This window comes from Scyliorhinus torazame, chromosome 16 (genome assembly GCF_047496885.1).
Source record: "Scyliorhinus torazame isolate Kashiwa2021f chromosome 16, sScyTor2.1, whole genome shotgun sequence".
NCBI lineage: Eukaryota > Metazoa > Chordata > Chondrichthyes > Carcharhiniformes > Scyliorhinidae > Scyliorhinus > Scyliorhinus torazame.
In genome coordinates this window covers 100,217,265-100,361,443 of record NC_092722.1, presented here as the reverse complement: position 1 = coordinate 100,361,443, position 144,179 = coordinate 100,217,265, and the positions used below count along the sequence as shown (strand labels likewise).

At 47.2% G+C, this 144,179-nt stretch overlaps 1 long non-coding RNA gene and 1 pseudogene across 1 annotated transcript; one reads left to right on the top strand and one right to left on the bottom strand.

Annotated features, from left to right (window-relative positions):
- The first annotated feature begins 32,213 nt into the window (after nucleotides 1-32,213).
- LOC140392395 (uncharacterized) lies at nucleotides 32,214-126,566 on the top strand. Its single transcript, XR_011935328.1, has 4 exons — nucleotides 32,214-32,373; nucleotides 114,231-114,354; nucleotides 115,217-115,320; nucleotides 125,548-126,566. It is a non-coding gene; the product is annotated as an uncharacterized lncRNA (long non-coding RNA).
- On the bottom strand, nucleotides 95,204-107,849 carry LOC140392475 (phosphopantothenate--cysteine ligase pseudogene; annotated as a pseudogene).
- Nucleotides 126,567-144,179: the final 17,613 nt, after the last annotated feature.

Genomic DNA, 144,179 nt, shown 5'->3' with positions numbered 1-144,179 from the left:
GATAACTGGGGCTCTTTCTGGGGAAGGTGGGACCTCTTCAGACAGGATGGTCTACATCTGAACCCGAGGGGCACAAATATCCTGGGGGGGAGATTTGTTCGTGCTCTTTGGGGGGGTTTAAACTAATGCAGCAGGGGCATGGGAACCTGGATTGTAGTTTTAGGGTACGGGAGAATGAGAGTATAGAGGTCAGGAGCACAGATTTGACTTCGCAGGAGGGGGCCTGTGTTCAGGTAGGTGGTTTGAAGTGTGTCTACTTCAATGCCAGGAGTATACGAAATAAGGGAGGGGAACTGGCAGCATGGGTTGGTACCTGGGACTTCGATGTTGTGGCCATTTCGGAGACATGGATAGAGCAGGGACAGGAATGGATGTTGCAGGTTCCGGCATTTAGGTGTTTTAGTAAGCTCAGAGAAGGAGGCAAAAGAGGGGGAGGTGTGGCGCTGCTAGTCAAGAGCAGTATTACGGTGGCGGAGAGGATGCTAGATGGGGACTCTTCTTCCGAGGTAGTATGGGCTGAGGTTAGAAACAGGAAAGGAGAGGTCACCCTGTTGGGAGTTTTCTATAGGCCTCCAAATAGTTCTAGGGATGTAGAGGAAAGGATGGCGAAGATGATTCTGGATAAGAGCGAACGTAACAGGGTAGTTATTAAGGGAGACTTTAACTTTCCAAATATTGACTGGAAAAGATATAGTTCGAGTACATTAGATGGGTCGTTTTTTGTACAATGTGTGCAAGAGGGTTTCCTGACACAATATGTTGACAGGCCAACAAGAGGCGAGGCCACTTTGGATTTGGTTTTGGGTAATGAACCAGGCCAGGTGTTGGATTTGGAGGTAGGAGAGCACTTTGGGGACAGTGACCACAATTCGGTGACGTTTACATTCGTGATGGAAAGTGATAAGTATACACCGCAGGGCAAGAGTTATAGCTGGGGGAAGGGCAATTATGATGCCATTCGACGTGACTTGGGGGGGATAGGTTGGAGAAGTAGGCTGCAAGTGTTGGGCACACTGGATAAGTGGAGCTTGTTCAAGGAACAGCTACTGCGTGTTCTTGATAAGTACGTACCGGTCAGGCAGGGAGGAAGGCGTCGAGCGAGGGAACCGTGGATTACCAAAGAAGTGGAATCTCTTGTTAAGAGGAAGAAGGAGGCCTATGTGAAGATGAGGTGTGAAGTTTCAGTTGGGGCGATTGATAGTTACAAGAAAGCGAGGAAGGATCTAAAGAGAGAGCTAAGACGAGCAAGGAGGGGACATGAGAAGTATTTGGCAGGTAGGATCATGGAAAACCCAAAAGCTTTCTATAGGTATGTCAGGAATAAAAGAATGTCGAGGGTAAGAGTAGGGCCAGTCAAGGACAGGGATGGGAAGTTGTCTGTGGAGTCTCAAGAGATAGGCGAGATACTAAATGAATATTTTTCGTCAGTATTCACTCAGGAAAAAGATAATGTTGTGGAGGAGAATGCTGAGACCCAGGCTATTAGAATAGATGGCATTGAGGTACCTAGGGAAGAGGTGTTGGCAATTCTGGACAGGCTGAAAATAGATAAGTCCCCGGGGCCTGATGGGATTTATCCTAGGATTCTCTGGGAAGCCAGGGAAGAGATTGCTGGGCCTTTGGCTTTGATTTTTATGTCATCATTGGCTACAGGAATAGTGCCAGAGGACTGGAGGATAGCAAATGTGGTCCCTTTGTTCAAAAAGGGAATAGAGACAACCGCGGCACCTATAGACCGGTGAGCCTCATGTCTGTTGTGGGTAAAGTCTTGGACGGGATTATAAGAGACAAGATTTATAATCATCTAGATAGGAATAATATGATCAGGGATAGTCAGCATGGCTTTGTGAAGGGTAGGTCATGCCTCACAAACCTTATCGAGTTCTTTGAGAAGGTGACTGAACAGGTAGACGAGGGTAGAGCAGTTGATGTGGTGTATATGGATTTACCAAATTACCAGAAAGTCCAAATTACCTAACAGCCTTCTGTCTTACAGGACCTACTGGAGATGGGATGGGTCCAACCAGCTGCCCTTCTGTACCAAGGTGAACCCCAGAACCCTATGGGCACCAAGTGGGGAGGGGGCGCTGAGTGCCAACCCGGACCTGTCTCATGGAGTGGCGATGGTGGCCACCAACTCTCCCGAGTTCCATCCCTCTGATGTGGCCATGTCTCACAGTCAGCACCCAGGACAGGGCGGCACAGCTGTGCATGTGCTGTCGACAAGTGAGCCGGAGTACCCACCCCTAGAGCTCACACAGGGGCATCGAAGACCACGGGATGTGGTAAACAGCTGGCTTCCTCCACCTCAGATGTCCATCCTGGGGACTCACCTAGAAATGAAATTAATTAACCAATAAACTAATGCAGCATGGGCATGGGAACCTGGATTGTAGTTTTAGGGTACGGGAGAATGAGAGTGTAGAGGTCAGGAGCACAGATTTGATGTCGCAGGAGGGGGCCAGTGTTCAGGTAGGTGGTTTGAAGTGTGTCTACTTCAATGCCAGGAGTATATGAAATAAGGTAGGGGAACTGGCAGCATGGGTTGGTACCTGGGACTTCGATGTTGTGGCCATTTTGGAGACATGGATAGAGCAGGGACAGGAATGGATGTTGCAGGTTCCGGCGTTTAGGTGTTTTAGTAAGCTCAGAGAAGGAGGCAAAAGAGGGGGAGGTGTGACGCTGCTAGTCAAGAGCAGTATTACGGTGGCGGAGAGGATGCTAGATGGGGACTCATCTTCCGAGGTAGTATGGGCTGAGGTTAGAAACAGGAAAGGAGAGGTCACCCTGTTGGGAGTTTTCTATAGGCCTCCAAATAGTTCTAGGGATGTAGAGGAAAGGATGGCGAGGATGATCCTGGATAAGAGCGAAAGTAACAGGGTAGTTATTATGGGAGACTTTAACTTTCTAAATATTGACTGGAAAAGATATAGTTCGAGTACATTAGATGGGTCGTTTTTTTGTACGGTGTGTGCAGGAGGGTTTCCTGACACAATATGTTGACAGGCCAACAAGAGGCGAGGCCACGTTGGATTTGGTTTTGGGTAATGAACCAGGCCAGGTGTTGGATTTGGAGGTAGGAGAGCACTTTGGGGACAGTGACCACAATTCGGTGACATTTACGTTAGTGATGGAAAGGGATAAGTATACACCGCAGGGCAAGAGTTACAGCTGGGGCAAGGGCAATTATGATGCCATTAGACGTGACTTGGGGGGGATAGGTTGGAGAAGTAGGCTGCAAGTGTTGGGCACACTGGATAAGTGGAGCTTGTTCAAGGATCAGCTACTGCGTGTTCTTGATAAGTACGTACCGGTCAGGCAGGGAGAAAGGCGTAGAGCGAGGGAACCGTGGTTTACCAAAGAAGTGGAATCTCTTGTTAAGAGGAAGAAGGAGGCCTATGTGAAGATGAGGTGTGAAGTTTCAGTTGGGGCGATGGATAGTTACAAGGTAGCGAGGAAGGATCTAAAGAGAGAGCTAAGACGAGCAAGGAGGGGACATGAGAAGTATTTGGCAGGTAGGATCAAGGAAAACCCAAAAGCTTTCTATAGGTATGTCAGGAATAAAAGAATGTCTCGGGTAAGAGTAGGGCCAGTCAAGGACAGGGATGGGAAGTTGTGTGTGGAGTCTCAAGAGATAGGCGAGATACTAAATGAATATTTTTCATCAGTATTCACTCAGGAAAAAGATAATGTTGTGGAGGAGAATGCTGAGACCCAGGCTATTAGAATAGATGGCATTGAGGTACGTAGGGAAGAGGTGTTGGCAATTCTGGACAGGCTGAAAATAGATAAGTCCCCGGGGCCTGATGGGATTTATCCTAGGATTCTCTGGGAGGCCAGGGAAGAGATTGCTGGACCTTTGGCTTTGATTTTTATGTCATCATTGGCTACAGGAATAGTGCCAGAGGACTGGAGGATAGCAAATGTGGTCCCGTTGTTCAAAAAGGGGAGCAGAGACAACCCCGGCAACTATAGACCGGTGAGCCTCACGTCTGTTGTGGGTAAAGTCCTGGAGGGGATTATAAGAGACAAGATTTATAATCATCTAGATAGGAATAATATGATCAGGGATAGTCAGCATGGCTTTGTGAAGGGTAGGTCATGCCTCACAAAACTTATCGAGTTCTTTGAGAAGGTGACTGAACAGGTAGACGAGGGTAGAGCAGTTGATGTGATGTATATGGATTTCAGTAAAGCGTTTGATAAGGTTCCCCACGGTAGGCTATTGCAGAAAATACGGAGGCTGGGGATTGAGGGTGATTTAGAGATGTGGATCAGAAATTGGCTAGCTGAAAGAAGACAGAGGGTGGTGGTTGATGGGAATTGTTCAGAATGGAGTACAGTCACAAGTGGCGTACCACAAGGATCTGTTCTGGGGCCGTTGCTGTTTGTCATTTTTATCAATGACCTAGAGGAAGGCGCAGAAGGGTGGGTGAGTAAATTTGCAGACGACACTAAAGTCGGTGGTGTTGTCGACAGTGTGGAAGGATGTAGCAGGTTACAGAGGGACATAGATAAGCTGCAGAGCTGGGCTGAGAGGTGGCAAATGGAGTTTCTGTTTCAAATGGTAAAGTTCTTGGAAGTGTGGATGAGCAGAGGGATCTAGGTATCCATGTACATAGATCCCTGAAAGTTGCCACCCAGGTTGATAGGGTTGTGAAGAAGGCCTATTGAGTGTTGGCCTTTATTGGTAGAGGGATTGAGTTCCGGAGTCAGGAAGTCATGTTGCAGCTGTACAAAACTCTGGTACGGCCGCATTTGGAGTATGGCGTACAGTTCTGGTCACCGCATTATAGGAAGGACGTGGAGGCTTTGGAGCGGGTGCAGAGGAGATTTACCAGGATGTTGCCTGGTATGGAGGGAAAATCTTATGAGGAAAGGCTGATGGACTTGAGGTTGTTTTCGTTGGAGAGAAGAAGGTTAAGAGGAGACTTAATAGAGGCCTACAAAATGATCAGGGGGTTAGATAGGGTGGACAGTGAGAGCCTTCTCCCGCGGATGGAAATGGCTGGCACGAGGGGACATAGCTTTAAACTGAGGGGTAATAGATATAGGACAGAGGTCAGAGGTAGGTTCTTTACGCAAAGAGTGGTGAGGCCATGGAATGCCCTACCTGCAACAGTAGTGAACTCGCCAACATTGAGGGCATTTAAAAGTTTATTGGATAAGCATATGGATGATAATGGCATAGTGTAGGTTAGATGGCTTTTGTTTTGGTGCAACATCGTGGGCCGAAGGGCCTGTACTGCGCTGTATCGTTCTATTTTCTAAATGAAAATCGCTTATTGTCACAAGTAGGCTTCAAATGAAGTTACTGTGAAAAGCCCCTAGTCGCCACATTCCGGCGCCTGTCTGGGGAGGCTGGTACGGGACGTAGCAGGAGAGCTGAGAAACACATCAAGGATCACTGGGGGCACCGGGAAGGGGTGGAGGGGAGAGGTAACGAGGGGGTGACGGGGGTAGGGGGGGGAGGGAGGCAGCACCATCAGGAGAGTGGGGAATGGTTACACATCGCAGCTATCTCCAATACCCTCCACCATCCCAGACACTCACCTCGGTTGGGCACTTTAGTGAGCTGATGAACCGGTGCTCGCCACACAGCTGCTCCAGTACAGCAGGTAAAGGTAGGAACTCCTGAGCGGGCGGACAGTGGGAGGGCAGGCCGACCCCAAGAACAAGCTGCCGTCCATACGGGTCTCGAGCTGCTGGTGGGCAGGACATACCCAGGAATGGTAATGGTGGTGTCTAGGACATTATCTGTAAGGTAAGATTTCATAAGAATGCCTATGTTAGGTTGATGCTGAGCTAGTCCGTGAGACAGCTCTCCCAATTTTGCCACAAGTTTCCTGATATTAGTAAGGAGGACTTTACTGTAATGATCTCTTTACGTGTTAACATATGTTCAGTTAATGTAAAGTCAGTACAGGCAGATGATCACTAGATGGCAACACTAACAGGACCTATAAAAGGAGTTTCCCAGTCTTTCTTAGGGAGAGTGTGCGGAGAACAGCTAGAATGAAGACGTGATCAGATCAGAGTGTAGTGTATTATTATTATAATTGTTAATTTAGTCTAAACTTACTTACTTGTTTTACTAGTTTAGTATTGAAGTGAAAGAACTCACTAGTTCATTACATATTACTCAATAAACATTTTGTCATCATCTGGAAGACTCTAACTATTTCTCATCAGAATTCAATACAACTCGGCAAGGCAAAAGAGTAATATTTATATTATAATTTAGTAATATAACAAGAACTTTATAGGGTCAACGGGCTAGGTTTGCCATTGTTATTTCTGGTGCCTAAGCTGATGCCATGTGGTCCATCAAGTTTCATACCATATGGAAAGGTAACAGAGCTTTGCTCTGATTTGTTGGCTGTGGGACCATTTAACTCTGTCTCTCAATGGCCTTGGTGTTCAAGAAGTAGTTCACTCAGTGTTACAGCTTCATTAAATTGGCACCTCTTCGTGAAGTAGGTGTGCAGTTAGTACTTTTGTTATAAGTGTACAAAATTTAAAATCTAGTTATTTACTAAAAAAATTAAGTCACAAACTTTCACGGGTTTGTGGTCAAGTGCCAACGGCCTGAAAAAGCTAGGCCAGATACAAATTGGACAATTTAAATTGAACAGCAGCCAGACCTGATGGGAATTCGGACAAGTGAATTGGTCCGAGGGTCAGAGGGGATAAAGGGGAAGCCTGGACTTGTCCTGGAAACTGGGACCAGAGGTGCTCGACATTGACCAAATAAAGACATTATTTTGTGTACTGGCCGGTATCTGCCAGACTCACAGGCACCGCAGTTCCAGAATCGGCCAGACTCAATGGCGCCTCAGTTATCATATATGGATGGAAAGGACTACATGCACTCCATGTAGCTGAGGATGGACCCCTAGGGGGCTCCTGGCATTTCCCATGTATGGAATAGGAAATTCCATTAGGTGCTGTCTAATCCCTGGCTGTGTTGAGGTGCATATTGAGAAGTGCCCCGCATAGTGGTGTTTAGCGCAAGGCCTTGCAGTGAAGCTTTGGACAATGTCAGCACCTGAAATGAGAGCTCAGGATGCAGCAGTGTGGCTAATGTTGTGGCCACTCAGTCATGTGCTGTGGGGCAAGGGTGGTGTGGGGTGTTGCCAAAGCAGAATGCGAAGGACTGAGCATCAATGTTGTGGCCAGGACATGAGTCAGTGGGCTGTGAGAGGCAGCTTCAGGTGATGAATAGACAAAGATGGTCCTTCGGAGACAAATGCTAACTGTTAAATCTCTCTCTTTGTTACTGCAGTGAAGAGAACGTACAGAACATGGAGCGAGGTGATTCTGATATGATTCTTCTCGCTCATAGACAGAGAAAAGGAGATGTAAAGGGAGGCGCCTGGCTTGCAAAAGGCAGGAACAGAATATCGAAGAGGAAGGAGTGTCAGGGCCTGCTCCACATGCAGAGGATGAACCCCAGAGAGCTGTCCCTTGGAAGTGCCTCGCTAGACACAGGATTTACAGATGGCACCCAACATACCTGCAGATATCTGAGAAATAAATACTATGCATGACCAGCGAACTGGCTGGTCACATCTGCCACCTGCTGCAGGATTTAGCGCCACGGGGACTTGGAGGACATCCATTGCCAGTGTCACTGAAAGTTACTGCGGCTCGCGACCTTTACGCAAATGGCTCCTTCCCGGGCTCCACAGGTGACCTCTGTGGGATTTTACAAACCTCCACACTCAAGCGCATTCAGGAGGTGAAAGACTTAATCTTCGTGAAGGCACACAATTCCGTCCACTGGACAGATAGTATTGATCAGAGGGGCTGGTTTAGCACAGGGCTAAATCACTGGCTTTGAAAGCAGAACAAGGCAGGCCAGCAGCACGGTTTAATTCCCGTACCAACCTCCCCGAACAGGCGCCGGAATGTGGCGACTAGTGGCTTTTCACAGTAACGTCATTTGAAGCCTACTTGTGACAATAAGCGATTTTCATTTTTTCAGAAAGCAAGGGGGCTGCAGAAGGACTTGGACTGGCTAGGAGAGCGGGCAAACAAGTTGCAGATGGAATCGTTAGTGAGCAAGGGCACTTAGGCTTTTCACAGTAACTTCATTGCAGTGTTAATGTAAGCCTACTTATGACAATAAAGATCATTATTATTTATTTGACTTATGGCAGAAAATCTTTATCCCGACGGTGTGAGAAATTGTTCGAATTTTGTTTCCCTGACTTTCAAGGTGGGTTAAAGGCAAGTTGAACTTTCCGACAAACAATGTCGGAACCTCATTTGCATGCTCATTAAATGGCCACCTCACCGGGATTGAGTTAACCCTGCAAATTAAGTGTTCTCCAGCGAGAAGTGCTTTCCTGTGTATAAGAGGCTGTGTATAAGAACCGAGTGAGCTTATCGCTTCCATGACCTTGAACTCAGTAGATTGCTGGCGATTTCATTTAACTCAACTTAAATCGAGTGCTGAAGCAAAAGCTGCACCAAGGTTGGGCAAGGGAAGCAGGTGAAGGGGAGGGGGGTGGGTAGAATGGAGCGAAGGGTGGACAGGGAAAGCAGGTGAGGTTTGAGCTAATTAAGAACAAGAACAAAAGAACAAAGAAAGGTACAGCACAGGAACAGGCCCTTCAGCCCTCCAAGGCTGCGCCAACCATGCTGCCCGTCCAAACTAAAATCTTCTACACTTCCGGGGTCCGTATCCCTCTATTCCCATTAAAGAGAACCAGCATGGATTTAGAAAACACAGATTGTGATTGATTTAACCAATTGAAATTTTGATGAAGTTTCAGAGAAGGTTGATAAGGAAATGTAGCAGATGTTGTCCATATGGTTTTAAACTCTTTTGACAAAATACTCCATAAAAGACTAGTTAACTGTGATAACATTTGACCTGGAAACAGTAAGTTAGGAAAATGTGTATTTATTTCAAAATGTTTGAGCAATCTGTAATTTTTTTAAATGTTTAAAAATGGCTTTTAAGTGTTCACATTAATTATCATAATAATAATCTTTACTGTCACAAGTGGGCTTACATTAACACTACAACGAGGTTACTGTGAAAAGCCCCTAGTCGCCACATCCCGGTGCCTGTTCAGGTACACAGAGGGAGAATTCAGAATGTCCAAATGACCTAACAGCACGTCTTTCGGGACTTGTGGAAGGAAACCGGAGCACTCGTAGGAAACCCTCGCAGACACGGGGAGAACATGCAGACTTCGCACAGACAGCGACCCAAGCTGGGAATCGAACCTGGGACCCTGGAGCTGTGAAGCAACAGTGCTATTCACTGGGAAGCAATTGTAGTTTTCTTGGATAATACAAAATACTGGCCCATGCAACCTGACAACCTTTGTCCCTTGAAAGTTGTACGGTCAGGTACAAAGGAGAGCTGCAAGACATAAAGGAGAACTGAAGGTAGAAGGCAATCAATCCACAAAAGTAGACACAAAGGGAAAGCAGACAGAGATAGAAAAAGGAACACAGAATATGTGTGAGGAGAAGCAAGCGAAGTTCTCTTTGAAAAGGTCAATTATGACTGATTTAGATAAGATAGACAAAGAAAGGATGTTCCTATCAGCTGATGGTACAAGGACTAGGGGGACACAGATTTAAGACTTTGGGACTTAGAGATAAGAGATAGGAGGAGGATGTGAGAATTGTTTTATACGAGTGGTAATGATCCACAAGAGTTGTGGAAATTGAGATTATCAATTATTTACTAAAGATGTGCACGTTAGGTGGATTGGTCATGCTAAATTGCCCCTTAGTGTCCAAATATGTGCAGATTAGGTGGGGTTACGGGGATAGGGCGGGGGAGTGGACCTGGGTGGGGTGCTCTTTCAGAGGGCTGGGGCAGACTAGATGGGCTGAATGGCCTCCTTCTGCACTGTAGGAATTCTATGGTTCTATTTCAAAATGAAATAGAGCACTTGAGGAAAATAAACATCCAAGGATGCAATGATAGAGCAGGGAAATTGGACTGACTGGATTGCTCAGCAGAGAGCCCGGGTTGAGCGAAACAGAAGTGTGAGGTGCAGGAGCTGGTATACGCATATACCAGGTGAAGAGAAAGAGATTGGTGAAGCCAAATGTAGGCCTCCTATAGAGAGAAACAGGGGAATGCATAATAAGGGACAAATAAATGGCTGAGCAATTGAATACATACTTTGGTTCGTCTTCATAAAAGAAGACACAAATCAGATACCAGAAATATTGGCGAATGAGAGGTTTCGTGAGAGGGAAGAACTGAGGGAGATCAATATTAGTAGAGAAATGGTGCTGGGAAAATTGATGGGATTGAAGGCGGATAAATCCCCAGGGCCTGATAATCTGCATCCCAGAGTGCTTAAGGAGGTGGCTCTGGAAATAGTGGATGTATTGGTGGTCATCTTCTGGGATTCTGGAACAGTCCCTGCAGAATGTCACCCCAATATTCAGAAAGGGAGATAGAGAGAAAACAGGGAATTATAGACCAGTAAGCCTAACATCGATAGTGGGGAAAATTCTTGAATCCATTATCAAGGACTTTATAGCGGAACATTTAGAAAGCAGTGGCAGGATCAGTCAGAGTCAGCATGGATTTATGAAGGGGAAATCATGCTTGACAAATCTGTTGGAATTCTTTGAAGATGTAACCAGTACAGTCGACAAGGGGCAGTCAGTCTATGTGGTATATTTAGACTTTCAGAAGGCATTTGACAAAGTCCGTATAAGAGTTTATTATGCAAGATTAAAGCGCATGGGATTGGGCGAAGTGTATTGAGGTGGATAGAAAACTGGTTGGCAGAGAGGAAACAAAGAGCAGGAATTAATGGGTCCTTTTCAAATTGTCAGGCAGTAACTAGTGGGGTGCCACAGGGATCGATGTTGGCACCCCAGTAATTCACAATATATATCAATGATTTGAATGAGGGAACAAAATGTAACATCTCAAAGTTTGCAGATGATACCAAGTTGGGTGGGCGGGTGAACTATCTCAAGGTTGCAGAGATCCTCCAGCATGATCTGGACAGGATGGGCGAGTGAGCAAACCAATGGCAGATGCAGTATAATTTGGATAAGTGTGAGGTTATTCACTTTGGAAGCAAAAACTGGAAGGCAGATTACTGCCTGAACGGTTGTAAATTGGGAGAGGGGAGTGTGCAGTGGGACCTGGTGTCCTTGTGCACCAGTCGCTGAAGGTAAGCAGGCAGGTGCAGCAGGAGGATAATGGTATGTTGGCCTTCATTGCGAGAGGTTTTGAGTACAGAAGCAGGGATGTGTTGCTGCAATTATACAGCCTTTGTGAGGTCACACCTAGAATATTGTGTGCAGTTTTGGTCTCCTTCTCTGAGGAAGGATGTTCTTGCTCTCGAGGGAGTGCAGCAAAGCTTTCCCAGGCTGATTCCAGGGATGGCGGGACTGTCATATGAGGAGAGATTGACTAGGTTAGAATTGTTCTCACTGGGGTTCAGAAGAATGAGGGGGGGACTCATAGAGACTGATAAAATTCTAACAGGACGAGATAGGGTAGATGCAGGGAAGATGTTACCAATGATGGGTGTGTCCAGAACCAGGGGTCACAGTCTGAGGATTCAGGGTAAACCAGAGATAAAGAGACATTTCTTCACCCAAAGAGTGGTGAGCCTGTGGAATTCATTACCACAGGAAGTAGTTGATGCTAAAACATTGAATATATTCAAGAGGCAGCTAGATATAGCACTTGGGGAGAATGGGATCAAAGGCTATGGGGAGAAAGCAGGATTAGGCTTTTGAGTTGGATGATCAGCCATGATCGTGATAAATGGCGGAGCAGGCTCGAAGGGCCAAAAGGCCTCCTCCTACTCCTATATTCTATGCTTCTGTGTATCTATGTTAACCGTGGAGCTGGTGAGAAGGCGGGTGGCCTTCGGCCGAGCGAAGGCGGCACTGTAGAACAGTGGCATTGGATTGGATTTGTTTATTGTCACGTGTACCGAGGTACAGTGAAAAGTATTTTTCTGCGAGCAGCTCAACAGATCATTAAGTACAAGGCAAGAAAAGGGAAGAAAAGAAAATACATAAGAGGGCAACACAAGGTATACAATGTAACTACATAAGCACCGGCATCGGATGAAGCATACAGGGCGTAGTATTAATGAGGTCAGTCCATAAGAGGGTCATTTAGGAATCTGGTAACAGCAGGGAAGAAGCTGTTTTTGAGTCTGTTCGTACATGTTCTCAGACTTCTGTAACTCCTACCCGATGGAAGAAGTTGGAAGAGTGAGTAAGCCAGGTGGGAGGGATCTTTGATTATGCTGCCCGCTTTTCCCAGGCAGCGGGAGGTGTAAATGGAGTCAATGGATGGGAGACAGGTTTGTGTGATGGACTGGGCGGTGTTCATGACTCTCTGAAGTTTCTTGCGGTCCTGGGTCGAGCAGTTGCCATACCAGGCTGTGATGCAGCCAGACAGGATGCTTTCTATGGTGCATCTGTAAAAGTTGGTAAGGGTTAATGTGGACATGCCGAATTTCCTTAGTTTCCTGAGGAAGTATAGGCACTGTTGTGCTTTCTTGGTGGTAGTGTCGACGTGGGTGGACCAGGACAGATTTTTGGAGATGTGCACCCCAAGGAATTTGAAACTGCTAACCATCTCCACCTCGGCCCCGTTGATGCTGACAGTGGTGTGTACAGTACTTTGCTTCCTGAAGTCAATGACCAGCTCTTTAGTTTTGCTTGCATTGAGGGAGAGATTGTTGTCGCCACACCACTCCACTAGGTTCTCTATCTCCCTCCTGTATTCTGACTCGTTATTCGAGATCCGGTTCACTATGGTCGTATCGTCAGCAAACTTGTAGATGGAGTTGGAACCAAATTTTGCCACGCAGTCATGTGTGTACAGGGAGTAGAGTAGGGGGCTAAGTACACAGCCCTGCGGGGCCCCGGTATTGGGGACTATTGTGAAGGAGGTGTTGTTGTTCATTCTTACTGATTGTGGTCTGTTGGTCAGAAAATCGAGGATCCAGTTGCAGAGTGGGGAGCCAAGTCCTAGGTTTGGAGCTTTGATATGAGCTTGGCTGGGATTATGGTGTTGAAAGCGGAGCTGTAGTCAATAAATAGGAGTCTAATGTAGGAGTCCTTGTTTTTGAGATGCTCTAGGGATGAGTGTAGGCGGGCAGGAACCAGGGCGCTGGTTACGCTTCCGGAGTCGCGTCTGGCAGGGTCCTGGGTGCTGGTTGAGGTACAGGGGGCATGTTTGAGATCCGGATGGGTCCCGGCGTTCTGCGGGCACGGGAATACCTTGCAGCGCATTTGGGTCCTCGCGCGGGGTTTCCGCCATTTTGGGGGTCCTGGGTCATGGGCAGGGGCTTCCTGAGGCAGGTTGGGTTGAGTCCCATGATCTGTTCATTCCTTGGGCGCTCCTGGGGTCGGGCCTTGAAGGTGGCCCGGTCGGGCCTCCACGTGGATTTTTCCACGAGGTTTGGCATGGTGTGTCACAAACAACGACGAATCAGACTACAGAAGGGAGATAAATCACTTGGTTGCATGGTGTACCGAAAACAACCTCTCTCTAAATGTCGGAAACACCAAGGAACTGATCATCGACTTCAGGAAGCGTAGCACGACACACACTCCTGTCTGCATCAATGGCTCCGAAGTGGAGATGGTCGATAGCTTTGGGTTCCTGGGGGTCACCGTCACCAACGGTCTGTCCTGGTCCACTCACGTTGATGCAACAGTCAAGAAAGCCCAACAACGTCTCTACTTCCTACTGTTATGGGCCAGGGTTTAGAGAACCCCAAACTGTATCATGGAGTTCACCTGACCCACAACTTTTAATAGATTATGGTATTGAGAGCGCACAGCCCACGCAACAGGTGTGGTACAGCAGAAATGGAAAAGTTGTTTTTAAAGCAAAACAATGTTTATTCTATGAACTCAAGTTAACATTTTTAAAACATAGTGAACATCTTAGCAACCATTAATTAAAATACAACCCCCAAAGAATACAGCACTAAGTAATCCTTTAAGCTTTCCTTTTAACCTCCATAAGACTTAAAACAACTTTTACCAGAAGCACATTAGGTTTACATTCATTACTGAGAACATTTATAATTCTGAATTCACCAAATGATCAAGAGATAGTCTTTTCAGGGAAGAGAGATCAACAGTACACCTGCGCTGTCTGGCTTCAGATCCAACACTGAAAACTAAACTAAAACACACCCTGCAGCAAACAGCCTAAAACGAAAGTAAAAAGCTGACAGACAACCCAGCTCCACCCACTCACTGACATCACTGCAGTAAAAAATACCCATTTCTTAAATGTACTCTCACTACAGATACTAATATATACACACATTTATAAAAAAACATTTCTTAAAGGTACATTTCTTCAACACCCATTTCTTAAAGGTACTCTCACATGACACCTCCCCACAAGAAAAGAAACTGAACCATCAACTTCAAGATGGTTTCATTTTTCACCTTTTCACTATCCTTTAAAAAATTCACACAGTAGATATTGTTATGGGCGAGGCGTTTTCAGAACCTCAAAATGTATCATGGAGTTCAACCAACCTCTCCCTTTAATGTATTTGTTGCTTTTCCTAGCACACAACTTGTTCCCTAGGTGTGGAATTACAATTATGGACACGTGGGTTTTTAAACACAAAACACTTTTTATTCCATGAACACAACTTAACATCTTAAATAAATATTGTATCTCTTAACACCCCTTACTTCAAAGATAACTCAGAAAATATTGCAACAGTAAATAATTCCTTAAAATATTCCTTCAAACTTCCAAGAGACTTAACACCTTGAAACAAAATCACATCAGGTTAAAGACTTTACTTTAAATCACCCAAATGATCCAGAGATAGTCTTTCATGGCAGAGATCCAGCTCACTGCAAAACATAGACACGCACCCAGCTCTTTTCCTCCAAACTGCAAAACTAAACTGCCAAAATGGCTGACCTGACCTCAGCTCCACCCACTCTCTGACATCACTGTTTTCTTAAAGGTACATTGCTTAAACATCCATGTCTTAAAGGTACTCTCACATGACACCTCCCCCCAAGAAAAATAAATAAACAATCAACTTCAAGATTGTTTCATTTTTCACTTTTGCACCATCCACTAAGAAATGTACACAGTAAATATACCTTTTCGTTGTTTTTTTTAAAAAAAACAACACACGCAAACAGGTATAATAATATAGTACATTTTTCTTTGTTCTTCTTCCTCCAACCGAAATCCTTCTCGATTGACAGTCTCTTTGAACAAAGTCACTGCACGATCCATCCATTCCTCGGCATATCTCTTTAGAATCAGGAGCGAAATTCTCCATCCCGCACCGCCACATTTCTGCCCCGACCCGCCGGCGGGATGCTCCGTTACACCGGCCGGAAAATGGGGTTTCCCATTGCGGGGCAGCCCCACGCCGTCGGGAAACCCCCGGGCGCCGGCAAAATGGAGACTCCCGCCGGCGGAGAATGACGCCCCAGATACTTTAGTTCAATCTGACCACAGAGTCTCTTGCAATTCTCCAATACAGGAGCATTGGTGATCACAGCTTTCAGGCAGTCAAATGCCTGTTGAAAGTCCGCTGTCCATTGAATTTTTTTAGGTTTCTTTAGCAAGTCCATCAGCGGAGTAATCAAGCCACAAAACGTTTGCACAACTGTTCGATCAAATTCATTCATGCTAGGAGATCGCATTATTTCCCTTTGTCTTGAGGGTATCGGAAACTCCGCAAGGAAAGTGATTTGGGCTTCTCCAAATTCACTTTCGGCTAGGTTCATCACCAAACCCGCCTCCTGGAGTCGATCGAAGAACTCCATACAATGTTTTAAATGTTCTTTCCATGTCTGGAAGTTGGAAATAAAAGCAGATTGTCCCACTTTCTCAATGCAATCCTCCAAACGTGGGATAGGATAAGAGTCCATTCTTGTGACTGCATTCACCTTTCTATAGTCCACACACAACTGTTGGGTACCGTCTGGTTTAGGTACCATCACTATGGGTGAGCTCCATTGGCTGCAACCCACTTCAATTATGCCATTCTTCAGCATACTCTCAATCTCTCTGTTAACCTGTGCCAATTTTAAGGATTATGTCTGTATGGATGTTGTTTGATTGGAACAGCATTTCCCACATCTACATCATGTATAGCCATTTTAGTACTTCCCAATTTATCTCTACAAACTTGCCCATGTGATATCAATAACTCTTTCAGGTCAGTTTGTTTTTCCTCTGGAAGGTAACTTAACAATTCATCCCAATTTTTAAGAACATCCTCATTTTCCAATTGAATTTGATGTATGTCAAATTCACAGTCATCTAGATTGGGTTCGTCACTTTGAGTTAGAATCATTAAAACTTCCTTTTTCTCTCCTTCCCTTTCAAAGTATCTTTTAAGCATATTCACATGAAACACTCGGTGAGTCTTCCTTCTACCTGGTGTTTTTACCACATAATTCACCTCACTTAATTTCCTTTCAATCTGCTACGGTCCACAAAACCTAGCTTTTAAAGGCTCCCCTACCACTGGTAACAACACTAAAACATTATCCCCATTGGCAAACTTTGGATTTCATGTCCGCTACCCGTTTCATCACATGTTGTGCAACTTTCAAATGTTGTCTAGCCAATTCACGTGCTCTATTTAATCGTTCCCTAAATTTGACACGTAATCCAATAGTGTAATTTCCGATTTCTCACCCACCAATTTTTCCTTATTCAATTTAAGTGGTCCTCTTATCTCATGACCAAAAATTAGTTAAAAAGGACTAAAGTTGGTAGACTCATTAGGTGCATCCCTAATTGCAAACAATACGAATGGGATTCCTTTATCCCAATCCTCTGGATAATCTTGAAAATACGCCCTCAACATTGTCTTTAATGTCTGATGCCATCTTTCTAACGCTCCCTGCGATTCTGGATGGTACGCAGTTGATTTAAATTGTTTTATTCCTAAGCTATCCATAACATCTTTGAATAACTTTGAAGTAAAATTTGTTCCTTGATCCGATTGAATTTCTGTGGGTAGTCCATATCTAGTAAAGAATTTAAGTAACTCCTCCACAATCCTTTTAGCTGTAATATTACGTACTGGAATGGCCTCTGACACATCCATTACAGTCAAATGATAATGATTTCCGCTTTTTCTTTTAGGAAGCGGTCCTACACAATCGATTAGGACCCTTGTAAAAGGTTCCTCAAATGTTGGAATGGGTATTAAGGGCGCTGGTTTTATCACTGCTTGAGGTTTCCCTATCACTTGATATGTGTGACATGATTGACAAAATTTAACTACATCTTTATGTAGTCCAGGCCAATAAAAATGTTTCTGGATTTTAGCTTGAGTTTTCCTTATTCCCAAATGACCTCCCACTGGTACCTCATGTGCAACTCGCAACACCTCCTTTCTATACCCTACCGGCAATACTACTTGATGAACTTCTGCCCACTTTTCATCTGCCTGCATATGTACAGGTCTCCAATTTCTCATCAACACATAATTTTTACGGTAATAACACTCTGGGATACTCTCAGATTCCTCTTCCGTATATGCTTTCTGATATATCCGTTTTATTTCTACATCTTTCTGCTGTAACTCCGCCAGTTTTCCTGAACTAAAAATATCTGCCTCATCCTCCACCTGTTCTTGTTCTTTTTCAACCATCTGATCAAAAATTGCTTCTGATAATTGCACTTCAACTTCATCTTCACTCATTGATTTATCCTCTTGTCTTAACCTGTGACTTTGCGACCTTGTTACTACACAATCCGGAAAAATCCCAGGATATTCGTCCTTCAACACTTCAGTTGACTGATTTTCCACTGGCTTATCAACCACAGTAGGCATCACTCCCACCTGCGATCCAGCTGTATAATTACCCAAGTTAAACTGTATTCCTGGACAAGATAGTTTCTCTATTACTCCTACTACCACTTCACCACTCTTCACTGGGCTTTCCAACCTTACCTTATATAATGAACACTACTCCTCTCACCCTGAATTCCACATATTACCACCTTTTCTGGCAACATTCTTCCCAGACTACATAACTCCTCATCTCTTACCATTAAAGATTGACTAGCTCCCGTATCTCTTAAAATTGTGACTTCTTTACCTCCTCCTGATACACATGAGTAAACTTTACCCACATAAGTAAATTCTTTAAAGAGACCTGACACCTTCTTATCAATCGCCTCTTGATCAGGCTGTACAATCTTTTCTACCTCCTTCGCTTCACTTGGGCTTTCCTTTACCACTTTAACAAACCCCACTGTCTTATCCGGTTTTACCACATCAGCCTTCCAGTTCTTTTCTTCAACCACCAACAATGTGACTTTACATGGCCTAGTTTATTACAGTGAAAACATTTGAAACTTTTCATTTCTTTTCCACCCTCCTGGATTTTGTTTTTAATCTGAGGTACACTCTCCTTATTATCTCCCATCAGATCACCTTTACCTTTACCACTTGAGTATTTCTCATGTCCCCAGTTTCTATCCCTCACCGGCTGAAACTGAAGTCAGAAACCAAGCTTTGATTTATGAACTAATTCATAATAATCTGCCATTTCTGCTGCTAATCTCGCAGTTTTAACGCTCCGCTCTTCCACATGAGTTCTAACTATATCAGGAATTGAATTTTTAAACTCCTCCAAAAGTATAATTTCTCTGAGAGCTTCATACTTTTGGTCGACTTTCAAAGCCCTTATCCACCTATCAAAATTACTCTGTTTGGTCCTTTCAAACTCCATGTATGTTTGACCAGGTTCTTTCCTTAAATTTCTAAACCTTTGTCTGTAGGCTTCAGGCATAGTTCATATGCACCAAAGATGGATTTTTTCACCTCCTCATACGACCCAGATACCTCCTCCGGTAGTGATGCAAACACTTCACTAGCTCTACCTGCCAGATTTGTTTGAATCAGTAATACCCACATGTCCTGATGCCATTTCATTTGTTTAGCTACCTTCTCAAATGAAATGAAAAAGGCTTCCACTTCCTTCTCATCAAACCTTGGCAATGCTTGGACATATTTAAATAGATCCCCACCAAGCCTTCGACTTTGACGCTCTTTCTCACTATCCTCATCACTATCCACCAACTGTACGTTTCCCTTTACGTCTGCCAATTTTAACTGACTGTCATGTTTCATGTCCATTTTCTGAAGTTTAAACTCTCTCTCTTTATCTTTTTCCCTGATCTGTATCTCCCTTTTTCTTTCTTTTTGTTCTGCTGGGGCTATTCTTTCTGTTTTCCTTTCTTCTCTTTCTTTTTCCTCTCTCTCTCTTTCTCTTTCCTTGCTCTCTCTTTCTCTTTCTTTTTCCTCTCTCTCTCTTTCGTATTCAAGCAGCTTTAACTCTTTCTCATGTTCCATTTGTTTAATTTGTAACTGAGTTTTTGCCATTTCCAAAGAGTCAAAGTGTATCTCGGGCAACTTTAAATGCTTAGCCACCGCCATAATTACCTAATCTTTTAGCATTTTGTCAGGTAATGTTAACTGCAATGTTTTTGCCAAATCTAACAGTCTGCTTTTAGTCTCTGTCTGTAAGGTACTGCCTGTGACTGTCTCCACCCCCAAAAACTTCAGAGCCTCTGAAAGAGCCATGTCCAAGAGACATTGATAGGATGCAGAGCTGGGCCGAAAATGGCAGATAGAGTTTAACCCTGATAAGTGCGAGGTGATTCATTTTGGTAGAAAAAATTTGAATGCGGTTACAGGGTCAACGGCAGGGTTCTGAGGAATGTGGAGGAACAGAGAGATCTTGGGGTTCATGTCCACAGATCTCTGAAGGTTGCCACTCAAGTGGATAGACCCGTGAAGAAGGCCTATAGTGTGTTAGCGTTTATTAACAGGGGGCTTGAGTTTAAGAGCCGTGGGGTTATGCTGCAACTGTACATGATCCTGGTGAGACAGCACTTGGAATATTGTGTGCAGTTCTGGTCACCTCACTATAGGAAGGATGTGAAAGCATTGGAAAGGGTGCAAAGGAGATTTACCAGGATGCTGCCTGGTTTGGAGGGTAGGTCTTATGAGGAAAGATTAAGGGAGCTAGGGCTTTTCTCTTTGGAGCGGAGGAGGATGAGAGGCGACTTAATAGAGGTTTATAAGGTGATGAGGGGGATAGATAGAGTGGACGTTCAGAGACTATTTCCTCGAGTGGATGTATCTGTTACAAGGGGGCATAACTATAAGGTTCAGGGTGGGAGATATAGGACGGATGTCCGAGGTAGGTTCTTTACTCAGAGAGTGATTAGGGTGTGGAATGGACTGCCTGCTGTGATAGTGGAGTCAGACACTTTAGGAACTTTCAAGCGGTTATTGGATAGGCACATGGAGCACACCACAATGACAGGGAGTGGGATAGCTTGATCTTGGTTTCGGATAAAGCTCAGCACAACATCAAGGGCCGAAGGGCCAGTTCTATGCTGTACTGTTCTATGTTCTAACTCAGCCCAACACATCACACAAGCTTGCCACCCTCACAATGATTCTGTATACACCTCCCGCTGCCTCAGGAAGGCAGACAGCATTATCAGAGACCGCCCCCTCCACCCCCCCCCCCCCCCCCCCCCCCACACCCAGGCATTGCCTTCTTCCAGACCCTTCCATCAGGCAGAAGGTACAAAAGTCTGAAGACCCGCACATCCAGACATAGGAACAGCTTCTTCCCCACAGCAGACTCTTCAACGCCTCCCCCTCGGACCGATCTGTTCCCGGTAAGAACACTATTCTCGACGCCCTATGCTGCTTTTGCCCATGTATTTACTTTGTTTGGCCCCTTGTTCCGCACTGTAACCAAACACTGTTTGGCAATGTACCATTTGTCAATGTATTCTGTTGATTATTCTTTTTGTCTATTATGTACGTACTATGTACGTTCCCTCAGCTGCAGAAAAATACTTTTCACTGTACTTCGGTGTTTGTGACAATAAATCAAATCAAAAAGAAGGTTTGTGGTGTGAGGTGCTATGAAGGGTGAACTCCTCAACCTCATCCGCGAGGTTGGGGCTGATACAGCTGAAGGTCATATAAAGGCGCACCGCATGAGGGCGAGGATCAGCCGGCTGTTCGAGGGAGTGGAGGATGTCCGTGAGCAGTACGGATGTTTTGATCCTGTCCAAAGCTGTAGGGACAGATTTTGCATCATCTCGAGGGTACTATGTGTGGACTTGGAACTGGGTCCTTTCGAGGCCATGTTCGGGGTGTCGGACTGGCCCAAGCTGCAGGCGGGTGCGGGGGCAGATGTTTTAGCCTTTGCCTCGTTGATTGCCTGGAGGCGGGTCCTGGTGGGATAGAGGTCAGCTTTTCCACCCCATGCCTTGGAGTGGCGGGGGGACCTACTTGAATTCTTGGCCCTTGAGAAGGTCAAATTTGAGCTTAGGAGAAATCATAGCTGATCATCCACCTCTTACATCAGTTCCCCCCCCAATAATCCCACATCCCTGGATGTCATTAGTATTCAGAAATCTATCAATTTCTGCCTTGAACATGCTCAATGTTTAAGCTTTCACAGCCTCAAGGGTAGAGAATTCCAAAGAATCACCCCATCTGAGTGAAGAAACTCCTCCTCATCTCAAATCTTAAATGGTCTGCCCCTTATTCTGCACTCACCAATCTGGGGAAATGTTTTATCCACATCAACTTTGCCATACCCTGTAAGAATTTTATACATTTTAATGAGGTCACCTCTCATACTTTGAAACTCTTGAGAATACAGCCCCAGTTTTCAATCTCACTTCATAAGAAAATCGCACCATCCAAAGGATTTGTCTGGTGAACCCCTGTTGCAATCCTGTTTGGGATGTACATCCTTCCTTAGATTAGGAAATCAAAACTTTACACAATCGAGATGTGGCACAGTGGTTATGTAAATGTAATGTAAATTGCTTATTGTCACAAGTAGGCTTCAAATGAAGTTACTGTGAAAAGCCCCTAGTTGCCACATTCCAGCACCTGTTCGGGGAGGCTGGAACGGGAATTGAACCGTGCTGCTGGCCTGCTTTCAAAGCCAGCGATTTAGCCCAGTGTGCTAAACCAGCCCCTAATCACTACTGCCTTACAGCGCCAGAGACCTGGATTCGATTCCGACCTCAGGTTACCATTTGTATGGAGTTTGCACATTCTCACCATGTCTGCATGGGTTTCCTCCGGGTGCTCCGGTTTCCTCCCACAATCCAAAAATGTGCAGGCTAGGTTGATTACCCATGCTAAATTGCCCCTGAGGTTGTGTGCTGTTGCGGGGATAGGGTGGGGGATTGGGCCTAGGTGGGTGGTCTTTTGAAGGGTCGGGGCAGACTTAATGGGCTGAATGGCCTCCCGGTGTACTGTGGGATTCTCTGATTCTATTCAGTCTCACCAATGCTCTATAAACCTATATTGCCTACAGCCTCCTTTACTATGAGTTGCTGGAAAAAAAAAGAGACATTTTGCCAAAGCTATTCATATTGCACTCATCAGGTCAATTCGCAAGGGAAAATAACAAAGTTATACTGCATGAGAAGAGACTGTTGAATAGTTGACAAGTGGAATTTGATTGGTACAGGCATCGCCATGGAGAATGGGCCAGTTAATGGTGACAGACAGATAACTGCCAAGCATTCTGTGCAAGATCTGAAGTGGGGATGTTCATTATTCACAACTCCTCAGACTCTGAAGCAGTCCATGTACAAATTCAGCAAGACCTGGACAATATCCAGGCTTGGGCGGACAAATGGCAAGTAAAATTCATGCCACACAAGTGCCAGGCATTGGTCATCTCCAACAAGAGAGAATTTTTTAAAATTTCATTTGACGGGATGTGGGCAGCACTGGTTAGATCATCCCTAATTGCCCTTCAGAAGTTGATGGTGCCTTCTTGCACTGCTGCAATCCCCGAGATTAAGGTACACCCACTGTGCCTCAGGATTTTGCCCCAGTGACAGTGAAGGAAAGACAATATATTTCTAAGTCAGGGTGGTGAGTGACTTGGAGGGGAACTCCAGGTAGTAAGGTTCCAAGGTATCTGCTGCTCTTGTCCTTCTAGATGGTAGTGGTCATGGGTTTAGAAGGTGCTGTCTAAGGAACCTTGGCGAGTTACTGCAGTGCATCTTGTAGATGGTACACATGGCTGCTACTGTTCGTTGATGGTGGAGGGTTTGAATGTTTGTGGAAGGGGGAGCAATCAAGACTATAAGACTATAAGGCATATGAGCAGAATTAGGCCACTCGGCGCATCGAGTCTGTTCCATCATTCAATCATGGCTGATATTTTTCTCATCCCCATTCTCCTGCTTTCTCAACACCATCCAGGACAAAGCGGGCTTCATGATACCTCAACACTGTCCACCATCTACTGGGCACAATTCAGGAGCTTGATGGAATACTCCACTTGCCTGACTGAGGGCAGCTCCAACACTCAAGAAGCTCAGCAGCATCCAGGAAAAAATAGCCCGCTTGATTGCAACCTTCAACATTCAGTCCTGAGTTCCAGCTGAGCAGTTGCAGGAAAGATGGCTCTCCTCTTGGAAACTCTGAATTAGGTATTTTTAGCCCACAAATCGTCCACTAAGACAACAACAAAAAAAAACACCCTTCTCCGAAAGCACCACAGACACAGAGATGTGCCCGCAAATCAACCAAAGGGCCGAAAGGACAATAAGGCCAGTAAGAGCCAGGAGAGAAAGGTCAAGGCGGCGGACACGCAGAGCGAACGGAATAGGACATGGAGGAGCGAGCTGGATCGCCGACACAAACGCCGACCTACCCTTCAATAGACTAATGGATAGAACTCCTATCACAGGAGCTCCTTAAACAGAGAGACATTATAAAGAAAGAGGCTATGGCAAAAGTGAAGTCGGTGGTCGCAGATGCCTTAGCCCTCTTCAATGAGGCAATGGAAAGCACAGAGCGGCGACAGGAGGCGATGGTGCGGGAGCTCGAGAAGGCAGCTACTGACCAAAGCAACCTGATCATCTCATTGGAAGTGGAGGTGGCAGGGTTGGTGGCAGCCCAGGGAGCGCTCAAGGGGCAGGTGGAGGACAAAGAAAACCGGTCACACGTCAGAACCTCCATGTTGGGGGTTAGGATATAAATCCTAAGAGCTGCGTCTGTGTCTGTGGGCTGGGGTCTCTGGGGTGTAGTACATGGTTTCGGGGGAGCTGATTTGGGGATAAAGGGTCCTGTATTGTGCTTGGTGATAATGATCTCATACTCATGTACGTACTGTAAATTGTCTGCTAGAAACGTGTGTGTCTTCGTCCTTTTAACCGTAATGTCCTGTCCTTGTAGGAGTAGGGTCCATCGTGCTGCGTGAATTTGGCTGACTGTGGCGTCCTTTCGTCTACCGTCTAGTAGAAGTTGGATTGGGGTGTGCTCTGTCAAAATGGTTACGGGGTTGAGTCCTATTATGTACTGAAAAAACTGAACAGCCCAAAAAACTGCGAGCCAGTGCCTTTTGCAGGCAGAAAATCCTTGCTCTACCGGATTGAGAACTCGTGAGGCGTAAGCTACGATCGTGTCTTTCCTGAAGGAGCACGGCCGATAGGGTTTGGTCGGTGGATGCTACTTCTATTGCGTATGGGGCGAGTGCGTCTGGTACCTGTAAAGTGGGAGCTGTGCTCAGGGCACGTTTTAATGCATCCACGGCATCCGTGTGCTGTGGAAGCCATTTCCATGGGGTTTTCCTTTTTAGGCGCTCGGAAAGAAGGGCTGCCTTTGTGGCAAAACCATCTATGTGATTCCTGCAATAGCCAACCAGTCCTAGAAATGACCAGAGGGCTGTAACTTTATGGGGCAAGGGTAATTTAACAATGGAGTCAATGCGTTTCTCCTCAATCTCGCGTTTGACATGGGTGATTACTGTGCCTAAATAAATGACCTTTTCCTGGAGAATCTGGGCCTTTTTGGAGTTAACTTTACATTCGATTTCATGAAGGATTCCTAATAATTCGGTGAGAAGCGAAATGTGCTCTCCCTTAGTGTCCGTCTGTAGGAGTAAGTCGTCTACATACTGGACGAGGCATTCGGGTCGGGATAATGTAGCTAATCCATTTGCCAATTGTCGGTGGAAAATGGAGGGGGAGTTGTGGAAGCCTTGTGGTAGGCACGTCCACGTGTATTGCTGTCCCTGGAAGGTGAAAGCAAATTTGTATTGGCACGCTTTATCCAATGGAATAGACCAAAAGCCGTTGCTGATGTCCAAAACCGTGAAAAATTTTGACTGGAGTCCCTGTTTTAACATTGTCTCGGGACTTGTGGCCAAGGTGGGGGCTGCTAATGGAGTCACTTTTTTAGTTCCCTATAATCGATGGTCAGTCGCCATGAGCCATCGGGTTTCCTGACGGGCCAAATTGGGGCATTGTTAGTTGAGGCTACTGAACGAAGTACGCCTTGGTCAAGTAAACTTTGGATGACTTTTGCAATTTCTCCCTCTGCTTGTTGGGGGAAACTGTACTGTTTCTGGGGTTTAGGATCGGGACCTGTGATGTTAACTAAACCTGCGATCCTGCCGCAGTCGTGCTTGTGCTGGGCAAAAGATGATTTGTGTTTCTGTAAAACGTCTCTAACTTCTTTGTCTTGACTAATGGTTCGTGGATAAAACCAGAAGTCTCCCACTGCGCTAATCCTGTGTGCGTAGTCTCCAACTGTGAGCGTGGCAGGGGCTCGTGCTGCCTTTGCCATTCTCCACACACATCTATTGACGGGGTCGAACAAAAGATTGTGGGAGCTCATGAAATCTATCCCCAAAATGTGTTTGGCTGTCTGGGGTAGATCTACTAGAACAATGGGGTGTTTTGTCTTAGTGTTGCCTATCTGAATAGCCACAGGGGCCATAATGTGTGCCTGCTGTAAGTGTCCTGTGAAGCCGCTGAGGGTAATGGTGTCTGTGGTGGGCCATGTATCCCGTTGGAACATTGTGGAGGAATTTAACGTGGTACGGGACCCTCCTGTGTCCCAAAGAAATTCTACGGGGTGTCCCCGGACTGTGTCTGCTGCTACCGGTCTTCCGGACTTGTCCCAAAGGGTGTGCAGACCCAAGTTGGGGAGTCCGAACACCGTCAATCGGTGCCGTTCATGTCTGCGTTCTCGGAATGGGCGCTAACACTGTGAATGGGCTTGGCTCTGTTCTTATTTAGGGCATTTGCCTGCTGGGTTCGCTGCTTTTCTGGGGGGCATTGCACTCTCTGGCGTAATGTCCTAACTGTCCACAATTGTAGCATTCTTGTGATTTAGGCTGCTGTGGGCCGTTTCTTCCTTCATTTACCCATGCGGGGTTTTGATGTGTCCTGACTGGATGCATGTTAGCATCTGCTTGCTCTTCCTCTACTTTTCCTTGTTCTGACCTTCCCTGAAGGGACTGTTCCCAAGCTCAGGATAATCTCTTTAATACCCATTTCTCATTATGTGTATCGTCTGAGGGGTCATAATTGGCGCAAGCTCTCTGTCCTGCTTCGGTCGCGTGGGAGACTAGGACACGGGTCCATTTGGCCATATTTTCTGGTGTCAAATGGGCGCGGACTAACTCTCCAAATACTGCAGTAAAGTGGGTCCAAAGGCGTCCAGCTCGGTCTTTTTCTGTCTGCATGTATTGAGTCCTTCTACGGGATCTCCCTTACTGTAGCCGATCGCATCTAGGATTGCTGCATGCATTTCCTGGAGGGTACCTCCTCCTACATTTTGTGGGTCGGGAAGGGCTGCCACGACTGAGGGGTCGAGGCTCAAAACTTTTTTTTTTTTTGAAAATATATTTATTCCAATTTTTCAACAAATTTTCAACAAAACCCCCCCCCCAACAAGAAAAAAGAAACAAGAACACAATAGCAGAAATTATACATTAGATTTCCCCCCATATACAATAACCCACCATATAACAGTAAAAAACACAAATAGGGAAACCCCCCACCTTAACCCAAACGCCACCCCAAAAGAAACCCCCCTCCCTGCCCCCCCCCCCCCCCCGGGCTGCTGCTGCTGCTGACCTCCTCCTAACGCTCCGCGAGAAAGTCTAGGAACTGTATGTTTTAAAAAGGTTAACTTGAGTTCAAAGAATAAACGTTGTTTTGCTTTAAAAAATACTTTTCCATTTCTGCTCTACCACACCTGTACAGTGGGCAGTGTGCTCCCAGTACCATAATCTATTAAAAGTTGTGGGTCAGGTGAACTCCATGATACACTTTGGGATTCTCTAAACCCTGGCCCATAACAGCAGGTAGTGACGAAAGGAGTACCACAGGGATCGGTGCTGGGACCCCAGGATTCACAATGTATATTAAAGATTTAAATGAGGGCACTAAATGTCGTATCTCCAAATTTGCAGATGACACAAAGCTGGGTGGAGGGTGAACTGTGAGGAGGATGCAGAGATCCTTCAGTGCGATTTGGACAAGTTGAGTGAGTGGGCAAATGAATGGCAGACACAGTATAATTTGGATAAATGTGAGATTATCCACTTTGGTAGCAAAAACGGGAAGACAGATTATTATCTGAATGGCCATAAATGAGGAGAGGGGAATGTGCAATAAGGCCTAGGTGCCCTTATACACCAATCCCTAAAAGTAAGCAAACAGACGCAGGAGGCAGTAAAGAAGGCAAATTATATGTTGGTCGTCATAGCAAGAGGATTTGAGTGCAGGAGCAGTGATGTCTTGCTGCAATTATCCAGGGCCTTGGTGAAACCACACGTGGAATATTGTGTGCGTTTTGGGCTTCTTATCTGAGGAAGGATATTCTTGCTCTATAATGCAGCAAAGGTTTACCGCGCTAATTCCTGGAATGGCAGGACTGACATACGAGGAGAGATTGAATCAGTTAGGATTGTATTCGCTGGAGTTCAGCAGAATGAGGGGGGGGGGGGTCTCAGAGAAACTATACAATTCTAACAGGACTAGTCAGGGTAAATGCAAGAAGTATGTTCCCGATGGTGGGGGTGTCCAGAACTAGGGCTCACAGTCTGAGGATATAGGGTGGACCATTTAATAGAGATGAAGAGAAATTTCTTCACCCAAAGTGTGGTGAGCCTGTGGAATTTGTTACCACAAAAAGTAGTTGAGGCCAAAACATTGTGGGCGCGACGAGAGAGGTGATGAGGTCACCTCTCGCGAGATTTGCAATGCTTGGGACACCCTCCCTCATTGGGTAGGATCCAGATTTGCATATTTGAGTAGTTAGCCTCACTTAAATATGTCTGCACCAGAGTCTCCCAAGGCCCGAGAGCAAACGCCCACACCTGGGAGACCTCGCTGTGGCACTGTTTAGCACTGATTCTCAAGGTCATCGCCAATCGGGTCAGGTCTGCTCTGGAGTCGGTGATCCACCCTGACCAGACCTGTGCTGTACCCGGCAGGAAGATCTCTGATAGCCTCGCACTACTCAGGGATACGATCGCCTACGTGCAGGACAGGAGGGTGGCCACCTGCCTCATCAGCCTTGACCAGGAGAAGGCTTTTGACAGAATATCACACACCTACATGATGGATGTGCTCTCCAAAATGGGGTTTGGGGAGGGAATTCGCAATTGGATCAAACTGCTCTACACAAACATCTATAGCGCAGTCTCAATCAATGGGTGGGAATCAGAAAAGTTCCAGATCAAATCCGGAGTCAGGCAGGGCTGCCCTCTCTCCTCTGCCCTTTTTGTGTGCTGCATAGAACCTTTTGCCGAATCCATCAGGAAGGATCCGAGTATAAGAGGAGTGACGATCCCAGGCAGTGGAGGCACGCAAGTCAAGGCCTCCCTGTACATGGACGACGATGCCGTCTTCTGCTCGGATCCTGCGTCTGTACGCAGGCTCTTGACCACCTGCGACCAGTTTGAACTGGCCTTGGGAGCCAAGGTAAACTGTGGCAAGAACGAGGCCATGTTCTTTGGGAACTGGGCCGACCGGTCCTTTGTCCCCTTCACTGTCAGGTCAGATTACCTGAAGGTGCTGGGGATATGGTTCGGAGCTGCTGGGGCGTGCACCAAAACCTGGGAGGAGCGCATAGCAAAGGCAAGGCAGAAACTGGGCTGGTGGGAGCAACGCTCCCTCTCCATTGCGGGCAAAACCCTGGTTATCAGGTGTGTCCCCGGTGTTACGAAGGATGGGCCTGGCCTCATTGCCGCGGAACGCTCCAAGTAGTTGGACCGTACCGTACCACCTGTCCTTCGTGGAAAAGTTTTTGAAGAAAAACACCTTTGACCACAAGGCAATGAAGCAGTGGTCAGCACGTAATGTCTTCGAGGCCCTCAGGGAAAAGGAGACCGTGGAGGACGTTGGATGGTTCCCTGAGCAGACTGCCAGAGTCATCTGGCAGAACGCCTCATCACCAGAACTTTCAAACAAGCACCAAGACCTAGCTTGGCTGGTGGTGAGAAGGGCCCTCCCTGTCAGATTCTTCATGCACACCCGAAGGCTCTGCGCCAATGCACGCTGCCCTTGGAGTGGCTGTGGGGGAAATGAGACGGTCACACACCTCCTTGTGGAATGTGTCTTTGCAAAGAAGGTCTGGAGAGAGATGCAGTGGTATTTGTGAAGGTTTATCCCGAACAGATCTGTGACACAGGACTCTGTGCTCTACGGACTGTTTCCAGGTACACGCACCGAGACAAATATCAACTGCTGCTGGAAGGTCATCAACTCGGTGAAAGACGCTCTTTGGTCTGCCCGAAACTTGCTGATCTTCCAGTGTTGCAGACTGGCATATTCCAAGGTCCAGGACTACGTGCTGAGGGACGCACTCAAGCTTGGGGCAGCTGCCGCCAAGGCGCAATGGGGAAAGACCACGGTGTAAGGTCTTTCCAGCAAATGTACACCGAGGGGCGGGTAACAGTGTAAACCCCCCTCGGTCTGGGCCACCAACACTCCAATGTATAAAACAAACATGACAATGTAAATATTTAAGAAGGAATTGTAATGTAAAGAGTGATATGTGTATTATAATATCAAAATTGAATGGAAGAAAGTCAAGGCAATGTGTAGCTCTGACGGAAATGTACAGTCAAGACAATTCGAAATGCTCTGTAATGCTTATGATAAATTTTATGAATAAAGTATATTTTTTTAATTAAAAAAAAACTGGTTCTCACAAACATGGAACAGGCGTAACAGCACCTCAGGGTCTCTCAGGCAATCGGGGGCCCCTAGATGCTTGGGGCACTGTCAGGCTGACTGTGCCAGGGATTGGGCCTGGAGGTGCTCTGCCCTTATGAGGTGGGGTGAGGGGGCTTGAGAGAACCCCCTAACAAGTAAATTCGGGGGTTCCTGAGGCAACAGTGGGGGGGGGGGGGGGGGGGGTTGAGAGATCGGGGCGGCATTTAAAAATGGCATCCCGATCCCGTCCTGTACTGAGGAGCTCAGCTCAGCACAGCAGTGCAGGAAATTAAGTGAGGCCTCGACAGAGCTAAACGCACCCAAAACAGGACTTTTTTTTAACCATTAAATAGCTGTTTTCAAGAAGCATTTAAATATAGCACTTGGGGTGAAGGGGATCAAAGGATATGGGGGGGGGGGGGGGGGGGAAGAAGACGGGGTCAGTGGGGAGCAGGTTCCTGAGGAGCATAAACACCAGCATGGAGATGGGCCGAATGGCTGCAAGGTGCTGTAAATACTGTGTGGTTTTCTGTGCAATGTCTGGGCAGCAATATAAAACCATGCTGTAAAGAAGAAGAACATTTTACAAAGTTGCTGCCATTAAAGCTTTTCATTTAAAATCAAATGAAATTGACACTTCACGAAAACAATTATCAACTCCCTAATGATGTTTTATTAAGTATCACTGTTTGGAACATTCCAGAATGACAAGAAAATAAATATCCCCACGAAAACATCACGTCGACGGGCTCGGGGACATTTGAAGCCGAATTTAATCCGGATGACGAGAGGAGCCGCCACATATCAAACTTTGGAGGGTTTCGGCCCATTACTCACTTTATTCCGGAGGGAGAATCCGAGGAAAGAGGAGCGGCCCCGGCACAGCGGAGAGTGAGAGAGAGGCGGATGAGCGGGAGCACGGAGCAGGCTCCAATTTCAAACCCGGGAGACAGTTGGAGCCGGTCACAGGGCTCGCGCGCTGGAGGTGCCCCGGGGACACTGGAAGGCTCAGGGCTCCACATAACAGGGCGAATATTGTCGATGAAGAGCGGCTCAGAAACAACTCGGAAAAGATATTGGGAGGCTCAAGGAAATACAGTTAGGGATCTTTTCTGCAGAAATTGACGCTCCAATGCCAAACTCGGAAAATCACAATGCTCTCCTCCAAAAAGAAACATGCAATACAGCATCTGAGCAAAGCTGCTGGATTAGGAGACAGCGGGACCTCCTTGGACACATTTTCCAGAGGAATATTCCTGGGTATGGCACATCAATGGTATCACTGGCACCGTTTCAATAAGGCAACACCAATTTGTGTTTTCTGTGTATTACCATCCCAGATCAGACCCCAACAGTGGCTAGAATACTGGACCAATACCCCAATATTTTACTTTATGTATAAGACTGCGGAAAGAATAATTCGCACCGAGAGTGATTGCATGAAGAAATAGGGTTTTGGTATTTTTAATCAACTTTATTATGACTATAATATTGAACGTTTTAACTAAACATCCAAAAAGAATAGCTTACCATATAGAATAAATACTACTACTCAATTTCCCATTAAACAACAAGAAAATAAATATGCAGCACCTAATCTACCTCACTGTGGGAGAATTGTGGACTCAGTATCAGGCAGATCAAAATTCAACTCCCCTCTTCAAGGTTTTCTTAAAAAAACTGCCGCTCTGAAGATTTTCAAAATATCTCTCTAATGCTTTTCAAAATGTCTCTCTGCATTCCTTGGCTCCTGGCGCCAATGACCTCATTGCCCCAAACTGAAAAACAAATTATCTCTGCAGGCTGCAAAGCACAGTAACCCCCCAGGGACTTTCCCAGTCAAACCACAGTCCCTTAGCCCAGACTGAAAATCACATGCCTTTGTCAATTTCACCTTCTGGCTGCTAAAAGCACCAAGGCCCTGCAAAACAGGATTTTCTTTTTTTTAAAACATGACCACTGCAGTCAAACACACTCTTACCCCAGGCTTTTAACCCTTAAATTGTCCAATACTTCGAATCCAATATTCCTAGTCATCCAGTTGTCGCATGTGGAAAGAAGCAGTCAGAGATAGATTTGCACAGACTGGAAGACTTACATCTATCAAATCCTGAACATGGCCACAGATTGAGAGACTACAAACAGATCCTCATAATCTAAGTAGTTTACTGCCTCTTCATCTGCTCTACCTATTTCTACAACATCTGTGGATCGGTTATTGGAAGAAAGATTTCCAAGACTCCAACATTCTGACCTCTACAAGACAAGGACTGGTCTGACATTGTCACTACAGATAAAGGAAAAGGGACATCTCAGTATACTTGCAAGATCACACTGTCTATAAGCCTACAGTAAGTACCAATCTCTTGGTGACATTCAATCACAAAGAGGAATATAGCACAGGGGTAAACCGAGTAGCACTGAAATCCATTCATCAGTCAGTATTGTTTAACTAATTCCAGAATAGCCCATCTGTTCCTGATTACACCAGATTACTCGGGTTTCAAAAAATATATTTTATGTCTTCAGGGGGTGTTCTTGCCAATGCAGCTGTACCTTGAACTTCACCACGGGAGAGGGCAAATCATTAGTTGGATGTTGAGGGGTTTGCTGGTAGGCATCCCCCAAAAAACAAATTGGATTGGATGCTTTTAAAGGAGGACCAGTCCAAATACATATGGGGCTAGATTCTCCATCGGCGGGATTCTCCGTTTCATCGGCAGCGCATTCAAGCCTGCGGTTTCCCAATAGCATGGGGGTGCCCACAATGGGAAACCCCATTAACCTGCTGCTGGGATGGAGGATCCAGCTGCGGGCGGGGGCGCCCCGCACCAGAAAACGGGTGCAGTGGAACGGAGAATTCCACCCATGAGCTTTCAGGATATCCATGGTTTTCCTGAGCTGGATGCCAGCCTGGGACATTCTTGCGAGATTCACCTCCACAGTTTGTTTCTGGTTTCTAGATAGCACTGCAAGATCAGTGATGGGGACAGCCCTGCCTTCAGCCCTTCTTTACCTGACCTCAGGAGCTGTGACGTTTTGGGGAAGAAAATTAAAATTCAGAAATACTGCACATGCTGTTAAAACAAGGATTTATTCTCCTTCTAAACTTATGTATGATGCCTTAAGTGGATAAAATGCACGATGCAATTTTCAATATGCTACAGAACCATTCCTATATCCTATCTTTGTTCAAGGCCACTTATTATTTGGAATACCTACACTGGGAAGAATAATCTTTCTTGAAGGTATTCAGGAATAATGTGATTGAACAAACACCTTTAATGTGTTACTGTAAGGTTTTTGAAAGAAATTGTGTTGATACATTTAAATGATTGAAAACCAATGAGAAAGGGACAAAACTCCTCAGGCTGGTAGAGATAAAAATTGACTATAGACAGGTAACCAATCTTAAAAATCAGCAAGTTACATGGCAGAGAAATGCATCTGGAAATGGAAAGATAAATGAAAAGATAGCAATTATGTGATAACTAGCATTAGTCTTAGAATACGTTAAGCCGGGACAAATTGCTTCAGGACACATTTTAACTTAAAGTCAAATGAGATGCACCCCAAAAAAATCAACAGGAATTAAAGTAACTGGTTTTATCGACACAACCTGCTGAATTCAGATGAAATTCATCAGCATCTTTTAAGACCTACATTAACTCATTGCATAAAAGTGGTAATATCAAAATACATCTGTCAGGGAACTTGAGAAACACAGGCACATATAGCTCAGAAAGAAGCTGTCTGATCAACCTTGTCTATGCCAACTCTCTGCTCCAGGAATCAAAATGAATCCCATATTCTGTCTGTCTCTATTGTTCCCTTTCTCCTTCTGCTTCAAATATCACAGAATTGTTATGTACAGGACATTCAGCCCATTTTGGCTGCACAAGCTTTCTGAACAATTCACTTGTTGCCATTCTCCTGTCTTCTCCCTGCACATTCTTCCGCGGCAAATAATATTCTAATTCCCTGTAACGACCCGCTGGGCTAGTGCGCGGTCAGTTCCAGCCCCAATTGAGCGGTAGTCACAACACAATTGAAAGATTCTTAAGAGAACCACCCAAAGTCTTTGGCCCTTGACTGCCCAATAACAACAGTCACCAGGTTTGTAACTTTAAACACAATTAAGTTTATTAACAACCATAACTACAATTAAATATGCAGCAAATATAATAGGTTAACTATTATGTCATTCCTAACCCCCCAATTTAAACTCGTCCCACCCTCTATACACACACAAGACAGACAAACACCAAGGGGAGAGGGGTGTAAAAGAATAAGTAAAATAAAAAGATAAGAGCCTTTGTTTCAGATGGTTGTTTCTAGCACACCTTCCTTCACTTTAGGGTTTCAGATTTCTGATTCCAGTCTGTAATGGATTTCACTGTAGATTCATTCAGGTCTCTGCAGTTTCAGAAATACAGCAGCTTTTCTGGAAAAAACATGAGAGAGAGAGAGAGAGCAGGTAGTTTCCCCTGAGTGTCTAGGATTCAACTCTGCTTTCCCTCGGTCTTTGGAAATCATCCCACTCAGGCAGGATCCAATCACCACCAGTTACTGCGCAGAATACAGCTTTTTGGCCAATTCACGGCCATCAGCCAACCGACCAATCCAAGTCTCAGGTGCCACAAAGTCTGAGTTCTCCTTTTTGAACACTATCACCAAATACTATGTTGCAACTTCTTGAATTCCTCATTCTCTCTGCTGCTTGACTTAAAGATACATGTCCATTAAGCATTCATGGATCAACATGATAATGGTAAAAATAAAGAAAGGGGAGATAAGGGAATCAACAGGAAGGAGCCTTACAATGCCTCAATTGAACCTGCCTCCACCACATTCTCAGACAGTGTATCCTAGACTTAATCACTCGCTGCATGAAAATGCTTTCCTCATATTGTTTTTGCTTTTTTTGCAAATTATAGTACAACTGTGCACGCTTGTCCTCAATTGCTTCATTTTAAAAAGTATTTTTATTAGAACTTTTTCATATTAATCAAAACAACCCGAAACAATCAAAGAGAAATGCACAATAGAAGAGAAAAGAACAAAAAAGCAAAAGCATACACAACACCTGATTACCTTTAACACAAAAACTAACCTAATCCCCCAATGCCCAACAGCTGACAGTGACTAACTCCTTAAACAGGAAATGGTTGCCATTTAAGGTAGAACTTCTCCAGCGACCCACAGGTGGTAAACCTGACCTTATCCAAATGCAGAAATAACATGAGGTCGCCCAGCCAAGCCGAGGCACGAGGCGAAGTGGACGACCTCCAACCCAAGCATAATTCGCCTCCAGATTATCAACGAGGCAAAGGCAAGGACATTTGTCTTCATCCCGGATAATCTGACACCCCAAATATGGCCATGAGCGGACATAGATCTAAATCTACAGAGTATCTCTGACATGGTGTGAAAGGAAGAAGCTCAGAAACCTATCAACTTGGGACCGGGCCAGAACATAGCCAGCACTAACCCTTCATGAACGGGAATAGTTTCTTCCTATCTACTCTGTATTTTGGATATGATATTGGCTGAATAACAGGAAACAAGAATAGTGGTCAAATAATGGTTTCAGGTTGGAGGAAGGTTTGTAGTAGAGTTCCCAAGTGGTCAGTGTTGGGATCCTTATTTTTCAAGATATGAATTAATGATCTAGACATTGGTGTACAGGGCACAATTTCAAAATTTGCAGATGGTACAAAACTTGGAAGCATTGTGAATAGTGAGAATGTCTTCAAAAGGACATAGAGAAGTTGGTGGAATGAACAGACAGGTGGCAGATGAAGTTCAATGTGGGGGAAATGGAAAGTAGTTCATTTTGATTGAAGGACATGGCGAGACAATATAAAATAAAGGGTGCAACTATGAAGGGGGTGCAGGAGCAGAGTCCAGGATGTGCATGTGGATAAGTCAATGAGGATGGCTGGACAGGTTGAGAGGGCAGTTAATAAAGCCTACAGTATCCTAGACTTTATTAATAAGGACATGGAGTCCAAGAGCAAGGAGACTATGTTGAACTTGTATAAGACATTATTTCGATCTCAGCTGGAGTATTGAATCCAGAAGGCATTGAAGAGAGTGCAGAAAAGATACATAAGAATCAGGGATGAGGAACCTCACTCCTCAGCCATAATTTTAACTTGATTAAAATTGTCAGGGACTCTCCAACCAGAGGAAATGGCTTTTCCCTTTTAATTCTAGCATTGCTGGGAGTTTCTGGGTTCAAGTTCCACTCCAGAGACTTGATAATAAGACCCAGACTGACGCCTCAGTGCTGTAATGAGGGAATGCTGCTCTGTCATAGATCCCATCTTCAGGTGAGATGTTAAACTGAGGCCCCATCTGCTCTACCAGCTTGACCTAAAAGATCCCATGGCACTATCTGAAGAACAGCGGAGCTTTCCAAGGCCAATATTTATCACTCAATTAACATGGATAAAACAGAGGGCGCGATCTGACAGCTGTGTCACACTGGGCGTGAATCTGAGCGAGCCGGGTAGATCACAGGGGCATCCGAAATCAGAAACTACGCTGGGCGGCAATCGGTTTCCGATCGAACCGGCCCGCTCCGTTGATGAGATCCGGATCCCGTGACATGGCGAGAAACCAAATCACCAAATCAGGCCAATCTCCATCCCATTAACGGCAAGGACTCCCTATCGAACAGCCTCTCATTATCTAACCAGCTCCCAGTGAGTGGTCTCGCTGGTGCCCTTTGGCACACATATTTAAAAATGTGAAGCTAGCACAATGGCTGCTGAGAGGATCGGAGGAGGCGAGTAACCATGTTGGAAATTGGGCAATCAGACTAGAGGCACCAGGGCTGCGCCCTTGTGCTCGGGACGGGGAGACCCCAGGGGGAAACGTGCTCTGTCATGGGGGTCAGTATCCATCGGTGTGGGTTCACCCCTAGGCTGGGGGGTGAGGGGCTCAGCGCTCGCAGGTCTGACATGCTGCCCAACAGAATCATTTAGACCCATAACAGGGGCACCTTTAGCTGCTGACTGTCCGTCCCACTGAATGCCCCCAGGGCAGAGCCCCTTCCGTGGTAATATGGTGCAAGTCTTAAGTCTTTAAGGGCAGCACGGTAGCCTTGTGGATAGCACAATTGCTTCACAGCTCCAGGGTCCCAGGTTCGATTCCGGCTTGGGTCACTGTCTGTGCGGAGTCTGCACATCCTCCCCGTGTGTGCGTGGGTTTCCTCCCACAGTCCAAAGATGTGCAGGTTAGGTGGATTGGCCATGATAAATTGCCCTTAGTGTCCAAAATTACCCTTAGTGTTGGGTGGGGTTACTGGGTTATGGGGATAGGGTGGCGGTGTTGACCTTGGGTAGGGTGCTCTCTCCAAGAGCCGGTGCAGACTCGATGGGCCGAATGGCCTCCTTCTGCACTGTAAATTCTATGAGAAGTCACTTTAACTCCCACTGACCATGGCGGCCTTTGGCCGCACAGCTGAAGGCTATAGTTAATAGAGAATTGGCAATGTTAGTAACGTGAGGACTTCGCAGCTGCAGGTTGTGTTTGCTCCTGCTTGTGGCTGCAAATGCCTGGAGGCTGCTGTTGCTGGTTCCTTCCTTTTCTGTAGCTGAAAAGAAGGACAATTTTTTCTAAGATACCTGGGTCCTGGGACACCGGGCTCAGGGGGACGTATGAGTCCTGCAGGCTATCCGGTTTGAGGCAAGAAGACGCTGCGGGACCTTGTACGCGACATTGATCCAAATTGTCCAGATGACACCGTTGAAGAAATGCTTTCGCAGATTGCTGAATTTCTTGTTGCTGGGGTGGTGAATGCTGCATGTAACTGGCACGTCACTCCCGTGGTCAAACATGCTGGAAGTCAGGAATTCAACTGCACCTTGAGCACCAGTGGAATATGTGGATGCCAGGATTTGGTTCCGGAGAGATTGGGCCACGTGGAAGGTCCTGCCCAGCTGAGGCTCCTGGATGAAGAATGGCACTGATACATAGATGTCATAGAATTTACAGTGCAGAAGGAGGTCATTCGGCCCATCGAGTCTGCACCGGCTCTTGGAAAGAGCACCCTACCCAAGGTCCACAACTCCACCCTATCCCCATAACCCAGTAACCCCACCCAACACTAAGGGCAATTTTGGACACTAAGGGCAATTTATCATGGCCAATCCACCTAACCTGCATATCTTTGGACTGTGGGAGGAAACCGGAGCACTCGGAGGAAACCCACGAACACACGGGGAGGATGTGCAGACTCCGCACAGACAGTGACCCAAGCCGGAATCGAACCTGGGACCCTGGAGCTGTGAAGCAATTGTGCTATCCACGATGCTACCGTGCTGCCCGTACAATGCTACTGTGCTGCCCGTTAAGTGGAACAAGTAACATTGATAGGCAGATTATTTCTATGACAAAGTTCTCAAACTTATTTTCTGTTTCTGTTGAGGAATCTGTGAGGGGCGATATTTTTTTGTGAAAATGAGCTGCTATAGCTTTGTACTGGTACCAATATGGAATGGAAAGGTTTCCTTGTTGTGGGCGGCATGGTAGCACAGTGATCAGCATTGTTGCTTCACAGCACCAGGGTCCCAGGTTCAATTCCCGGCTTGGGTCATTGTCTGTGCAGAGTCTGCACGTTCTCACCGCGTCAGCGTGGGTTTCCTCCAGGCACTCCGGTTTTCTTCCACAATTCCCGAAAGACGTGCTTGTTAGGTGAATTGGAAATTCTATATTCTCCCTCCATGTACCCAAACAGGCACTGGAATGTGGCAACTAGGGGATTTTCACAATAACTTCATTGCAGTGTTAATATAAGCCTACTTGTGACAATAATAAAGATTATTATTAATGGTGAGTGTGATATATGGAATACTACATAGTTGATTTTCAAATCTTTGTTATTGTTGACAATTTAATAAACAAAATATTCCGAAGTGGCTGTGCAAGGTGTGTCTGTTGACTGCTCCAGCTTTGACTGCACAGTGCCTGCAAGCCTAGATTTGTGTTTGTTGCTGCCTCCTCTGCTTCTGTGGCATGCATTCAGGCAATGGGAGGCTGTAAGTAGGCCTACCACCAATCTGAAGGAGAGGAAGAGGTTCTCTCTCACTCTCCTGTGCTTTATGTGAGTGTGGTTGTCAGGTAATGATTGTTCTTGCCTTGAGAGTCTGCGACTGGGAACTGCCACAGTGGGAGAGAAAGGAGCAGTGACTCACATGCTTCTTGCAGCTACCTGGAGGTTGTGTGTCTGTTCACTGCTGCCTCTGCTGCTTCTGTGACCTGGAGCCAGGCAATGGGGAGATTGGCTGGCCTACTACCAGTCTGAGGAAGGAAAGGGGTGCTCTCTCACTCTTCTGCTATGCTCTGTGTTAGAGTGACTTTCAGGTAATGATTGTTCCTGTCTTGAGAATCTGCTGCGGGAGGAGAGAGAGATTAGTGCCTGACTGATGTTGCTGCTACTTGGAATCTGTGTGTCTGCTTGCAACCTCCTCTTTTGCTTCTATTGTCGAAAAGGAGGAAGGGGGGAGGATGACATGTAGCTAAATAGCTGTGCTGATGAAGGGGAAGGATGGTGGCTGATTCAACTGAGCAGCTTGCTGAAGGTCTGAAGAACTGCTTTGCAGCTTGCTGGTTCTTTTATTGTACTGCTGACTGTTCAATGTTTCATGTCTGGAAGCCATATGTTGGTTGCTTCCACCTCTTTTACTTCTGTAGCCTGGACCAAGGACGAGGTGGAGTTGGTGACCAGACACTGATACTACAGGAGGGGAAGGGTGGAAGCCCACATCATCTGAGCAACTTGTTGGCTGTAAAGGAATTCTTTTGAAGACTGTGGGTGTCTTTATTGTGCTAGTGACTGTTTACTGTTTCAGGTTTGGAGGCCATGCAAATTGCAGGTGCCTTTTTGTACTGTTGCTTGTTCATGTTTAGTGTTCAGAAGCCGCATAATGGCTACTGCACTGTTGCTGTTTACTGTTCAATGCCTGGAGGCTGTTGGCTTGCTTGCTGAAATCTCTTTTGCTGCTGTGACCTGGAGTCCGGAGCCAGTGCTGGAGAGGGGGAGGGGTTGCTCTTTCGCTCTTTCCCCAAGCTCTGTGTCATAAGAACATAAGAACTAGGAGCAGGAGTAGGCCATCTGGCCCCTCGAGCCTGCTCCACCATTCAATGAGATCATGGCTGATCTTTTGTGGACTCAGCTCCATTTTCCGGCCCGAACATCATAACCCTTAATCCCTTTATTCTTCAAAAAACTATCTATCTTTATCTTAAAAACATTTAATGAAAGAGCCTCTACTGCTTCACTGGGCAAGGAATTCCATAGATTTACAACCCTTTGGGTGAAGAAGTTCCTCCTAAACTCAGTCCTAAATCTACTTCCCCTTATTTTGAGGCTATGCCCCCTAGTTCTGCTTTCACCCGCCAGTGGAAACAACCTGCCCGCATCTATCCTATCTATTCCCTTCATAATCTTATATGTTTCTATAAGATTCCCCCCTCATCCTTCTAAATTCCAACGCGTACAGTCCCAGTCTACTCAACCTCTCCTCGTAATCCAACCCCTTCAGCTCTGGGATTAACCTAGTGAATCTCCAGTGTCGGTGTGACTTTTCTGGTGTTGCGTTTTGCTAATCCCTGAGCAACCCTCCATTAATGCTGGTCTACTGCTGGAGCTGTGGGGGTGGGGGTGATTCTGGTACTGTTGACTGTTTCCTGTTTGAAGCCTGGAGGCTGTGTGTTTGTCTGCTCCAGCCCCTTTTGCCTGTGGCAGACGTCCCGGAAGGGGTGCCGCTTTTGCCTGTAGTAGACATCCCGAAAGGGGTGCTTTCTCATTCTTCCACCATGCTGGACGTCAGTGCGGCTTCCAGTGAATTGTTGCATTATCCCCAGATGACGTTCCACTGATGCAAGTCTAATGCTGGGAGCTATGAGAGGGTAAGAGAGTGACTGGTTGATTCGGATGCTGCTAACTTTATTGCCTGTTTATTATTTAATGTATGGAGGCTGTGTGTTTGTCTGTTGCAGTCCCTTTTGTCTGCAGTGGGAGGCTGGAAAGGGGTGCTTCCTTGCTATTCCACCATGCTCTGCATCAGTGTGACTCTCCGGTTAGTCTGCTAGTTGGAACTGCAGAAGGGGGAGAGAGCGGCGGGTTGATTCGGACACTGATAACTTCTTTGTACCGTTGATTGCTTCATGGTAAATGGTATTTGTTTTCTTTGTGTAATTACATTGTGTGGCTTTGTGTTGGTACTGCTATTTAGTGGTGAACAGGTGCCTGTGTATATGGTGCGTTCCTTGTCCGTTTATGGTTAATGTGATATGTGGACTGTTAAGTTGTTTTCTTTTATGATATTGTTGGCCATTAATAAATAAAATATTCCCAAGTGGATTCCATGGGTAGACGTGTCATGTCACAGGTGAGTATTACTCCCTAGCATCCCAATCAGACTATGAGGCCTAGACACTTTGCCTGAACACTGGAGGCATCAACACCACAGGGACAGCAGCCAACAATCAAACCCCCAAGAGAAAGGCTTCAGCACTGGGGGCATCCCCACGACCAGAGTGTGCGTGTGTGGATCGGGGACGGGACCTTTGCGAGGTCCAAGTAATGTTCCCGGCAGGGTCTGGGGTCCGGTGCATAAAGACCCCTGCTGTAGCTGGGGGTGCATGTGCAGGGCGGGTCCAGCCAGCACAACTGGACCATTGAATGGCACCCTGAGAGAAGACAGGAAGCATAAGGGTGGGGAGGCTTGGGGGATTTGAGGGTCCCGGATTGAATCTATAACCGATTGCTTGTCCCTCACCCCCTCCAATTCCTTACAGATATCACAGTATGGATGCTTTATGGAGCCGCAGCAGCTGCCCTGGCAGTAGCAGTGGCAGTCCAGGAGGCCAGAAGCTGGAGACAGCAGGGTCAACTGAATCTCAAGGTGGCAGCTCGCGTGCAGGGGTCCACACCCTGAGAACCTGGCCACCCATCAAGCCAGGAAGGGACCCAGAGGGCGAGTCTAGCAACAATTTAAGGTGTACAGGTGTCGCTGGTCATTTGAAGAGATGTCGGACAACTTGTGTCACAGGAGGCTCTGACTCAACAAGGGTTGTGCAGCACCTGTGCCATATCCTTTTCGATTGGCTCCACATAGAGGAGGACAGTCAAGGGTCTGACATGCCCGGAGGGCCAGGGAGGCCATTATACTTGCCCGCTTCTCATAGGATGTAGCTTCATCCGTCATCTCACCCATTCCCCCACTCAAACCATCTCTCCCTACCATCTCCCTTCCCACTCCCACCATTCCCTGCCCCCCAAATCACCCTGCACCACTCTCCCCGGGTCTGTGTTACATGACTCCAGGTGATGGGCTTGTATCCGCACTTTAAGTGGGTCAATACACGAGGCAGGAGGGTGATGATTACCTGCTGTGAGCTGAACTCTGGAGTTCTTCAATCTATGCCATATTCTGACTCCTGTCTGTCTGCTGACAGGGTACTCAAACCCAGTGCCCACTCAGTGATCCTCAATTTTCTTAGTCTTTCGTGCTCTGCCACTGTGTCTCGGTGTGTCCCCAGGATGTGCATCAGAGGTGGAGGCAGCCTGCTGCTTACTGTGGCCTTTGATGCTCCTGGCGGGTGTCCTCTGGAGGGACTGGGGCCTGAGGGCCCCGGTCGATTTGGTGGTGGCATATGCCTTGTCTTGCCACCCTGTTCCACCTGCTGACCCCATTACGCCCCATTGTCAGGAGGTGGGACTCGGGAAAGCTGGTGACCACTGTTGTCTCTCCGTAGGTCCGTGGTCCGAGGATGAATGTGCTAAATTGGGGGAAGGCTAATTATAACAATATTAGGCGAGAACTGAAGAACATAGATTGGCGGCGGATGTTTGAGGGCAAATCAACATCTGACATGTGGGAGGCTTTCAAGTGTCAGTTGAAAGGAATACAGGACAGGCATGTTCCTGTGAGGAAGAAAGATAAATACGGCAATTTTCGGGAACCTTGGATGACGAGTGATATTGTAGGCCTCGTCAAAAAGAAAAAGGAGGCATTTGTCAGGGCTAAAAGGCTGGGAACAGACGAAGCCTGTGTGGCATATAAGGAAAGTAGGAAGGAACTTAAGAAAGGAGTCAGGAGGACTAGAAGGGGTCATGAAAAGTCATTGGCAAATAGGGTTAAGGAAAATCCCAAGGCTTTTTACACGTACATAAAAAGCAAGAGGGTAGCCAGGGAAAGGGTTGGCCCACTGAAGGATAGGCAAGGGAATCTATGTGCGGAGCCAGAGGAAATGGGCGAGGTACTAAATGAATACTTTGCATCAGTATTCACCAAAGAGAAGGAATTGGTAGATGTTGAGTCTGGAGAAGGGGGTGTAGATAGCCTGGGTCACATTGTGATCCAAAAAGACGAGGTGTTGGGTGTCTTAAAAAATATTAAGGTAGATAAGTCCCCAGGGATCTACCCCAGAATACTGAAGGAGGCTGGAGAGGAAATTGCTGAGGCCTTGACAGAAATCTTTGGATCCTCGCTGTCTTCAGGGGATGCCCCGGAGGACTGGAGAATAGCCAATGTTGTTCCTCTGTTTAAGAAGGGTAGCAAGGATAATCCCGGGAACTACAGGCCGGTGAGCCTTACTTCAGTGGTAGGGAAATTACTGGAGAGAATTCTTCGAGACAGGATCTACTCCCATTTGGAAGCAAATGGACGTATTAGTGAGAGGCAGCACGGTTTTGTGAAGGGGAGGTCGTGTCTCACTAACTTGATAGAGTTTTTCGAGGAGGTCACTAAGATGATTGATGCAGGTAGGGCAGTAGATGTTGTCTATATGGACTTCAGTAAGGCCTTTGACAAGGTCCCTCATGGTAGACTAGTACAAAAGGTGAAGTCACACGGGATCAGGGGTGAACTGGCAAGGTGGATACAGAACTGGCTAGGCCATAGAAGGCAGAGGGTAGCAATGGAGGGATGCTTTTCTAATTGGAGGGCTGTGACCAGTGGTGTTCCACAGGGATCAGTGTTGGGACCTTTGCTGTTTGTAGTATATATAAATGATTTGGAGGAAAATGTAACTGGTCTGATTAGTAAGTTTGCAGACGACACAAAGGTTGGTGGAATTGCGGATAGCGATGAGGACTGTCTGAGGATACAGCAGGATTTAGATTGTCTGGTGACTTGGGCGGAGAGATGGCAGATGGAGTTTAATCCGGACAAATGTGAGGTAATGCATTTTGGAAGGGCTAATGCAGGTAGGGAATATACAGTGAATGGTAGAACCCTCAAGAGTATTGAAAGTCAAAGAGATCTAGGAGTACAGGTCCACAGGTCATTGAAAGGGGCAACACAGGTGGAGAAGGTAGTCAAGAAGGCATACGGCATGCTTGCCTTCATTGGCCGGGGCATTGAGTATAAGAATTGGCAAGTCATGTTGCAGCTGTATAGAACCTTAGTTAGGCCACACTTGGAGTATAGTGTTCAATTCTGGTCGCCACACTACCAGAAGGATGTGGAGGCTTTAGAGAGGGTGCAGAAGAGATTTACCAGAATGTTGTCTGGTATGGAGGGCATAAGCTATGAGGAGCGATTGAATAAACTCGGTTTGTTCTCACTGGAACGAAGGAGGTTGAGGGGCGACCTGATAGAGGTATACAAAATTATGAGGGGCATAGACAGAGTGGGTAGTCAGAGGCTTTTCCCCAGGGTAGAGGGGTCAATTACTAGGGGGCATAGGTTTAAGGTGAGAGGGGCAAGGTTTAGAGTAGATGTACGAGGCAAGTTTTTTACGCAGAGGGTAGTGGGTGCCTGGAACTCGCTACCGGAGGAGGTAGTGGAAGCAGGGACGATAGGGACATTTAAGGGGCATCTTGACAAATATATGAATAGGATGGGAATAGAAGGATACGGACCCAGGAAGTGTAGAAGATTGTAGTTTAGTCGGGCAGTATGGTCGGCACGGGCTTGGAGGGCCGAAGGGCCTGTTCCTGTGCTGTACATTTCTTTGTTCTTTGTTCTTTGTGGGGCACCTCCGGGTCGTCCTAGCCATCACCATTGGACAGAAGGGCAACTGGATTGAGCTCCAGAGGCCCTTGCATCATCTGGCTCTGCCAGCCCTGGAAGATCCCCATTGTCTACACCATGATGTCGATGCCCTCAGCGATGCCCCCCTGTTACCGTGCCACAATCTGCAGTGCCTCACTGATGTCCGCCTGCGTCTGGAACATGCCCCACAGCGCCAGGCAATTCCCACCTCGTCAAATCCACCTGCATCTAGGACACATTCCCCTGTGACTGGGACATGCTCTGCAGCGCCTCAGCAAGGTCCACCTGTGACTGGGACATGGTCTGGAGCACCTCGGGAATGCCAACCTAACACTGAGACATGTTCTGCAACGCCTCAGATTAGCCCTCCATGCTCTGCCGCTACATCTAGGTGCGTTCCCAGGATGCACATCAGAGTTGGAGGCAGCCTGCCACGTCCTGTGGCCTTTAATGCCCCTGGCAGGCATCCTCTGGAGGACCGGGGGCCGGTGTGCCCTGGCCAACTTGTCGGTGGTACATGCCTCACCGTGCTGCCCTATTCTGCCCACTGACCCCGAGACGCACCACTGTCAGGAGCCTTACAACACCAGGTTAAAGTCCAACAGGTTTGTTTTGATGTCACTAGCTTTCGGAGTGCTGCTCCTTCCTCAGGTGAATGAAGAGGTATGTTCCAGAAACATATATATAGACAGATTCAAAGATGCCAGACAATGCTTGGAATACGAGCACTAGCAGGTGATTAAATCTTTACAAATCCAGAGATGGGGTAACCCCAGGTTAAAGAGGTGTGAATTGTATCAAGTCAGGACGGTTGGTAGGATTTTGCAGGCCAGATGGTGGGGGATGAATGTAATGCGACATGAATCCCACCGTCATGTGGGCCCTATGCACCACTTTAAACTGGATGAGGCTTAACCTCATACACATCGAAAACGTGTTCACCCTCCACAAGGACTCTACCCACATCCCGGCCCGCACCTCCCCTCAAAGCTCCTCCTCCCACTTGCGCTTAATCTCCTCTACCGGAGTGCCCTCTCTCGCTATCAATTCCTTGTATAAATCCGACACCTTCCCCTCCCCTAATTCGTCCTCCGACAACCGCTTATCCTGAAACACTGGAGATGGCAGTCCCGGGAAGGATGGTACTTCTCTCCTCACAAAATCCCTCACTTGCAGGTACCTAAAGCCATTCCCTTTGGGCAACTTATACAATCCCTCCAACTCCTCCAGCCCTGCACATTTCCCCCTCTATATAAGTCCCTAAAATACTCAATTCCCACCTGCTGCCATCCCCAAAACCTCACGTCCAGCCCCGCTGGCACAAACCTATGGTTGTCGCATATCGGCACCCACAATGACATGCCCTCCAGCCCAAAATGTGTCATGCACTGCTCCCACATAGAACGTACAGTGCAGTAGGAGGCCATTCGGCCCCTCGAGTCTGCACCGACCCATTTAAACCGTCACTTCCCCCCTATCCCTGTAACCGACCCACTTAAGCCCTCACTTTCACCCTTTTCCCGTAACCCAATAACCCGTCCTCACCGTTTTGGGCACTAAGGGCAATTTATCATGGCCAATCCACCTAACCTGCACGTCTTTGGACTGTGGGAGGAAACCAGAGCACCTGGAGGAAACCCACACAGACACAGGGAGAACGTAGACTCCTCACAGACATTGACCCAGCAGGGAATCGAACCTGAGACCCTGGCGCTGTGAAACCACAATGCTAGCCACTTGTGCTACCATGCTGCCCACGTCCTTAAAGCCAACACCACTGGGCTAGCAGAGTACCTGGCTAGCGAGAATGGAAGAGGTGCCAACATGAGAGCCCTCAAACCAGTTCCCCTACACAATGCCGTCTCCACCCGCCCCCCCCACCCCCCCAGACCGACCTCTTCTCCACAGCCTATTTCCTCACCTTTGCAGTATTCGCCACCCAATAGCAATTTATAAAATGTGACAACGTCACCACACCCCCTCCACCTCATCCCCTTTCCAGGAACACCTGCCTCACTGGCGGAGCCTTCCTCACCCACACAAACCCCAGCATTATCCCATTAACCTTCCTAAAATGAAATTAAAATCTCTTATTGTCACAAGTAGGCTCCAAATGAAGTTACAGCGAAAAGCCCCTAGTCGCCACATTCCGGCACCTGTTCGGGGAGGCTGGTACGGGAATTGAACCGTGCTGCTGGCCTGCCTTGGTCTGCTTTAAAAGCCAGTGATTTAGCCCTGTGCTAAACCAGCCTCTAAACAGCACTTGGGGACAAAGATAGGGAGGTACTGGAACATAGAAACCTGGGCAGCACCATCATTTTCACCGCCTCCACCTGCCGCAACAGCGGCACCATATCTCGCCTCTTAAAATCCGCCTTCATTCCCTCCACCAAACAAGCTAAATTCAATCTATGTAACTGGGCCCAGCTCCGCGCCACCTGGACTCCTAAATACCTAAAGCGCGTCCTCACCACCCTGAACGGCAACTTTTCTAACCTCCTCTCTTACCCTCTGGCATTGATCGGAAACACATTGCTCTTTACCATACTCCGTTTTTACCCCTATAAAGCCAAGTTCCCCCAACATCTCCATAATCCCACCGGGCCCGAGATATATAATAAATCATCCGCGTGTGGTGAAACCCTATGCTCAGCACCCCATACTCACATCAATCTCTCCAATATGTTCATCACATACTTGGCGGTCTCCGCTCCCTCAATACCCTCAGGCATCCCAACAATACTCAAATTCTGCCTCCTGGGGCAGTTTTCCAGGTCCTCCAATTTCTCCCTTAGCCTCTTCTGGCTATTCAATACCATCCCCAGTTCCATCTCCAGTGAGGCCATGCTCTTGCTCCCCAAGCGACTCCTCCACCTTCTGGATCGCCAAGCCCTGCTCCACTCGCTCAATTGCCACCCTGAGCAGCTCCACCACCATGGCCAAATCCTCCAAACCCTCCCTTCTCTGCTGCTGGAATTTGTTATTCAAAAACTTCACCAGCTGCCCTGTCGACTAGTGGGCAGGCAGCGATGCCCTCTTTCCATCTGCCATCTTTACCTGTGGGACACCACAAAAGCTTTCCTGCTCCAGCTGCTCTCTCTTTCTCATGGCACTTCTCATCCGCTGATCCATACACCAGCATCACCAAAGGGGTATTACCTTCCCGGGCACTCATACACCTTTTGCCCTCAAATACCACACCATTCGGGTGGAGAAGGACCAAAAAATTCCACCTTGAATGGGAACCACCAAATGTGCGACCTCTCACTCCATGGCCGCCATGGTTAGTTGGTTGGCCCTTTTTTAACAGTTGGTGGAGGGGGTACTAACACGGTAGCCAGGTTCGGGATGAACTTCCCGTAATAGTTCACGAGGCCCAGGAAAGAACAGAGTTCCGTCAGTACTCCCGGGACAGGGACCAGTCAGGTGGCCTTCATTTTGTCCTCAATGAATGGGGCATAGGCCATGGCGGTCCACGCGGCAACCAAAAACGTGACCACATCCACGTTGAAAACGCATTTTCTCTGGCAGAGGTAGATGCCTGCTCCTTCGAAACGCCTCAGGACTTCAGCCAAGTTCTATAAATGCTCCTGGTTGGAGGAACCCAGAATCAGGACCATCCAGGTATACCGTCACTCAGGGCAATCTCCACAGGATGTTTTCCATCACTCGTTGGAATATAGCACACGCCAAGGAGACCCCGAAAGGCAACCGGGTATGTTCGTATAGCCTGCAGTGCCTATTTATCGTCATGAAACATCGCAAGCCGGGGTCCAAAAAAAACTGGAGGAATGCATGGCTCATGTATGGTAATGCATGGCCATGGAGTGAGAGGGCAGCACAGTAGCATTGTGGATAGCACAATTGCTTCATAGCTCCACGGTCCCAGGTTCGATTCCGGCTTGGGTCACTGTCTGTGGGAGTCTGCACATCCTCCCCGTGTGTGCGTGGGTTTCCTCTGGGTGCTCCGGTTTCCTCCCACAGTCCAAAGATGTGCAGGTTAGGTGGATTGACCATGATAAATTGCCCTTAGTGTCCAAAATTGCCCTTAGTGTTGGGTGGGGTTACTGGGTTATGGGGATAGGGTGTAGATGTTGACCTTGGGTAGGGTGCTCTTTCCAAGAGCTGGTGCAGACTTGATGGGCCGAATGGCCTCCTTCTGCAATGTAAATTCTATGATGTCCAGCTTTGTGAAGGTTCGACTACCACTGAGTTTTGCATTTGAATCCTCAGTGCGAGGGTCACAGTACACCATCATCTTATAACCACTGCAGAGGCATATAGAGCCATCAGGCATCATCACGGGTATTACCAGGGCTGACCAGTCAGAGAATTGAACAGCTCAGATAATGCCAAAATGTTCCAATCGATCTAATTCGGTGTCCACCTTAGGCCTTAGAGTGTATGGGACCAGTCAGGCGTGGAAGAAGTGCAGCTTCGCCAGTGGGTCAACTCTAATCCAGGCCACTACCCCTGTATGATGCCCAGGCCCTCCTGAAAAACAGTGGGGAATCTCGCCAAGACCCCTTCGGTTCCATGCGGGTACAGAAGGCAAACACGCTGCCAATCCAGGTGGAGGTGCTGCAGCCAGTCACGGCCCTGCAAACTCGTCCAACTTCCGTGTACCACTATCCAGTGGTAGACTTGAGGGTTATTGTCTGCACTTAACCAGGGCTACTGCAATCGCTATAGGCTCCCGGTATATGTAGCAAGCCAGGCAGCGGTGTCCCACATGACTGGACTTTATCGAATGTGAGGCGGCTGACCATGGAGACCATCGCTCCAGTATCGAGCTCCATTTGGATGGGGTGCCCATTCACCTGTAGGGCAACATGGATCGGAGTTGCCCTTGGTGTCGTCACACAGTGCAGCTGCTAGTAGGATGTGTCTTCGTCGACGACACAGTAAGCCCGGCCAAGTGGGCGGGCGGTTGCTCCCGTCCAAAAAGCCGGGGGTTGGGCCCTCACAGGGCCATCTATCACTTTGGTCTCTATGGCCGACTGTTGCAAGCCTGCACCCGACATTTGGGTCCTCTAGGTCGGGGGAGGGTGCACGGTGGCTTTCCGGGCCTCTGTGGCAACAGCCTATGTCCCTGCGGTAATGGTCTCACCAGCAGGGGTCTGTTTCTTCGGGTCATGGAAAAATCGAAAGGCAGTCAGACCAGTGACCTAGATTCAGGACTGCCATGCCCTGGAGCTCCTGGACTCCCTGCTCGGTGCTTTCGCAGAAGATGGCTATCTCCTTTTTTTAAAATTTTCAGTATCCAATTCATTTTTTCTATTAAGGGGCAATTTAGCGTGGCCAATTCATCTACCTTGCACATCTTTGGGTTGTCAGGGCAAACACGGGGAGAATGTGGAAACTCCACACGAATAGTGACCCAGGGCCGGGATCAAACCTGGGACCTTGGTGCCGTGAGTGCTCCCCACTACGCCACCATGCTGCCCTAGGAGATGGCTATCTCGACTGGCCGCTGCAGATCCAGTTGAGTTTCAGCTAAATGTTTTCATTGTGTCACCACGTTCCAGATTCCACAGGCCAAATGGTGTCTCAGGGTCTCATTTAGTGTGACGCCAAACTCACAGGTCTCAGCCAGCTTGCACAGTCATGCCAAGAAGTCATTAGTCAATTCACCCTGGGCCTGGGTGGTGGTATGAAACCTGAACCGCCAAATGATTAGCGGGGGTTTGGGTTGAAATGGTCTCCCACAAGGGCCACTAAGGGTGCAAATGACCACATATCTGGCACATCCAGGTTGGTCAAACTTTTTATGATGTTGTAGGTTGGTCCATCACAAACTGGGAGTAGTATTAACACTTGCTATTCATCCCCAGTAATTGCATTGGGCCAAAACAAATACTGCATACGTTCATACTGTATTGTCCCCAATCATTGTTACCTGTATTATACGGATCTAATGTCCCAATGTGGGACATCTCTGCTGTGAATTGGGGGCCTCCCGAGGCCTAAAAGAAGTGGTCCAGGTATGTAACACTCGGCGCTGATAGCAGCTCCACTTAACCCTCGTCGCCAGTGTGGAATCCGCACAGAGTGATTACACATGGAATGGTTGGATGCAGCAATATTGATTTATTCAAAGTACACAATACCTCTCCCTCCTTGACCTGCACCCAGGTAGGGGTTTTTATACAATAAGGGCTCCCCCCATCATATTACCGGGGAAATTTGTATTCTGTGGAGATCACAGGGAACCGGATGGTCCACACCACGAGACTTCAGTGGGGGTTGCATCAGTAGATTTCTACTCAAGAAAGGAGGCAGACATAAAATAGGAAACAATAGGTCAGTTAGCCTAATGTTTAAAGGAAAATACTGGAATTTGTTAATCAGGAAGCCATAGCAGCACGTTTCGAGAAGTTTGATTCAGTCAGGCAGAGTAAGCAAATTGTTATGAAAGAGTAGATAAAGAGGAAGTAGTAGGTGTTATGTACTTCGATTTCTGAAAGACATCCGATAATGTGCCACAAAAAAGGTTACTAGATAAAATAAGAGCTCATGATGTTGGGGTAATAGAGTCATAGAGTCGTACAGCGCAGAGAAAGCTCTTCGGCCCATCGAGTCTGCACCAACAATAACTACACCTAATCCCGCACTATTCCCACTCACCAGCACTTGTTCCAGGTCCTTTGAATGTGATCATGTTTCAAGTGCTCTTTAAAGGTTGTGAGGTTTCCAGCTTCCACTACCTTTCCAGGCAGTGCATTCCACATTCTCACCACCCTCTGGGTGAAAAAATGTTTTCCCAAATCCCCTTGGAATCTCCTGCCCCTCAACCTAAAACTCTGCCCCCTTGTGATTGACCCCTCAACCAATGGTAACAGCTGCTTCCTATTTACCCTGTTCAAATCCCTCATAATCTTATACACCTAATATATTACCATGGATAGAGATTTGGATAACTAACAGGGAACAGAGAGTCAGGATTAATGAGCCATTTTCGGGTTGGCAACTGTAACCAGTGAGTTTGAGTGAAAGTTTGTTTGAGGGTTTCTTTGCGGATATGATTGTGAGTGGGGGTTTAAGTACCAGTTGAGTGAGGGTTTGAGTAAGAGTTTGAATGAGGGTTTGTGTGTGTGCTCCATTCCCCCTCTTCACTTCCCCCTCTGACTCCTAGCTCTCCCCTGCATTCAATAACTCAGAGTTTGTATTTAGTTTAAGTCTCCATGAAACACTCCCAAGTGGCCCAGACATGCAGTACAGTATTTTAATGTGCATTCATTCTTTGAAATTTCCTAACATCAGTGCAGTGGTATTATGTTGTGAGTGGTTTATGTAGGAGGGTTTCCAGCTAGATAAAGTAGAACAGTACAAAATACCCAGGATAAATGGCCATTGTGAAGACTGCTTTGAATGATGGAAACAGGAAATTAAGTAGTAGGGTTAATAGTTGGGATTAATCGCTGGATTTTAAATATCCTGATGCTCATTAACCTTACTGAATATAGATTTGATAAGGGCCAACAGTGACAGTTTAACTTTTTAAGTTTAAATGTAGTATTTGTAATGCAGAGTTTCACATGCATGTCAGGAATTTGGGTCTGGGGGTCAGTATGACAGATTCATTGCCATGGACTGAATGCCGCCTCCTTCACATGGAGCTCTGCGCTGGCTCTAAATGGTAAAATTAATTATTAATTTCACAATGTTACTAGCTCTGATTTTTCAGCTAAAGAATATTTATTACAGTTGGCTAAATGAAGATAAATTATGTTAAGGCCAAAGGTTATATTGTTTAGAACTGTTGCTGTATGTTCTGCAAGATTCCTTCCAGCTGGTGATAAAAGGGAGGATGCAAACTGGGATTTGCTGAACTTCATTTTCAAGATTTTACTTGAAATCAGCTTGCTATCAACAAAGGGCAAATTCACAGAAACCTCCCCATCTGCTGTTCCTAGATATGTTTCAGGGGTCACCCTCTGTCTTTGTGCTTGCAGCAGAGATCCTTGCTTGGGCACGTGCACGAGAAACTATTGTAGAAATTCAAGCATACAATATTTGTGATTTTCCAATCACACCACCTCAACTTTCAGTCTGGCTGTTGACCTTTCTGAGCCTCTGAAAGGAGGGCAGAAAATGACCCCTTTATCTCATCACTGCAGTGTTGGGTGACCAGTGTACTGCAAATAAGACTTTCAGATCGCAACTCTCATACCACTACTAAAATTGTTTGAAAAGTAGTCAATAAAAAAGCAATAGAAATAGAAAGGAGCTTTGACAAAGAGACAAAGACTTGAAATGTTAGCTCCCTTTTCTCTCCACGGATGCTGTCAGACCTGCTGAGATTGTCCAGTATTTGCTGGTTTTGTTTCAGATTCCAGCATCCACAGTAGTTTGGTTTTATAGCCAATAGAAATGCTTTTTCTTCAGTTTTGTACTGAGTGAGTTTGTTCCCCTATGTATTCACCAGCTGGAACCTCCCCAAGTAGCAGTAATGTCCATTTTGTGCTTCTCCTATGTTTTAACTCACCAAGTACAAACAAAGGAATCTAACTCGACTCGAGCGTGAGTAAAAAGGAAATTAACTAGAGGAAAAAAAACAGGAGGCCATTCAGCCCATTGGCCTGTAGAGTAAAGGGTTAACATCAGAAGCACCAGAAGCTGATATAACTATGATGTAATGACACATGACTAAGTAGCAGGGTTCCCGAGAGGAGATGAATCCCAAACTTGTGCAGAGTTCTTTAAGATGTACACAGATGTGTAAATAAATAACAGTATTTTTTATAAAGTACGGTCTGAGTAACTTACTTGGGAAAAATAGATAACCTTGAAGAACTGGATCTAGACCCCAACACACATAACAAAACATGGTGCCAGCATACAGCGAGTAAAAGATAGAGAAAAAAATCTCCAAAAGACTACAGACCTGACACGTCTACTGATCCTTGGAAGAAAGATGAAAGAAATGGATTGAAGACTCTCCCAAAAGGTTAGAGCATCATGGATGCAGTAGATGAAAGATGAGGCCCAGAGCCTAGACAGCAGTGAACACAGACTAGAATCAACAAGCAAGACCAGAGCAGAAGCAACAAGTACAAAGCGTTGTGCGAACATGGCGTTAACTGCCACTTCCAAAATTGTTCCAAAACACTGAAGGTTTGCAACAGACGCTGGGACATAGGAACATAAGAATTAGGAGCAGAAGTAGGCAAAGGGCAGCCCTCTGAGCCTGCCCCACCATTCAATCAGGTCATGGCTGATACCTTCCTCGTCTCAAATCCACCTCCCCACTTGCTGGCCATATCCCTTTAACTGATGGGGTTTTGGATTTGGGATGGAGGTGGGACAACTGGAGAAAGCAGTTATCCAGGTATTGAACAGTTTTGGTTTGCACAGAAAGGAATAAAAGGATCAGGTCATTCAGAGAGTCGATGAAACTTTAAGCTATTATGCTGAAGTCCTCCAAGAATTCGATTGAGATTTTGGCGTTCACAAAATTTTAATAAATGAATGGCAAAATTTAACAAGCGAAATCAAAAACCCAATGAATACTTTGATACATTCATCAACGATCTACACAGGCTGGCAGAAAATTTTGACTGCAGAATGCTGAGGTATGAATTAATTATTGATCACATAGTAGTTGGGGGCCGAGATGGAGCTCCAGCTTTTACAAACAAGCAAAGATCTAGCTTTTTAAAAAATTAATTTACGGGATGTGGGCACCAGTGGCTAGGCCAGCATTTATTGCACATCACTAGTTGCCCTTGAGAAGATGGTGATGAGCTGCCTTCGTAAACTTCTGCAGTCCCTGAGGTGTAGGGTGCACCCACATTTAGCAAGGGAGTTCCAGGATTCTGCCCCAGCAACAGTGAAATACCACAATATATTCCCAAGTCCGGGGGGTTGAGTGACTTGGAGGGGAACCTCCAGGTGGTGTTGTTCGCATGCATCTTTTGCTCTTGTCCTTCTGGATGGTAGTGGTCATGGGTTTGGAAGTTGCTGACGAAGGAGCCTTGGTGAGTCCATGCAGTGCATCTTGTAGGTGGTGCACACTGCTGCTACTGTGAGTTGGTAGTGGAGGGATTGAGCGATTGTGGAAGGGAGGTCAATTAGGTGGTCCTGGATGGTGTCAAGCTTCTTGAGTGTTGTTGGAGCTGCACTCATCCAGGCATGTAGAGAGTATTCCATCACATTCCTGACTTGTGCCTTGTAAATGATTGTCAGGCTTTGGGGTGTCAAGAGGTAAGTTACTCACCACAGGATTCACTTTGCCTGCTCTTGAAGCTATAGTATTTATGTGGCTGGTCCAGTTCAGTTTCTGATCAATGGTTACACCCAGGATGTTAATAGTGGGAGATTCAGCAATGGTAATGCCATTGAATGCCAAGAGACGATGGTTCGATCCTCTCTTGTTGCCTGGCATTTGTGTGGCAAGAATTGTACTTGTCAGACCAACCTGGATATTGTCCAAGTCTTGGTGCATTTTGGTATGGACTGCTTCAGTGTCTGAGGAGTCGTGAATGGTGCTGAACTGTGCAGTGAGCAGTGAACATCCCCACTTCTGACCTTATGATGGAAGGAAGGTCATTGATGAAGCAGCCGAAGGTAGTTGGGCCGGGCACTACCCTGAGGAACTTCTGCAGCGATGTCATCGAACTGAGATGATTGATCTCCAACCGCCACAACCATCTTCCTTTATGCCAGGTATAACTCCAACAAGCAGAGGGTTTTCCCTTGGTTCCCATTGACTCCAGTTTTGCTGAAGCTCTTTGATGCCATACTTGATCAAATGCTGCCTTGATGTCCAGGGCAGTCACTCACATCTATAATAATAATAATAATCTTTATTGTTACAAGTAGGCTTACATTAACATTGCAAAGAAGTTACTGTGAAAAGCCCTTAGTCACCACACTTCGGCGCCTGTTCGGGTACACAGAGAGAGAATTCAGAATGTCCAATTCACCTAACAAGCGCGTCTTTCGGGACTTGTGGAAGGAAACCGGAGCACCCGGAGAAAACCCATGTAGGCACATACAGGCTCCACACAGACGCTGACCCAAGCTGGGAATCAATGGCCATGGTGGAACCCAAACTGAGCATCCATGAGCATGTTATTGCTGAGTAAGCACTGCTTTGTAGCGTTGTTGATGACCCCTTCCATCACTTTACTAATAATCAAGAGTAGACTGATGGGGTGATAACTGGCTGGGTTGTATTTGTCCCGTTTCCTGTTTTAAGGTAATGGGTGGCATTGGCCGCGAACTGGAAATCCGCTGCCATGAAATGCACTAACTCATGGAGTGTCATCCAGACCATTCCTCTGCCACCCAGTATGTCCTGATCCTCTAGCAAATTATTGAGACACTAGTCTATTAACATTCTTTTACTTTTAGAGCTGAGCCAATTATGCCCAATCACTCACCACTAATGTCTATGAGAACCACTGATTACCAAATAGCAGATAACACTTTGAGCACAGCCCCTCCCATTCTGCGAGTGCCATATTTTTCCTTCACCATTCGCTGAGAGGGCGAGAGCATATACTCTCACTGACAAAGGGACAAGGACACAATGCTCAACAGAGCACCTGATCCATCAGGTGTGGTTGCTTCAGTGTCCTTACAGGCATCCCCCCCCCCTCCCCGGCGCAGAGTTGTGCTCAGAGCCTAATGATAACACAAGGGGCTGATGCGTCCACCGAACAAGCTGTGGCTACTTGGTCAGTTGAGTGGGGAAAGGATGGTGTGGAGTCTTGGCCATTCTGGGCGACTGCGATGGCCAGCACATTAGTCAATGACCATCAAGATGCTTCCCCCTGGGGTGGGTTGGCAAAGGGCCAAATTACTCAATGTTCGCTCTCTCTCTTCTCCCCTTGCACCGAGTAGTGCAAGAGAAAGATGGATCCTGTGAAACTGGCTATCATTCTTCTTACTTGTCACAAAGTGGGAAGATGTCAACAGAGGTGCCTGGCTCGCCAGAGACAGGAGCAGAACCCTGAGGAGACCGAGGTGGCAAGGCCAGCACCACTGTCACAGGAAGGACCCTAGAAAGTGACTGCTCAGAGGCGTTTTCTACAGTCTAGGGTTTGCAGATGGCACCTGACCTTCCTGACCAAGCAAGAAGCAGTGTCAGAAAAGACTTTGCATTTCCAAGGACAGCTCATCTATGCAATTTTCTTCAGGAATTGACACTGCATGGACTTGGAGGGCATCCACTGCCTGTGGCTTTGAAGGTCACAGCCTCGCCTTTTACACATCTGGCTCCTTTCAGGGTTCCAGTGACTTTTGCAGCATCTTGCAGGCCTCTGCTCATACATTCATCAAGGAGGTGATAGATGCACTGATCACAAGAGCTCACAACTACATCAGTTTTGACTGAGTCCAGCCTAGCCAGGACAAGAGAACCAGGGGATTTGCCCATATAGCAGCCGTTTCACAAGTTCAGGGAGCCATTGTATCCACCCATGGGCCTTTCTGATCCCCAAGGCATCGGGGAATGCCATTTATCACCACAAGGGCTTCCAATCCCTCGATGTTCAGCTCTTCTGTGACCATACAAAGCACATCCTGCAGGTGTGTGCTAGATTCCCAGGGAGTGTTCATAATCGCTTCATCCATAGCCACTCTCAGATACCCAACGTCTTTCACAGAATCATAGAATCATAGAATTTACAGTGCAGAAGGAGGCCATTCAGCCCATTGAATCTGCAACAGCCCATGGAAAGATCACCCTACTTCAGTCCACCCTATTTCTGTAACCCAGAAACCCCACCGAACCTTTTGGACACTAAGGGGCAATTTATCATGGCCATTTCCACCCAACCTGCACATCTTTGGACTGTGGGAGGAAACCTGAGCACCCGGAGGAAACCCACGCAGACACGGATAGAACGTGCAGACTCCATACAGACAGTCACCCAAGGCCATAATTGAACCCGAGTCCCTGGAGTTGTGAGGCAGCGGTGCTAGCCACTGTGCCGCCTTTTGAGTGAGCACAACAGCTAAGGGTTGGCTCCTCGGGGACAAGTGGTACCCCTTGAGGACGTGACTGATGACGCTTGTGCAGAGGCCACAGAGTGCACCAGAGACCCCATGTAACAAGGCTCATGCTGCTACTTGTGCTTTGGTGGAGCAAAGATCGATTCCATGTCCGAACCGGTCTGGTGGAGCCCTGCAATATAGTCCCCAGTGCATCATGGTTGTCAGCTGCGTCCTCCAGGCCTGGCGCTTCAATGGGGTGGGGAGCTGCCTGAGGAGGAGCTGGAGGAGCAGCACGGCTCCTCTGATGAAGACGTGCTGGTCAAGGTGGGCGACAAAGAGGAGGCCCTGGAGGAAGCAGAGGTTGGCCATCAGACAGTGGCAATGGTCAGAAAGGGTAGGAGAACTCAGGCCACTCTCATAGCCTCCCGCTTCATGGATGATGAGGATTAGGGCCAGTGATAGCACCTAGCTTCCCGTCTGCCTGCTGACAGCGCACACCCTCACTGATATGGCTCATGTCATGAGAAGGGAGTGATGTGTTGGGTGCTCTGGATCCGCGGAACATGTACAGGCCACCAACACTTAAAATAGTGCAACACTATTTTATTAAGTTAGAAACTGTTGAACATACTTTCACTGTGGGTTAACACGATGTTAGATTAAACTAAAGACCTATGCCTGTCCTAACCTGTCAATGCACTCAGCACATGGTGAAGATCTGTGCTGTAAGCTGTAAGCTCTGTCCTTCTAGGAGGCTACATTCCGAATGAGCAGGAACTCTGATGCCCCCTGTCTTTATAGTGAGTGTGCTCTAACTGGTGATTGGCTGTGGTGTTGTGTGTGTTGATTGGTCTTGCTGTGTGTCCATCAGTGTGTGTGTACCTGCACCATGATACCTGCACCATGGTGTATATTATGACAGGGAGCAGTTGCCGCTAGTCCCAACATTGCAGAAGGAGGATGATAATGACTTTCAGTGGGGGAAATGCATTGATCCTCAAAGAGCTACTGCAAATGTCTGACTCCTGTCTGGTGAATGCAGATCACAAACTCTCAGTGACAAGGGTCATATCAAGGTGACGTGGTGCAGACAGTTTAACCTCTCCTGATCTAAGCTCCTCCTTCATTAGGTGCGCCCCTGAGGTTCATTGTCACCAGAGGCAGATGTACACTTTGTAAAAGGGTCTAGCCACTGGGTTCCATTTGTTGAGATCAGACATTCAAAATGACCTGGTTGAGTGGTGGCCCTGACCATTGTGGGGAGCTCCTCAATATCAGGAAGAACCTGACATTATGATGTGTTCTGTCACTGTGAGAAACATCAACCAATGAGCTGGATGGAGGAGGCTCTATGTGTGAGTATCCAGCCTTTCAGTGTAAGATGGCAGCTGCTGTCTGAGCGGCACTTCAGGAAGAAATCCTATGAGAGCTTGGAGCCACAGAGAGATTTCTTAAAGTGAGATTTAATTCATTGACAAAGGTGGTTGATGATGTACTTAGGTGCTCGCTATCTACAAGTGCCGAGCACCCATGCCCAAACTGTGCAACTAGACTTTCTAAACTTTTTTTTAAAACACAGTACGAAGTCTTACAACACCAGGTTAAAGTCCAACAGGTTTGTTTCGATGTCACTAGCTTTCAGAGCGCTGCTCCTTCCTCAGGTGACATAACTTTTTTTTAACAAACATTTTATTAAGGCACTTATGGTTTTACAACAACAAAAGATACAAATACAAATGTAAACATAATTCAGTGGATAACACCCCCCCCAACCAACAACCATACCCCGCCAACTTAAACTATACTCACACTCCCCAAGTCCCTCCATCTCTTCTCGCTGTTCCCGCCTAAACTAAACTAAACTAAACTGAACTAACTCCCCCTGCCCCCCTTACTCCCTAACCCCCCCCCCCCCCCTTACTGAAACTGCTAACAGTTTAATTTTCCCCAAAGAAGTCAATAAACGGCTGCCACCTCTGAACGAACCCTAGCACTGTTCCTCTCAGGGCAAACTTAATTTTCTCAAGCCTGAGAAACCCAGCCATGTTGTGAAACCCATACCCCCGATTTTGGGGGCTCCAAGTCTCTCCATGCTAATAAGATCCATTTCCGGGCTCCAAGGAGGCAACGGCCAAAATGTCAATCTCACTCGCCCCCTGGACTCCTGGGTCTTCCGACACTCCAAAAATCGCCTGACGAATAATTCTCTTCAGTTTTCTTCTCCGCTGAATCCACACTTCGAACATTGATGTTCCATGTTTTTGTTCTGGAGTTTGAAATTGTGCTGAAGATCTGCATTGCAATGCATAGTGATTGAGTTTTCCACACTTTAAACCGTGTTTGCCTTGAGCTGGACATTTCCTTTTTGAGTGGGCGGTTCCACATCGGTAACACGTCATGACGTCGTCTCTCCGACGCATGAGACACGTTCGCGCATGGGCTGACCTTTTCTCTTCAGTCTCGCATTTTCTGGCGAAGTGCACATGTGTAAGGTTTGAGAGCACACACGCAAGATGGCTGCCGTCCGAAACGTGCTTCTTCATTGCTAGCTTTAACACCGGTGGACCTTCGCACCTTTTTCACGGTGATCATATTCGATGTACTGGTTTTTACTTTGTCATGAACTAAACATTTTTCTATAGCAATTTTTAACGTAAGATCTTGCTGTCTTAATAATGTCTCTCTTTAACTCTCATCACTTATGCCATACACAATTTGATCACGGATCAGGGAGTCATGCAATCCTGTATAGTTACAGTTTGTGCTAGTAATTTTAAATCGGTGACAAAGCTGGTAAATGATTCCCCATTTTTCTGCAAACGTTTGTTGAATCTGAATCTTTCAAAGATTTCATTCGTTGAATTTTGCAGTGGTCATCAAATTTGTTTACTATAATGTTGAATTTGCTTTTGTCCTCCACTTCAGAGTAGATAAAATAATTCTTCTTGGCATCAGTCACGGTGGTTAAGTCAGTAGCCTCTAAATAAATTTGAAGCTTTTGCTTGAACAATTTCCAATTGGAATTAAGATTACTGGTTGTCTTGAGTTGACGTGGAACTTGTGCGTGGTCCATCGAGGTGGTTTTTCTGCGAAGGATCCGATTGCTGCAAAGTGTCCCCAGTTGAATAGACCTGGTACCATGTTATATTACGTTTTGTAATATCTTGTTACTCATTTGCTTTCTGCCAGAATGGTCATATGCGGGATGTACAGTAACACTCAGTCTTCAAATAAAGCAAATACTTGTTGTGTTATGCTTCCTCATGTAGCATAAGCTGCTTCCTTGATGTATACTCTGACAAAGGAAGGTTCAGACTTGGAGATAGGTTTAACACATTTATTGAACAGTTAACAATTCTCCTACTTGAGTTCGACTCTCCTGCTAATCTTGCTATAGTAACTCAATCTAACTAACCAGTCTGCTCTAATCCATGGTGGGTGTGATGCTTCCTGACCTGCCCCTGTCTCTGAGTGTCGCCTATGGAAAGAGGAAGAGCATCCTTTTATATGGGTAGCCCCCTTGTGGTAGTGTCACCTCTGGGTGTGTCTTGACTGCCCATTGGTCGTGTCCTATCTTACTGACCTATTGGTTGAATGTCTGTGTGTCATGATGTCTCTGGTGCTCCCTCTAGTGTTTATTTAGTCCTAGTGTATCTACATGTGTATTTACAGTGATGCATATCACCACACACCCCCCCTTTATCGTGTTACATATTTTCTGTACAGTGTTAAAGATAATTGAACAAAATAGGTAGATCAGTGATGACAAGTACAAATCATGATGACAGTGATGATTACACAATACCAAATAATATGTATGAGGCCAAAGTTCACAAATTTATATGGTTGAGTAGCTTTCTTGTTTTGTTGGTGAAGTGGTGATGTTGATGGTGGCATGTCCTTGTGAATGCCATCAGTGACCCTGTGCTTAAGGAACCCAGAAGTGGTCAAATCACTTCGTTGTCGGATTGTGGTAGCGATGCAGTATGTAATCTGTGTCGTCTGACCTGGACTGTTTCTTGTGATTGCGATATCGATGCAGTATGTCAGCTGCCTTGAAAGCTGGTTTGCTTGTTCGCAGTGGAGCAAACTTGAATCGGTGAGATTAGCTATCATGCCATGGTATGGCTGTATTCTTGCCAGTGTTGGCAGCTGTGCTGTCACATTGTCCTGCATTGGCAGAATTGTACCATGTCGTACCAGTCATTGTTCCAGTGTTGTTGTTTTTGTTGTGCTTGTTGTTGACGTTGGTGCCTTTGGTACGCTTCTTATTTGGTACCCTAACTTGTTGTTGGTTTCATAGGTTTTGTTGTTGTGTTTGTTGTGCTCAATGGCCACACGAGGGGAGAATTCGAGTCCTTCACAAAGTTACTTGTGTCATTGTCCTTTGTGGCATCTGCTGTTTCATTGAGCGTGCTGTCTCTGATTCCTCGGCGCTCCCCGTCAGGAGTCATGTCCGGTTCACTGGAATCATCTTTGGCTTGTTGATGCTCCCCGTCTGGAGCCCTTTCTGGTTCACCTGAATCAGCTTTGGTTTCTTGACACTCCAGGCCGGAGTCATTTCAGGTTCACTTGAATCATCTGAGGTGTCTTGACTGCCCATTGGTCGTGTCCTATCTTACTGACCTATTGGTTGAATGTCTGTGTGTCATGATGTCTCTGGTGCTCCCTATAGTGTTTATTTAGTCCTAGTGTATCTACATTAACCCCTTGTGTATTTACAGTGATGCATATCACCACAATACTGTTTAATGGGTAACGATAATAAATTAACTATGAGTTCGTTCATAACTATAACTGTAGATTGGATTAATAAGATTAAATATACATAATGATGATTAACTGCACCTGCACACTAAGCTATCACTTTCCAACTCTGTTCACTAGTCACTCCTAACACGAAGAGGCGGGAACTCTCTCTGAGTTTACCTTTTATCCCTATATCTGGTGCTGCCATCTAGTGGTTATCTAGCACTTGCTTATGTATGGTAACCCTTTACATACACTCAGATATACGGATCACTACAGTCTCAGCTATAGTGTTGAGAGCACACACATTTTCTTCAGCAAGATCAGTGCTATCCCCCCCAAAAAAAACATTTTTAAACAAAGACCAAGACAACTAGAGGCGACAGCACAGTGGGCTAAACAGCTGGCCTGTAATGCAGAACAAGGCCAGCAGCGCGGGTTCAATTCCCGTACCGGCCTCCCCGAGCAGGCGCCCGAAAGTGGCGACTAGAGGCTTTTCACAGTAACTTAATTGAAGCCTACTTGTGACAATAAGCGATTATTATTATTATTATAGATTGGCGGAGGGGTGCCAGACATCAGAATCCTCACAATCTTTAAGTAACGGACGCTGTAGGTGATGGGGGTGGTCAAGGACAGAGTAGTCACCAATGCGGAGGTTGCCGCAGAGGTGAGGATCCAACGGGCCCCACCCGGAGGACCTGACACACTTGAGTTGTCAATGCTATACAGATTGACCCATCTCCCCCACTGACCATATGTCTATTCTCCTGCAGGTCCTCCAGTCAATGGCGCTGGCCCATCTGGGTGGCCCCATTCCCTGCCTCCCATGAACCCACCTCGGAGGAGAGCTCCGAGGATGCCACAGCCGAGGCATCACAGCTGTCATCTCCATCCTCCACCAGCGCAGAGACACACACTTCGGTGGAAAACGTTAGTGGTCAGACTTCTGGTGACATCACACCGCTGATGATGCACATCAGGTGGAGGCAGTAAGGCCCAGGCGAGACAGCAGCCGGAGGTTTGCTGGATCCCAGGACCTAGCTGGATCCCAGCCAAATGCTGACGGAGACATATTGGAGCGGCTGGGACATTCAGAGGTAGCACGATGGGCAGCAAGGTAGCACAAGTGGATAGCACTGTGGCTTCACAGCGGCAGGGTCCCAGGTTCGATTCCCCGCTGTGTCACTGTCTGTGGGGAGTCTGCACGTTCTCCCCATGTCTGCGTGGGTTTCTTCCGGGTGTTCCGGTTTCCTCCCACAGTCCAAAGACGTGTAGGTTAGGTGGATTGGCCATGATAAATTGCCCTTAATGACCAAAAAGGTTAGGAGGGGGTTATTGGGTTACTGGGATAGGGTGGAAGTGAGGGCTTAAGTGGGTCGGTGCAGATTCGATGGGCCAAATGGCCTACTTCTACACTGTATATTCTATGTTCTATGTCAGTGACATTCCAGCAGGTCCATGGCCGATTGGAGGAGTCCCGTATGCTTCGGGCATAAGAGATGTCGCCAGCAATGCGTGGCACCAAGGCCAACACTGCTAGGGTGGCGAACACAGTGGAGAGCCTGGAGCACTACGTCAGCATGATTAGTGGAGGTGTCTAAGGCGTGGCGCAGTCGTGACGGTCATGGCTGAGGGCCTCGGCAGAATGTCCGACTTGCTGGGGGACGTGACCTAGTACCATGCTGACCTTGATGAGTTGCTGCGGGAAATGTCCCGCTCTCAGATGGGAATGGCCGAGGCGCTGAGTAGCTTGTTCCAGTCGCAGGTGGGCATTGCTGAGGCACTGCAGAGCATGTCCCAAACACCGAGGGCATTGCTGAGGGCGTCGACACAATTGTACAGACATCATGTGCCACGAGGGCTGGCAGAGCCAGATCACACAGGGGTAACCGGGGCTCGAACCATCTGCCCCTCCATCCCGAGGTGATCCTCAGGGCCCTATGGGCACCGACTTGGAGGAGGCGACGCTAGGTGCCCATACCATATGAGGATGGTAGCCACCAGCCCGTCCCGATTACCACCCCTCTGACGATGCTGCATCTCGCAGTCAGTACGTGGGACAGGGTGCCACGGCTGTGCATGTGCTGTCGACAAGTAGGCCGGGACCTTCTGACCCCAGAACCCAGACGACACCTGCAAGAGGCATCAAAGGCCATGATGAAGTAAGCAGGTGGCTGCCTCCACCTCTGATGTGCAATCTGGGGATACACCTAGATGTAACAGTAAAGGAAGGAAGGCTAAGCATGCCGAGGATCACCGTGGGCACTGGGTTGCTGGGGGGGGGAGTGGGTGGATGGTAGACTGGGGCAGCACCAATGGGAGAGTGGCGCATTGTTGGACACCTGTGAAAAAAATTAAAAACTCTTCACCGCAACCAGTATGACGCCTTTATCACGTTCTTCTGCAATGCGGGCCGATCTCGGAACCCTTGGACCATCTCCCCAGACATGGACCTCTGTCCCCGGGTACACCGTGTGCAGGTGATGGGTGTGAGCAAGCCAGGGGCAGACTATGGCATAGGTTAAGGAGCACTGATGCTCAACTCTCTGCGGGTTATTCACACCCCCTGCCCTCGACAGTGACCTGCTGACGTTGCCGACACAGTTCCAGCACCCTGGAGTGATGTAACACATGCCCTGGAGGGTGGCAAATGGTGAGGTTGGGTGGGGAAGGTAGTGGTGATGGACCAGGCCATGCGGGCGACTATGAGAGCCTCCCTGGTCCTCTGGGCTTGCCGGACCCTCGCTGCAGTCGCATGTCCTGCAGCCTCCAGCTGGTCCTCCGGTTCCTGCCAGGGATAATCCTCCTGCTGGTCCAGCGCCTCCTCATCTTCCTCGCCCTCCTCAGAGGTGGCCATATGTTCCTCATCCCCCCCCCCCCCCCCACCACAAGAACGCCGCCCCACTGCTATGCCAAGTTGTGGAGAGCACAGCAGGCCACCACAAAACGGGCGACCCTCCGGGGTGTGTACTGCAGTGCACCACCAGAGCAGTCGAGGCATCGGGAAGGCATTTTCAGCAGTCCGTTGCACAGTTCAATGGCATGGGCATTGCTGTATCGGGTCTCTGCTTCAGTCTTCGGCCTCTGCACTGGCAGGTCCTCAGATCCAGCCGGTTATCCTGGGGTGGCCTTGTGGCCGGGGTGACCTTCTACGGGAGTCCAAGCACAGGCCGCCATTGACGCACTCCACTGACCACTTACCTTGGCCCCTGGTTCTGCAAAGTGGCACCGGCCATATGGGTACCCCAACGCCCGTACCCCAGCCCCCACCCTCCACTCACCACCCTCTCTCCCACCCCCCCACCCCACCCAATGGCTGCTACCCACTGGCGGGGCATCAGGTAGCTCACCCAGGACAACTCCCACTGTGTAGCCCCTACTGGGTCACTGAGCAGGGGCCACGGAGCATACAAGGGAAGTGCCAGCCAATGGTACCCCTGGCAGCAGGTACAGACGCCAAGGCCCAAGCCTCCACAATGCCGAGCACCAACTGGGCCAGTGGTGCGGGGATTGGTAGTGCACATGCGTGGGCAGAGTCCTCAGTGCCAACCGGGGACATCATGCAGCCTGTTGGACCTGGTTGGGCACGGGATATGCATCATGCTAACATGTTGGCCTTTCACCCTCTTCAGACAATTGATATTGGAATTCAACCAGCAATGGTGGACTTCCTGCTGCAGCCCTGGGGGATGCACTGAGGCTGTATGAACTGGAGCAGTTCGAGGAGGAGGAAGCTGTATGTAAACCACTGTGTTTTGATATTAGAGGTTGTACGGTAGAACCTGCACTACAGGGTCACCTGGGGCCCCTGCATGCTAGCTCCACCCAGGAGCCGGGTTATAAATATGCGTGGCCTCCAGCTCACAGTCATTTCGTCAACTGCTGTGGGAGGCCACACATCTGATACTAATAAAGCCTCAGTTTGGATTCAACTTCGTCTCCAGTCAAATTAATCTTGCCTCAATTAGTATCAGATTCAGAAGATGGACCTCCGGAGAAAACCAGATCGCCTGCAACTGGATCCACACGCAGAAAGGACTTCCAGCACTGGCTAGCTTGTTTTGAAGCGTATATCAACGCAGCGCTGACCCCTGTTCCAGAGGCTCAGAAGATTCAAATATTGTACTCCAGACTCATCTCCAAAGTCCTCCCGCTGATCCAGGATGCGCCCAATTACGCTGATGCCATGACACGACTCAAAGAAAATTATGAGCAGAAGTCGAACATGCTTTTCGCCAGACACACGCTCGCAACGCGTACTCAACTACCTGGTGAGTCAATTGAGGACTTCTGGAGGGCCCTGATCCCACTAGTTCGGGACTGTGACTGCCAGGATGTTACAGCTAAGGAGCACTCAGATCTTATGCGGGACGCTTTTGTAACTGGGATTGGGTCTGATGTTATCAGGCAGCGGCTCCTAGAAGGGGCCCCGCGCGACCTTGCAGAGACTAAAACACTAGCACTTTCCATGATGGTCGCCCTGCGCAATGTCCAGTCCTACGCCCCCAACCATTCGGCCCACGCCTCCTACACTTCATGGGCCCGACAGGCAGCCGCCCCAGCGGGGGCGCTACCCACCCAATACGCCTGCGCTACGCGCCAGACAGATCTCCGGGGGGCCCGATGTTATTTTTGCGGCAAGCAAAAACACCCCCACCAACGCTGCCTGGCCCGCGCTGCCCTTTGTAAGGCTTGTGGGATGAAGGGCCATTTTGCAGCGGTGTGCCAGGCCCGCTCAGCGGCCGCGGTCGCCCCCAACCCCCCCCCGGTCATGGACAATGAGCGCCGCTATCCTCCCCCGCCCACCCCCCCCCACCCACCCCCCAGGCCATGTGTGAGCAATGGGCGCCGCCCTCTTCTCCCTCACATAGTGCGTGCGTTCCATGGGTGCCGCCATCTTGCTCCACCCCCGCATTGTGCTTTCCATGGGCGCCGCCATTTTGTAATCCCCAGGACCTCTGGGTGCTGCCACCTTGTCCACCCCGCAGCACAGGGATACCAACAGCGTTTCAGGACCCCAACCCAACGGCCGCCTCACTACCCAACGATCAACCACAGCTTGCATCCATGGTAATCGACCAGTCCCGACCACATACTCTGACCAACGCATCCACCAGCGTGAAAGTCAACAGCCATGTGACCTCCTGCCGACTGGACTCCGGGTGCACCAAGAGCTTTGTACACCGGAATACGGTAAGGCGCTGCTCCCTTAAGATACACCCTACCAATCAAAGTATCTCCCTGGCCTCCGGATCCCATGGCGTAGCGATCTGGGGGTACTGCACGGTCACACTCACAGTCCAAGGTGGAGAGTTCCACGGTTTTCGCCTCTACGTCCTCCCTAACCTCTGTGCTGCACTTATCCTCGGCCTGGACTTCCAGTGCAATCTCCAGAGCCTGACCCTTGAATTCGGCGTACCCTTACCACCCCTCACTGTGTGCGGCCTCGCGACCCTAAAGGACGATCCTCCTTCCCTCTTCGCCAATCTAACTCCAGATTGCAAACCCGCCGCCACCAGGAGCAGACGGTACAGCACCCAGGATAAGGCCTTCATCAGGTCCGAGGTCCAACGGTTGCTTCGGGAGGGAGTCATCGAGGCCAGCAACAGCGATGGAGAGCTCAGGTGGTAGTGGTTAAGTCTGGGGAGAAAAACTGAATGGTCATGGACTACAGTCAGACCATCGACAGGTACACGCAGCTCGACGCGTACCCCCTGCCATGCATATCTGACATGGTTAACCAGATTGCACAATACCGGGTCTTCTCAACGGTGGACCTGAAATCCGCTTACCACCAGCTCCCCATCCGTAAATCAGACCGGCCATACACCGCCTTCGAGGCAGACTTAGGGTCCCCTTCGGTGTCACCAATTGGGTTTCAGTCTTCCAAAGGGAGATGGACCGAACGGTCGACCGGTACGGCTTGCGGGCCACCTTTCCGTATCTAGACAATGTGACCATCTGCGGCCATAATCAGCAGGACCACGACGCCAACCTCGCTAAATTTCTCTGCACCGCCACTCTCCTCAATCTCACGTATGACAAGGAGAAGTGTGTGTTCCGTACAAACCGCTTAGCCATCCTCGTCTATGTAGTCCAGAACGGAGTTCTGGGGCCGGATCCCGACCGCATGCGCCCCCTCATGGAGCTCAACCTCCTCCACTGCCCCAAGGCCCTCAAACGCTGCCTGGGGTTCTTCTCATATTACGCACAGTGGGTCCCAAACTAAGCGGACAAGGCCCGCCCACTCATACAGTCCAATCATTTCCCCCTGACGGCCGAGGCCCAACAGGCTTTCATCCGGATCAGAGCTGATATTGCCAAAGCTGGAATCCACGCTGTAGATGAAACATTTCCTTTCCAAGTAGAAAGCGATGCATTGGACGTCGCCCTTGCCGCCACCCTCAACCAGGAAGGCAGGCCCGTGGCATTCTTTTCCCGCACCCTCCATGCCTCTGAAATTTGGCACTCAACTGTCGAAAAGGAGGCCCAAGCTATCGTTGAGGCTGTGCGACATTGGAGGCATTACCTGGCCGGCAGAAGATTCACTCTCCTCAATAGCCTTCACATTCAACAACACACAGCGGGGCAAGATCAAAAATGATAAAATCTTGCGGTGGAGAATAGAGCTCTCCACCTACAATTACGAGATTAAGTATCGCCCTGGCAAACTCATCGAGCCCCCAGACGCCCTATCATGAGGTACATGTGCCAGCGCACAGGTAGACCGACTCCGGGCCCTGACGTCAGCCTTTGTCACCCAGGGGTCACTCGGTTGTACCACTTCATTAAGGCACAATATTTGCCCTACTCCGTCGAGGAAGTAAGAACGATCACCAAGGACTGCCAGGTCTGTGCGGAGTGCAAGCCGCACTTCTACCGCCGGACTGCGCGCGCCTGGAGAAGGCCTCCCGCCCCGTTGAACGCCTCAGCTTGGATTTCAAGGGCCCCCTCCCCTCCTCCGATCAACACACATATTTCCTCAGTGTGATCGATGAATATTCCCGGTTTCCCTTCGCCATCCCATGCCCCGACATGACGTCTGCCACCGTCATTAAAGCCCTTAATTCTATCTTCACTCTGTTCGGCTTCCCCGTCTACACCCACAGTGACAGGGGATCCTCATTCATGAGTGATGAGCTACGTCAGTCCCTGCTCAGCAGGGGGATCGCCTCCAGCAGAACGACGAGCTACAATCCCCGGGGAAACGGACAGGTAGAAAGGGAGAATGGGACGGTATGGAGGGCCGTCCAGCTGGCCCGATGGTCCAGACATCTCCTGGCCTTCCGCTGGCAAGAGGTCCTCCCTGATGCACTACATTCCGTTCGCTCATTACTCTGCACTGCTACTAACAGTACACCGCATGAGCACATTTTTGCATTCCCAAGGAAGTCCACATCCGGGGTATTGCTGCCAACTTGGCTCACAGCTCCGGGAACCGTGCTTCTCCGTAAACATGTGCAGTTCCACAAGGCGGATCCATTGGTGGAAAGGGTGCACCTGCTCCACGCAAACCCACAGTATGCCTATGTGGCATTCCCCGATGGCCGCCAAGATACCGTCTCCCTCAGGGACCTGGCACCAGCAGGTTCCACCCCCACACCACACCGTCGCCCCCGGCGCCACCCTCCCCTCCCCTGCCGCCCCCATCACCCCCCCCTCCCCTAGGACCGTCCGTCCTCCCCCTGCCCACCCCCGTTGATGAAGAGGATTTCGGCACACTCCTGGTGTCAACTTCGACCACGACAGCACCAACATCGCCGTCTCCACTTCCTCGATCTCGAAGGACCATCAAAGTGCTGGACCGGCTGAACCTCTGACCGGCCCGCCTGAAGACCAGAGACATTTTTTTTACTGCTCTGTAAATATGAAAAATTGCTAATTGTATACAGTTATCCACCACCCCCGCCGGACTCAATTTTAACAGGGGGTGAATGTGGTAAACCACTGTATTCTGATATTAGAGGTTGTACGGTAGAACCTGCACTACAGGTTCACCTGGGGCCCCTGTATGCTAGCTCCACCCAGGAGCCGGGTTATAAATATGCGTGGCCTCCGGCTCGCAGCCATTTCGTCAGCTGCTGTGGGAGGCCACACATCTGGTAATAATAAAATTTGTTTGCACTGAGTGCTGAATTTGGTGCATTTGAGTGCTATAGTGAGAGTTTGGTGACTGAGGGAGTGCTGAATTTGGTGCATTTGAGTGCTGTAGTTAGAGTTTGGTGACTGAGGGAGTTAGGTGAGGAGGGAGTAAGGCGCTCCTTTCATTTTGTTTCCTACATATCCGCAAAGAGTGAGAAGGGAGCCAGGAGTTTACAGAGAGTGCAGCTGACTGGGAGCAGAGTCGGAGGGCGGAGGTCCAGTTGGTCCACAGGGCAGCTATATTCTGTAAGGTAAGAGGGGATGGAGGCTAGGCCACTTGCATGCTGCTCCTGTAGGATGTGGGTGGTGAGGGATACCACCGGTGTCCCCGCTGATTATACCTGCGGGAAGTGCACCCAACTCCAGCTCCTCAAAGACCGTGTTAGGGAACTGGAACTGTAGCTGGATGAACTCCGGATCATCCGGGAGGCAGAGGGGGTGATATAGAAGAGTTACAGGGAGGCAACCACACCCAAGGTACAGGGCAAAGAAAACAAACAGGCAGACAGTGCAAGGATCCCTCATGGCCGTTCCCCTTCAAAATAAGTATACCGTTTTGGATGCTGTTGGGGGGATGACCTACCGGGGGAAGGCCCTAGCGGCCAGGTCTCTGGCACTGAGTATGGCTCTGGGGCTCAGAAGGGAAGGGGGGAGAATAGAAAAGCAATAGTTGTAGGAGATTCAATGGTTAGGGGAAAAGATAGGAGATTCTGTGGTCACGAGCGAGACTCCCGGAAGGTATGTTGCCTCCCGGTTGCCAGGGCCAGGGATGTCTCGGATCGTATCTTCAGGATCCTTAAGGGGGAGGGGGAGCAGCCAGAAGTCGTGGTGCACATTGGTACCAAGGACGTAGGTAGGAAAAGGAGTATGGAGGTAATAAATGAGTTTAGGGAGTTAGGCTGGAAGTTAAAAGCCAGGACAGACAGAGTTGTCATCTCTGGTTTGTTGCCGGTGCCACGTGATAGCGAGGCTAGGAATAGGGAGAGAGTGCAGCTGAACACGTGGCTGCAGGAATGGTGTAGGAGGGAGGGCTTCAGGTATTTGGATAATTGGAGTGCATTCTGGGGAAGGTGAGACCTGTACAAGCAGGATGGGTTGCATCTGAACCAGAGGGGCACCAATATCCTGGGAGGGAGGTTTTCTAGTACTCTTCGGGAGGGTTTAAACTAATTTGGCAGGGGAATGGGAACCGGATTTGTAGTCCAGCAACTAAGCTAGCTGATATTCAGGACGCCAAAGCGTGTAGTGAGGCAGTGGGCAAGGGAACATTGACAAAGGAAAGTACTTGCAGGCACGGAGATGGGTTGAAGGGTGCGTACTTCAACGCAAGAAGCATCAGGAATAAGGTGGGTGAACTTAAGGCATGGATCGGTACTTGGGACTACGATGTGGTGGCCATCACGGAAACGTGGATAGAAGAGGGGCAGAAATGGTTGTTGGAGGTCCCTGGTTATAGATGTTTCAATAAGTTTAGGGAGGGTGGTAAAAGAGGTGGGGGTGGTATTGTTAATTTGAGATAGTATAACAGCTGCAGAAAGGCAGTTCGAGGAGTATCACCCTAATGAGGTAGTATGGGTTGAAGTCAGAAATAGGAAAGGAGCAGTCACCTTGTTAGGAGTTTTCTATAGGCCCCCCAATAGTAGCAGAGATGTGGAGGAACAGATTGGGAAACAGATTTTGGAAAGGTGCAGAAGTCACAGGGTAGTAGTCATGGGTGACTTTAACTTCCCAAACATTGAGTGGAAACTCTTTAGATCAAATAGTTTGGATGGGGTGGTGTTTGTGCAGTGTGTCCAGGAAGCCTTTCCAACACAGTATGTAGATTGTCCGACCAGAGGAGGGGCAATATTGGATTTGGTACTTGGTAATGAACCAGGGCAAGTGATAGATTTGTTAGTGGGGGAGCATTTTGGAGATAGTGACCACAATTCTGTGACTTTCACTTTCGTAATGGAGTGGGATAGGTACGTGCAACAGGGCAAGGTTTACAATTGGGGGAAGGGTAAATACGATGTTGTCAGACAAGAATTGAAGTGCATAAGTTGGGAACATAGGCTGTCAGGGAAGGACACAAGTGAAATGTGGAACGTGTTCAAGGAACAGGTGCTACGTGTCCTTGATATGTATGTCCCTGTCAGGCAGGGAAGAGATGGTCAAGTGAGGGAACCATGGTTGACAAGAGAGGTTGAATGCCTTGTTAAGAGGAAAAAGGAGACTTCTATGAGGCTGAGGAAACAAGGTTCAGACAGGGCGCTGGAGGGAGAGGGCAGCACGGTAGCATTGTGGATAGCACAATTGCTTCACAGCTCCAGGGTCCCAGGTTCGATACCGGCTTGGGTCACTGTCTGTCCGGAGTCTGCACATCCTCCCCGTGTGTGCGTGGGTTTCCTCTGGGTGCTCTGGTTTCCTCCCACAGTCCAAAGATGTGCAGGTTAGGTGGATTGGCTATGATAAATTGCCCTTAGTGTCCAAAATTGCCCTGAGTGTTGGGTGGGGTTACTGGGTTATGGGGATAGGGTGGCGGTGTGGACCTTGGGTAGGGTGCTCTTTCCAAGAGCCGGTGCAGACTCGATGGGCCAAATGGCCTCCTTCTGCACTGTAAATTCTATTCTATGAAATCTATGATACAAGATAGCCAGGAGGGAACTGAAGAAAGGGATTAGGAGAGCTAAGAGAGGGCATGAACAATCTTTGGTGGGTAGGATCAAGGAAAACCCACATATGTGAGAAATATGAGAATGACGCGAGCGAGGGTAGGTCCGATCAAGGACAGTAGCGGGAGATTGTGTATTGAGTCTGAAGAGATAGGAGCGGTCTTGAACGAGTACATTTCTTCTGTATTTACAAATGGGAGGGGCCATATTGTTGGAGAGGACAGTGTGAAACAGACTGGTAAGCTCGAGGAAATACTTGTTAGGAAGGAAGATGTGTTGGGCATTTTGAAAAACTTGAGGATAGACAAGTCCCCCGGGCCTGACGGGATATATCCAAGGATTCTATGGGAAGCAAGAGACAAAATTGCAGAGCCTTTGGCAATGATCTTTTCGTCCTCACTGTCAACAGGGCTGGTACCAGGGGATTGGAGAGTGGCGAATGTCGTGCCCCTGTTCAAAAAAGGGACTAGGGATAACCCTGGAAATTACAGGCCAGTGAGTCTTTCTTCGATGGTAGGCAAAGTAATGGAAAGGGTATTGAAGGATAGGATTTCTGAGCATCTGGAAAGACACTGCTTGATTAGGAATAGTCGGCACGGATTTGTGAGGGGTAGGTCTTGCCTTACAAGTCTTATTGAATTCTTTGAGGAGGTGACCAAGCATGTGGATGAAGGTAAAGCAGTGGATGTAGTGTACATGGATTTTAGTAAGGCATTTGATAAGGTTCCCCATGGTAGGCTTATGCAGAAAGTAAGGAGACATGGGATAGTGGGAAATTTGGCCAGTTGGTGCTCTTTCCAAGAGCTGGCGCAGACTCAATGGGCCGGGTGGCCTCCTTCTGCACTGTAAATTCTATGATAATCGATGATTAATCTGGGACAAAGGTTCGGCACAACATCGTGGGCCAAAGGGCCTGTTCTGTGCTGTATTTTTCTATGTTCTATGTTCTATGTAAAGCCTCAGTTTGTATTCAACTTCGTCTCCAGTCAAATTGATCGTGCCTCACTGTAGCAGCAGAGCGTGCCCCAGAGGAATAAGAGGCAGCCACCCAGGATGGAGAGCCGGCCACCCAACAGCCCAAGGAGAAGGAGGTGCAATGGAGACGGCACATGAGGCCTTGCATGTCCCGGCAGCACCTGTCATTCAAGGACCTGCCAGACGGGCATGCTGTAGAAGACACTGGCTGAGCAGGGGGACAGTGCAACATACCTGCCAGGTCATGGCGCATGGCACCGCAGAAGAATGGGAGAGGACACCCGCTCCCGGTGGACGTGAAGATGATGGTCACCCTGAATGTTTACGCCACGGGCTCCTTCCAGACGCTGAGTGGTGCACAGCTGCATCCGCGCCGTCATGGAGGCCCTGCATGCCCGGTTGATACAATACACCCATTTCAATGTGGACCGAGCCCACCAGAATACCCGTGCAGCCGACATGCGCCGGGTCCAGGGTGTGATGGACTTGATGCATATCCCCCTATGAGCTCCTGCAGATGCCAGGCTACTCCACACAAACCAAAAGGGGTTCCACTCGATGAATGTGCAACTGATATGTGACCATCAGCTGCGCATCATGCACGTCTGCACCCAAACCCCTAGCAGTGTGCACAACGCCTTCATCCTGGCACACTCAACGATTCCTGACATGTTCGAGATGCCCTCCCGGATGGCAGTTGGCTCATGGGCGACAGGGGTTATCCACTGCGGTCGTGGCTGATGATGCCTATCCGGAGGCCACAGACCGACACTGAGACCCGCTACAACGACGCCCATGCAGTGACCAGGGATGTGATCGAGCGGTGCTTTGGCCTTCTGAGTATGCGGTTCAGGTGTCTGGGCCGCTCTGGAGGGACCCTCCAGTATGATACTGAGAGGGCCGCCCGCATCGTGACGGCCTGCTGCGTCCTCCTCAACATCTCGCAGCAGAGGGGTGATGTGCTGGAGAGGGAGGATAAATGGCAGGCCTCGTCTGACAAGGAGGATAAGGGGGAGGGCGAGGATGGACAGGACATTGGACCCTGGCAGGGACGGAAGAGCGCACAACGTGTGTGCCAGGGTCAACGCGCATGGGAGGCTCTGATCACCTCCAGGTTCACAAAATGAGGGTGGTGGAGGGGGCGGGTTGACAAGTGTCGCATGGGGAACTGGAACTAAGCAGGATCTCACTTCCTCGCCCTAGGCTGATCTCCACCCAGCGACCTCCCTTTCCTCTGGGCCGCCGAGCACATCTCGGGTCCTCTGCTCAGCCGCGGTGAGAAATCGCAGGTCCAGCGGTTCCCCTCAAGTTTTCTCCCACTCCTGACGGTTATGGGCAGCCTTCTCTGTGGGTGGAGAGCTGGGAAGCAGAAAACAGTGTTAGACAGTCCGACGCAAGTAGCACAGGGGGTGGGCAGCTGGTAACCTCAGTGGCAAGGGCACCTGGCCATGGCAGCCAGTATAGGTGCCGGCATGTGCTGCAGGATGGGGTTGGCTCGCCCTCCAGGTGGGGGTTGGGTTACGGTTATGTGGGACGGGGTTAGTGCTGTCGGCACAGTGTTGCCTACACACTCTGACCGCCCTCATAGAACATTACAGCGCAGTACAGGCCCTTTGACCCTCGATGTTATGCCGACCTGTGAAACCAATCTAAAGCCCATCTACACTATTCCCTTATCATCCATATGTCTATCCAATGACCATTTGAATGCCCTTCGTATTGGCGAGTCCACTACTGTTGCAGGCAGGGCATTCCACACCCTTACTACTCTCTGAGTAAAGAACCTACCTCTGACATCTGTCCTATATCTATCTCCCCTCAATTTAAAGCTATGTCCCCTCGTGCTAGACATCACCATCCGAGGAAAAAGGCTCTCACTGTCCAACCTATCCAATCCTCTGATCATCTTGTATGCCTCAATTAAGTCACCTCTTAACCTTCTTCTCTCTAACGAAAACAGCCTCAAGTTCCTCAGCCTTTCCTCATAAGATCTTCCCTCCATACCAGGCAACATTCTGGTAAATCTCCTCTGCATTCTTTCCAATGCTTCCTCATCTTTCCTATAATGCGGCGACCAGAATTGCACGCAATACTCCAAATGCGGCCGCACCAGAGTTTTGTACAGCTGCAACATGAACTCATGGCTCCGAAATTCAATCCCTCTACCAATAAAAGCTAACACACCGTCCGCCTTCTTAACAACCCTCTCACCCTGGGTGGCAACTTTCAGGGATCTATGTACATGGACACCGAGATCTCTCTGCTCATCCACACTGCCAAGAATCTTACCATTAGCCCAGTACTCTGTCTTCCTGTTATTCCTTCCAAAAATGAATCACCTCACACTTTTCTGCATTAAACTTCATTTGCCACCTCTCAGCCCAGCGCTTATCTATGTCCCTCTGTCACTTGTAACATCCTTCCGCACTGTCCACAACTCCACCGACTTCAGTGTCATCTGCAAATTTACTCACCCATCCTTCTACGCCCTCCTCCAGGTCATTTATAAAAATGACAAACAGCAGTGGCCCCAAAGCAGATCATTGTGGTACACCACTAGTAACTGGACTCTAGTCTGAACATTTTCCATCAACCACCACCCTTTGTCTTCTTCCAGCTAGCCAATTTCTGATCCAAACTGCTAAATCTCCCTGAATCCCATGCCTCCGTATTTTCTGTGGGGAACCTTATCAAACGCTTTACTGAAATCCATATACACCACATCAACTGCTTTACCCTCATCCACCTGTTTGGTCACCTTCTCAAAGAACTCAATAAGGTTTGTGAGGCACGACCTACCCTTCACAAAACCGTGTTGACTATCTCTAACCAAATTATTTCTTTCCAGATAATTATACACCCTATCTCTTATAAACCTTTCCAAGATTTTGTCCACAACAGAAGTAATGCTCACTGGTCTATAGTTACCGGAGTTGTCTCTGCTCCCCTTCTTGAACAAGGGGACAACATTTGCTATCCTCCAGTCTTCTGGCACTATTCCTGTAGACAAAGATGACTTAACGATCAAAGCCAAAGGCTCAGCAATCTCCTCCCTAGCTTCCCAGAGAATCCAAGGATAAATCCCATCCGGCCCTGGGGACTTATCTATTTTCACACTTTCCAGAATTGCTAACACCTCCTCCTTATGAAGCTCAAGCCCTTCCAGCCTAGTAGCCTGAATCTCAGTATTCTCCTCAACAACATTGTCATTTTCCTGTGTGAATACTGATGAAAAATATTAATTTAGCATCTCTCCTATCGCCTCGGACTCCACGCACAACTTCCCGCTACTGTCCTTGACTGGCCCTACTCTTAACCTAGTCATTCTTTTATTCCTGACATATCTATCGAAAGCTTTAGGGTTATCCTGGATCCTACCTTCCAAAGACTTCTCATGTCCCCTCCTGGCTCTTCTTAGCTCTCTTTAGGTCCTTCCCAGCTAACTTGTAACTCTCGAGCGCCCTAACTGAACCTTCATGTCTCAACATTACATAAGCCTCCTTCTCCCTCTTGACAAGTGTTTCGACTGCCTTAGTAAACCACGGTTCCCTTGCTCGACCACTTCCTCCCTGCCTGACAGGTGCATACTTATCAAGGACACGCAGTAGCTGTTCCTTGAACAAGCTCCACATTTCCATTGTGCCCATCCCCTGCAGTTTTCCTCTCCATCCGATGCATCCTATATCTTGCCTCATCGCTTCATAATTGCCTTTCCCCCAGATATAACTCTTGCCCTGCAGTATATACCTATCCCTTTCCATCACTAAAGTAAACTTAATCGAATTGTGGTCACTATCACCAAAGTGCCCATCTATCTCCAAATCTAACCCTGTCCTGGTTCATTACCAAGTACCAAATCCAATATGGCCTCGCCTCTCGTTGGCCTATCTACATACTGTGTCAGGAAATCCTCCTGCACACATTGGACAAAAACGGACCATTCTAAAGTACTCGAACTATAGCATTTCCAGTCAATATTTGGAAAGTTAAAGTCCCCCATAACAACTACCCTATTGCTTTCGCTCCTATCCAGAATCATCTTTGCAATCCTTTCCTGTACATCTCTGGAACTTTTCGAAGCCTATAGAAAACCCCTAACAGAGTGACCTCTCCTTTCCTGTTTCTAACCTCAGCCCATACTACCTCAGTAGACGAGTCCTCATCAAACGTCCTTTCTGCCACCGTAATACTGTCCTTGACTAACAATGCCACCCTTACCCCTCTTTTACCACATTTCCTGAGCTTACTGAAATATCTAAATCCCGGCACCTGCAACACCCATTCCTGTCCCTGCTCTATCCATGTCTCCGAAATGGCCACAACATCGAAGTCCCAGGTACCAACCCATGCTGCAAGGTCCCATGCTGAAGAAGACACACTTTAAACCACCTTCCTGCCTGCCGGTACACCCCTGCAACTTTGAAACCTTACTCATTACGTCACTACTCTCAACCTCCTGTATACTGGAGCTACAATTCAGGTTCCCAAGCCCCTGCTGAACTAGTTTAAACCCTCCCGAAGAGCATTAGCAAATTTCCCCCCCCCCGGATATTGGTACCCCTCTGGTCCAGATGTAGACCATGCCATTTGTAGAGGTCCCACCGACCCCAGAATGAGCCCCAATTATCCAGAAATCTGAAACCCTCCCTCCTGCACCATTCCTGTAGCCACGTGTTCAACTCCTCTCTCTCTCTCCCTATTCCTCATCTCGCTATCACGTGGCACGGGTAACAACCCAGAGATAATAACCCTGTTTGTCCTCGATCGTGCAGTTTTCTACAGCACTGCAAGCCAGTCGGATTGATGTTGCTCGTCGGTTGACCGCCTCTGCCACTTGCGCTCAGGCACGGCGAACGGCGACAGCTGGCAGCTTCCTTTCCGGACTGGGGTACAGGGTGGCTGGCCTCTCCTCCACCGCATCCAGGAGAGTCACCAGCTCGCCATCTGTGAAGCAGAGTGCCGCTCTCCTCGCTGCCATCTTGTTGGCTGGGATGGTGTGTGTGGGGAGTGAAGTGTGTATATGCAGCTGCAGCTTGTCAGCCTCCTGAGTGTCAATCATGAATCCGGCGAATCCCATACCATTTCTCATTGGAATCGGTTGCGTTCCAGTTTTGCCAGTGCTGGGCCCTCAACAGTTGCTGAATTGGTCCAGGGGCGGTGCCAGTTTTGGAAGTCCACGAATCCTGCCCTGAGGTCAACACGTCAGGAATGGAGAATCCCACTAATGTGTTGGGTGCTCTGGATCCGTGGAACACATACAGGTCACCAACACTTAAAATAGTGCAACACTATTTTATTAAATCGGAAACTGTTGAACATACTTTCACTGTGGGTTAACACGATATTAGATTGAACTAAAGACCTATGCCTTGTCCTAACCAGTCGATACACTCAGCACATGGTGAAGATCTGTGCTGCAGGCTGTGAGCTCTGTCCTACTAGGAGGCTGCAGCTAGAATGAGCGGGAACTCTGATGACCCCTGTCTTTAGAGTGCATGTGCTCTAACTGGTGGTTGGCTGTGGTGTTGTGTGTGTTGATTGGTCCCGCTGTGTGTCCATCAGTGTGTGTCTGCACCATGATATACTGGTGTATATTATGACATCCCCCCTTTCATAAAAGAATGTATGTGTGTAGCAATATATAATGTATGGTGAGAACCCTAACTATGTGTGGGGTGTGAAGACATATTTACAGGACTACGTACATGAGAACTAAGCTATTTACATGGGAAGGTGCCTGGTGCAGAGAAGCAGTATGCAACAAGAATAACGAGATCAACACTATATACGAACCAGGGAAACGATCATACAAAGCAACAAAACAATTCAGAGAGTCTATAAGTTCGCAAAGTTCATAAATTAAGTCTCTGAGGTGGGCGACGAATTCTGGTTGACCATCTCAAGGGTGGATCGAGAGCCGCCGGTTCGGGAGCGGGCTGGACTGCATCAGAGTCAGAGGGATGCAGAGTAACAGGGATTTCTGCATAGTCCATGGGAGGGTCAGCAGTAGGGCGAGGCGACAGAGGAGGATCACGTAGCGAGTGTGGAACAAGACGAAGGGCGCGTCGATTGCGGCGCCGAATGGAGCCATCCGGTAGACGAACCAGGAATGAGCGGGTGGCCACCTGCCGAAGGACAACAGCGGTCGCAGACCAGCCATCATCCGAAAGGTGGATGCGGACGTTGTCACCTGAAGCCAGAGCCGCGAGATCAGCTGCATGGGAGTTATGAGCTGCCTTGTGCTGTGCACGAGACAGCTGCATCCGGCGAAGGACCGGAACGTGGTCGAGGTCTGGGACGTGAATGGACGGCACCGTCGTTCTCAGGGTACGACTCATGGGCAACTGGGCTGGTGACAGGCCAGTGGACAGTGGGGCGGAGCGATAGGCTAGCAAGGCGAGGTTGAAATCGGACCCAGCATCGGCAGCCTTGCAGAGGAACCGTTTGACTATATGTACTCCCTTCTCCGCTTTGCCGTTGGATTGGGGGTACAGGGGACTGGATGTCACATGGGCAAAATTGTACCGCCTGGCAAAGTTGGACCATTCCTGGCTGGCAAAGCAGGGGCCATTGTCCGACATAACCGTGAGAGGGATGCCGTGCCAAGCAAAGGTTTCCTTACAGGCACGAATGACTGCAGACGAGGTGATGTAGTGCAACTGTATCACCTCCAGGTAATTTGAAAAGTAGTCCACGATCAGGACATAGTCTCTACCCAGCGCGTGGACCGAGACAATGCCCACCTTGGTCCATGGTGACGTTATCAATTCATGGGGCTGCAGGGTCTCACGTGGTTGGGCTGGCTGGAAGTTCTGACAGGTGGAGCAGTTGAGCACTGTGTTGGCAATGTCCTCATTGATGCCGGGCCAGTACACTGCCTCTCGGGCCCGTCGGTGGCACTTTTCCACGCCCAGGTGGCCCTCGTGTAGTTGTTCCAGGACGAGCTGGCACATGCTTTGCAGGATGACAATGCGGTCCACTTTTAGAAGAACCCCGTCTACTACCGCCAGATCATCTCTGACATTATAGAACTGAGGGATTGGCCCTTGAGCCACCCATCTGTTAGGTGGCGCATGACACGCTGTAGCAAAGGGTCAGCCACCGTCTCGCAGCGAATTTCGATGAGGCGTTCATCTGTAGCAGGTAGATTGGAGGCCGTGAATGCCACATGGGCAGACAAATCCCGTTGGGTCACATGGAGTGTTGACTGACCTGGAGAGAGCGCCAGCAATGGTGAGGTCTTTGCCAGGGGTGTATACCAGCTGGAAGTCATATCGCCGGAGCTTGCGAAGAATACGCTGGAGGCGAGGCTTTCTGTATTATATTGACCAGCGGGTGATGGTCGGTCTCGACGGTGAATTGAGGAAGTCCGCAGGCATAATCGTGAAACTTAACCACACCGGCCAGAAGGCCCAGGCACTCCTTTTCTATATGCTCCGTGGGGGTCATGGCACGTGACGCATATGCAACGGGGGCCCATGATGAGGCCTCATCACGTTGAAGGAACACTGCCCCAATGCTGGATTTTGGGTCCCACACCTCAGGAGGGACATACTGGCACTGGAGCGGGTCCAGCGGAGATTCACATGGATGATCCCAGGAATGGTAGGCCTAACATACGATGAACGTCTGAGGATCCTGGGATTATATTCATTGGAGTTTAGGAGGTTGAAGGGAGATCTAATAGAAACTTACAAGATAATGAATGGCTTAGATCGGGTGGATGTAGGGAAGTTGTTTCCATTAGCAGGGGAGACTAGGACCCGGGGGCACAGCCTTAGAATAAAAGGGAGTCACTTTAGAACAGAGATGAGGAGAAATTTCTTCAGCCAGAGAGTGGTGGATCTGTGGAATTCATTGCCACAGAGCGCGGTGGAGGCCGGGACGTTGAGTGTCTTTAAGACAGAAGTTGATAAATTCTTGATTTCTCGAGGAATTAAGGGCTATGGAGAGAGAGCGGGGAAATGGAGTTGAAATCAGCCATGATTGAATGGTGGAGTGGACTCGATGGGCCGAATGGCCTTACTTCCGCTCCTATGTCTTATGGTCTTATGGATTGGCTGACATCTGTCGAAATTTTGATCTCTTTTGCTGGATCAAAGAAAGCTAAGACCGGGGCCGTGGTGAGTTTTGTTTTGAGTTCTCTCCATTCACGCTTGTGGGCAGGGAGCCATTGGAAATCTGTCGTCTTCCGGACCAGGTTCCTGAGAGACGTGGTATGAGAGGCGAGGTTAGGGATGAACTTCCCTAAAAAATTGATCATACCCAGAAATCGAAAGACCGCCTTCATGTCCTCTGGTGCTTTCATAGCTGTGATGGCAGCTACCTTGTCCTCAACCGGCTGCACACCCAACAGGGAGATGTGGTCCCCGAGGAACTTGAGTTCCGCCTGACCAAAAGAGCATTTGGCCCTGTTGAGGCGGAGGCCATGCTCGTGTATACGTTTGAATACGCGCTGGAGGTGACTAACATGCTCCTTCGGGGCGGTGGACCAAATGATTATGTCGTCGACATAGACGTGAACACCGTCAATGCCTTCCTTCATTTGTTCCATAATCCTATGGAACACTTCTGAAGCAGATATGATCCCAAACAGCATCCTGTTGTAACAGTATCTGCCAAAGGGAACATTAAATGTGCAAAGTTTCCTGCTGGATTTGTCGAGCTGGATTTGCCAGAATCCTTGTTGAGGCGTCGAGTTTGGTGAAGAGCTTGGCGCGAGCCATCTCGCATGTGATCTCTTCGAGCTTGGGAATTGGATAATGCTCCCTCATATTGCGATTTAGATCCTTGGGATCAATTCAAATTCTCAATTCGCCGGAAGGCTTTTTTACACATACCATGGAACTGACCCAGTCGGTTGGTTCCGTGACTTTGGAAATCACTCCTTGTTTCTGGAGGTCCTGCAGCTGCTGCTTGAGGCAGTCCTTAAGGGGTGCTGGGACTCTGCGAGGTGCGTGTGCCACAGGCGTGGCATTCTGTTTTAATAAGATCTTGTAGGTGTATGGGAGCGTGCCCATGCCCTCGAAGACGTTGTGGTGCTGGTTGATAATGGCGTCGAGTTGCGCCCTGAAGTCTGTGCCCTGAAAGGCAGACGTGTCATCAGGAGAGAGAGAGTGAACTCTCAGAACTAGGTTCAACAGCTTGCATGCCTGCGCGCCAAGCAGGGAGGCTTTCGAGGAGCCCACGATTTCAAAGGGAAGGATGGCTTTGCGTGACCTGTGCGTCACTCCAAGTTGGCACGAGCCGCTGGCATCAATGGCATTGCCATTGTAATCTAATAGCTGGCAGGCTGATGGAAGGATGGCTGGTTTGACACAAAAGCTTTGGAGGTCAGACCGCGCAATGAGATTGGCGGAGGCACCAGTGTCCAGGCAGAATCGTATTTGGGACCAGTTGACCATCAGGGTGGCACACCACTCATCGTCTGGATCGATGCTGTATACCGATAGAGGCTGGATTCTTTGCTTCGGGGACACCCTGTTTTTGTAACGATACCAACTCGAAAAGGCGCCTTCGGGTCCTCGGTGTCAATGTTGGGTAGTAGGTTCGCATCGGACTCGGTGACCGTGGGTTGAGTGGCCCGGACATTCCTGCAAGGCTAGCTGAAGCGATGTGAGTTGGCAGGCTGAGCTGCTCTGCATAAGGCAGCATAGTGTCCAAATTTGCCACATCTCGGGCATTGTCGGGATTTGGCAGGGCATTGCCGCTTTAAATGGACGGAGCCACAGTTGCCGCACATCGGAGCGTCAGTACGTTCGCTGCGCCACCGTGCATGCACGGTGCGGTCGTATGTGGTGCACGCCTGCGCATTACGTTCGTCGATGTCGCCGTCTCCTCGTTTGGTGCGCACAAGCGCGGGAGTCCGCGAAAAGCATGCAAAATGGCCGCCCTCATCCAGGTTGAAGCCCTGGAGTTGCTTGATTGCTTGGACCCGTTCCGCTTCGTGGGGACCTTGCCACGCCGTTTCAGCCGCTTGGATGTGGGAATACCGACTCGTGGCATTTTCGTGTAGCACGTAGGTCTCGATGGCGGTCGCTAGGATGAGCTGCTTTACCTTGAGGAGCTGCTGGCGTAGGGGTTCCGACTGAACACTGAAAACAATCTGGTCGCGTATCATGGAGTTGGAGGTGGGCCCATAGCTACAGGACTGCTAAGGATGCGGAGGTGGGTGAGAAAGCACTGGAAAGGTTCATCCTTAACCTGCAAACGCTGTTGGAATACATAGCGCTCGAAACTTTCATTCACCTCTATGCTGCAGTGAGTGTCAAACTTGAGGAGGCCCGTCTTGAACCTTGTTTTATCGTCATCATCCGCAAAGGTGACAGAATTGAAAATGTGGATGGCATGTTCCCCGGCCGTGGATAGGAAGAGAGCGATATTCCTGGTGTCTGAGGCATCTTCCCGGTCTGTGGCTTCAAGGTAAAGTTGGAAGCGTTGTTTGAATATCTTCCAGTTGGCCCCGAGGTTACCGGCGATGTGGAGCGGCGGCGGCGGGCAGACGCTGTCTATTTTGCAGGATGACGGTATGCTGGTGGAAGGCAGATCACTTGCAGGTAGTTTTAAGAAGTTCTAATATCCCTCAACTCCTGGTATCATGATGTGTTGGGTGCTCTGGATCCGTGGAAACACATACAGGTCACCAACACTTAAAATAGTGCAACACTATTTTATTAAATCAGAAACTGTTGAACATACTTTCACTGTGGGTTAACACGATATTAGATTGAACTAAAAACCTATCCTTGTCCTAACCAGTCGATGCACTCAGCACATGGTGAAGATCTGTGCTGCAGGCTGTGAGCTCTGTCCTTCTAGGAGGCTGCAGCTAGAATGAGCGGGAACTCTGATGCCCCCTGGTCATTATAGTGCGTGTGCTCTAACTGGTGATTGGCTGTGGTGTTGTGTATGTTGATTGGTCTTGCTGTGTGTCCATCAGTGTGTGTGTGGCTGCACCATGATATACTGGTGTATATTATGACACCAACCGCTTGAGTTTTTAGCAGATTGGATGGCTCAGGTGTACACGGCACTTCAGCAACATCTTCCCCAATACATTCTTCCAAAATGGAGCAGCCCAAGGCTTGAGGCTCATCGAGACCAAAGGATAAAGAGCTAAAAGCCTTGAGTTAAAAAGAGTTAAAAACCTTATTCCAGGGAAAGTTTTAGCGTCTTCCAAATGTTAAACAGTCTCCCAACACCAGAGAATGACTGTTTTAAAATAAAATAGAGTAGGATCACAGAGTAATTAAATTCTGTCCCTGTATTACCCTGTTCTCTATGGAATCCCTTATTAGTTGAAACATGAAGGTTCATGAAGTGATGGAACATGGCTGAACCATTGTGGAATACAACGAGTAACATGGTTTGCTGAGTATGCTGAACGTTGTCTCCCTTGAGGTGTTGGTATTCTAGGATTCAGCTTCACGGAGATTTTGCAATCACTCACATTGCTCTGTATTGTAAACTCCTCTGAGGCTTCCTCCTGGATGTGAGGAGTGTTATGTAAATACAATCTTGTTGCTTTCTCCACCCACGCATTTGAATGTTTCCTTCATTCTTACAGCTGAAATCATAAATCAAATGGTTGCTTCCCCTCTGAGTTTATATCCACCCTGTTGTTATTGGCAGACTCTCCTTGACCAGAAATTCAAACCATTTTTGATCTGTATTCTTGAATATTCGCATCTATATGCTGATTATTACACATCCAACATAACTGAAATTGGGGCCCCTTTTCAGGTCACTGTTGTTTTGTTTTCGACCCCAGAGTTTTATTTATATATGTCGACATTCCATGACCTATTTTTCCATATTTACTCTGCCTCTTGCCTGTTTAAGATTTTTATTCGATTCAACTTTTCTCAGTTCTTTTATTTGGACTCACTTTTAGGACAGTTATGCCACCCATTTCCCTTGCAGCATCTCAATATTCAGTCAGCACAACCCCACACTGCTCATTATTTATCATTACAATTTCTGTCCTGTGCACCTGTATACTTCATTTACTGCATTGGCAGTATGTCCTTCTCATTGCTCATTCTTAACATTTCGCAGTCTTTCACAAGGCCCAGCTGTTACTCCTTAAAATGAAAATTTCATATGGAGAAAATTCATGTGCATTTTAAATGGATCAGGGTATGTTGAGTATCCCAACACTCAGATCAGCATACATCACTCAGCCTGTGGCTTCGTCTGAGATAACCCACAGGAAGCTGTATTCACCTTGGAAATTCCAGATAAAATGTGAATGGCTGTGACTCTCCTCCACTATCCCCCAACACGACAGCAGAGAATGAAGCAAGTTGAGGTCCACTGCCACCTTACCCCCTGACATGTAACTCCTTCTGTATGGACTGTCGCTGCCCTCTCCCTCCTGACTCACTACAGGGCCAAATTCCTGGTGGATTTCACTCCTGTCTGCTTTTTAAAAAAATTCATTTTATACGGGATGTGGACATGGCTGGTTAGGCCAGCATTTATTGCCCATCCCTACTTGCCCTTCAGAAGGTGGTGACGAGTTGCCTTCTTGAACTGCTGCAGTCCTTGAGGCGTAGGTACACCTACTGTGCTGTTAGGGAGGGGATTCCAGGACGTTGCCTCAGCGACAGTGAAGGAACGGTGATATATTTCCAAGTCAGAGTGATGAGTGACTTGGAGGGGAACCATCGCTCCCCAATGTTGCCATGCGGAAGGTGGCAGCAAGCACTGCTAGTGGCAGTAATGTCCCTGCCATAGAAGGAAACCCCTCCCACTTTCTGGCCCATACCATTTCCCTGCTCAAGGTCCCAGTCTGAACCTTTAATGGGACAATGTGGGGAATTTTACCCCTTGGGATTGGGTGGATTAGGGGTGGGGGTTGTCAAAAGGTAAACATTTTTAAAAATCTCAATCCTTAATCCAAACTGTCCACTTTTGATTTTAGGTGGAGATGGATCAGGGTGGAGAGGTGTGGGTGGTGCGTCAATCTAGCTGTTCTCAGAAAATGGTTAGGGATCAGGTCAACTAATTCACTCTCAGGAAACGAGATGCGGAATGGTCGATTAATCTGCTCTGGGGAAATGAGTCAGTCATTGAAATCTTTGAAGGAGGCTTTGTGCCACATTTTTAACACACACAGGTCGGGATTCCAGGGAATCAGTGTCCCCAGACTGCCCTCCAATCCCGAGTCTGTCGGACCCCAGATTTCTCTCGAAACTTAATGCTCAGGGCTTGGATACGGCAGAGTTTGTAAGGAGCATCCAGGAGGGCTTCTTGAAAAAATATGTAGATAGTCCAACTAGGGAAGGGGTCGTATTGGACCTGGTGTTGGGGAATGAGCCATGCCAGGTAGCCAAAGTTTCAGTAGGGGAGCATTTTGGGAACAGTGACAATAATTCAGTAAATTTTAAGGCACTTTGGATAAAGATAAGAGAAGTCCTCGTGTGAAGGTGCTAAATTGGGGGGAGGCTAATTATAACAATATTAGGCAGGAACTGAAGAATCTAGATGGGGCAGATATTTGAGGGTAAATCATCATCTGGCATTTGGGAGGCTTTCAAGTGTCAGATTATAGGAATTCAGGACTGGAATGTCCCTGTGAGAAAGAAGGATAAGTGTGGCGAGTTTCGGGAACCTTGGATAACGAGGGAGATTGTGAGCCGAGTCCACAAGAAAAAGGAAGCATTTGCCTGGGCTAGGAGACTGGGAAAAGACCAAGCCAATGAGGAATATAAGAAAAGTAGGAAGGAACTTAAGCAAGGAGTCAGGGGGGGCTAAAAGGGGCCATGAAAAGTCATTGGCAAACAGGATTAAGGAAAATCCAAGGCTTTTTATACGTATATAAAGAGCAAGATGATAGCCAGGGAAAGCGTTGGCCCACTCAAGGGCAGGGGAGGGAATCGATGCGTGGAGTCAGAGGAAATGGGCGAGGTACTAAATGAATACTTTGCATAAGTATTCACCAAAGAGAAGGACTTGGTGAATGGTGAGTCTGGGGAAGGGTTTGTAGGTAGTCTTTGTCACATTGAGATCAAAAAGGAGGTATTGGGCGTCTTGAAAAACATTAAGGTAGGTAAGTCCCCAGGGCCAGATGGGAACTACCCCAGAATACTGAGGGAGGCAAGGGAAGAAATTACTGGGGTTTTGACAGAACTCTTCGTAAATCATTGGCTCCAGGTGAGGACCCAGAGGACTGAAGAATTGCCAATGTTGTTCCTTTGTTTTAGAAGGATAGCAGGGATAATCCAGGAATTGCAGGCCAGTGAGCCTTACATCAGTGGTAGGGAAATTATTAGATAGGATTCTTCAAGGCAGGATTTACTTCCATTTGGAAACAAGTGGACGTATTAGCGAAAGGCAGCATTGCTTTGTGAAGGGGTGGTTGTGTCTCACTAACTTGAAGTGACAAAGATGAATGATGAAGGTAGGACAGTGGATGTTGGCTACATGGACTTCAGTAATGCCTTTGATGAGGTCCCTCATGGCAGACTGGTACAGAAGGTGAAGTCACACAGGATCAGATGTGAGCTGGCAAGATGGGTACAGAACTGGCTCATTCATAGAAGACAGAGGGTAGCAGTGGAAGGGTGCATTGCTGAATGGAGGGCTGTGATTAGTGGTGTTCCACGGGCATCAGGGCTGGACCTTTGCTGTTTGAAATATATATAAATAAATGATTTGGAGGAAAACGTATCTGGTCTGATTAGTACATTTCCGGATGACACAAAGATTGGTGGAATTGCGGATAGTGATGAGGACTAACAGAGGACACAGCAGGATATAGATCGGTTGGAGACCTGGACATTGCTGCGGTGCTTCTGAGTGTGGCCCAGTAACAGCCGGCCATGGTTGAGAGCATCGGAGGTATTACCCAGACACTGGGCAACATGGCACAGATGCAGATTGAGGTGGCCCAGTCCCAGAGTGAGATGACACAGTCACTGGCTGATGTGGCACAGACCCAGAAGGTGACGTAAGCCCAGAAAGGTAGACACCAGTTAAGTTGGCATGGGAGGGGGGCCGCACGGTGGTGCAGTGGTGAGCACGGCTGCCTCATGGCGCCGAGGTCCGGGTTCAAACCTGGCCCCGGATCACTGTCTGTGTGGAGTTTGCACATTCTCCCCGTGTCTGTGTTGGTCTCACCCCCACAACCCAAAGATGTGCAGGCTAGGTAGATTGGCCACGATAAATTGCCCTGTAGCCATCTAAGATGGCCACCTGCAAAGGACCATGGAAATTTTGGCCAACCCAGGACTCAGACAGATACAGAGTCTATGTGTATCTGAAACACAGGTAACCAGACCTGATCAAAACCCCCGCTCGTTTGCATTTTAATGGCCCATTTTTCAAGGACAATAGAACTCCAATCAAGCAACCGACAGCCACAGACTGATCGGCGCCACTCCCTTTACTTGGAAAGCCCAACTGCCAGGGTCAATGACCGCTAAGGACCCGCCCAGCTATCAAGGCACCCGCCCCTTTATTGGTCAAAATCGAAGACAGCGAACAGAGCCCTGCGAACTATTGGGTCCAAGGTTAAGGACCGCCCCAAAGAGCGCGAAATCCCAGAGGGATAAAAGAGAGCACAGCCATGTGTTCTGTCTCTTTTGGATCCGGCCTGTGCCAACCCAATCGTAGCAGGAACAGCCAGCCAAGTTCAAGACCAACGATTGCTACCTGATGGATGAGCCCAGCAGAGACAGAGCCACTTTCTTCGAACCAGCCAAGTGAAATCCAGATAAAGGCCTTATCAATTTGCACAGTGCCGGTCGCCCCGAAGTTAAGTATAGGTTATCGTAGTTGATAGGTTAGTTTAACTCGTAGAAGATATTGTGTTTGCATGTCACGGTAACTCTTGTGTATGAAAATAAACCATCTTTTGGACTAACTAACTGGTTGTGTAGTCATTTGATCGATATAAGGGAAGGCTTGTGGTTCACCAACATTATTATAGAGCAACATTATTGGCGAACTCTGATGGGGCTCGATTAGAAGTGACTTTGTCACTCCGAAAGAACCCACAAACATTGAATCCAATTGCGAGAAAGCGAAAGAACCACAAGTGCAAGTCCCATATCGACCGAATTTCAGAAGTGTGTACTAACCCGCATGCGTACCTAACAGGAAGAGTAAGAATTGTAAACTCATTAGAATTGTGTACAACTATCGAGGGATTGTGAGCCGGAAAATAGCTTAAGCCATACCCGCTGTTCAAATCGCTGCCTTATTATACCCTGTCCCAAATTAAAAGTAGAGAAAGAGATAAGAGAAGTAATGGCCACTAAAGCAATGGAAAGATTGATGAATCCCCAGGAACCCGAGGTCGCAGCGACCAACAGAGCAGAGCAATGCCCCATATGGGAGGAAGAGTTAAGGAAATACTTAAAGGGGAAAGGATGGTCCCTTTGGTCGAATTTTTGCACTAATGATGAGTCAGGTCCAGGAAAAGATAGGACAAACTTGGTGGGAGAACCTAAGCGAGGTCCACAAGAAAAATGTAGGGAAAATCAGAAAGCCGATGGCAATAGTGCCCTGTTTGGCACAGTTGCGCGGCACAGGAGGTCGTGCGGATGCTCCGTAGGCAGTTAATTGAGAAGGAAGAAAAGAACAAGGGAAACAGTAATGAAAGCGAGAAGATAATTGAGCAACTCTGGGAACAGTTAGCAGCTAAGGATAAGGAAATGGCAGATGTAAAACGTGCACATCAATGTTGTCTAGTTCACCTTAGTAGATACACAGCACGCAGTCCTGGTAAGAGAGGAAACAACTAACTAGCAAATGCGCAGATTTAAAAGCAGTTTTGAGAGCGCTCCACAGCTCTACTAAGGAACAGAGGCAGAGTACCGTTAACCATGCTAAATGCGGACAGATGATAGAAAAGTTACAGTCGCTACTCTCAGTACAGAATGGCTTCAGGTACACCTTCGGGCAGGATTTAGATGAGGAAGATGCTCCCGATTGGCAAGAGTTAAACAAAAGCGTCCAAAGATACATAGAGGACACGGGAAACCAAAATTGATGCACTAAGCGTCAAGAACCACAAAGACATGTGAGACTTTAACTAAGGCTTTAATATACTACATGGGAGGCTTACCCGACACAGACGACCCCAGACAGAATGGGGCCGGTCCCAGAAGAGGGTTCTTATACGTAACTCCCGGGGGAGTGGCTAAGGCGGAGCTCTCCGTGGCCAGGTCGGGTTACCTACCAGTGACCGAACCTCTGCAGAGCTACAGTACAATACACAGTATTACAGGGCCACGTTACACACAACTATTATATACTATGTACAATGGTAGGGAAGTACAGTGGTGTATCACCACATTCACCCCTTGTTTAGAAGGAAGTCCGGGGTGAAAATCAGTGAACAGAGCCCACCAGGAGGTTCCGTGTCGTCAGAGGTCGAGACGAATGATGGGTTTGGTCGATCTCTTTGAACGTCGGAGCTGCGGCGCTGAGGTAGTGTCCAGCGGTATCCGTGCGGTCGGTGGTGCTGGGTCGCGAGGCGGCATGACGTCCCCCACCGCTTCGGCTGGCTCGAGGCGAAACTGCGGGATGACAGCGGCTGGCACGGAGTAGTAACAGGCCGAGGGATCGACGGGAGCAGAGAGGGAGCGGGGTGGAGGTTGCGGTGTGGGGGCGGCAGGGGCCCCAGAGGGGGCCAGGTCCTTGATGGAGACGGTCTCCTCACGCCCATCGGGGTACGCTATGTACGCGTACTGTGGGTTCGCGTGGAGGAGATGGACTCTCTCCACCAGGGGCTCCGCCTTAGAGGTCCCCCACGTCCCAAAATGAAAAGCACCCACAGCACCGACTGCACAGGCAGCACACACCCCCCACTCACAATTCGACCCCCATGAATCCGGATACCACACAACGCAAGTCATCAGATCAGGATGAGCCTGATATCGTTTACACCACCCCACTATCCATAACCCAATTAAGGGATGCTTGCATGAAAGTTAGTCCATTCCAGCCCACCGCAGACCCGCACAGCTTCTTTGAGGAGGTGCACCAACAAAAAGTTATGTACGGCATAGATGAGAGAGAGGAAGTAAAGCTAAAAGTTATGAGCCTTATCCAGTCCGTAAGGTCTGCTTTGCCTGAACCCCAAAATATAGCAGGAGAAACCCTACAGGGAATGAAAACAGCCATATTAGATGCCATCGGGTATAACAAAGGAGATCCAGTCGAGGGTTTAAATCTCTGCTGGCAAAAGAAGGGAGAACATCCGACTGCCTTTGCCGGTCGCCTCTGGATACATTTCATGGCAGTATTTGGGGATTTAAACCGCAATAACCTAGATGCTGAAGGCACTACCAAATGGACCCGCACTTTAGTCTCCCAGGCCACAGATGCAGGTCAACAGGTTTGTGTAAACTACGACCCCGCAGACCACACACACAATGAAGTTTGGGTATTGAAACGACTTTCTAGAGCATGGGAACAAACCCTACACCGACAGATGAGATGGAAGCAAACATGCACCCACTTAGGACTAGCCAGGGCCTAGCATGGATAAACGAGGGTAGACACGAGGGACAGCACCCCAGAGCACAGGCACCACGAGGTTGTTTATATTGTGGCCACATAGGACATTACGTCCGCGATTGCCGACAAAACCCCCTGAACCAGCACCAATACCAACAACCAAACCCCCAACCTAGGAACAATGTTAGGCCCATGCATAATGTTAGCGCCCGTTCAGACGACTTAGCGTTTAACTCCACAGATTGACGGTGTTCGGACTCCTCAACTTGGGTCTGTGACACACGCTGGGACAAATCAGGCAGACCAGTAGTTACAGACACAGTCCGGGGACATACAGTCAATTTCCTTTGGGACACAGAAGACACAAATGGCCCACCACACACACCATCACCCTGAGTGGATTCACCGGCCACATACAGCAAGGATATATCACAGCTCCCGTACCCACTCAGATAGGAAACATTAGCACCAAACACCCCGTCATTTCAGTTGAATTACCCCAAACCACAGAGCACATTTTAGGCATTGATTTGATGAGCTCCCATAACCTTTTGTTTGACCCAGTAAACAAATGTGTCTGGTGAATGGCCAAAACAGCTAGGGCTCCCGCTACGCTCACAGTAGGGGATTATGAAAGCAGGATTTGCTCAGTAGGGTTTAACCCGCAAACAATTAGTGCAGACCAGACGATTAGCGAGGTCCTCATAAAACACAAAGCTTTGTTCGCGCAACACAAACACGACTGTGGGAAGATCCCAGGTACAGTAAAGATTTCAGGTCCCGATCCAAAGCCGCAAAAGCAATATGGTTTCCCACAGCAAGCCGAGGGGGAGATTCAGAAGGTTATTAACAGTTTGTTAGACCAAGGAGTTATTCGACCCGTAAAATCCACAAATAATGCCCCAATTTGGCCTGTAAAAAAGCCCGATGGTTCATAGTGACTACCGAGAACTTAATAAGGTAACCCCTTTAGCAGCCCTCACTGTTGCCACGAGTCCCGCGGCCATGCTCAAACAGGGAGTACAGCAAAATACTTCAGAGTGCTGGACATCAGCAATGGCTTTTGGTCCATCCCGTTAGACAGGGCCTGCCAGTATAAATTCACATTTACGTTTCAAGGGCAGCAGTACACGTGGACATGCCTCCCACAAGGATTCCATAACTCCCCCTCCATTTTCCACCGACAATTGGCCAACGGACTTTCTAAATTTTCCTGACCCGAATGCCTAATACAATATGTAGACGATCTGCTCTTGCAAACGGACACAAAAGAGGAACACGTAGAGCTCTTATCTGAATTACTGGGCCTACTGCAATCAATCGGATGTAAGGTAAACCCCAAAAAGGCCCAGATTTTAAAGGAAAAGGTTCTTTATTTACCAGCACCAGCATCACCCCAGGAAGAGAGAAATTGAACAAAATCGGACCAAGTCCATCGTTAAATTGCCCCAGCCCCAAAATGTCACTGCACTCCGGTCATTCCTAGGTTTCATAGAATCATAGAATTTACAGTGCAGAAGGAAGCCATTTGGCCCATCGAGTCTGCACCGGCTCTTGGAAAGAGCACCCTACCCAAGCCCACACCCCCACCCTATCCCCATAACCCAGTAACCCCACCCAACACTGAGGGCAATTTTGGACACTAAGGGCAATTTAGCATGGTCAATCCACTTAACCTGCACATCTTTGGACTGTGGGAGGAAACCAGAGCACCCGGAGAAAACCCACGCACACACGGGGAGAACGTGCAGACTCCGCACAGACAATGACCCAAGCCGGGAATCGAACCTGGGACCCTGGAGCTGTGAGCAATTGTGCTAATCACTATGCTACCGTGCTGCCCATGTTCCCCATGTTCAAGACTTCCCAGCCAAGGCAAACAATTTCTCACCATCCACCCTTAAGAATGTTATATGGTTAATTGAACTTGGCTGTTTTGAAGCAAATGGAGCCATTCCATAGACTGGTAATGTAGAGTAAGTCCATTTGCTCTGTTTCCTCTGACAGCTTTAGGACTTGTTCGTCGACCTGGAAAAGTGCCGAGACGATACAGGTATACAATGTCATTTTGTGACCAATAAAGTGGGCAAACAACTGTAACTCAAAACTGATCGGACCGTCTCTGCTGACCTAACACAAACATACAGGGAGCTTCTAACGGTATATATTTACAGATTGACCACTGGAAGCCCTAGGTGGATGACCACTACGCTACCGTACCCAAGTAGTTACTTAATGTCCCTACCGATGGGGTTGAGGTCATGAGCCGCCGCCCTCAGCAGATACAGGTAATCGGATAAGGTGCTGAATTCGACTGGTAGGAGCAGTCCAGCCTCTCTCATGGCCACATAGCGCTGCAGCACCGGCAGGATGTCGGGCAGCACTGCCTGGTCGGCTTCCACCCGCCAGCAGGTGGTTCCGGCATCCAGCACGGCCTTCAGCGCGTCCAGCATGTTGAGGCCGGAGTAGCGCCGGGAGAAGGGATAGAGGGAGCGCTGGCGGTGCAGGAAAACCACGGCGTAGCCCAGGCCGAGGAAGTACTCGGCCGACACGGCGCCGCGCCAGCCGCTACTGAAATTGTCCAAGAAGCGGATGGTCCGCGACTCCAGTGGCACCTTGGTGCCGCCCGAGGTAACCAGCACCACCCTGCGACCTTTGGCGGCATGCCTCACCGCGAACTCGGCCATCGCCTGGGCCGAGCTCTCCGCATTGGGCGGCGGCACGCAGTTCGAGAAAAAGCCGCTCCACTCCGGCTCACTCTGCGTCTCTGGCGCCGCCAAGGTTTGGTAGGATGTTGCAGAAATTATGTAGATGGTTTTGCCACTAAAGCAGCCCCACTCTCCGAGCTCCTTAAAAAGAACGCCCCATCGGAATTGCTTCCACAGCACACAGTCGCCATTGATGATTTAAAACGCGCCTTTTGTGAGGGCCACGAAAAATCCAGCACGAGTTTTAAGGATACAAAGAAATAACATTTATTTACAATAACATATACATACAACAGCAGCAGCAACTTCGCTTGCTGCTCACTCCTTCCTCTCTGGTTCCAAACTGGCCAGCTTTATTTATACAGGGAATCTGCTAAGGATTTCTCCGTCCCCCTCATTGGGGAAGCTCATACACCCACAGGATTGTGGGATTGTCATTAGTCCCCAGCCAATGGTAAGCAGGCAGGTTATAACAGCGTCCTAGGCACAGACCCCGCTTTACAAGTTCCAGACCCAGATTTGCCCTATGCCATCGAAGTAGCAACCACCGGCCGAACCCTATCAGCAGCACTCCTGCAAGAACAACATGATCACCTAGGACCCGTAGCCTATGCCTCAAGGGTATTGGACCCCGTGGAGCAAGGATTCTCAGCCTGCGAACGGCACTTGCTTGCCGTCTTTTGTGCAGCACAGTACTTTGCGTACATCACAGGCCTCAACCCAGTATCAATCTTGACCGATCACACCACCCACTCAACTATTACTAGACGGTAGATTAAAGGACGGTTCAGGCAGCCAAATCAGAGCAGCTCGCTGGACACCACTATTACAAGGCAGGGACATTACGGTAAAACGCACCAAAATCCACACATTTCTGGCCGATAATCTCCAATATGCAGGGACCCCACATGAGTGCCAGATCATAGCAGCCAACACCACACAGGACCCTTTATCCCAGAGTCACTGCACCCACGAGCAGGCAGTAAGACACAGGATTCCCAAACCACAGTGAATACTTAAAAAATGTATGTAGACAGTTCCTCCACAATCAAAATTGGAGTTAAAATAACTGGTTGTGGAATTTATGTGGAAGATGCGCAGGGACGCCCACGAGAAGAGATCTCTTTCAAATTGCCCGGCCACCTCGGTTCACAAGCAGCAGAACTAGCAGCCATAGCCTAAGTAATTCAGCACCCCGACTCTTTTCCAACCCCCGCAGGCATACACTCCGACTGCCTGTATGTGTGCAACAGTTTAACAGAATTCCTGCCCCTGTGGGAATCTCAAGGTTTTGTTTCGGCCGATGGAAAACTGCTACCCTCTGCCCCGATGTTAAAGCACATTCTCAAGATAGCCTCAGATCGCACATACAGTATTATTAAAGTAAGAAGCCATCATCGCTCCTCCCCACCCGGTAATGTAAAGGCAGACTCCTCAACCAAAGCAGGATCTCGCCATGGTCACTTCTGGCAGCCACCCGAAAGCGAACCGATACACTCAGTCCAGGTTTCCCAGACCAATATTAAGGATCTATCCCAAGCCCAAAAAGCAGACGACACTCTCAAACAGATTTTTGACGGCAACTTCCCAGCTCCCTATGATAAATGGAAGGACGCACTGACTGTACAGGACGACATAGTTTTAAAAAACGGAATTGATGTGGTCTCCACCCAGGACAGAAACCAGCTCATTTACTAATTTCATGACGGACATGGACATCAGGGATAGACAATACCATTGCCCATTTAAGACCTTTATGTTGGTGGCCCAATGTAAAAAGCGATGTAACCCATTATGTCGAGAATTGCCTTATCTGTGCACAGAACAATCCCGAACGTTACTCAAAGAAAGGACAATTACGTCACACCCGACCTGTGAATGGCCCTTGAACAAATTTGCAAATCGATTACATTGGCCCCCTTTTCCCTTGCAGAAACGGTTTCAAGTACGTGCTGGTTGTAATCAACACCTTTACTAAATGGGCAGAAGCAATTCCCTCACGGACAAACACAGCAAAGTTCACCGCTAAGATTTTGACCCAACAGATATTCACACGCTGGGGTCTCCCCCGCAGCATTGAGTCAGACCAAGGTTCCCACTTCACCGGCAGAGTCATGCAAAGTGTTTTGACAATTTGAAACTAAAATCGCTTATTGTCACACGTAGGCTTCAATTAAGTTACTGTGAAAAGCCCCTAGTCGCCACATTCCGCCGCCTGTTCGGGGAGGCTGTTACGGGAATTGAACCGTGCTGCTGGCCTGCCTTGGTCTGCTTTCAAAGCCAGTGATTTAGCCCTGTGCTAAACAGCCCCTGCTGTTTTTGGGATCAGGCAGAAATTCCATACAGCATATCACCCCCAATCCAGTGGCATTGTCGAGAGAATGAATCGAACTTTAAAAGCGACCATTAGGAAGATGGTGCAACAGAACAATACCACGTGGGACATGGTCCTCCCATTAGGCGCGAGAAGGAAGCAGAGTAAAGCCTGCTTTGACAAAACCGTCCACCCCGTAGAGTACACATTCGGTCAGCAAGTAATGGCTTCACTTTACAACCCCAGTTCTTTCCTCTCCCCCAAATGTGCAGGATCCTACTCCATTTCCGACAAAGTGAGCCCCTCTGTGTACAAGATACCGTACCCCAACGGTAAAACTGGTTGGTTCCACATCAACCAATTCAAAGTCTACCGATCCCAATGTAGCCACTCCTACCACATCTCTCTGGCAATAGGAGACGATTACATCCCACCCATCGACAACCTAGTCCAACCCCTACGCCAACCCACCCCCAGCCATGCCGGCATTTATCCCTTGTCCACACCCATAGGCTCAAACTTGTCTCCGCCCACAGGTACAGACTTTCACCTTGAACTTGACTCCGACGACAGCGAGAGCCTCCCGGATTTGATTACTATCCCTGAACAATGGCACGATCTCTCTGCCCCCAGTCACCCCAGCCCCCGGAATCACGACATAGATATCTTTGACCCCTATATACCCTCCCCCAACTACCACCACAGCCACCACCCGACCACAGTAACTTGCCCTCCACAGCCACCGCCCCTACGCCTCATGACAAACAAGCCCCTCTTTGGCACTGCGACAACTCTTGCAGACTAGTAAGGCACGACGATTCGGATTTTCTGACGGCCCACGCAGCCAAGCCACAGAAACGGCAGACACGAGTCTGCCAACTGGGAGATGGAAATGATTCAGATACTGACTCTCGTTTCGGTAATGCTTTTACAACACTGTTTGGTACAGAACCCTGAGGTGTCCAGATGATAAGAAAGAGACACCGCCTAAATATTAAGGTGTCCAAGTTCTGATGGAGCCTGCCTGCCTTTTACCTCCTTCTTTTTTCTACTACATGGTTTTAATTCATGTCGCCCGACACACAATTACTCTTCTGATTCGAGGGTACGATATGCAATGTCAGTTAAAGGCACAAGTTTGTGGGGAAACAGATCACTGTTCTCCCAGTCTTTATGGCAGGTTTCCACCCGACTACAAACTCTTACCATCCACCCAGGTCACCCAGGTAGGGAGTAACGGCACTGATCCCCACCCGACCTGAGGACCCCAAATTCATCCGTTCAGTTAAGCTCGGGTAGTGGAGTAACGGCACTAACATCCGCCCTACCCGGGGATTCCACCGATTCTTATAAAACAACGGCCCACATGCACCTCATGTTCCCTTCACTTCATACGATCTGGAATGGTTCCCCACACTCTGCATTGCCCATGGCAGGCCTTAGTTTCACCTTTTCTACTCTCCCTTTCATTGTGGTATAAAGAATGCATTTTGCCAAGTTCCATATGCTCACCCCTTCCTTCCACGACCCCTGGTCGCTCCCCACCTGCTATTTACACATATGACACAATTGGTTGCGATACATGCTGCTACACGCGAACTACCTCTGAACCCTGGGATGAAACTCTATAAAACTGGCCGCCCTGAAATTCATCTGGTTAAGATAAGCATCAACCACCACTGGTTGCAAGTAAAGAAAAGACTGGTCGAAGAAATTGTCCACCCACTCCCCGCATCAACCACAAACTGCGAGAGCCTCTGTACTTTAAACATTTGCATTTCTTGTCTCTCCAAAACCGTATTTCAAAAATAAAATGAGGGAGTCACACATGGTGACAATCATAATGGGTAATTGGAGTTGTTTTGTTACCTGTGTGGTAGGTAACATGTGTTACTCAAACCTTGGTTAGTGATGAGGTCTTCTGAATCTCGATGAAGAAGACTCAAACTCATCCAGTAGTAACAAAAGGTTTATTGAGTAATTATAACAATAATTGCATGAGTTCTTTACTTTAACTTTGAGACTAGTGATAAGGTTAACAAGATCTAACTACGGTAACTATACGTAACTCCACTAGCTGTCTGAACTAGTCTGCTATTGCCCTGGTCACAGTGCACCCAAGAGAGAGCGAGAGACCCAATGTGGTTGCCTTTTATACCCCTGTTGGTCCAGCCCTCTAGTGATCATGTGGTGCTACTGATTACACATTAACCCCTTGTGTACATGCACATATAGAGATCACTACATCCCCCTTTTTTGTGTTACATATTTTCTGTATGTTGCAAAGAAAATTGAACAAACATAATGGATGCAGTTTGCAAATGCATTACATAAAATCAATGAGATAGTCCGTCAAATGTTAATACATTTAGCCTCATAGGTTTTTTCGCTTGCGTGAAATAGGTAGACAAATGATGTTATGTACAAGTTGTGATGATCTTGATGATTATACAAAGCCAATTAATATTTATGAGTCCAATCTTAATTTAAAAAACCTTTGTGAGTCCATACTTTATGAGTTTGTTTGGTCGAGTTGTTTTCTTCTTCTGTTGTTGAAGTGGTGATGTTGATGTTGTTATTTCTTTGTGAACGTCATCAGTGTTCCTGTGTTTAAGTAACCAAGACGTCATCAATGAGCTATTTGAATGGTCAAATCACTTTGTTGTCTGATTTATGCTTACGGTAGCATTTCTGTGTTACCACTTTGTTGTCTAACCTGGACTTTTTCTTGTGTTTGTGGTATTGATTCTGTATGTCATCTTTGTTGTCTGACCTGGACTTTTTCCTGTGTTTGTGGTATTGATTCTGTATGTCATCTTTCTTGAAAGCTGGTTTGCTTGTTTGTTGTGGAGCAAATGTGAATTTGTGAGATTTGTTGCCATGCCATGGCATGGTTGTATTCTTGCCATTGTGTTACAGTGTGCTGTGGCATTGTCCTTCATGTGCAGAGTTGTACCATGTTGTACAGGTCGTTGTTTCAGTGTTGTCGTTTCTGTCTTGGTCATTTTCGTTGTCGTTCTTGTTGTGGTCATTCCTTTTGCTGTTTTTGTCGTGCTTATTGTTTCTGTCTTTGTTGTTTTTGCTGTTGTTTTTCTTGTTCTTCTTGTTTTTGTTATGCTTCTTGTTTTTGTTCTTGTTGGGCTGCATGTTGTTTTTGTTGTTGTTCTTGTTTCTGCTGTGCTTCTTGCAGTTTTTGTTGTTCTTGTTGCGCTCAATGTGTTTCGTGTGGATGATTTGAGTCATTGTCACAGTTATTGGTGTCAGTGTCCTTTGTGGTATCTGTTACATTGAGCGTTTCTTCTTGAGAATTGTGAGAATGATTTGACGTTGCATTGATGTTGGTGACATCAGTCATTTGTGGTGGATTTGATTCCTCTTCTTTGCTTCCTTGGTACTCCTCTTCCTGAGTCATTTCTGGTTCACTTGAAGCATCATTAATATCTTGGTGCTCCTGTTTTGGAGTCATTTCAGGTTCATTTGAATCATCTTTGGTTTCTTAGTGCTCCTCTTCTGGAGTCAAAATCTTCAAGATTTCTATTGACGTGGTCTCTCTGGACTCTTGGTGCTCCTCTTCTGGAGTCAAAGTCTTCAGGATTTCTATTGACGTGGTCTCTCTGGACTCATGAGTAGCCCTCCTCTGATTGTTGAGTGCTTCTGTACAGACGAGCTGAGATCTGTCAGTCTCGCTGTGATCCTGCATCTCCTGTATGGGAATTGTGATTTCTTCGTCACTTGACTCACATACAGTGGGTAGACATTCAGTGTCTTCTTGTTGGTTAAATGAGCTGGGTAGACTTTCACTCAATGCTCTTGCTCAAGATGGCTGCCAATCAAAAAGCGTTGTTACATCGAGTGAGATCCTGCCTCTGCCTCATGGTGAGACTTTCATAGTCTTCTTCTGGAGGCTCAAATAAGCTGAGTAAACTGTCTTCTTGTTGGTTAAATGAGCTGGGTTCTGGTGGCTCAAATAAGCTGGGTAGACTGTCATAGTCTTTTTGTTGTTCACGTGAGCTTGGTAGACTTTCATAGTCTTGTTCATGCATGGCATTCACTGTGGAGTGTTTGCTTGCTTCCATTTTTGAGTCTGTCACCGAGCTGTCTGTGGAGGCTTGCATCGCTCTTTGTGGAGGCTTGTGTCGCTCTCTCTGTGGAGTCTTTCATCGCTCTCTCTGTAGAGTCTTTCATCGCTCTCTGTGTGGAGTCCGTCATCGCTCTCTCTGTGGAGTCCGTCATCGCTCTCTCTGTGGAGTCCGTCATCGCTCTCTCTGTGGAGTCCGTCATCGCTCTCTCTGTGGAGTCCGTCATCGCTCTCTCTGTGGAGTCGTGCAGTGTTCTCGCTGTAGAGTCAATCTGTGCTCTCTGTGTGGCATCGTCTTCTTCTTGGGAATTACTGTCATCCAATGTATCGAGATCTGCCATGGCATCATGGTATTGGAATCATCTACCATGAGTAGAGTTGTGTTGAGCTTTGCAACCGTGTTGCTGATGCTGTGATCAGCATATCCGAATAACTCAGCCATGTCTGAGTAGTATTGTGTGTATTGTTCGGTAGACAAATCATCTCTTTTTGTTTCGGAGTTGTTATCGTTCTCTTCATGTTCAATGAACAAATCATCTTCTTGAGTTTTGGATTTGTCATTGTGCTCTTCACTTTGAGTGGTGCAGACTGCTTGTTCCAGGGTGTTGTGAAAGTTATTTTCAACTGCTGGTGTAAGTTCGGGCATTGTTCTGTCTTTTGAGGTAAGAAAATTGGGTTTTGCAGCTTTACATTTCTTTTTGTTCATTTCCGTGCATTTCCCTTTTAAGTGGGCGTGGTCCGGGTCCCCTGACGTCATGCGTAGGAATTGTTGCGCATGCGCAATTCAAGTTTCCTTTACTTTTCGCATGCGTGGCTTCTCGAGTGTATTTTGCCGTTTTCCTTCTTTTTGAGAAGTGCTCATGTGCGTACTGGCCGGAATGCTCTCGCTCAAGATGGCTGGCAATCAAAAAGTGCTGTTGCATTGAGTGAAATCCTGCCTCTGCCTCATGGTGAGTGTTCGCGCCATTTTTACCGATTTTGTTTTCTGGATACTGATTCTGTGTTTGTAAAGATTTTGTGTTTGTTTTTGTTCATAAGCAAGGCATTTTTGTATAGCAGTTTCTAGAGTTAGATACCTATCTTGTGAAAGTTCTTCCTTCAAATTTTTGTCAGGTAGTCCATAAATTAATTGATCCATTATCATAGTGTCTCTGAAATTAGCATAATCACAGCCTTGTGGTATTAACTTGAGATTTGGAATAAAATCAGTGATGGGCCCTCCGTTTCTCTGGCATTTATGACAAGAGTTAAATCTTTCCAGCATCTCACCAGACTGACTCTTACAGTGTTCATCAAATTTTTTGAGTATTACTTCTAATTTGGTGTTGTCTTCACCTTCTAAGTAATTAAAGCAATTATAGAATTTCTCTAGCTTCAAGCCTTCCGATTGAGAGTAGTAGTGTTATTTTTGTTGCATCAGAGACTGTGCTTAAATCATTAGCTGCGATAAATATTTGGAAAATCTGTTCAAATCTTTTCCAGTCATAACTTAAATTATCGGTTGTTTCCAGCTGCCCTAGAAGTCCAATGAGTCCCATAGTTAGTCGTCGAGGATCCATTTGCTGCCAAGTCTTCCACAGTCGAATATCTGGTCTGAATTTTCTTCTCTTTTTGTCTAACCTAATCAAACTAGTTCTGTTAAAGCCAACATGCCTGGTACCATGTTTTGTTACCTGTGTGGTCGGTGACATGTGCTACTCAAACCTTGGTTAATGATGAGGTCTTCTGAATCTCGATGAAGAAGACTGAAACTCGTCCAGTAGTAAAAAAAGGTTTATTGAGTAACTGTAACAATAATTGCATGAGTTCTTTACTTTAACTTTGATCCCAGTGATAAGGTTAACAAGGTCTAACTCCACTAGCCATCTGAACTAGTCTGCTATTGCCCTGATCACAGTGCACCCAAGAGAGAGCGAGAGACCCAATGTGGTTGCCTTTTATACCCCTGTTGGTCCGGCCCTCTAGTGATCATGTGGTGCTATTAATTACACATTAACCCTTTGTGTACATGCACATATATAGATCACTACAGCAGTAAAGATAGAAATACAAATAAAACGAAATATTAACCAAAGATAATAATAGAAACTATGCTTGCAACCCCAGGATTACACGGAAAACAGAAAACACAGGATGAAGCAAGGACTGCTGACATGGATCATCACTGGACTTCTGCAACTGCGCCGGCAACGGACTGTTTTAACAAACTCCACACCAGCTCCGAACACTACCACACAACAGGCCACCACCAGCCCGGACACTACACCACACATAAAGACAGACATCGAAACCCCCACTTGATGCGAAAACATTGCCAAATGGAACCCCCTTTCATACATAGTAGAGGCCCTTCTAGTAATTGCAATAATCTGCAGTGTCATTCAGACCCTCCGACTCTGTAAATGGCGAGCAAAAGCCTCCTGCTCCCCGATATATACAGTCCGATCCCCCTGCTTTGGAATTCAACAAAACTAAACTCATGTACCAATCGCTGCTAAAAATAAACCATGTACCTCTTTAACTTTATTAGGATTAAGTAGAAATGTGATGCTGCTGTTTTAAATTTTGTACTATATGTAAGTTCTTTGATATTCACCAGCAGCATGAGAGTAGCTTAGATAGTGTAAGCTAGAGATCAACTGAGCGGATAAATTAAATGTTTTATAGTGACCTAAATTATAGTGACCATTAGAGATGACTTAATTTATGGATGTATTAATGAAATATTCGGTAAATGTCCCAAACGATAAGATAGAGTAGAGTAGAACCTTGCCTTGACCAAGGGTGATCGGCCCACCAAGGATGAACAGGGATCAATAGTGTGATGCACCACGCTTCGCGTTCAGGATCAAGAGGATGGAATGTAGCTATCTAAGATGGCCACTTGCAAAGAACCATGGGAATTATGGCCAACCCAGGACTCAGACAGATACAGAGCCCATGTGTATCTGAAACACAGGTAACCAGGCCTGATCGAAACCCCCGCTCGTTTGCATTTTAATGGCCCATTTGCCCAGGACAATAGAACGCCAATCAAGCAACCGGTACCGCCACAGACTGATCAGCGCCACTCCCTTTACGCAGGAAGCCCAACTGCCAAGGTCAATGACTGCTAAGGACCCACCCAGCTACCAAGGCACCCGCCCCTTTATTGGCCAAAATCGAGGACAGTATCAGAGCCCTGTAGAACTATTGGGTCCAAGGTTAAGGACCACCCCAAAGAGCGCGAAATCCCCAGAGGGATAAAAGAACCATGTGTTCTGTCTCTTTTGGATCCGGCCTGAATCAGCCCAATCGTAGCAGGAACATCTAGCCAAGTTCAAGACCAATGATCGTTACCTGATGGATGAGCCCAGCAGAGACAGAGCCACTTTCTTCGAACCAGCCAAGTGAAATCCAGATAAAGTCCTTATCCATTTGCACAGTGCCGGTCGCCCCGAAGTTAAGTATAGGTTATCATAGCTGATAGGTGTAGTTTAACACGTAGTAGATATTGTGTTTGCATGTCGAGGTAACTCTTGTGTATGTAAATAAACCATCTTTTGGACTAACTAACTGGTTGTGTGGTAATTTGATTGATTAAGGGAAGGCTTGTGGTTCACCAACATTATTAATAGAGCAACAGCCCCTCAATTGGAAAAATAAATTGGGTATACTAAATTTAAAATTTTTTTAAAATCTCCAACAAGAAGGATCCAACCATTGCCTCTTGTCTATCAATGGAATAACCATCGCTGAATACCGCAATCAAAAGCCTGGGGTTACCATTGATCAGAAACTGAACTAGACTATCCATATAAATACTGTTAGGCCAAAGGCCAAGAATCCTGTGGAAAGTAACTCACCTCTTAAGTCCCTAAAGCCTGTCCACTATCTATAAGTCATAGGTCAGGGGTGAAATAGAATATTTGCCATCTTCCTGGATGAGTACAGCTCCGACAACACTCAAGAAGCTCAACACCATCCTGGACAAAGCATCCCGTTTGATTGCTTTCCGTTCCATAATCCTTCACTCTCTCCATCACCGATGCACAGTGGCAGCCATGTGTACCACCTACAAAATGCACTGTAGGAACTTACCAAGATCCCTTAGGAAGCACCTTCCAAACTCATGACCTCTACAATCTAGAAGGACAACAGCAGAAGACAAATGAGAAAACCACTTCTTGAAGGTTCCCCTCCAAGTCACCTACCATTCTGACTTTGAAATATATCGCCGTTCCTTCACTGTCACTGGGTCCAAATCCTGGACTTTCCTCCCTAAAAGCATTGTGGGTGTACCTACACCACAGGGAATGCAGTGGTTCAAGAAGGCAACTCACGGTGGTACTGGCGACGCTCAAGATTTACAGGCAGTTACGGCAGCACTTTTAGGTTGTGGACGGGGTCAAGGGAAATGGCAATTCGAGGCAATCATAGATTTGAACAAGGGAGGTGGGATGGGGATTTCTGGAGGTGGGAGGAGAGGGGAGTTAGGGTATTGAAGGATTTTTTTCTGGATGGCCGGTTTGCGAAGTTGGAAATGCTGGGGGGAGGGGATGTGGGTTGGGGCAGCGGGAGTTGTTTTGGTATATGCAGGTCCGAAATTTTGCCAGGAAGGAGGTACAGAGCTTTCCGATTGCACATGCCCCACACTGTTGGAAGAGATGGCGGGGGGATTGGAGAAAGGGGTGGTGTCGGCATCTGGGGTTATTCTGGGAGAAGATATGGTATCACTGGATGGGATTAAGGCAAAGTGGGAGGTAGAGTTGGGGGGAGGGCATGGAGGAGAGGTTGTGGTGTGAGGTGCTACGGAGGGTGAATGCATCAACTTCATGCGCGAGGTTGAAGGTGGTGTATAGGGCTCACAAGGGCAAGGATGAGACAACATTTTGAGGGGGTGGAGGAAGCTTGTAAACACTGTTGGGGGGAGGGGGGCCGCAAATCACGTTTATATGTTTTGAATCTGCCCAAAAGTGGAGGGAGGTCTTTAGGTTAATCTCAAAGATGGTGCACATGAGACCCGATCAGGTAGCCTAGTAGCCATATTCGGGGTGGCGGATCGGCCGGAGTTGGAAGCGGGTGCGGAGGCAGATATCGTAGCCTTCGACTCGCTGATTGCCTGAAGGCGGATTCTGATGGGCTGGAGATCGGCTTCTCCACCCTGTGCCTCGGCGTGGCGGGGGGACCTGCTGGAGTTCTTAACACTCAAGATAGGAAAATTCAAGTTGAGGGGGAGGATGGAAGGGTTCAATAACTCATGGGACTTGTTCATCATGCATTTTCATGAATTGATGACATTGAGCATTTGGGGATGGGGGCGGGTTTGGAATTTATAAATTAATGATGATTCTTTTTCATTGGTGTTTAAATGTTGGGAGCAGTTTGAGGATGGGTGGGATGAGGAGATTGTTGGCTGGGGGATTGCCATTGTATTTGTTGTTATTAATTAATTGTTGTTGTAAATATGATAAATGAGAAAAAGGAGGAGAATAAAAGTAATTTTTTTAAAAAAGAAGGCAACTCACCACCATCTTCTTAAGGGCAATTAGGGATGGGTAATAATGCTGGCCTAGCCAGGGACGCCCACATCCCCTAAAATGAATTTTTAAAAACAAATGCTGCCCACTGATGCATGGGTTGTGCAACAAAATCATGGACCATGCCATCAGCAGATAGCCATGAGGACTCATTGGATTGACACAGAATGTATCATATAACTGCTGCTGAGATATTGGGTATCGACTTACATTATGGTTTGTGGTTACGCTGCTGGGCCCAGCAGTTGTTGCCATTCTTCAACTGCCCTTTAACTGAGCAGCTTGCTGGGCCATTTCAAGGGCATTTCAGAGTCAATTTGGCATCATTCAGCTGTCTGTGCGGAATCTGCACGTTCTCCCCGTGTATGCGTGGGTTTCCTCCGGGTGCTCCGGTTTCCTCCCACAGTCCAAAGATGTACAAGGTAAGTGGATTGGCCATGCTAAATTGCCCTTAGTGTCCAAAATTGCCCTTAGTGTTGGGTGGGGTTGCTGGGTTATGGGGATAGGGTGTAGGTGTTGACCTTGAGTAGGATGCTCTTTCCAAGAGCCGGTGCAGACTCAATGGGCCGAATGGCCTCCTTCTGCACTGTAAATTCTATGATGTGGAGATGCCGGCGTTGGACTGGGGTGAGCACAGTACGAAGTCTTACAACAGGTTAAAGTCCAACAGGTTTGTTTCGAAGTCACTAGCTTTCGGAGCGCTGCTCCTTCCTCAGGTGAATGAAGAGGTATGTTCCAGAAACACATATATGGACAAATTCAAAGATGCCAAACAATGCTTGGAATGTGACCATTAGCAGGTGATTAAATCTTTACAGATCCAGAGATGGGGTAACCCCAGGTTAAAGAGGTGTGAATTACATCAAGCCAGGACAGTTGGTAGGATTTCGCAGGCCAGATGGTGGGGGATGAATGTAATGTGACATGAATCCCAGGTCCCGGTTGAGGCCGCACTCATGTGTGCGGAACTTGGCTATAAGTTTCTGCTCGGCGATTCTGCGTTGTTGCGTGTCCTGAAGGCCGCCTTGGAGAACGCTTACCCGGAGATCAGAGGCTGAATGCCCTTGACTACTGAAGTGTTCTCCGACTGGAAGGGAACATTCCTGCCTGGTGATTGTTGCGCGATGTCCGGTCATTCGTTGTCGCAGCGTCTGCATGGTCTCGCCAATGTACCACGCTTCGGGACATCCTTTCCTGCAGCGTATGAGGTAGACAACGTTGGCCGAGTCGCACGAGTACGTACCGCGTACCTGGTGGGTGGTGTTCTCACGTGTAATAGTGGTATCCATGTCAATGTCTGGCACGTCTTGCAGAGATTGCCATGGCAGGGTTGTGTGGTGTCGTGGTCACTGTTCTGAAGACTGGGTAGTTTGCTGCAAACAATGGTTCGTTTGATGTTGCGTGGTTGTTTGAAGGCAAGTAGTGGGGGTGTGGGGATGACCTTGGCAAGGTGTTCATCGTCATCAATGACGTGTTGAAGGCTGTGAAGAAGATGACGTAGTTTCTCCGCTCCGGGAAAGTACTGAACGACGAAGGGTATTCTGTCGGTTGTGTCCCATGTTTGTCTTCTGAGGAGGTCGGTGCGGTTTTTCGCTGTGGCGCGTTGGAACTGTCGATCGATGAGTCGAGTGCCATATCCCGTTCGTACGAGGGCATCTTTCAACGTCTGTAGATGTCTGTTACGCTCCTCCTCGTCTGAGCAGATCCTGTGTATACGGAGCGCTTGTCCATAGGGGATGGCTTCTTTAATGTGTTTAGGGTGGAAGCTGGAGAAGTGGAGCATCATGAGGTTATCCGTGGGTTTGCGGTAAAGCGAAGTGCTGAGGTAACCGTCCTTGATGGAGACGAGTGTGTCCAAGAATGCAACTGATTTTGGAGAGTAGTCCATGGTGAGTCTGATGGTTGGATGGAACTTATTAATGTCATTGTGTAGTCGTTTCAGTGATTCTTCGCCGTGGGTCCAAAGGAAAAAAATGTCATCGATGTATCTGGTGTATAACGTCGGTTGAAGGTCCTGTGCGGTGAGTAGGTCCTGTTCAAACTTGTGCATGAAGATGTTGGCGTATTGGGGTGCGAATTTGGTCCCCATGGCTGTTCCGTGCGTCTGGATGAAGAACTTGTTGTCGAAGGTGAAGACGTTGTGATCCAGAATGAAGCGGATGAGTTGCAGAATTGCGTCTGGAGATTGGCAGTTGTTGGTGTTTAGTACTGAGGCTGTTGCAGCAATGCCGTCGTCATGGGGGATGCTGGTGTAGAGTGCCGAGACGTCCATTGTGACGAGGAATGTTCTTGGTTCAACTGGTCCATGGGTGCTGAGTTTCTGTAGGAAGTCCGTCGTGTCGCGACAGAAGCTGGGCGTACCTTGTACGATGGGTTTCAAGATGCCCTCGATGTAGCCAGAGAGGTTCTCACACAAGGTCCCAATGGCTGAAACGATAGGGCGGCCTGGTGTGTTGGCCTTATGTATTTTTGGGAGGCAGTAGAGAACTCCAATGCGGGGAGTACGTGGGATGAGAGTACGTAGGGTGCTCTGAAGATCTGGATCCAAGGTCTTGATCAGTCTGTTAAATTGGCGGATGTGTTCCTTGGTCGGATCTGCGGGTAACTGTCTGTAGTGTTCTTGGTTGTTCAGTTGTCGGTATACTTCTTTGCAGTAGTCCGTTCTGTTCAGTACGACAGTGGCCCCTCCTTTGTCTGCTGGTTTGATGACGATGCTGCGGTTGGTCTTGAGAGCGTGGATGGCATTGCGTTGTGCTTGGGTGACGTTCGGGGCTGTCTTGTGAATGCGACTGATGAATCTGGCATTGACGCGACTCCTGACGGCTTGAGCATACATGTCGAGTCTAAGGCAGCGGCCTTCCGGAGGGGTCCAATTCGACTCTTTCCTCTTCGGTTGCCGCACCGCAGATCTCTTGGTCTGCTGTTCCGGTTCATTGATAGTCTGCTTGGGTTCGCTGTTGGCCTCTTGGGGTCTGTGGAAGAATTCCTGGAGCCTCACTCGCCTGATGAATTCCTCCGTGTCTGCCGCGAGACTGATGGGGTCCATTTTGGTGGTGGTGCAGAAATTGAGCCCTCTGCTGAGGACTTCGATTTCGTCTGGTTGAAGGGTGTAGTCTGACAAGTTGACAATAGATTTCCCTGTATTGTTTTCTACTGTGGCACCGGGGGTGGCTTGGTTGCTGCCGGTGGTGATGCCAGGTTTCTCAAGCTTTCTGTTCTTGGTGTGCATATAGGTGGCATAGTATTGTTGTCTCATCTGTTTGGCGGTGTTCCGCAGCTGGTCTGCTGCGTCCTGAGCGCAAGTTGAGAATATGGTCTCTATCTTGGTTTCCAGGTTGCGTCGTCTGCTGTAGAGCTGGTGTACGAGGTGGTTGAGGAGCGTGAGAGAGGTGCGACGGCAGAGTATCTCAGCATAGTCTGTGTTGTAGGTCGACTTGACTGGGTTTGTGATCTGTAGCCCTTTCGGGATCTTGTCTGCTTTCTTGCATCTTTGTAGAAACTTAATGTCAGTGTCTATATGCGCGATCTTCCTGGAGATCCTTTCCACTTTGATGATCAAAGTGGAGAGGATCTCCAGGAAGATCGCGCATATAGACACTGACATTAAGTGTCTACAAAGATGCAAGAAAGCAGACAAGATCCCGAAAGGGCTACAGATCACAAACCCACTCAAGTCGACCTACAACACAGACTATGCTGAGAGACTCTGCCGTCGCACCTCTCTCACGCTCCTCAACCACCTCGTACACCAGCTCTACAGCAGACGACGCAACCTGGAAACCAAGATAGAGACCATATTCTCAACTTGCGCTCAGGACGCAGCAGACCAGCTGCGGAACACCGCCAAACAGATGAGACAACAATACTATGCCACCTATATGCACACCAAGAACAGAAAGCTTGAGAAACTTGGCATCACCACCGGCAGCAACCAAGCCACCCCCGGTGCCACAGTAGAAAACAATGCAGGGAAATCTATTGTCAACTTGTCAGACTACACCCTTCAACCAGACGAAATCGAAGTCCTCAGCAGAGGGCTCAATTTCTGCACCACCACCAAAATGGACCCCATCAGTCTCGCGGCAGACACGGAGGAATTCATCAGGCGAATGAGGCTCCGGGAATTCTTCCACAGACCCCAAGAGGCCAACAGCGAACCCAAGCCGACTATCAATGAACCGGAACAGCAGACCGAGAGATCTGCGGTGCGGCAACCGAAGAGAAAAGAGTACGAATTGGACCCCTCCGGAAGGCCGCTGCCTTAGACTCTACATGTATGCTCAAGCCGTCAGGAGTCGCGTCAATGCCAGATTCATCAGTCGCATTCACAAGACAGCCCCGAACGTCACCCAAGCACAACGCAATGCCATCCACGCTCTCAAGACCAACCGCAGCATCGTCATCAAACCAGCAGACAAAGGAGGGGCCACTGTCGTACTGAACAGAACGGACTACTGCAAAGAAGTATACCGACAACTGAACAACCAAGAACACTACAGACAGTTACCCCGCAGATCCGACCAAGGAACACATCCGCCAACTTAACAGACTGATCAAGACCTTGGATCCAGATCTTCAGAGCACCCTACGTGCTCTCATCCCACGTACTCCCCGCATTGGAGATCTCTACTGCCTCCCAAAAATACATAAGGCCAACACACCAGGCCGCCCTATCGTTTCAGCCAATGGGACCTTGTGTGAGAACGTCTCTGGCTACATCGAGGGCATCTTGAAACCCATCGTACAAGGTACGCCCAGCTTCTGTCGCGACACGACGGACTTCCTACAGAAACTCAGCACCCATGGACCAGTTGAACCAAGAACATTCCTCGTCACAATGGACGTCTCGGCACTCTACACCAGCATCCCCCATGACGACGGCATTGCTGCAACAGCCTCAGTACTCAACACCGACAACTGCCAATCTCCAGACGCAATTCTGCAACTCATCCGCTTCATTCTGGATCACAACGTCTTCACCTTCGACAACAAGTTCTTCATCCAGACGCACGGAACAGCCATGGGGACCAAATTCGCACCCCAATACGCCAACATCTTCATGCACAAGTTTGAACAGGACCTACTCACCGCACAGGACCTTCAACCGACGTTATACACCAGATACATCGATGACATTTTTTTCCTTTGGACCCACGGCGAAGAATCACTGAAACGACTACACAATGACATTAATAAGTTCCATCCAACCATCAGACTCACCATGGACTACTCTCCAAAATCAGTTGCATTCTTGGACACACCCGTCTCCATCAAGGACGGTTACCTCAGCCCTTCGCTTTACCGCAAACCCACGGATAACCTCATGATGCTCCACTTCTCCAGCTTCCACCCTAAACACATTAAAGAAGCCATCCCCTATGGACAAGCGCTCCGTATACACAGGATCTGCTTAGACGAGGAGGAGCGTAACAGACATCTACAGACGTTGAAAGATGCCCTCGTACGAACGGGATATGGCACTCGACTCATCGATCGACAGTTCCAACGCGCCACAGCGAAAAACCGCACCGACCTCCTCAGAAGACAAACATGGGACACAACCGACAGAATACCCTTCGTCGTCCAGTACTTCCCCGGAGCGGAGAAACTACGTCATCTTCTTCACAGCCTTCAACACGTCATTGATGACGATGAACACCTTGCCAAGGTCATCCCCACACCCCCACTACTTGCCTTCAAACAACCGCGCAACATCAAACGAACCATTGTTTGCAGCAAACTACCCAGTCTTCAGAACAGTGACCACGACACCACACAACCCTGCCATGGCAATCTCTGCAAGACGTGCCAGATCATTGACATGGATACCACTATTACACGTGAGAACACCACCCACCAGGTACGCGGTACGTACTCGTGCGACTCGGCCAACGTTGTCTACCTCATACGCTGCAGGAAAGGATGTCCCGAAGCGTGGTACATTGGCGAGACCATGCAGACGCTGCGACAACGAATGACCGGATATCGCGCAACAATCACCAGGCAGGAATGTTCCCTTCCAGTCGGAGAACACTTCAGTAGTCAAGGGCATTCAGCCTCTGATCTCCGGGTAAGCGTTCTCCAAGGCGGCCTTCAGGACGCGCAACAACGCAGAATCGCCGAGCAGAAACTTATAGCCAAGTTCCGCATACATGAGTGCGGCCTCAACCGGGACCTGGGATTCATGTCACATTACATTCATCCCCACCATCTGGCCTGCTAAATCCTACCAACTGTCCTGGCTTGATGTAATTCACACCTCTTTAACCTGGGGTTACCCCATCTCTGGATCTGTAAAGATTTAATCACCTGCTAATGGTCGCATTCCAAGCATTGTTTGGCATCTTTGAATTTGTCGATATATGTGTTTCTGGAACAGACCTCTTCATTCACCTGAGGAAGGAGCAGCGCTCCGAAAGCTAGTGACTTCGAAACAAACCTGTTGGACTTTAACCTGGTGTTGTAAGACTTCGTACTGTAAATTCTATGAGAGGGTACGTTAAGATGGTCATTTCTCAGACTGGAAACAAGTTGAAAGTGGTGTTCCCCAAGGCTCATTGTTGGGACTCTTGCTTTTTCTGATATATATAAATGATTTAGAGATGGTTGTTGAGGACAAAATCTCTAAATTTGCAGATGATACTAAGCGAGGGAGAATCATGAATTGTGAGGATGACGCTGAGAAACCTCAGAGGGACATTGATAAGTTGGCCAAATGGGCAGACACTGGCAGATGAACTTCAGTGCAGCGAAATATAAGGTAATGTATTTTGGTACAATATAGGCTCAATGGTACAACTTTGAGGGGAGCACAGGAACGGAGGGACCTTAGGGTTCAAGTGCACAATTCTCTTAAGGTGGCCAGGCAAGTTGAAACAGTTGTTGAGAAAGCTTATGGGATCCTTAGGGTTATAAATAGAGGCATAGAATATAAAAGCAAGGAATTGATGCTACACCTCTATAAATCATTGGTCAGACCACATTTGGAGTTCTGGGCACTTTATTTAAGGAAGGATGTTAAATCCCTAGAGAGAGTGTGGAGCAGATTTACTAGAATGATACCAGGAATGAGGATTTTAGATACAAAGAAAGAATCTCAGAATACTACAGTGCAGAAGAGGCCCTTGGACCATCGAGTCTGCACCAATATATGAAAGGCTCTGACCTGCCCACCTAATCCTACTTGACAGCACTTGCCCAAAGCCTTGAATGTTATGGCATGCCAAGTACTCATCCAGGTACTTTTTAAAAGGATGTGGGAGGCAACTAGAGCACCCAGAGGAAATGCATGCAGACATGGGAAGAAGATGCAAACTCCACACAGATAGTCACCCAAGGCTGGGATTTGTAATTGAGCCAGAGGAAATGTGAGGTACTATATGAATATTTTGCATCAGTATTCACCAAAGAAAGGGACTTTGTGGAAGATGATTCTTGGGTAGGGTGTGTGGACAGTCTAGATCATGTTAACATCAAAAAGGAGGAGGTATTGGGTCTTTAAAAAAATATTATGGTAGATAAGTGTCCTGGGCTGGATGGGATTTACCCCAACGTACTGAGGGAACCAAGGGAGGAAATTGCTGGTTTCTTGACTGACATCTTTGTATTCTCATTGGCTACAGGTGAGATCCCAGAGGACTGGAGAATAGCTAATGTGGGACCGCTGTTCAAGAAAGGTAGCAGACATAATCCTGGAAACTATCAGCCGATGAGCCTCACGTCGGTAGTAAGTAAATTATTGGAGAGAATTCTCAGGGACAGGATTTATACCCATTTGGAAACAAATGGACTCATCAGCGATAGACAGCATGGTTTTGTGAAGGGGTAGCCATGCCTCACTAACTTGATCGAGTTTTTTGAGCAGGTGACCTGAAAGGGGAGGAGAAGGCGGTGGATGTTGTTTACATGGACTGCAGTAAAGCTTTTGACAAGGTGCCTCATGGCAGGCTGTACAAAAGGTGAAGTCACACGGGATCAGAGGTGAGGTGGTAAGATGGATACAGAACTGGCTCGGTCACAGAAGGCAAAGGGTAGAAGGGTGTTTTTCTGAATGGAAGATTGTGACTAGTGGTGTTCTACAGAGATCTGTGCTGGGGCCTCTGTTGTTTGTAGTATAGATAAACGATTTGGCGGAAAATGTAGCTGGTCTGATTAGTAAGTTCGCGGATGACACCAAGGTTGGTGGAGTGGTAGATAGTGTTGAGGATTGTCAGAGGATACAACAGGACATAGATAGGTTGGAGACTTGGGCAGAGTAATGGCAAATGGAGTTTAATCCGGACAAATGTGAGGTGCAATGCATTTTGGTAGGTCTAACATAGAGGGGAAATATACCGTAAATGGCAAAACTCTTAGGAACATAGAAAGTCAGAGAGATCTGGGCGTGCAGGTCCACAGGTCTTTGAATGTGGCAACACAAATGTACAAGGTAGTCAAGAAAGCATACGGAATGCTTGCCTTCATTGGATGGGGCATCGAGTATAAAAACTGACAAGTCATGCTACAGTTGTATAGAACCTTGGTAAGGCTGCACTTGGAATGTTGCGCACAATTCTGGTCGCCATACTATCAGATGGATATTGAGGTTTTGGAGAGGGTGTAGAGGAGCTTTACCAGGATGTTGCCTGGTCTGGAGGGTGTTAGCTATGTGGAGAGGCTGAATAAACCCGGACTGTTTTCATTAGAAAGATGGAGGTTAAGGGTTGACCTGGTAGAGGTCTACAAGATTATGAGGGGCTTGGATAGAGTGGATGGGTAGGCATTCTTTCCCAGGGTGGAGGGGTCAGTCACCAGTGGGCATAGGTTTAAGGTTGTGGGGCAAAGTTTAGAGGAGATTTGCGAGACAGGTTTTTACGCAGAGGATGGTGAGTGCCTGGAATGCGTTGCCAGGGGAGGTTGTGGAAGCAGATACATTAATGGCATTCAAAAGGCATCTTGACAAACACATGGATTAGAATGGGTATAGAGGGAGATGGCACAGGGAAGTGCTGAGGGTTTTGACAAAGTTTGGTATCATGACCGGTACAGGCTTGGAGGGCCGAAGGGCCTGTTCCTGTGCTGTATTGTTCTTTGTCCATCTTTCCTGCTGCTGAGGGATTTCTACAGCATTGTAAAGGGAATAAATATTCTTCCCTCCAACTTCTCTCACCCACAATAAACTCTGGCCACTGTTTTTAAAAGCATCCCCGCCAACATCTCAAAAATTCTTTCTCCCTTTCGGGTAACTCCTCAAAGTGAGGAGGATGCGTTCCACAGGGCACATCCCATGGCAAGAACCTGCTGGAAGTGTACTTTAACATGGGGAAGCTATTAAGCTGCAGCTGCCACATAGTTCTGGCATAGGCATATTGGACGCATCACAGCCTAATAATCATTAAAATAACTGACCTATAATTGTCATATTGTCCTTTTATCCTTTTACGCCTTTTTGAACACGGGTGCAGCATTTTCAATCCTTGGCACTACCCCTCAATCTAAGGAGGATAGGAAGATTCCATCCAGGATCTCAGAAACGTCCCCTACAACAACAGAGGACATATCCCACCCAAACTGGGTGACTCATCCACTTTAAGTACAAATAGTCTACCTGGCAGACCCCAGCACAAAGGAATCCTCAAAGTAGGTATCCCTCACTTCATACCCGACAATACCATTTGAAGTGAAAGCTGGCAGGCTACCCACCTTGTCTCTGCTTTCTGCTGCCACACAGAAAACCAAGTGGAGGTGGAATTAGGCCATTTATTGGCCACTTAAGAGCCTCATAGGCCTCAAGCTGAACAGGCTGTCCGATGCCTATCCCATCCACCATAATATGGCAGAAAGGTTGGGGGTAGGCGGGAAGGTAGGCTTTATTTTACAACCCCTCGCCTTCAAATCAGCCTGCTCGTGGCCATAAAATCAACCATGGTGTATTTTAAGTTCCAAAAGGCATTTCAAATGTTGCCACACAAAAGGTTACTACACAAGGTAATAGCATATGGTGTTGAGGCTAATAGGGATAAAGGATTGGCAAACTAACAAGAAACTAATAGTTGGAATTAATAGACCAACTTGCAGATTGGGAACAGTAAGTGGTGTGGTGCCACAGCGATTAGTGCTGGGGCCTCAATTATTTGTAATCTATATTTATGACTTGGATGAAGGGGCTGCATATATTATAGCCAAATTTGCTGATGGTACAAAGAAAAGTAGGGAAGTAAGCTGTGAAGGGTCTGAGATGGAATATAGATTGGTAATGTTAGTGGGCGACAATTTGGCAGAACAAATATAATGTGGGGAAATGTGAGTTTTGGCAGAACAAATATAATGTGGGGAAATGTGAGTTTTCTACTTTGGTGGGAAGAATAGAAAAGCAAATTATTATTTAAATGGAGAGAGTGCAGAATGCTGCAGCACAGTAGAATCTGGGTATCCTATGTCATGCGAGAGTGCCTTTAAGAACTGGATGTTTAAGCAATATACCTTTAAGAAAACAGTGATGTCATAGAGTGGGTGGAGCTCAGCTCAGTTCAGCCATTTTGCAGTTTGATTTTGCAGTTTGGTTTTGCTGAGAGCAGCTAAAAAGTGCCTGGCTGGTTTTGCTGAGAGCAGTTTAAAAGTAGAAAGCCAGTTTGTGACAGTCTCTGCCATTCTACAGAAAATATATATATCCTTTAACCTGATGTGATACTGTTTAAAGGTGTTAAGTCTCTTGGAAGTTTGAAGGAACATTTTAAGGAGTTATTTACTGTTGCAATATTTTCTGAGTTATCTTTGAAGTAAGGGGTGTTAAGAGATCCAATGTTTATTTAAGATGTTAAGTTGAGTTCATGGAATAAACAGTGTTTTGTGTTTAAAAACCCACGTGTCCATAATTGTAATTCCACACCCAGGGAAAAAGCCATGTGCTAGGAAAAGCAAAAAATCCATTAAAGGGAGAGAGAGGTTGGTTGAACTCCGTGATACATTTTGGGGTTCTGATAACGCCTCGCTTATAACAATTGGGGGCTCGAGGGGGATAAAAGTCTATCTATTGGATTGGCTTTTGTGAACGTAAAGACAGTGAAGGATTGTTGCTTTTCTGGTGTGGTATTTTAGTTTAAGTGGGGATAGTGTTGTGAACAATGGCTCTTTCAGAGGGTCAGAAGTTTTTGGGGGTGGAGAAGTAGTACTTTATGGACAGAAACAAAACGCACACTATTAGATTTGGCAAGATCACTGCAGTTAACATTACCTGACAAAATGCGAAAAGATGAGATAATTATGGCGGTGGTTAAGCATTTAAAGTTACCTGAGATAGAGTTTGACTCATTGGAAATGGCAAACATTCAGTTGCAAATTAAACAAATGGAACATGAGGAAGAATTCAAGCGGCTGGAATACGAGAGTGAGAGAGAGGGAAAAGAAAGAGAAAGAGAGAGAGAGGAAAAAGAAAAGGAGAGAGAAGAAAGGAGAAAAGAAAGAATAGCCCTTGCAGAACAAAAAGAAAGGGAGATACAGATCAGGGAAAAAGATAAAGAGAGGGAGTTTGAACTTCAGAAAATGGCCATGAAACATGACAATCAGTTAAAATTGGCAGACGTAAAGGGAAACGTACAGTTGGATGATAGTGATGAGGATAGTGAGAAAGAGAGTTATAGCCGAAGGCTTGGTGGGAATCTTATTTAAATATGTCCAAGCATTGCCAAGGTTGACGAGAAGTAAGTGGAAGCCTTTTTCATTTCATTTGAGAAAATAGCTAAACAAATGAAATGGCCACAGGACATGTGGGTGTTACTGATTCAAACAAAGCTGGTAGGTAGAGCTAGTGAAGTGTTTGCATCACTATCGGAGGAGGTATCTGGAACGTATGAGGAGGTGCAGAAATCCATCTTTAGTGAGCTAGTGCCTGAAGCTTACAGACAAAGGTTTAGGAATTTAAGGAAAGAATTTGGTCAAACATACATAGAGTTTGAAAGGCTCAAACAGAGTAATTTTGATAGGTGGATAAGGGCTTTGAAAATAGACCAAACGTATGAAGCTCTCAGAGAAATTATACTTTTGGAGGAGTATAAAAATTCAATTCCTGATGTAGGAGAAATCATGTGGAAGAACAGAGGGGTAAAACTGCGAGATTAGGGTTAGGAAATGGCAGATGATTATGAGGGATAGAAACTGGGGACATGAGAAATACTCAAGTGGTAAACGTAAAGGTGATCTGATGGGAGACAATAAAGAGAGTGTACCTCAGATTTAAAAAGAAATCCAGGAGGGTGGAAAAGAAATTAAAAGTGTCAGATGTTTTCACTGTAATAAACTAGGCCATGTAAAGTCACAGTGTTGGTGTTTGAAGAAAAGCACTGGGAAGACTGATGTGGTAAAACAGGGTAAGACAGTGGGGTTTGTTTAAGTGGTAAAGGAAAGCCCAAGGGAAGTGAAGGAGGTACACTGTTCAAGAAGTAATTGTTAAGAAAGTGCCAGATGTCTTCAAAGAATTTACTTGTGTGGGTAAAGTTTACTCATGTGTATCAGGAGGAGCAGGTAAAGAAGTCACAATTTTAAGAGATACAGGGGCCAGTCAATCTTTAATGATAAGAGATGGGGAATTATGTAGTTTGGGAAGAATGTTGCGAGAAAAGGTGGTGATATGTGGAATTCAGGGTGAGAGGAGTAGCGTTCCATTATACAAGGTAAGGTTGGAAAGTCCAGTGAAGAGTGGTGAAGTGGTAGTAGGAGTAATAGTTAAACTATCTTGTCCAGGAATACAGTTTGTCTTGGGTAATGATATAAGAACATAAGAACTAGGAGCAGGAGTAGGCCATCTGGCCCCTCGAGCCTGCTCCACCATTCAATGAGATCATGGCTGATCTTTTGTGGACTCAGCTCCACTTTCCGGCCCGAACACCATAACCCTTAATCCCTTTGATCTTCAAAAAACTATCTATCTTTATCTTAAAAACATTGAATGAAGGAGCCTCTACTGCTTCACTGGGCAAGGAATTCCATAGATTCACAACCCTTTGGGTGAAGAAGTTCCTCCTAATCTCAGTCTTAAATCTACTTCACCTTATTTTGAGGCTATGCCCCCTAGTTCTGCTTTCACCCGCCAGTGGAAACAACCTGCCCGCATCTATCCTATCTATTCCCTTCATAATCTTATATGTTTCTATAAGATCCCCCCTCATCCTTCTAAATTCCAACGAGTACAGTCCCAGTCTACTCAACCTCTCCTCGTAATCCAACCCCTTCAGCTCTGGGATTAACCTAGTGAATCTCCTCTGCACACCCTCCAGTGCCAGTACGTCCTTTCTTAAGTAAGGAGACCAAAACTGAACACAATACTCCAGGTGTGGCCTCACTAACACCTTATACAATTGCAGCAGAACCTCCCTAGTCTTAAACTCCATCCCTCTAGCAATGAAGGACAAAATTCCATTTGCCTTCTTAATCACCTGTTGCACCTGTAAACCAACTTTTTGCGACTCATGCACTAGCACACCCAGGTCTCTCTGCACAGCAGCATGTTTTAATATTTTATCATTTAAATAATAATCCCTTTTGCTGTTATTCCTACCAAAATGGATAACCTCACATTTGTCAACATTGTATTCCATCTGCCCGACCCTAGCCCATTCACTTAGCCTAACCAAATCCCTCTGCAGACTTCCAGTATCCTCTGCACGTTTTGCTTTACCACTTATCTTAGTGTCGTCTGCAAACTTCAACACATTGCCCTTGGTCCCCAACTCCAAATCATCTCTGTAAATTGTGAACAGTTGTGGGCCCAACAGTGATCCCTGAGGGACACCACTAGCTACTGATTGCCAACCAGAGAAACACCCATTAATCCCCACTCTTTGCTTTCTATTAATTAACCAATCCTCTATCCATGCTACTACTTTCCCCTTAATGCCATGCATCTTTATCTTATGCAACAACCTTTTGTGTGGCACCTTGTCAAAGGCTTTCTGGAAATCCAGATATACCACATCCATTGGCTCCCCGTTATCTACCGCACTGTAAATGTCCTCAAAAAATTCCACTAAATTAGTTAGGCACGACCTGCCCTTTATGAACCCATGCTGCGTCTGCCCAATGGGACAATTTCCATCCAGATGCCTCGCTATTTATTCCTTGATGATAGATTCCAGCATCTTCCCTACCAGTGAAGTTAAGCTCACTGGCCTATAATTACCCGCTTTCTGCCTACCTCCTTTTTTAAACAGTGGTGTCACGTTTGCTAATTTCCAATCCGCCGGGACCACGCCAGAGTCTAGTGAATTTTGGGAAATTATCACTACTGCATTTGCAATTTCTCTCGCCATCTCTTTTAGATTTCTGGGATTCTTTCCATCAGGTCCAGGAGACTTGTCTACCTTTAGCCCCATTAGCTTGCCCATCACTACCTCCTTGGTGATAACAATCCTCTCAAGGTCCTCACCTGTCATAGCCTCATTTCCATCAGTCACTGGCATGTTATTTGTGTCTTCCACTGTGAAGACCGACCCAAAAAACCTGTTCAGTCTCAGCCATTTCCTCATCTCCCATTATTAAATCTCCCTTCTCATCCTCTAAAGGACCAATATTTACCTTAGCCACTCTTTTTTGTTTTATATATTTGTAGAAACTTTTACTATATGTTTTATATTCTGAGCAAGTTTACTCTCATAATCTATCTTACTCTTCTTTATAGCTTTTTTAGTAGCTTTCTGTTGCCCCCTAAAGATTTCCCAGTCCTCTAGTCTCCCACTGATCTTTGCTACTTTGTATGTTTTTTCCTTCAATTTGATACTCTCCCTTATTTCCTTAGATATCCATGGTCGATTTTCCCTCTTTTTACCGTTCTTGCTTTTTGTTGGTATAAACCTTTGCTGAGCACTGTGAAAAATCACTTGGAAGGTTCTCCACTGGTCTTCAACTGTTTCACCATAAAGTCTTTGCTCCCAGTCTACCTTAGCTAGTTCTTCTCTCATCCCATTGTAATCTCCTTTGTTTAAACACAAAACACTCGTGCTTGATTTTACCTTCTCACCCTCCATCTGTGTTTTAAATTCCACCATTTTGTGATCTCTCCTTCCGAGAGGATCCCTAACTATGAGATCCTGAATCAATCCTGTCTCATTACACAGGACCAGATCTAGGACCGCTTGTTCCCTCGTAGGTTCCATTACATACTGTTCTAGGAAACTATCGCGGATACATTCTATAAACTCCTCCTCAAGGCTGCCTTGAGCGACCTGGTTAAACCAATCAACATGTAGATTAAAATCTCCCATGATAACTGCTGTACCATTTCTACATGTATCTGTTATTTATTTGTTTCTTGCCTGCCCCACCATAATGTTATTATTTGGTGGCCTATAGATTACTCCTATCAGTGACTTTTTGCCTTACTATTCCTGATTTCCACCCAAATGGATTCAACCTTATCCTCCATAGTACCAAAGTCATCCCTTACTGTTGCCCGGATGTCATCTTTAAATAACAGAGCTACACCACCTCCCTTACCATCCACTCTGTCCTTCCGAAAAGTTTGATATCCTCGGATATTTAACTCCCAGTCGTGACCATCCTTTAACCATGTTTCCGTAATGGCCACTAAATCATAGTCATTCACGATGATATGCGCCATCAACTCATTTACCTTATTCCGAATACTACGAGCATTCAGGTAAAGTACACTTGTGTTGGCTTTTTTACCTCTGTTCTGAATCTTAACACCTCGATCAGTAACCTCTCCTAAGTTATATTTCCTCTTAACCTTTCTCCTAATTTTCCTTGTCGTTGAACCCATATCTTCATGTAACAACCTGCCGCGTTGCTTACCATCAATGTTTTCATTTCCCGTTTTATTTCTTTTAGTATTCCTGGTCCTATTCACTGAGCTCCCCTCAGTCACTGTACCTTGTACTGTCGCCCTTTTTGATTTTTGATTGTGGCTTATGGATATAGCTGGATCGCATGTGGGAGTGATGCCTACTGTGGTTGATAAGCCAGTGGAATATCAGTCAACTGAAGTGTTGAAGGACGAATATCCTGGGATTTTTCCTGATTGTGTAGTAACAAGGTCGCAAAGTCACAGGTTAAGACAAGAGGAGAAATCAAAGAGTGAAGATGAAGTTGAAGTGAAATTATCAGAAATGATTTTTGATCAGATGTTTGAAAAAGATCAAGAACAGGTGGAGGATGAGGTGGATATTTTTAGTTCAGGAAAATTGGTGGAGTTACAACAGAAAGATGTAGAAATAGAACAGATATATCAGAAAGCATATACGGAAGAGGAATCTGAGAGTATACCAGAGTGTTATTACCGTAAAAATGATGTCTTGATGAGAAAATGGAAACCTGTAATATGCAGGTGGATGAAAAGTGGGCAGAATTTCATCAAGTAGTATTGCCGGTAGGGTATAGAAAGGAGGTGTTGCGAATTGCACATGAGGTACCAGTGGGAGGTCATTTGGGAATAAGGAAAACTCAAGCTAAAATCCAGAAACATTTTTATTGGCCTGGACTACATAAAGATGTAGTTAAATTTTGTCAATCATGTCACACATGTCAAGTGATAGGGAAACCTCAAGTAGTGATAAAACCAGCGCCCTTAATACCCATTCCAGCATTTGAGGAACCTTTTACAAGGGTCCTAATCAATTGTGTAGGACCGCTTCCCAAAACAAAAAGTGGGAATCAATGTCTTTTGACTGTAATGGATGTGTTAACTAGGTTTCCAGAGGCCATTCCAGTATGTAATATTACAGCTAAAAGGATTGTGGAGGAATCACTTGAATTCTTTACTAGATATGGACTACCCACAGAAATTCAATTGGATCAAGGAACAAATTTTACTTCAAAGTTATTCAAAGACGTTATGGATAGCTTAGGAATAGAATATATTAAATCAACTGCGCACCATCCAGAATCGCAGGGAGCGTTAGAAAGGTGGCATAAGACATTAAAGACAATGTTGAGGGCATATTGTCAAGATTAGCCAGAGGATTGGAATAAAGGAATCCCATTCGAATAGCTTGCAATTCAGGATGCACCTAATGAGTCTACCAAATTTAGTCCTTTTGAACTAATATTTGGTCATGAGGTAAGAGGACCACTTAAATTGATTAAGGAAAAATTGGTGGGTGAGAAATCGGAAATTACACTATTGGATTACGTGTCAAATTTTAGGGAACGATTAAATAGAGCAGGTGAATTGGCGAGACAACATTTGAAAGTTGCACAAAATGTGATGAAACGGGTAGCGGACAAGAAATCCAAAGTTCGTAGTTTTGCCAGTGGGGATAAAGTTTTAGTGTTGTTACCAGTGGTAGGGGAGCCTTTTTAAAGCTAGGTTTTGTGGACCGTATCAGATTGAAAGGAAATTAAGTGAGGTGAATTTTGTGGTAAAAACACCAGATAGAAGGAAGACTCACTGAGTGTGTCATGTGAATATGATTAAAAGGTACTTTGAAAGGGAAGGATAGAAAAAGGAGGAGGTTTAATGATTCTAACTCAAAGTGACGAACCAAATCCAGATGACTGTGAATTTGACATTCCTCAAATTAAATTGGAAAATGAGGATGTTCTTAAAAATTGGGGTGAATTGTTAAGTTACCTTCCAGAGGAAAAATGGACTGACCTGAAAGAGTTATTGATACCACATGGGCAAGTTTGTAGAGATAAATTGGAAAGTATTAAAATGGCTATACATGATGTAGATGTGGGAAATGCTGTTCCTATCAAACAACATCCACATAGACTTAACCCTTTAAACTTGGCACAGGTTAACAGAGAGATTGAGAGTATGCTGAAGATTGGCATAATTGAAGTGGGTTGCAGCCAATGGAGCTCACCCATAGTGATGGTACTTAAACCAGACGGTACCCAACGGTCGTGTGTGGATTATAGAAAGGTGAATGCAGTTACAAGAACGGACTCTTGTCCTGTCCCACCATTGAAGGATTGCATTGAGAAAGTGGGACAATTTGCTTTTTTTTCCAACTTTCAGACATGGAACGAACCTTTCAAACATCGTAAGGAGTTCTTCGATCGAACTTCAGGTGGCGGGTTTGGTGATAAACCTAGCCGAAAGTGAATTTAGAGAAGCCCGAATCACTTTCCTTGAGAAGTTTCCGATACCCTCAAGACGAAGGGAGGTAATGCGATTTCTTAACGTGAGTGGATTTGATCGAACCTTTGGGCAAAGGTTTTGTGACGTGATTACTCCACTGATGGACTTGCTAAAGAAACCTAAAAAATGTCAATGGACAGCGGACTTTCAACAGGCATTTGACTGCCTGAAAGCTGTGATCACCAATGTTCCTGCATTGGAGAATTGCAAGGGACTCTGTGGTCAGATAGAACTAAAGTATCTGATTCTGGTCCGAGGAGTAGAGGAATGGATGGATCGTGCAGAGACTTTGTTCAAAGAGACTGTCAATCGAGAAGGATTTCGGTTGGAGGAAGAAGAGCAAAAAATAATGGACTATATTATTATACCTGTTTGAGAGTGTTGTTTTCTTTAAATGAAAATGTATATTTACTGTGTGCATTTCTTAGTGGATGGTGCAAAAGTGAAAAATGAAACCATCTTGAAGTTGATGGTTTATTTTTCTTGGGGTGAGGTGTCATGAGAGAGTGCCTTTAAGAACTGGATGTTTAAGCAATGTACCTTTAAGAAAACAGTGATGTCATAGAGTGGGTGGAGCTCAGCTCAGTTCAGCCATTTTGCAGTTTGATTTTGCAGTTTGGTTTTGCTGAGAGCAGCTAAAAAAGTGCCTGGCTGGTTTTGCTGAGAGCAGTTTAAAAGTAGCAAGCTAGTTTGAGACAGGCTCTGCCATTCTACAGAAAATATATGTATCCTTTAACCTGATGTGATACTGTTTAAAGGTGTTAAGTCTCTTGGAAGTTTGAAGGAACATTTTAAGGAGTTATTTACTGTTGCAATATTTTCTGAGTTATCTTTGAAGTAAGGGGTGTTAAGAGATCTAAACAGATGTTTAGTTGAATTCATGGAATAAACAGTGTTTTGTGTTTAAAAACCCACGTGTCCATAATTGTAATTCCACACCTGGGGAAAAGTGTGCTAGGAAAAGCAACAAATCCATTAAAGGGAGAGGTTGGTTGAACTCCATGATACATTTTGGGGTTCTGAAAACTCCTCGCCCATCAAGTCAGGAATTAGGTAGGCAAATGTAATGGAGTATAGAAGTGGAGAAGTGGGGACTCCCGGGTGCGGCGATGACCAGCTAAGTCGCACGTTTCGGCAGCTCCCGGTGGAACGGACTTTTGGGCTCTTGATAGGAGCCCCAACGACAATTTCAACGGCTAAAAGCACTGTGCGGCAAACCAGAAGGGAATCCCCCCCGGACACGCATGGAAAAGGGAGAGGATAGCGGTCGGATTGCGGAGGATCCTCTAGAGCAGCGGCAAGGAAGGCAAGCTCAAAGCAAGATGGCGTCGGCAGGTGGTCGTTTGGTATGGGGCCCGGACCAACAAGAGTTCCTGCGGCGCTGTGTGGAAGAACTGAAAAAGGAGATGAAGAACGAGCTGCTGGCCCCGATATTACAGGCGATTGAAGGGCTAAAGGAGGAGCAGAAGACCCAAGAGCAGGAGCTTCGGGTCGTGAAGGCAAAGGCTGCTGAAAATGAAGATGAAATACAGGGCCTGGTGGTGAAGACAGAGATGCACGAGGCACAGCACAAAAGGTGTGTGGAAAGGCTGGAGGTGCTGGAGAATAATTTGAGGAGGAAGAATTTAAGGGTTCTGGGTATTCCCGAAGGTGCAGAAGGGGCGGACGTCGGGGCATATGTGAGCACGATGCTTCACTTGCTAATGGGATCGGAGGCCCCGACGGGCCCTTTGGAGGTGGAGGGAGCTTATCGAGTTTTGGCGCGAAGACCGAGAGCTGGAGAAATACCTCGAGCTATAATGGTGAGGCTTCTCCGCTACAATGACAGAGAGATGGTCCTCAGATGGCCGAAAAAAACTCGGAGCTGTAGGTGGGAGAACGCGGTGATCCGCGTATACCAGGATTGGAGTGCGGAGGTGGCGAGAAGGAGGGCAAGCTTTAATCGGGCTAAGGTGGTGCTTCACAAAAAGAAGGTTAAATTTGGAATGTTGCAACCGGCATGACTGTGGGTCACACACCAAGGGAAGCACCACTACTTTGAGACGGCAGAAGAGGCGTGGACATTTATTGTGGACGAGAAGCTGGAATAGTCGGGCGAGAAAAATAACTTTTGGGACAAAGTGGTGGGGTGATTATGTGGGGCGAGGGGGAAAAAAGGGGGGAGGGGATGATTTTTCAAGTTGTTAATCTTGCGACCCTGTAACTTTTCTCTCTTCCCCATGTTGTGGGGGAGGGGGAGTATGAGGAACTGTGGGCGCCGGTCATTAGGGGCGGGGCCGAGTGGGAAACGCGGGCTTTGTTCCCGCGCTATGGTAATTATGGCGGGAACAGGGACGCAGGAAGGAGGGGGCCTCGCACAGTGGGGGCCGAGGACAAGGGGGGAAGCCGAGGTCAGCCAGAGTTCGCTGACTTCTGGGAGCAACATGGGGGGTGCAACTACGCGAGAAAGGGATCTAGCGGAGGGGGGGGAGGGGGGGTTTAACTGGGTTGCTGCTGCTAAGGAGAAAGGGGAGCTGTTATGGGGTGGGGTGGTCGAGGCGGGAGGGCGCCGTCTGGGGGATATACGGGTACGTGGGAACCAGGTGAGGAGCTGGGTTAAAAAAGGGGATGGCTAGTCGACGGGGGGGGCGGGTAAAGAGCCCCCCAACCCGGCTGATCACGTGGAACGTGAGAGGGCTGAACGGGCCGATTAAAAGGGCACGGATACTCGCACACCTAAAGAAATTAAAGGCAGATGTGGTTATGTTGCAGGAGACGCATCTGAAACCGATAGACCAGGTCAGACTACATAAAGGATGGGTGGGGCAGGTGTTTCATTCGGGTTTAGATGCGAAGAACAGGGGGGTGGCTATCTTGGTGGGGAAACGGGTACTGTTTGAGGCAAAGACCATAGTGGCGGATAGTGGGGGTAGATACGTGATGGTGAGCGGCAGATTGCAAGGGGAGGCGGTGGTTCTGGTGAACGTATATGCCCCAAACTGGGATGATGCAAATTTTATGAGGCGAATGTTGGGACGTATCTGGAGGTGGGAAAGTTGGTAATGGGGAGAGACTTCAATACGGTGCTTGATCCAGGGCTGGACAGATCGAGGTCCAGGACCGGGAGGAGGCCGGCAGCGGCCAGGGTGCTCAAGGACTTCATGGAGCAGATGGGAGGGGTAGACCCCTGGAGATTTAGTCGGCCTAGGAGTAAGGAGTTCTCGTTTTTCTCCTATGTCCACAAAGTATACTCACGGATTGACTTTTTTGGCTTGGGAAGGGCACTGATTCCGAAGGTGACAGGGACGCAATATACGGCCATAGCTATTTCGGACCACGCTCCACATTGGGTGGACCTGGAGGTAGGAGAGGAAAAAGAACAGCACCCACTCTGGAGAATGGATATGGGATTATTGGCGGATGAGGGAGTATGTTTAAGGGTGAGGGGGTGTATCAAAAGGTACTTGGAGCTTAATGACAATGGGGAGGTTCAGGTGGGAGTGGTCTGGGAGGCGTTGAAGGCGGTGGTCAGAGGGGAACTGATACCCATAACGGCACATAAAGGAAAGCAGGAGGGTAAAGAAAGGGAGCGATTGATGAAAGAACTTTTGAGGGTGGACAGGCAATATGCGGAGGCACCGGAGGAGGGACTGTACAGGGAAAGACAAAGGCTGCACGTAGAATTTGACCTGCTGACCACGGGTAAGGCAGAGGCACAGTGGAGGAGGGCACAGGGTGTACAGTATGAGTACGGAGTGAAGGCGAGTCGGCTACTGGCCCACCAATTGAGGAAGAGGGGAGCAACGAGGGAGATAGGTGGTGTGAGAGATGAGGAGGGAGAGATGGAACGGGGAGCGGAGAGAGTGAACGGGGTGTTCAAGGCATTTTATGAAAGGTTATATAAGGCTCAGCCCCCGGAAGGGAAGGAGAGAATGATGTGTTTCTTGGATCAGCTGGAATTCCCTAAGGTGGAAGAGCAGGAGAGGGCGGGACTGGGAGCACAGATTGAGATGGAGGAGGTGGTGAAAGGGATTGGGAGCATGCAGGCCGGGAAGGCCCCGGGACCGGACGGATTCCCGGTGGAATTTTATAGGAAGTATATGGACTTACTGGCCCCGCTTTTGACGAGAACCTTTAATGAGGCTAGGGAAAGGGGGCAGCTGCCCCCGACTATGTCAGAGGCAACGATATCGCTCCTTTTGAAGAAGGAAAAAGACCCGCTGCAATGTGGGTCCGACAGGCCCATTTCCCTTTTAAATGTAGATGCTAAGATCCTGGCCAAGGTGATGGTGACGAGGATAGAGGACTGTGTCCCGGGGGTGGTCCACGAGGACCAAACCGGGTTCGTGAATGGGAGACAGCTGAACACGAACATACGGAGGTTGCTAGGGGTAATGATGAAGCCCCCCGCCAGAGGGGGAGGCGGAGATAGTGGTGACGATGGACGCCGAGAAAGCATTCGACAGAGTGGAGTGGGATTATCTGTGGGAGGTGCTGAGGAGATTTGGTTTTGGAGAAGGGTAAATCGGATGGGTACAGCTGCTGTATAGGGCCCCGGTGGCGAGTGTGGTCACGAACGGACAGAGGTCTGGTTACTTCCGTCTTCATAAAGGGACGAGGCAGGGGTGTCCCCTGTCTCTGTTATTGTTTGCATTGGCGATTGAGCCCCTGGCCATAGCACTGAGGGGCTCCAGGAAGTGGAGGGGAGTGCTTAGGGGAGGAGAAGAACACCGGGTATCTTTGTATGCAGATGATTTATTGCTGTATGTTGCGGACCCAGTGGAGGGGATGCCTGAGATAATGCAGACACTCAGGGAGTTTGGGGAATTCTCGGGGTACAAATTGAATATGGGGAAAAGTGAGTTGTTTGTGGTGCATCCGGGGGAGCAGAGCAGGGGTATAGATGACTTACCGCTGAGGAAGGTAACAAGAGATTTCCGGTACTTCGGGATTCAGATAGCCAGGAATTGGGGAACCTTACACCGGCTTAATTTAACACGATTGGTGGAACAGATGGAGGAGGATTTTAAGAGATGGGACATGGTGTCCCTGTCACTGGCGGGTAGGGTGCAGGCGGTTAAAATGGTAGTCCTCCCGAGATTCCTCTTTGTGTTTCAGTGCCTTCCGGTGATGGTCACAAAGGCTTTTTTCAAGAGAATTGAGAAAAGTGTCATGAGTTTTGTGTGGGCCGGGAAGACCACGAGAGTGAGGAGGGGGTTCTTGCAGCGTAGTCGGGATAGGGGGGGGCTGGCACTACCGAGCCTAAGTGAATATTACTGGGCCGCCAATATCTCAATGGTGTGTAAGTGGATGGGAGAAGGGGAGGAAGCGGCGTGGAAGAGATTGGAGATGGCGTCCTGCAAGGGGACCAGCCTACAAGCAATGGTGACGGCACCGTTGCCGTTCTCCCCGAAGAAATACACCACAAGTCCACTGGTGGTGGCAACACTAAAAATTTAGGGGCAGTGGAGACTGCATAGGGGAAGGACGGGAGCCTCGGTGTGGTGCCCGATAAGAAATAACCATAGGTTTGTCCCGGGGAGAATGGATGGGGGATTTGGAGCATGGCAAAGAGCTGGGGTAGTGCAACTGAGAGATCTGTTCGTAGATGGGACGTTTGCGAGTCTGGGAGCGCTGACTGAAAAATATGGGTTGCCCCAAGGGAATGCATTTCGGTACATGCAACTGAGGGCTTTTGCGAGGCAACAGGTGAGGGAATTCACGCAGCTCCCAACGCAGGGGGTTCAGGATAGAGTGATCTCAGAGACATGGGTGGGGGATGGTAGGGTGTTGGATATATACAGGGAAATGAGGGACGAGGGGGAGATCATGGTGGATGAGCTGAAGGGGAAATGGGAAGAAGAGCTGGGGGAAGAGATTGAGGAGGGACTGTGGGCTGATGCCCTACGTAGGGTAAACTCGTCGTCCTCGTGCGCCAGGCTAAGCCTGATACAATTCAAGGTTCTACACAGGGCGTATATGACCGGAGCACGGCTCAATACATTTTTTGGGGTAGAGGATAGGTGTGGGAGATGCTCGAGAAGCCCAGCAAACCACACCCACATGTTTTGGTCATGTCCGGCACTACAGGGGTTCTGGGTGGGGGTGGCAAAGGTGCTTTCGAAGGTGGTGGGGGTCCGGGTCGAGCCAAGCTGGCAGTTGGCTATATTCGGGGTTGCAGAAGAGCCGGGAGTGCAGGAGGCGAAAGAGGCTGATGTTTTGGCCTTTGCGTCCCTAGTAGCCCGGCGAAGGATATTGCTTATGTGGAAGGAAGCCAAACCCCCGGGCGTGGAGATCTGGATAAATGACATGGCAGGGTTCATAAAACTAGAACGGATAAAGTTCGCACTAAGGGGTTCAGCTCAAGGGTTCACCAGGCGGTGGCAACCGTTCATTGACTACCTCGCAGATCGATAGAGGGAATGGGAAGGTAACAGCAGCAACCCAGGGGGGAGGGGAGGGGGAGGGCCCGGGGGGGGGGGGTCCTCAGGGATGTCTCTGTATATGCATAGATATTTATATTAGGTTCTGCATATTGGATTGTTGGATTCTATTTTTGGAGAGTTATTATTTTTGATAAGGCAGTTGCCACTTAGTTTTTTTAAATATATTATTTATTTATTTGTTAAAAACCGGCCACTGTTATTTATACTGTTTTATTATTGTTAAAAAGGAAAACCTTTGTATTGTTATGTTTGGCCAAAAAATTTGAATAAAATATATATTTTTTTAAAAAGAAGTGGAGAAGTTATGTTACAACTGTACAGAGTGTTGGTGGGGCTCCATTGGAGTACTGTGTACAGTTTTGGCCTCCTCGTTTAAGGAGAGATACACTTGTATTAGAGGCAGTTCAGAGCAAGTTCACTAAGTCAAATGGCCTCCTTCTTCACTGTATGAATTCTATGGATTTCTTATTACTGAGCCACAAGAGACTTCAGCTCTGACATTCAGAAATGCGATTCTAGTTAAATCCGCATATCTCTTCAAGTCTCCGGAGAAAGGGTGGATGCTCAGGCTGACAGCTGTGTTGCATAACTTAGCTACTGGCTGAAGAACATGAGTGAATGATAAGCCTCAGTGTTACTAGTACTGTGTAATTTTAACATGCATTGTTAAAATACGACTGAATGCCTGTCAGATTCATTTTATAATTTGCAAGCAAAGCAATTAATATTCATGTTTTTGATTACTTGCTTCTAACTGTCCACCCTCTACGACTGCTCTTTTGTCCGCTTAAACAAATAGTTGATTTCCTCTTCAACTCTCTGTATTCTTTGTTAACGATGATAAAAACCACACTGTATTCCTCTCTGCCTTATGTTTTTTGTGCTGCTGCCAGGGTTGAAATGATTTGGTAGTGTTATCTCACTTTGAGGTTTTACCCTTACGAATTAAATTTGTCTCCTCCTTTTCCAAGAAAGGGAAACTGGGTTTTGAACCTTGAACAGTTCTGTAACATATATTCTAGAGTCAATACTACATGACAAAGGGCAATCGCTGTTCCGACTATAGCGCCTTCCATAACTTCATGACTTTCCAAAGCACAACTGAAGTGTGCCCACTGTTGTAATATAGGAAATGCAGCACCAACCAATTCATGCACAGCAAGCTCACTGTAATAACCCTCATGAGACCCACGAGGTCACCTCAATTGCTCTCCCTGTGAGACTCTTGCAATACCGGCTCCCTCGCTAGTGTGTGGAGGCCCAACCAGCTGGGGCTCGTAAATCAGCCTAATAAAAGCCGGTCCGGACTGGGACCGACGTGACTGGAAGTCCCAGTTAAGACCTTTGAACTGTAAGCCGTGTTGCAGCCTTTGTAGAATCATAAGAGTTCCTACAATGCAGAATTAAGCCATTCGGTCCATCGAGTCTGCACCAGCCCTCTGAAAGAGCACTCGATCTAGACCCAATCCCCCACCCTATCCTTGTACCCACCTAGAGGCAATTTAGCGCAGCCATTACACCTAACCTGCACATCTTTGGACTGTGGGAGAAAACCGGAGTGCCCAAAGGAAATCCACTCAGACACAGGAAAAACGTGCAAACGCCACACCGTTACCCGAGGTCAGAATTGAACCGTACTGCCGTGCCGTCCTTTACTTTGTGTTGGTTTATTAGATACTGTTTGACCTACCTTCTCGGGCCTCCTGAGCTTTTATATTGACGAGGAGGAAAACAGCGGCTGTGATTCTGGACATCCTGAACACACCGGAATACTCCAGTTCGGGAGCAAGGTCAGCAGGTGTTTGAAAATGCTACATTTCGGTAGGTAAGAGGCTTTTGATTTAGACAAAGACTGGGCCCAGTATACCGAATGGATGCTATATTTCTTCCATGCAAATGGTATTGTTGGAGACGACCAACAGAAGGTTGACTGCTGTTGACCCCTGACTGCTGGCAGGGCCGCGATGTTCATCATAATCAAGAGCCTACCCACCCTGCGGCCCCGGACCTGAAGACCTTTAGCGAGCTCATCGTGAATAATTATGAAGCTACGTCATGATTATGCAGAGGCACCGGTTCAATACGGCCGGGCTAACCACTGGGAAATCGGTTACGATTTTCTGACGCGCCGCTGCACATTAGACGAACATTGCGACTTTGGACCATCCCTCGCGGAGATGTTAAGAGATCTTTTGGTGTATGGTATTAACAATATTGCAATCAAAGGAAGCTGTTTGCAGTGCAAGCCTTGGACCTAAAACTGTCACTCTCCGTGCCCCCCCCCCCCCCCCGAGGATCAGCCCCAGCATACTCGCAAGTCCCTCCGGTGCATGAGGTGAGTGATTCATGCCGGCGGTTCTGGCCAAAACTGGACAGTCGCTTGGCCCATTGGCGCCCGGAGAATCGCCGGTGGGGACGCTGTCAACGGCCCCCAACTGGCATGGCGGGAATCCCGCCACTGCCCGAAAAACGCCGGCGGAGAATACAGCAGCCGGCGTCAGGGCGGGATTCGTGCCTCCCCCCGGGGATTCTCCGACCCGCCGGGGGGGTCGGAGAATCCCGCCCGATCTGTCACCATCAGCAACCACAGGGGTTGTACGTTTATGCTGGCTTCCATTCGGGGTGTCGTTAGTGATTATTTAGCGGGTGGCCATCTACCTGGACGACATGCTCATTGCAGGAGACACGGAGAAGGAACACCTCGGCAACCTGGAAGAAGTCCTCCGACGGTTCTCCGACATGGGTGTCCACCTGAAGAGGGGCAAGTGCGTCTTTCAGACGAAAGAGGTCACATTACTTGGATAACACGTCAATAATGAAATGAATTTTTTTTTCATTTCATTACTTGGATAACACGTCAATAAGGACGGGTTGCACCCTGTAGAGGAAAAGGTCCAGGCTATCAAGGGAGTCCCGACGACTGAGAACATGATGGAGCTGAGGTTGTTTTTAGGGCTTGTCAATTATTACGGGAAGATCATCCCGAACCTGGCTACCTTTTTGACGCCTCTGCATGTGCTATTAAAGAAGAACCAAAAATGGGCATGGAAATTGCCGCAGGTGGAAATATTCATCAGAATGAAGCAACAATTGTTATCATCCAAACTGTTGACTCAGTACGATCCATTGAAGCCACTCATCGTCATATGTGATGCCTCTCCATGGGTCATTGGGGCAGTGTTGTCCCACCGGTGGAATAATGGGATGTATTGTCTGATAACTTACCCGTCCAGAACACTGGCCAACGCAGAGCGCCGCTATGCGCAAATTGAGAAGGAAGGACTGGCCGTAATATACGCAGTAAAGAAATTCTAGCAGTACATCTATGCCCGTTATTTCACAGTGATCACGGACCATAAGCACTTACTTGGCCTTTTTCAGGAAGACAAGATGATACCACCAATAGCTTCGGCCAGAATCCAATGATGGACACTGCTGTGGCAGCATATGAGTACATCTTTGAACATCATCCAGGACCACAGATCGTACATGTGGACACCCTCAGCCAACTCCCACTGCCTGTATGCCACCCCCCCCCCGACCCCGCCGGTAGCGGACAAAGTTATGTTGACATTGAATTTTATGGACACCCTACCCGTGATGGACGCACAAATCTGCACATTGACCCAAAGAGACCCTACATTTGTAAAATTACACCTACATGGCGGCTACAAGAGAAATCCCCAGAGGAATTCCGGGCCTATCTGGCAAGACAGCAGGACCTCAGTATGGAGGACAGCATCCTCCTGTGGGGAGTCCATGTGATCATCCCACGGCCAGGTCAGCACACAATTTTGCAAGATTTGCATAGTAGACGCCCGGGTTTTTCCAAAATGAAGATGCATGCAAGACGTCACATGTGGTGACCAGGGCTCGATGGCGATATCGAGCGAATGGTGCAGGAATGTGCGGCATGCCAGGAACAATAGAAGCTCCCTCCATCAGCCTCGTTCCAGCCTTGGGAATGACAGGGACACCACTGGCTGCGCTTGCATGCCATTTCGCCAGACCCTTCATGGGGCAATGTTTCTGCTCCTTATAGATGCCCACTCAAGTGGATGGACATGCACTGGATGTCTTCCTCCACCTCGCGAATCACTGTTGTGCTAATCTTTCAGCACCCATGGGACTGGCATTAAACAAGAAATTAGAGATGCATATAATAAAGGAATATCTGTAATTATGGATGACATTCATCTGTTTATAGATTGGACAAATCATATTAGTAACAATCCTGTAGAGGCAAAATTCCTGTAGTTTATGTGGGATGATTTTCTGGACCATTACGTTTAGGAACCAAACGAGAGAACAGGCCATCCTAGACTGGTTATTGTATAATTAGAAAGGAATATTTGGCAATCTAGTTATGCGAGGCCCCTTGGGGATGAGCAATCATAATATTTTAGAATTCTTCAACAAGATGGAGAATACCTTTGTTGATTCTGAGACTAGAGTCCTGAATCTAAATACAGGAAACTACAATGATACGAGGCGCAGGTTGGCTATGATGGATTAGGGAAAGTTACTTAATGGAATTATAGTGAATAGGCAATGGTAAACATTCAAAGAGCACATTGGTGAACTAAAACAATTGTTCTTTACTGTCTGACGCAAAAATATAATGGGTAAAGTGGCCAAACCATAGCTTACAAGGGAAATCGGGGATAGTATTAGATCCGAAGAAGAGGCATACAAATTGGTCAGAAAAAAGCAGACTTGAGAATTGGGAGCAGTTTAAAATTCAGCAAAGGAGGACAAAAGAATTAATAAGATGGGGAAAATAGACTATGAGAGTAAGCTTGAGGGGGACATGAAACTGACGGCATAAGCTTCTTTAGGTATGTGAAGAGAAAAATATTGGTGAAGACAAATATAGGTCTCTTACAGTCAGAAACAGGGGAATTTATAATGGGGAACAAAGAAATGGCTGAGCAACTAAACACATACTTTGGTTCTGCCTTCACAAAGGAGGACACAAATAACATCCCAGAAATGTTGGGGAACACAGGCTTTAGTGAGAGGGAGGAACTGAAGGAAATTAGTCTTAGTAGGAAAATGGTGTTGGGGAAATTGATTGGATTGAAGGCTGATAAATCACTTGGGCCTGATAATCTACATTCCAGAGTACTTAAGAAAATGACCCTAGAATTAGTGGATGCATTGCTGGTCATCTTCCAGGATTCTATAGAAGCTGAAACAGTTCCTATTGATTGAAGTGTGTGGGGATAACATGGTTGTGTTGTAATTCACCGACTGACCACTAGGTGTCTCATTAGTATATAAGTGAATGTTAGAGTCAGGTGACCACAGACTGACGAGGGAGCTGGAAGAGACTGGTTACTTGTGCATGTTCATATTGTTATTCATGAGTTGGTGTGTATAACAGTTAACGTTAATAAGTCGTTTATAGCTTTAGCTACAAGTGTTCTTGTGATATAAATCATTGGAGTTTGATGTTACAACCGCTTACACTAAAAATTGTGCTTGTTGCAGGAAAGAAAAATAATTGCTGATGCTCTGTCCAGAACTGAAAAAAGGGGTGAAAGAGAGAAGTAAGCTCTGGGCTTTGATCATTTCATGTTTGAACCCTACTAATCATAATTGTCATATTTACATGTTTTGCTATTGGCTAAGCTCTTGTGATATTGTAAATATGCTATGTATAATTAGGGAAATATGACAAAAATGTTACCTGTAAAGTAATAAGCTATTTAGTACTTTTTTTTGATGTTATAAATTTGCTCTATTTCAAAACTGTTGTAAAGAAAACTTTACTACAGTAAAAGCTTTTTTCCAAGGAGCAAGTGCGATGGGATCCACGGTTTGCGGAGTTCAGGCGGAACGATGGCAGGAAGCGGCCAGAGTACATGGCTGGCAAGAGGGCTAGACTGTGCCACGCATTGGCACCTAGTGAACTGAAACTGCCAAATCTGTGGGATACATTCATGATGAATCAGTACATCCACCCTCAGTGGAATGTCCTTCCAAATGATGGCTGACCAGACAGTTGATGCTGTCTACCTTACCTGAGTAGAATCCTTTATCGTGGCTCCTTTATTTCTTTCAAAGGTTTCCATAGCCTGGTACTTTATGCGACCATATCCATCCAAACAATGCCAGTGACCTCTGCCATGTAAGTCAGTCTGCATTAGACACCTTTACCAGGGAAGTGACACCCATTACTATTGCAAGGAGCAACAAAACAGGAAGGAAAAACATTAATGGTAAGCGACGCGGCAGGTTGTTACATGAAGATATGGGTTCAACGACAAGGAGAAACATTAAGAGGAAATATAACTTAGGAGAGGTTCCTGATGGAGGTGTTAAGATTCAAAACAGAGGTAAAAAAGCCAACATAAGTGTACTTTACCTGAATGCTCGTAGTATTCGGAATAAGGTAAATGAGTTGATGGCGCATGTCATCGTGAATGACTATGATTCAGTGGCCATTACTGAAACATGGTTAAAGGATGGTCACGACTGGGACTTAAATATCCAAGGGTATCAAACTATTCGGAAGGACAGAGCGTATGGTAAGGGAGGTGGTGTAGCTCTGTTATTTAAGGATGACATCTGGGCAATAGTAAGGGATGACATCGGTGCTATGGAGGATAAGGTTGAATCCATTTGTGTGGAAATCAGGAATAGTAAGACGAAAAAGTCACCGATAGGAGTAGTCTATAGGCCACCAAATAGTAACATTATGGTGGGGCAGGCAATAAACAAAGAAATAACGGATGCATGTAGAAATGTTACAGCAGTTATCAAGGGGGATTTTAATCTACATGTCGATTGGTTTAACCAGGTCGGTGAGGAGGAATTTATAGAATGTATCCGCGATAGTTTCCTAGAACAGTATGTAATGCAACCTACGAGGGAACAAGCGGTCCTAGATCTGGTCCTGTGTAATGAGACAGGATTGAGTCATGATCTCATAGTTAGGGATCCTCTCGGAAGGAGCGATCACAATATGGTGGAATTTAAAATACAGATGGAGGGTGAGAAGGTAAAATCAAACACTAATGTTTTGTGCTTAAACAAAGGAGATGACAATGGGATGAGAGAAAAACTAGCTAAGGTAGACTGGGAGCAAAGACTTTGTGGTGAAACAGTTGAGGAACAGTGGAGAACCTTCCAAGCGATTTTTCACAGCGCTCAGCAAAGGTTTATACCAACAAAAAGGAAGGACGGTAGAAAGAGGGAAAACCGACTGGATATCTAAGGAAATAAGGGAGAGTATCAAATTGAAGGAAAAAGCTTACAAAGTGGCAAAGATTAGTGGGAGACTAGAGGACTGGGAAATCTTTAGGGGGCAACAGAAAGCTACTAAAAAAGCTATAAAGAAGAGTAAAATAGATTATGAGAGTAAACTTGATCAGAATATAAAAACAGATAGTAAACGTTTCTACAAATATATAAAACAAAAAAGAGTAAATGGCTGATGAGGAAATGGCTGAGGAACTGAACAGGTTTTTTGGGTCGGTCTTCACAGTGGAAGACACAAATAACATGCCAGTGACTGATAGAAATGAGCCTATGACAGGTGAGGACTGTTAGACGTTTTAGTTGCTGTGATATAAAGAGTCTCAAGTTCTGTTCCTTTTTCACAAACACACATTTATTTCATTCCAACAGCCTTTGCACAAAACTCTAATTATACATCACCTGACAGAGGCCACCTGAAGCCCCTTTACATATCAGTGTCAATTAATGAATACTTAACATAAATGAGACAACTAATTGCAATGTCTCTTAACCCATTACTTAACAGTCTCCCCTTCCATGGAGAAAAAAAAATAATTAGGTGAAAACAAAATTTCAAGAAACTCAAAAACACACACATGATTTCTCCCCCTTTTTCTTTTGTTTGGACGAGAAAGAAGAAAAAAACAGTCACAGAAACAAGCGCCCTTCATTAACAATATCCAAAAGTTTCTCTGAACTCGCCCCTCTTTTCGTAAAACAGTCTGACAGTTGATAGCTCCTGTCGACCCATTTAATTTTTGTTATTTCCCCTCTGTCCAACATCTGCTTCAAACTTGCGATGTCTATCTGTAACCTCTTTTCATTGACACTTTTTGTAGAGTGCACATGTTCCCACAGGGATTTATTGTCAATGTGACAGTCAATAGGTATATTACTCAAATCCCCTAATCCCAAAATTTCTGTCAATATCATACTTATATAAAAGGCCATATCCACCGCCTCTACAAGGCTTAAAGTCTCAGCAGCCAAAGTGCTTTTTACCACTCCTTATTTTCTTTGTTTCCCACACAAGCGGGCAACATTTACCATTGTTCCCCAAAAGGAAAATGTTAAAACCTCCTGCGCTTGAAACCCCATCACATAAATTTGCGTAGGACGCTTCACTATAAACTATGAGTTTCAAGTGCCTAAGGTCACCTAAAACCGGGAACTTCAAAACACACTCCTGCATTTTTAGTTTGGCCAACGCTTTATTTGCTCTTATTATGTCTTCCACTTTGGGATCATTAATTTTTGTACTCAACTTTAAGACATCAAAACTCACGTCCGGTCTAGTCTGTCTACCTAACCAGTTCAGTTGCCCAATTAAACTTCATAGTTGCTCTTTTTCTATCTTTGAAACCATTGCGTCTTTTTGTGAAACCCGGCCACAACTAATTGCTATTGGGCTGATGCTTTCCAAATAAGATTGCTGACGTAAAGTTGCCCCTAACTTAGTCTGTCCAATTTCCAGTCCAATATATTTAAATGCACCGGAAGCCTGACTTCTAACCCTGAATTCTTTCCTCAAACCAGAGATTACAATAGCTTCAAAATCACTAGTCCCACCCCACAAAAAATCATCGACATGCATCATAAAAATGCCAGAAAGATTTCCTTTATAGTGCCAGTAAAACATTGCAGGATCTGCTTTCAACTGGCAACAGTCTAACTTTAACAAAACTGACCTTACCGAAAAATACCAGACTCTAGATGCATCATTTAATCCATATACACATTTGTTCAACTTCCAGAGTACCCCTTCTGTGTTAGCTGCTTCTTTAGGAGGACGGATAAAAATGTCTCTCTGGAGCTGATGCCTCTGCAAAAAGGCAGCTTTTATATCTATAGATTTGCATTCCCATGCCTTTGTGGCTGACAGAGCCAAGAAGATCTTTAAAATAACCTTTCCTGCTGTAGGTGAATCTACACTTAAATCCTGATCTTCTAAGTTTTCTTCAAATCCCCTTGCCACAAGCCTGGCCTTTGCCTTATAAGTTCCATCCAGAAAAACCTTTTCCGTGCAAATCCATCTGTGGGATAGAGCTCTTTGTCCCCTATCCGGTACTTCCGTGTATACCCCAAATTCACTCCAACTATGCAATTCTTGCTGTTTAGCTTCTTTGATAACTTTTTCATCTAATTTATTTGAAGCCACCAAAATCTCACGTACATGTGGGTTCTACTCCTATTAGTATTCGTAGTCTTATTCATGTTCCGAGATCTTGATAAACTACATCCCCTCTCCCACCTGGTATCTCGTTCTGTATTGCTACTGCTTGCTCTTTCCCTTCTGCTGTAGGATGTCCTTTCAATAGTTCTCGACCTTTTCCTGCGGACCTGTTCACTATCCGATGTAGTATCTGAACTGGCACTGCGTTTCTGTGCCCTCCATTTTTGAACTTCGTTTTCCCAATCCATTGTCTTGACTCCTTCCCCTGAATGCTGTACATTCAACCAATGTTTATACTTTCCAGTGGCCTTCCCTGCTCTACTAATAACAGTTGCATCCTTCCATTGACTAGACCCTTCAGGCAAGTATGTCACTTTTGTACCAACGTTTGGCCTTTCGGAAAAATGGCCTGTTCTAATTCATCAGAAGTGTTGTGTTCCTCCACAGAAACCCTGTCTATATCAGTTAATTGGTCCTCATAGTTCTGCAACACATGCGTACCAGATGACTCTGGTTCCTCGTCATGTCTGTCTGCTCTGTCTAAATTAGAAAATTTGTAATCTGTGCCCATTATCCTTGATGAATGTACCCTAATAGTTTGATTACCATGTTGCAAAATAATTGTTTTGCCATCTATGCCTATGATCTTCCCTGGGCCTTTCCATTCATTAGAATTGTCTCTCTTATAGTATACCATGCCTCCTTACTGAAAAAAGGCATCTGATGGCCGTACGTTATGTCTTAAAGCTCTGCGAATTCTTTCAGAGACTTCTGCTTCCAAAATAGCTTTTCTACTGCGATGTAATGCATTTAAATGTTCAGCAAAACCAGAGCTAATTGTAGTCCCCTCCCAAGCTGGAGGCTGGTCATCCAAAATGGACGGAATTTTAGGATTTCTACCAAACACTAATTGCTAAGGACTATAGCCCCCAACCACCTGCAATGAATTCTTTGCATGTACTGCCCATGCTAAAGTTGAATTTAGCCTGCAATTTGGTCGATCTGCCAAAATTTTCCGAAGCATGTCATCGATGACAGCATGATTTCTTTCACAGACACCATTACTAAATGGGCTTTCTGCAGCCGTATTCATAACTCTGATATTCATGTTTTCACACATATCCCTAAACACATCATTAGCAAATTCTCCTCCATTGTCCGCAAGGAATTTTGCCGGTGGACCCATTCCTGTCCCTATCCATTTTTCCAATTTGATCCAGAATTACTCTCTTCTCTTTACTTCGTACAATTATTGATTGACTAAATCTGGTTGCTCAATCTACAAAATGCAAAATAAATATATTATTTGCTTTATCCCAGATCTTAAGGTCCATGGCCACAATGTCGTTAAAATCCCTGGACAAAGGTAGGGTTACTATCAGTCGTGCTGGTGTCCTTCTGTACTCCCTACAAACTTCACAGCGGTCACTAACCTGTTCTATCAGTTTAGTATAGTCGCATCCCTTACCTCTGCATCCTTTAATAAATGTTTCAGCCTCCGAGGAGATGGATGTGTAAATTGCCTATGCAGTTTTAATACCACAAGCTTTTTATCAGCTAATGTCCCATTTTCAACTGCCATTAACACATCCTTAACCACTCTACTTAAAATATTATTTGTCAGTAATGGAATACAATAGCGTCCCGACTGTGTAAATTGTAAGTCCACCGTCTTTCCAAAAACTGTTGCCTTATCCTGTTCCACATCCAGTTTCATGTGTGCTTTCTTCATCGACGGTCTGCTCAGAAGCAAAGGTATCTCACTTGATACAACATCCGTGCTAATGAAATGATTCACTCCGGCAATATTGCAAGGGATCACCACTCTTTTCTGCGACTTCAGAGTATTATCATTCCCAAACCTGAAACTTGTGGAACTTTCAAATTCCTTAACCTTGTTACGATTTTCAGCATTCAAAGAGTCCAGGTAACATTTTAACCAGTCAATTCCACACACAGTAGATGTGCAGCCACTGTCCAATACTGCACAGTTTAAGGATTCTGCAACCAACACCCTCATTATGGCGTAAAACTGCTTGTCAGTAGGACAATACCTTCTTTCTGGTCACTATCTTTTTCCTCTTCTGACTCTTCCGTGTCATGTGTCGCTTCAAACACTCTATCATAACGAGTTGGACAGTTGAAAGCATAATGGTATCGAGAGTCACATCGAAAACATTGATTTATCATGCCCCGTGCATTTCTAGAGTTCATCTTTCTATTGTAGGTTCTAACTGGGTTTCTGTCTTCATAATTTCCTTGTCTCGGTCTCCTTCTATAGTCTTGAGCCCTGTTCGTAGCCATACGATTTCGCCATCCTGTTAGTAGTGTATCTTCCATATTCTGCCTTATTGCAGGCTGACCTATTTGGGTCATCAGAGCCATCGGAATCAAATGTTTCCCCAGAAACCTTTGTAAAGCTTTTGTCATCTATTCGAATAAGGTATCCTTATCAGTAAACTGAATTCCTGTCAAAACCAGGAGCCTATCCATGTTGCTCACTCTAGCACAGTCAAGTAATTTAAAGGCCAACACAGACTGTGGAAATTCCAGATCGTGTTTCTGCAGCCTTTTATATAGTCTGCCAAATTCCATTATATAGTATTCCATGGAGATAGCCTCCATTTTTTGGAACTTATCAAAATCCGATCATGCTTCATACGCAC